A 144,179-nucleotide genomic window follows, 5' to 3' on the forward strand; every position below is an offset into this window, starting at 1 on the left:
CTTTGTGTATTTTTTTTTTTATCATTTCATAAAACACTTTTATTCAATCAAATAATTTCGTAAAATATTTTTATTTACTTCAATGTAATAATTTCATCAAATACTTTTAGTTGATCTAATAATTGATATATATATATATATATATATATATATTTGTCAATCCAATAAATTTTACTCATTTTCTAATACACGTTTTTTATTTTATTTTTAACCTATTAGCTTTGGAATTTTGCAAGGAGATTTATCAGTGGAGAGTTTGGCTTCTTTAGGAAAGGAAAATTGGAGTTGTGATTGGAGAGATATTTAGTCCATGTTTAAAAAAAATAAAAAGAGGAAAGAGGGCCCACTTGAAATGGTAAGTTACAAAGCTGCATGGAATGTGAAAATGAGATATTTATTGTGTTTGAAAAAAAATAAAAAAGAGGAAAGAGGGCCCACTTGAAATGGTAAGTTACAAAGTTGCATGGAATGTAAAAATGAGAGGTTTATTGTGTATGTGGACGGGATGAAGTCTGAGTTCAAGAATAAGTGATTGCAAAAAAAAAAAAATTAAAAAGAAAGAAAGGAAATAAGTAGAGGTGGTTGTTGTTCCTTCCATTACCGTGGCTAGAGAGATGAGTTGAATGGGGGGATTGATAAGAGATTTAAATATAAAAAAAAATGGAAAAAATGGAAGGCAAAAAGGAAAAAAGGTAAATTGGAGGGTGATGGGAGGAGGAGAAGGAAATCTTTTCTGCCATTTTTTTACATCACCGGGGTGCAGAAAAGGAAAGAAAGTGATAGAGAACATATTAAGAAAGAGAGAGGAAAAAAAAAAGGGTGGAGCACCATTGAAAAGGGATCACCGGGTTGCTGCTGATTTTTTAGGATCACCGGGTTGTTACTGATTTTTTTCAGCACTAGGCTGCCATTTTGAGATTAAGAAAGAGAGACGAAAGAATAGAAGATGGGAGCACCATTGAGAAGGGATCATCGGGCTGCTGTTGATTTTTTCATCACTAGGCTGTCATTTTGAGATTAAGAAAGAGAAAGGAAAGAAGAGAAGAGGAGAGCACCATTGAGAAGGGATCACTGGGTTGTTGCTACTTTTTTTTATCATCGGGTTGCTGCTGATTTGTTTGATCACCGGGCTGCTGCTGATTTTTTTCATCACTAGGCTGCCATTTTGAGATTAAGAAAGAGAGACAAAAGAAGAGAAGAGGGAAGCACCATTGAGAAGGGATCACAGGGCTATTGCTGATTTTTTTCATCACTAGGTTGTCGTTTTGAGATTAAGAAAGAGAGACGAAAGAAGAGAAAAGAAGAGCACCATTGAGAAGGGATCACCTGGTTGCTGCTGATTTTTTTCAGGATCACCGGGCTGTTGCTGATTTTTCAGGATCACAGGGCTACTGCTGATTTTTTTCATCACTAGGCTGCCTTTTTGAGATTAAGAAAGAGAGAGGAAAGAAGAGAAGAGGAGGGTACCATTGAAAAGGGATCACCGAGCTACTGCTGATTTTTTCATCACTAGGTTGTCGTTGAGATTAAGAAAGAAAAAAGAAAGAAGAGAAAAAGGGAGTACCATTGAGAATGGATCACCGAACTGCTGCTGATTTTTCAGGATCACCGGGTTACTGCTGATTTTTTAGGATCACCGGGCTGCTGCTGATTTTTTCATCACTAGGTTGTCGTTTGAGATTAAGAAAGAGAGAGGAAAGAAGAAAAGAGGGGAGCACCATTGAGAAGGGATCACTGGGCTGTTGCTGATTTTTCAGGATCACTAGGCTGCTATTGATTTTTTTCATCACTAGGCTTCCATTTTGAGATTAAGAAAGAGAGAGGAAAGAATAGAAGATGGGAACACCATTGAGAAAGGATCATCGGGTTGCTGCTAATTTTTTTTATCATTGGGTTGCTGCTGATTTGTTTGATCACTGGGCTGCTGCTGATTTTTTTTTTTCATCATTAGGCTGTCGTTTTAAGGGGATAGAGGATCGAGAGAGAGACACCATTTTTTTGGAAAAGGAAGGTCAATACAAGACCAGATTTTGGTGAGGCTTTTTGGGTATTTTCAGAAAACGATTTAGCAGTTTTTTTTTTTTTTTTTTTTTTTTTTTTTTGTGGGGGATGAACGCTATTGAGGGACAAGCTGGTGATTTTGAGGAAGCGTTCTTGAAGTTATCGGAGAAAAAGATTCAGAATGTTTTGGGATATTGGTAATGTGTTTCCAAAAGCTTTCGGACTATGACACAACTTTGTGAGGAATTGAAGGGTTGTGACTTTGAGAGAAATGATTTTTTTTTTAGACTTCCATGTATACAATTAGATCATTGAAGTTTGATTTAACTATGCATCTTTTTTTTTTTTATTGAAACCACTAGCAGAACGTGGAGTGGGGGAATATTATCACGCACTCCACAGGAGTTTTGGGAGCAGCATAGCCATTTTGGGAGGACAATTCTAGTGGTGCAAAAATTTTCAAAAAACTTTTTTTTCCTTGCTACCAGTTTTCATGCCCACGGATTCTTTAGTGTTAAAATTCGGTACATCAACTTTAGAGTATTTTTGAAAAAATTCCAAAGCTTGTATGACTTTCCTCACTCCTTGAACTTGAATTTAAAGTTTCGTTTGAGTTAGAAAACAATTCTGAAACAGAAAATATAAATGAGTCTTTAGGGGGGCTCTGCTTTCACCCAGTTCTTGATACCTGAGGTCTTTCTATAAAAATAAAATAACAGATGACTTTTTAAATTTGATTCAATATTTTTTTCTTAATTTTAGGCTTCTTGAAATTGATATTAGACACATAAAATATATATAAAAAAAAATATGCATTCTTGAGGGAGATATGATTTTCCAAAATCGTACCTACTGTGCATGATGGAATCTGGACATCTGATTAATTGGAGTGTTTTAAAAAATATTTTTGAATACTATCCTACCCCAAATTCATTTTTTATGTAATATAGACATTTTGAAAGATGTATGTGATTTTTTATACGAATTTATGTGATGTCTTAATATTTTTAAAAAGGTTTATGCATGTTGCTATTTTTTTACCTAATCTAGATCTTCTGGAACTTTTAGGTGTCTTGGCTGCAATTTGTCATTCAAATGAGTGTTTGGATTTTCGTATCTTGTTCTAGATGTGTAGGAGTTGCTTCCTGAATTTTTTTGTGATTAAATTCCACTCCAGGCCATTTTTTAGAAATTGTTTTTTTTATGCTCCCTTTTCTAATTGCATGCTTATGATCTTGTACATTGCTTGAATTGGTTATTTATTTTTGGAGTCATTTGACTTACTTTGGCTCAATTTTGGCTTTGGTACTGTGTATTAGACATAATGAATATGTTATATAATTCATACTTGTCCTAATAACTCTAGCATTTTTGGAGGAATCATAAATTATGCATGCTTTCCAGGTACGCTTTCTATCACTTATTTTTTGAAATTTTATGAACATGCATGTTGTTGTGAATTTCATTTATGCTTGATGTGATCTTTAGGTGCTTAGATGTATGTTTAATTTGATAGGATAAAACATATGTTGTGTTCTATATTTCCAAACTAACCATTGATGTCTTGTGATAGCGCTTAAGAAGCAGCCCAGGTACACACCCTAAATCTTTTTTGTGATTATGATTGGCTTTCTTGTTTGACATGTTTTTTTTTTTTTTTTGAAATTACCTTGTCTACCTAGGTATCCATATTCAACTAAATTAACTATCATATTTCCCTCAACTTAGTCAGTAGAGATCTCTTTAAAGCTTAGAGGGGTGCTACCTTTTAAAGGTACCTTCCTAATAGGTAACCTAATCCCCGAACCTGACTCGGGTTTTTCAAAGACACACTTTTTAAAAAACTATGAAGTCACTTTTTTTAGGGTTTTCTTTCTTGTTTATTTTCCCTTTAAAATAAAAATAAAATAAGTGGCGACTCCAACTTATCCAAAACCAAATTTTTCACCAAATAAAAGCGAGTCTCGCCGATCGAGTAGGGGCGCACATAAAAACTGCAGGTCCACAGATATGCCATTAATATCTTTCCAATTGATCATTTCTATATGATTTAGATCTATATTCCTATAGATAATGATGATGGAGATTAATTTGTTGTATGTGTGTGTACATATATATATATATATGATTGTTTGGTTCTCTTTGAAAAGGACCAAAGGCTTTTGGAAGCTCATAAACCATGGAGACAACAATCTTGACTCCCATGAGTGTGTGTGAGAGAGAGAGAGAAAAAAAGAGAGAGAGAGAGAACCAATGAAGTGAATGCTTACTTCAAGACATAATCTTGAGAGAGACCACTAGAGGAGATCCTTGTCCACCACTCTCTAGCATATTAGAACTCAAGGATTCAACATAACTATGAAAGGTATATTCTAAACAACCTAATATTTTTCGATCAAAATGCAAGATATAATTTATTTATTTTTTGGAGTTCAAAAACACAAAACCCTTTTAAAGAGATCTAGTGTATATAAAATAAACATATAAATGATATAAAAGTGACATATAAGACCATGAGAAAGAATGATAATCATCCTTGTTTTATGCTAAATCATTGATTTGACCTAGAAAATCCCTTTTTGTTAGGCACCTCAGTTTCAAGAGATGTACAACTCTTTCCTTGGGGTTCCTTCTAATGCCCCGACAGTAAAAAACAAATTATTTGAGATAAATGTTTGTACACAATAATTCATCATATAAAATAATTAGTTTCAATTTTTTAGCCAATGATATCTATGACTTTACTATTAAGATAATTTAGGGAATCCATAAATAAAATTACAAGTTATGTCATGATAAATATGAAAAAGAAATGAAGTAATTAAATGATAGGACTATGTAATAAATAAATGACGAAGAAAAATACAATGAACATTTTATTTTTCTTAATCCTCCATTTAAGTTTCATGTGTCTTAAAAAAATCATAAATAAATAAAGAAAGAGTAAGGCAAAAGCCTAGCAAAATATACTAGCATAGTGAAACAAAGAAAAATAATTACCATATGGTTATTCATTGAGCTATATGAAAATTCTTAGAAGCAGCAATATGGCAAACAAATGCTTTGATATAGAAACAAAAGCCTAGGGAACAAAATTGAATCAATAAAATTGTGGGAAATAGAATACCATTCTTTTAACCATTTGATGATGGTAGAAGTCCAAAAAATCATACTCATTTACTTTTGAAGGAAGAAAAACTTATATAAAATGCACATAAAGGAATGCATGGTTAGTTTTGAAGTTCGATTAAACCTACTTTAGAAAAGGTTTCGATCAATACATATATTGGTTACAATCTATAACTTTAATATGGATCATAAATAAGAAATCCACACTATCATATCAATCAAACTTGGATTTCGAATTTATGGTTTTCAATATACATCTTAAACAATAAATTGTGACACTCATATAAACCACATATTTAAATTTCTAATTTCTAATTTCTAATTGGAATCAAGCTTGATGTAAATGTGTAGGAATCATACTTTTGGATTTGAATTCAGAAAAAAAAAATTAAAATAAAATAAAAATTGCAAGATTTCAATTGAATTTGATTCAGTGATTGTAGTACTCTTGATGCCCTTTCTTGTGACCCCATGCCTATTTAGGCATGAATCTCATTCTTAAAACTTAAAGGCTTTTTAAAACTTTGTTACTTGAGAATTTAAAAGGACTTGTTTAATATCAATGCATCAGTAAAGAACATTAAAATATTGACTAAAAATCCAAGTGCATTAAACTTAATTTGAAAATGTTGAACAAAAATTTCAACCTAGCAAATAAAAACAAATATAAACTATCAAAAAAACCTTGTACCTCAAGACAATGGCTTGGCAAAATCATGTGTCCTCTCATTGCAACCTTCAAAAAATGATTAGGGTTCACAAATCTAATATGAGAGAAAATCTAATATCAATTCTTGATGGGTTTTATAACATCATTATCAATTTGCAAGGAATTAAGTAATAATCAAATCTAGTGATATACTCATGTATATTGATTTTCTAGATTTAATCATTTGTTTTATATCCATTTATGTGGTAAAACATATCCACCATCCAAATTTTGTCATTTTCTCTCATATCTACCAATTAAAAGTATAAGAATCTAAATTAAGAAAAGATAGTCAAGTATATAGGGAACTAAGCAACAATCAAATTTAGTCATATACTCATCTATATTCATTTTACCTATTTAATCATTTGTTTTTTTTTTTTTTTCATTTATGCAATGAAATATTTTCACCATCCAAATTTTATCATTTACTCCCATATCTACCAATTGAAGTATAAGAATCAAGATCAAGAAGAGAGGGTCAAATATATAACTATCCACTATCCAAATTTTATCATTTACTTTCATATCTACCAATTCAAGTATAATAATCTACTTTAAGAAAAAACATCAAATATATGAGTATCCACTATCCAAATTTTGTCATTTACTTTCATTCCTATGTACTAGTGCAAGTGTAATAATCTACCTTAAGAAAAAAAAAATCAAATATATGAGTATCCACATCAAAGCATGGGTTCTTAATCATCATATAGATGGTCTATGTTTACTGTTACCCACTTACCATTTGTTGGAACCCAATGACCATTTTCTTTAACATCTAATTTCTAAATGATAAAAATTAAGGAAAAATGCAGAGCATGAAATACGTGAACTTCCTAAAACTCCTTAAAACTTCAACCAATTATGGTTTCAATTAATATATACAAATTTAATCAAGTATGCAAGTCAGAAATGCTTTAGAATTCATTAACTATTTGTTTTTTCAAATTCAACAAGCTTAACTACACAAAGCAAAAATTCTTTGAGGGAAATTTAGTCATACAATACACACTAAACCTTCTCTTAAGGTAGTTCACAAGAATTATGTTGTGCCAAAATATGCAGAGTTAATCTTGTTGATGAACTTTGAGTACAAGCTTCTCACAAATCTCTTCTCTCTTTATTCATGTTTGATTTCCTAAAAAAACCTCACCAAGAAAATCTTCTCTGTTTTCTCTCAAACACACCCTAAAACCTTTCTTGAAGTCTAGTCCTATTCTGTTACAATAGTCTCCTTTATTCCCCTTTATATATGCAACATATAAACTAACTAATATAACAACTTCTAAAGAAACAACTAGCTTTGGCCTGTGTGTCACTCAATACATATCTTAAACCAATCATCACAATCTCCACCTTGGTTCATATTTGCTCTACAACCAACCGTGTATGCATCAGTAACCCAAAAAAAAAAAAAAGGCTTAGCAACTCCTAGCTCCTACTAAGTTCAAGCAATGCTTAACTTGGTAATTGGTAAAACTTTTGTCAAGACATCCGTTGCATTATCTTCAGTGGGAATTTTCTCAACCTTAATTGTACCCTATTCAATTACCTCCCTAATGAAGTGATATTTGACATCTATATGTTTTGACCTCTCATGAAAAGTTGGATTCTTCATGAGATGAATAGCACTTTAGCTATCACAATATATAGTCAAATTCAAGTTGTCTATACCTAACTCATCAGTTAAACCCTTCAACCACAATGCTTCCTTGAAACCTCTGCAATTGAGATGTATTCAACTTGAGTTGTAGACAAAGCAACCATCTTTGCAAACAAGCTTTCCAGCTAACAACTCCACCATAAATTGTGAATATATAACCAGATAAAGACCTTTTTTAGTCAATGCACCCTGCAAAATCAGTATCTACATAACCAGATACTGCTTCCTTGCTTTCATGAACATTGCCATACACTAATCCTATGTCCAAAAAACCAAATATGTACCTCATTATCCACTTCAATGCATGCCAATGATCCTTACCAAGATTTGCCATATACCCGCTAACAATACTAACAACATATGCAAGATCTGGTCTTGTACAGATCATTGCATACATTATGCTCCCAATGATATTAGCATAAGGTACCCTTGTCATTAACTCTTTTTCTTCTTTACTTGATGGAGCTTAAGCCTTTGAGAGATTAAAATGAGCACCCGATGGAGTAGCTACTGCTTTTAAGTTGTTTAAGCCAAATCTAAACAACACTTTCTGTAAACATTTCTTCTAAGACAACACCAAGTTTCTTTCCTTTCTATTTTTCAAAATTTCAATTGCTAAGATCTTATTTGCAGCCCCCATATCTTTCATTCCAAACTCACCACCTAGCTCAGACTTAAGCCTTGCAATTTCCATTTTGTCTTTTCCAGCTATTAGAATATCATTAGCATACAACAAAAGGTAAATCTAAATGCCAGCGAATTTTTCTCTTACATACACACAATTGTCATATTTACTCTTGACAAAGTCAATCCTAGTTATAAAAGCATCAAACTTTTTATTCCATTGCCTAGGAGATTATTTTAACCCGTATACTGATTTCTTGATAAGACATACCTGATTTTGATCTTTACTCTCAAAACCCTCAGGTTGCCCCATGTAAATTGTCTCCTCCAAATCCCCATGTAAAAAAGTTGTTTTAACATCCATTTTCTCTAATTCTAAGTCTTGAACAACCATCAAAGAAAACAAGACCCTTATTGAAGTTTGTTTTACAACAGGTGAAAATATTTCATTAAAATCCATCTCTTCCCTTTGAGTGAAACCTTTTGCTACCATCCTAACTTTATATCTAGGTTGCTCCACTCCTTCAATGCATTCTTTCCTTTTGTAAATCTACTTACACCCCACTAGATTTTTATTCTCTGGTTTATCAACAAGAACCCAAGTTTTATTTTTAAGCAATGACTTCATTTCTTCCTTCATTGCTCCTAACCATTTTTCTTTTTCTTTGTAGCTCATAGCCTCCTTATAGCTCTCAGGTTCTCCATTATCTAGATCACTTGTTATTATAAAAGCATAAGCCAGTATGTCTACATAGCCAAGCCTTTGAACTGGTTTCAATGTTCTTCTTTGTCTATCACGTGTAAGTTGATAACTATCAAGACTTCCTTCAGTTGTTCGGCTTTGTGTTCCATCATGCTGTTCTTCACCATGCATTTCTTCAATTTGAAACTGTTGACTTCGAATTGTATCATTACCAAACTCTACCCCCAATTGTGTATTATCATAACTCTCATTAACCGAATTCTTTGAACCTTCCATTGAGCTCTTTAATGGCCTTTCCTTTTCATTGAATACCACATCTCAACTTATCAATAACTTTTGATTGTTTGGCTTAATACACCATAGTCTATAGTCTTTAGTCCTCTCTTGATTACCCAAAAAAATACGCTTTAAGGCTCGAGGTTCTAACTTGTCCTACTTAACATGAGCATAAGTTGCACAGCCGAATATCTTTAACCCTTCATAACTAGAAGCATGTCCATACCATACATGCTGACGTGTTTTAAATCCCAATGTTGTCGAAGGACTTAGATTGATGAGATAACGAGCAATTTTAACTGTTTCTGCCCAGAAGACCCTAAACAACCTAGCTGTAGTTAACATATAACGAACTCTTTCCAAAATGGTCCTATTAAACCTCTTCTGCAAGGCCATTTTGCTGAGGAGTGTCTTTAACTGTTTGATGTCTTGCAATTCCTTCTAAATTGCAATAACTATCAAATTGATTTGAGCAGTATTCTAACCCGTTGTTTGTTCTTAGCTTCTTAACTTTTCTATTTGTTTGATTTTCTGTAAAAGCCTTCCATGTTTTAAACACTTTAAGAGCTTGATCTTTAGACTTCAAACAATACACTCATACCTTCCTAGAGTAGTCATCTATTATAGTCATGAAGTAATAAGCTCCACATTTTCATGCTACCCTTGAAGGACCCCACAAATCTGAGTGCACATAGTCTAATATACACTGTGTAGTATGTTTTACAACATTGAACTTCACACATGAAGCTTTCCCATATACACAATTTTCACATAAATCTAGCTTAGAAATTTCATCACTACCTCGCAATCCTTGTTTTCCAAGTTCATATAAACCTTGTTCACTAACATGCCTGAGCCTTAAGTGCCATAGTTTTGTTCTTTTAGATTCAAGATCAATAATTGGTGTAGTTGTTCCCATAACAGTCTTACCAATTAGAGTATAAAGACCATTAGATAGAACTCCCTTCATGACAACCATAACACCCTTTGATACTTTCATAATTCCATTATCAACTTTAATTAAGCATCCATTCTTATCAAACATGCCAATTGATAGCAAGTTTCGTTTAAGCTTAGGAACATACCTGACTTCTTGAAGAATTCTAATACACCCATCAAACATCTTGACACGAATAAAGCCTATCCTTGAAACCTTACAGGCCTTATTGTTACCAAGAAGCGCCATACCACCTTGACATTCATAAAGGTCTTAGCTTGGAACCAATCCTTGTGAGGGCTCATATGAAATGAACGCCCAGAGTCCAATACCCATTGTTCCTTGAGTCATTGACCGAAGCCACTAAAACATCTAAAAGACTCATACCCATTAGATGCAACTGAAACATCACCCTTATCACCATTTTTTTTGCCAGCTTCTTCTTTTCATCACATTCCTTTTTATAATGTCCTTCATTGTGGCAAAAGAAACATTTTCTTCCAACTTTGGATTTTGATCTAGATTTTCCTCTTGAATTCTTGTTATCCCTTTTTTGAGGTATTTCCCGAACTGTGAGGCCTTCACCATCAAATTCTTCTTTGCCTTCTGATTTCATTTGCAACTCTTTAGAATTCAATACTGCTTTTAACCTCTGTCATGGTTAGAGTTTGTTTACCATATAACATGGTATTGACAAAATGCTCATAAAGTTAGGGAAATGAGCTAAGAAGAATGATGGCCTGATCTTCTTTTTCAATCCTAACACTAATACTGCTGAGATTCAACATTATCTTGTTGAGTTCATTAAGATACTTCCTCATGTCTTTCCTTTCTTCCATTTTGAAGTGTATAAAGCTTCTTTTTCAATTACAACCTATTTGCCAAAGACCTTTTCATGTATAAAGATTCAAGTTTACTGCAAACTGTAAGAGCTTCAGAGACCTCCTTCAATACTTCTATCACCAAGATTCAATAAGATTGCACTATGAGCCTTCGATTTGACCTCTACTATCTTATCTTTATCTGATTCTTTGAGTTCAATCATGACATCACCGTCAATTGCACTTGACAACCCTTGATGAACCAAAAGAGCTTTCATATTGATTCTCCATAAGCTAAAATCATTATCTCTTGTGAATTTATCAACTTCGAACTTAGCCATCGCCATTGGAGACCTTTTTTTCAAGCAAACCTTTTCTCAAACAGTTTGTAATCTGAAGGTCCATGCTCATCTCACCAATTGTTGTGCCAAAATATGCAAAATCAATCTTATTGATGAACTTTGAGTACAAGCTTCTCACAAATCTCTTCCCTCTTTGTTCATGTTTGATTTCCTAAAAAAAACTCACCAAGAAAATCTTCTATGTTTTCTCTCAAACACACCCAAAACCTTTCCTGAAGTCTAGTCCTATTCTGTTACAATAGTCTCCTTTATACCCTTGTATATATGTAACATATAAACTAACTGATATAACAACTTCTAAAGAAACAACTAGCTTTGGCTTGCATGGCACTTAATACAAATCCTAAACCAATCATTACAAATTATTTTTCTCCTAAAGAAACACATCAAAGGTCAAGACACCCAACCCTTTTGTATATGGAAAAACAAATTGATTTGGACAATCAATTTTGTTAACAATTTAAGCTCTTAAGATGTAGGCTTGAGCTTGGATTTGGGCTCAAATGAATTAGGGAAATAAATATATAGTAAGACTCAAAGTTATAACCTCTTATTAAATGAGTTTTTGGTACCATATTTAACAAGTAATTTTCCTAAATGTTTAAGTTATCAAGATTTAGATTTCAATGAGTATTATGCTCTTTAACACATGAAAATGGATAACTTCCACATTACATAACTTTAGGGGTCATTCTTAATGTAATGGTAACTTATTAGGTTTTGAACAATACTCACCTTATGTATCAACACTCACTTTTTATCTAATAGCTAACAGAAATTGATAAATAAAGCCATTTTCACCTTTGGATTCTATAATCAATTTATTTAAATACTATTGAAATCCAACATCATTACTTCATCAAATTTACGATCGAATATAATTCATTTTAAAACTTTATTTAACATATTTGAAAAAATTTTGTAATAAAAATATTTGGAGTTTTAAAACCAATATAAACTAATATAAGCATAATTTTCTATGACAAAAATGTAGTTCTAAATTTAAATAAGTTTTAGTTCAAATGAGAGTTTTGTTGGTCAAGAAAATATTCTTGTAATTTATTAAGCTCTATGTTAAATCACATGAGATCACAAAAATAGATTACTTGTGAGTTATGGGTAACTATGAATTAATGAAAGTTTCATAAAGCCTCTTGTTAAGATCTAGAAGGAAAGAATTAAATAAGGTATTTACCTTATTGTATATAATGTCCTCAAATAGACGGCTAACCTAGAGAATCGTATATGTAATTCTTCTTGGACTAATATTTGGAAGGTGCTTCTTCTAATTTTTTTAGTAGAATAATGTAAAAAGTTGCATCAAAACACTTTTTTAAATGCATATAAAAAATAATTAATTATTGGTAAAATTATTTTTTATGAAAGTATTATTGATAAAAACCAAAAGAACTTCTTTTGTAGTCATTCTTACATGAATTCTAAAATTGTGCTTTATCATTATGATATATTATGCTAAACAATATGACTCTTGATCGATGCTAAACCATTATACATTTGTTATAAGTTCAACTATATTTATAGTTTAAGCTTATTAGGAGAGCTTCTTATATCTTGAAAACATCATTTGAAAATCAAATGTGATTTTCAAAAGTACTTTGATAGAACTTTTAACCATAAGCCAACATTTTAAAATGTGATGTGAGAAGCAAATTTTCATTTAACTAAAATTTTCAAAATGTAAAATATATCCTCACCTTCAATAAAATAATTTGCTTTTCTACTTCTATTTCTATTGTCAAATGTTATTTCAACTAAGCCTTAAGTCTTGAAGGCATGTCTAACAAAAATTCAAAAGTGTAGAAAAAAAAAAAGTTAAATAAATGTAAATATTTTAGTAGACATTTTAGGAACACATTTGCAGAGTGAAAAATAATATTAGTGATAACTTTATGTCATACTATTCTTTTATTGAAAAATTACATAATAAATGGTTGTCAAATATGTTGAAAAGGGGGGTTAATTAATATGCATTAAAATTAAAAGGTTTCCAATATCCAATCACTACATGAACTATAAGTGATGAAAAGAATAGCATAACTAATAAAGTAGGAAATGCATGGTTGAATATACAAATAAAGGCATGTAGAACAAAATTGAATCAATAAAAGCAATGGAAAAGAGAGTAATCATTCTTTATCATTCAATGCAATTAGATTATTTAAAAGATAATAAACAAGAAAAAAACATATTTAGTTTAATTTTAAAGAAATGAAACACTAATTAATATACTTATATATATATATAAGTTTTAGAAAGCACACCCTTTATTTTATTCAATTTTTTTTAATAGAAAATAGTAAAATTAACCAATGTGCTTGAGGATTGGATCATATAAAGGAACTTTTTGAATAAAAAATGTTTTAAAGAGGGGGAGATCATACTTTTATAAATAGTACAATGGTTGTCATGAATTATAAAAAAACTTTTTGGTTTAACAAGGAATATAAACTTTTTTAGTAGGAGCTTTTTGGGTAGAAAATGTTTTAAAAGATGGTGAAAACGGTTGTCATGAATTTCAAAAATGTGGGCTCGGACATGAATTTCAAAAATGTTTTAAAAGATGATTGATTGAGGTTGAAATTTGTGCACTTTAATTGACCAAGTGTGTGCAATTTGGCTATTTTGAAAATCAATCTTTACACAAACCCTTTTGAGAACTTCTCTTTAAAATTCAAAATTTTTCCTATGAACAGATTTTTCATTATTTTTGAAACCTAAACCTTACTTGGATAAGATTTATTACAAGACAAGTAAGAAATAATCCAAGTAGCAAATAAAGATTAAAAAGATCAAATCATGCATGAACTATGGTTGTATTTAGTGGTGGATTCTTGATGAGTTTCTTTGCTAAACTTGAAATTAGTATATTACTCTCTAATACTCTATTTTATCGTATTTTTTTAGGATGTGAATGTATTCTCTACTTTATTTTTCCTTTACAATATTCAACTTTTTTTTTGTCATAAATAAAATGAGTAAACATTCTTCATCATACTTGAAATGGTGAAAGCTTGATTGCAACAAAGTTTGGAAGGGAAGTAGTTATATTTTCCAACAATCATTATTATGTAAATTTGTGTCAAAAAACTTAGAGTCGGTTTATTAGCTCTTCTTAAAAACAGTTTTCTATTTTTTTTTTAAATAAGAAAATATATTTGACAAAAGAAAGCATAAAACAATGACATGTGTGTTACCTATTTAAAAAAAAACGGTTTTCTATTTTTTAAAACAAAGAAATAGGATAACGTGTTTCACAATTACAAAACAGAAAACTGTTTTCTATTTTTAAAAACAATAAATATGGTATTTTTTAATAATATCTTTTAATTATTTTTTGAAGATTGTTTTAAAAAAGAATAATTATACAAATATGAAGAATGATTAAAAATAAAGTATTATTGATAAAAATTATTTTTTAAATATTTAAAAATATAAAAAAAAATAGATTGAGAGCACTTGAAGATCCCAAACAACTTTTCTTTTTTATTTATGAAAAAACACAAAACGGTTTTCAAATATAGTTCTCAAAATTATTTTTAAGAACTGTTTTTTTAAAACACTTTCTTAATATAAACTAGTTTTCTATTTTTAAAACAAAAAATTGAATATTTTTTAAGAACATATTTTAATTATTTTAAGTTATTTTAACTTGTTCTTCTGTATGGTTATTTTAAAAATAATTGAAGAAATGGAAAAAATAATTAAAAATAAAAGTATACATATAAAATTTATTTTTAAAAAATATTAAAACATATTTTAAATTCCCAAATAAATTTTCAACTTAGAAAACATCAAAGAGTTGTTTTTCAAAACTATTATAAAAAATGACATGATTTTTAAAACAGTTCTCAAACAAACCTTTTATTTGCTATTAGATCAAAGTCGAACTATACTACAATAAATGTGTCAATGATAAATTTTAATATAACATAATAACAAATTTGATTTTTTTTCAAATAATGACATAACCCAAGTTTCATTATAAAAAAAAAAAAAAATTGAAAGAACAATAATTATATTCCCCAAAATTATCATAATAATAAAAAATAAAAATAAAAACCAAAAAGTCAATTTGCCGTTAGAACCAGCTTGTGCTTTTCAACTTAGAAAACATCAAAGAGCTGTTTTTCGATTTGCTTTTCTACTTCTATTTCTATTGTCAGATGTCATTTCAAATAAGCCTTTAAGTCTCGAAGGCATGTCTAACAAAAATTCAGAAGTGTAGAAAGAAAAGTTAAATAAATATAAATATTTTAATTAATATGCATTAAAATTAAAAGGTTTCCAATATCCAATCACTACATGAACTATAAGTGATGAAGAGAATAGCATAACTAATAAAGTAGGAAATGCATGGTTGAATATACAATAAAGGCATGTAGAACAAAATTGAAGCAATAAAAGCAATGGAAAAGAGAGTATTCATTCTTTATAATTCAATGTAGTTAGAATATTTAAAAGATAATAAACAAGAAAAAAACATATTTAGTTTAATTTTAAAGAAATGAAACACTAATTAATATACAAAAATGAAGATATAAGTCTTAGAAAGCACACGCTTTATTTTATTCATTTTTTTTAATAGAAAATAGCAAAATTAACCAATGCACTTAAGGTTGGATCCTATGAGGATTGGAGTTCCATTAAATCTACTTCCAAATAAGGTTCTACTTTAACGTTGATTATAAATTATAAAATCCTTTTGTTGTGTAATCAATATGGACGAAAGACAAAAGAGCAAAATCAGCAAAGAATAAGTAACTACATAAATTAACATAGAGAAGGATGTATTTCTTTATAAAAAGGAGTGGAAATGAGTTATTTTTTTCTCTTTGACATTTGAGACTCTAAATTTTATTCCTATCAATAATATGAATTTGTTAGTCATTGTAAAGATGGAGTGAACAAGTATGAACCAAGAAAACATTATTGACATACAAGGAAAATGAATCTTATCAATTGAAATGACCTTATCTACTATTAGAGGAGCTTTGTGGCTTCTCAGGGAATATAAGATTTTTAGGAGGGACTTTTTGAATAAAAAAATGTTTTAAAGATGGGGAGATCATACTTTTATAGATAATACAATGGTTGTCATGAATTATAAAAAGACTTTTTGGTTTAACAGGGAATATAAACTTTTTTAGTAGGAGCTTTTTGGGTAGAAAATGTTTTAAAAGATAGTGTAAACGGTTGTCATGAATTTCAAAAATGTTTCACGTGATAACTTCATTGTTTCACGTGATAGCTCAATTCTTCGAAGCAATAATCACTTTAATTGACCAAGTATGTGCAATTTGACTATTTTGAAAAGCAATCTTTACACAAACCCTTTTGAGAACTTCTCTTTAAAAGTCAAAATTTTTCCTATGAATTGATTTTTCATTATTTTTGAAACCTAAACCTTACTTGGATAAGATTTATTACAAGACAAGTGAGAAATAATCCAAGTAGCAAATAAAGATTAAAAAGATCAAATCATGCATGAACTATGGTTGTATTTGGTGGTGGATTCTTGTTGAGTTTCTTTGCTAGACTTGAAATTAGTATATTGCTCTCTAACACTCTATTTTATCATATTTTTTAAGGATGTGAATGCATTCTCAACTTTATTTTTCCTTCACAATATTCAACATTTTTTTTTTCATAAATAAAATGAGTAAACATTCTTTAACATGCTTGAAATAGTGAAAGTTTGATCACAAAAAAGTTTCAAAGAGAAGTAGTTATATTTTCCAACAATCATTATTATGTAAATTTGTGTCAAAAAATTTAGAGTATGTTTATTAGCTCTTCACAAAAACGGTTTTCTATTTTTAAAAACAAAAAATAAGAAAAGATATTTAGCAATAGAAAGCATAAAACAATGATATGTGTGTTAACTATTTTTAAAAAATGGTTTTTTGTTTTTTAAAACAAAGAAGTAGGAAAATGTGTTTCACAATTAGAAAATAGAAAATTGTTTTCTATTTTTAAAAACAAAAAATGTTGTAATTTTTTAATAATATCTTTTAATTGTTTTTAAAAATTTGTTTTAAAAAAATGGTTATATAAATGTGAAAAATGATTAAAAATAAAGCATTATTAATAAAAAAAAAATTATTTTAAAAAAATATAAAAAAATAAATTAAGAGCATTTGAAATTATCAAACAAACTTTTATTTTATATAAAAAAGAAAGTCAGAAAATGGTTTTCAAAGATAGCTCTCAAAATTATTTTTAGGAAGTGTTTCTTAAAACACTTTCCTAATGAAACCTAGTTTTCTATTTTTTAAACAAAAAATTGAATGTTTTTTAAGAACATATTTTTATTACTTTAAGTTATTTTAACTTGTTCTTCGTTATTTTAAAAATAATTGAAGAAATAGGAAAAATAATTAAAAATAAAAGCATACATATAAATTTATTTTAAAAAAATTAAATTCCCAAATAAAATTTCAATTTAGAAAACATCAAAAAAACTGTTTTTCAAAACTATTGTAAAAAATTTCTATCTAATGACATGATTTTTTAATACATTCTCAAACAAACCTTTGATTTTCTATCAAATCAAAGTCGAATATATTATATTAAATGTGTGTCAATAATAAATTTTAATATAACTTAATAACAAATTTGATTTTTTTTTTTCAAATAATGACATAACCCAAGTTTCATTACAAAAAAATTTTGAAAGAAAAATAATTATATTCCCCAAAATTATCATAATAATAAAAAAATAAAAAAAACCAAAAAGTCAATTTGCCGTTAGAACTAGCTTATGCTACACTGGATGCAAATTATGCAATTAAATGACACAAACACCCATGAAGATGCCCCTCTCCGTAAGCCTTTTATAAGGGATAGCCTCGTAATTTCAACTGCCCTAGTGGCACTAGAGACTTCCCAGCTCTGGTCTAGAGTGGATAATTCCATGCACTTCCAGAATGATCTGGAAATGCTAATGCGCGTTACTAAATAATTTCAAATTTTCAAACTTCTCGAGGGCAAATTAGGAAAAACGAGTGAGTTTGGTCTGGGCGTTGCTGACGTAGCAGCTAAGTAAATAGACGTTTTCGCTCATTTCAATTCCGAACCAAACGAGAAAGCAACAGAGACATAGAAGAGCAAACGAATATCCATATTTGGATCATCAATCATTGATTAATCGACGGTCACAAATTGTCGTTAATGGCTACCGGAGTAGAGTGGAAGGAATCGGAGAAGGTGGCCGGAATCGCCCTGGAGTTTCCGGCCAATGACAATGCAACGTCGTCTCCTTCTTCGCCTCCCAAGCTTCCTCGGCGACTTCGCCGGCGTCTCCTCGAGTCGAAGAGCCCTTCTACGGTGGAAGAGATCGAAGCTAAGCTCAAAGAGGCCGATCTCCGCCGCCAGGTTTTGAATTTTGATTTTTTTAGTTTTGGATTTTTCGTACTTTTTTGTTTTTTTTTTCTTTTATAAGTCATCTGTTTTGTTTCTGAGAAAATTCAGCAGAATTATTTTCTTTAATCCTATGTTCTATGTGGATTTTGAATTCTTTAAAGAAAAGGGAACACAAAAGGAAAGAGAGCGGAATTCACCTACTACATGAGTTTTGACAGTGATATTTCGAATTTGCCATCTTTCCTAGGAAGAGCGTAAACTCATAATTTTTTTCGTTACCATCATTCCTGAAATCTTTCAGGAGGTTTTGTTTAATTCAAATTTTATTTGAATTTTCCTCTTTTGTAGTCTCTCTCACTTGAACGCCTCCAGATTTTGATTTAGAGTTTCGAAATACTCTGTTTAATTTTCCTTTTTGCTGTGTCTCAATTAATCCTCTGTTGGTTGCTGAGAAAGCCTATGTACTATGTTGGTTTCTTTTTGAAAAAAAAAAAAGATAAGAGAATGAGGAATTCACATAGTATAACATGCCGTATGAGCTAGTCTTGACAGCGAGATTTCAAAATTTTCTTCCTTTTCAAGAAGTCCCGGAAACCAAACAGAGGGTAAAGATATCATTCTCTTACCTTCACTTCCTTAAAACTTGCAATTTGTAGGTTTTTTTTTTTGGCTTGTCTTTGTTTGTTCAAGTACATTCCTGAATCTAATTCAATTTTGTAAGAATTTTTCTCTTTGTCTTGTGGTACAGCAATTCTATGAAGGTTTATCAAACAAGGCGCGACCCAAAATGAGAAGTCACTCATGGTCCCCTTTGCAAGAGGCAGACCTTGGTCAGAGGCTTGAAGCAAAACTTAAGGCTGCTGAGCAAAAAAGGTGATATTTTTTCTTCAATCAATTTTTTCTTTTGAAATATGTTCGGGTTTTGTTTTCTCTGTCTGTGAGCTCTTGGATGATTTGGTTTAGGATTAAATTAGTTTAAATTTGCATTGCTGAAGTTACGATCTTTTATCACTTAAATAAGGGCATTTCTTTGGAGATGGTCAAAGATCTTAACATTGTAATTTAATTAGCATTGGTTGGTAGGCTTTAATACGCGACCCAATATTGATCAGATGGAATCTATTTTGGTAGGTCTACCACCATAAAGATTATGAGGATAAACTGTGGGACTTATACTTGTTGAGCATTTGAGAAAATCTAGGTTTAATTGTTCTTTTTCTGTTTTTTGATACGTGATAGGTAACCCATTTTTTGGTATGTGGACTTGAATGTGGAAGTCTTCCATCTCCACCCCAATCCATTTGCCATTTGGGCTAGGGCCGCAGGAGAGATGCTATATTTTTGTTGAATGAACCAATCTAGAATTTTCCTTTTAAAGCCTGTCTTTTGAAGGTGGCAAACTGTATCCTGGTTTTCATTGAAAATGTATGAAAGTACTAATTTATGAACCTATTGAAACAAAATCTATAAACAATTTAATAACAACTTCTTGGGAGACTTTGAGATGATTCTTTAGGAATGTTTGGTTTCATTATAAACATGAATGCATAAGTATGGAAGGATTTTTGACATGATAGCACATTGATATGACTGCAATGTTATGTTCCTTGAGGCCTATTTATCTGTACCCTTTTATGTCATAAAATTTGAGAACTTTCATCATAATGAATTAATATCTATGGGAGAAATCTGCGATGATCACATGAAAACCTTAGGATAAGTGATTCATATTATTCAATAATTCCTCCATTTCCCTACCTTAGTATCAGAGCTGCATTGTGGAAGCTCACAAAATACACATCTAAGTTTCAAGAATCAATGTAAAAATGGGATAACATGCCCAATAATACATGAGTTCAAATATTGTAAGTGTTTCCTGGTAGGAACATCCACAAAATTAGACATAGAGATATATTGACTTGAAGTGTATGCTTTTGTTGTATATGTAAATGGGTCCACTTCATGTTCTTTATCATAAAATTTAGGTGGTGTTTGTTTTTTTGGCTTTTTGCTGAAAACAATTTGTTTTCAGAATTTAGGTTGTTTGTTTTTCTACTTTTTTATGACTTATTATAAACTTTTTACCAAATAGAAAAAGCCAAAATATGTAGTTTTTTCTTTACTTTTTAATACTTAATAGAAATAAAATATACTATACAAACAAACAACCTAATATTTAACACTATTAAACATTAAGGTTCTATTTAGAATTAAGTAAAAAAACAAACACCACCTTAGTGTTTCACCTCCCATTAATGAATAATGAAGGATAAGCATCTATAGAATCTGAATCAATGATTCATGTTAAAATCCCTCCATGGTGGTCAAATGGTATAGTTCTTTCATTGGTAGCTTGAAGGATTATAAGCATGACTATTGCTTTCTAATTGGCTATTTTTGCATTAATTGCTAATTTGTCAATCTTACTAATCGGTGTACCCACTTTATTTACTTCTCCTGAGAGTTGATCAAGTAAGAAAAATATTGTATTTTCTAATACATCATTATGGATTGGACTAGCTAGGTTGGGAGGGTGCAAAACCTAGCTCAGAAAATGTTTTAAACTTAACGGCATTCTTCTTTCCAATCCTTGATGTTTCTATGTTGGTTGTATATTTTTGGATCAAAAGAATTTGGAATCAGCCTTGTTATTTGAAAGTTGATTTTTTCTTGGTTGATCCCCGACATGGTTTTTGTCCTGAACTGGAACTAAGCTCAAGAATTGATACTCAATTTCTTTTTAGGAGTTGAACAATTGATTGAGTCTAAATCAAGGCTTAGACTTTATGGATTGAAGTCAAGGCATCTCTAAAAAGGGATGAAGATTCTCCAATTCATTGAAATTTGAAGCCTTGTTAACCTCAATTAACTGTGGGTAGTCAAGCAATTGCAAGTTTTTAGATTTTAAATTGACTAAAAGTGGGTTGGATAATATGCTCACCTCACCACTGAAGACCACATTTATGTTCTGAATGCAGTGAAACAAGCAAATGAATCTAAAGATGCTGTCAATACTTTGATATATGCCATACCAAAACACTTTTTAGGAGAATTGCTGCTATTTCAAGAAAGAACATCCGAAATTCTTTCAAATCTAAAGATGCAAAAAGATAGAAGACTTTAGATGCTATAAAGATGTCTTTATTACCAAAGTCTTCACAAGTATTGATAGTAATGAACCCTATTGGAAAGATAGATTTATTGATGGTCTTCCAAGAGTTTTTGCTAAAAGAATAAAATTAAGAAAAAATAAAAATAAAAAAACTGATGGAATTATTCCATACAAGTCAAGAAGCTTTATCTTTATTTCCTTTGCTAAAGGTTAATGCTAGAATTCAACATGGATTTAAGTCAAGTAAAAAGAAATTAGGATCATTTTGTGAACGATATGGTTATGAGACCCTAACTCCACTTTCTTCATCAATAGATAAAAGAAACAAAAAACGAACATAGTAGATGTTACTTTAAAGAAAAGATAAAAAAAATCTAAAAATATGAAAAAGGATTTAAAGCCAAAACAAAAATACTTGTTTGTTATGAGTGTCGTGAATCAGGACATTTTAAGTCTAAAAGTAGGGTGAGACAACAAATTCAAGAATTAGATATAGGAGAAGGATCAAGACTTAGATGCTTAATTTAATAATCTCATATTGTAGTCAAGACTCAAGACTCTTTGGAGTCAAAATTAAAACAAGAAAGTCTAAACAATATTCTTCAAGAATCATCTTTAACAAAAAATGAATTTGATAGTAAATGTGCTTGTATGGGACACCGTGTCTCTGACATGAAAACTATTAAAGCCAAGACAAAAATACTTGTTTGTTATGAGTGTCATGAATCAGAACATTTTAAGTCTAAAAGTAGGATGAGACAACAAATTCAAAAATTAGATATAGGAGAAGAATCAAAGACTCATATGCTTAATTTAGTAATCTCATATTGTAATCAAGACTTAAGACTCATTGGAGTCAAAATTAGAACAAGAAAGTCTAAACAATATTATTCAAGAATCATCTTCAACAAAAAATGAATTTGATAGTGAATGTGCTTTTATGGGACACCGTGTCTCTGACATCAAACCTATTAGTATATTAACTAATGATCAAATTTTGATGCTAGAAATGATAGACAAAATAGAAAACTCAATAGTACAAAGGAAATATATAACATAACTTTTAATCTTTAAAAAAAAAAATTAAATAAACAATCCAAACAAGAACCTTACAATGTAAAAGCAATATTGGGAAGATTTGAAAGAGAAAAAATTCAACCTACTATCCTTCAAGATTTGCAATATGAAGTAAATGAAATGAAAAAAAAATAGAGAATTAAGGGTGGGAAATATCAAATTAATGTAGAACTTTTAATGCTTAAAATTCTTCTAACCCCAACCACAAAATATCAAGAAGAGATACCAAAAACCTAAAAAATTAATGAAGTAGGTAACTAAAAAACTAACTTATTAAACCATATCTCTAGAATATGGTTTTTTTTTTATTTTTTATAATCAAAAACGAAATATGTATTAATTATGATAAAAGGTACAAGGGAAAAATACAAGAAAATGATCAAAGTATGATTGAACTACTCCACCATACAAGGAGAATTATACACAAAGGTTTAGTCAACTTAAGGATATATATAAGTGATATCTCCTCAATGTTGGATTCAACTCCTCTCATTGTTGTCCAATCCTTTGGATTTACAAACCGAGTGCCAATTGAGTTGAATAGCATTAAGTGGAACGCGTTAGAGGCATCAATACAAGAAGCCGAAAAGGCATAATAGAAGTGAAGTAGACCCAACAACACCTCTATTGTTTTCTACTTTTTCTCAAAGATACCAGTATTTCTCTTTTACCACAAGATCCAAGGCACAATGAGACATGTGATTTGCCAAAGGGTCTTTATCTCTGATGAAACTCCCCAAACCTCTACACAAGATGGTATCATGTCCCATATGCTCTTGGGTAGAACTCAATCCATCCTAGCTAGACTAAATAGCTTATGCCAAAGCTTTGATGTTAATAGGCAATGTAAAAAGAGATAGTCGATTGATTCTTCACTTCCCATACATAAGATGCACCAATCAAGACTAAGGAATTTGTAAGGTCTACCAAATTTGTTGGATTGTAACCAAATCAAGGTACTTCTTGTTTTCTATTATTTTTCAGAGGAGTAATACATATATATATATACAATTGAGAGACCTGATTAGGAAGGTGTTATCCCTAAGGAAACAACCGCATTATGGTATGTACAGATATGTACAGCTAACACTCCCCCTCAAGCTGGAGCATAGATGTTGATCATGCCCAGCTTGTTACAAAAGTACTCAACTCGAGTTCCATTTAAAGCTTTTGTAAAAATATCCCCAAGTTGCTCTCCAGTCTTCACATAGCCAGTAGAGATTAGATTTTCCTCAATCTTTTCACGAATGAAGTGACAATCAACTTCAATGTGTTTGGTTCTTTCATGATAGACTGGGTTCGCAGCAATATGAAGAGCGGCTTGATTGTCACACCAAAGCTTTGCTGGCATTGTGCACTTCAATCCCACTTCACATAAGAGTTGATGTATCCATATGATTTCACAAGTAGCCTGTGCCATGGCCCTATACTCAGATTCTGCACTCGAACGGGATACAACACTCTGCTTCTTACTTTTCCAAGCCACTAGATTCCCGCCGAAGAACACACAATAACCTGTAGTGGATCTTCTATCAAACTTAGAACCTGCCCAATCCGCATCAGAAAAACACTCAATACGAGTGTGTCCCTGACTACTATATAGTATGCCTAGACCAGGAGCCTTCTTTAGATAGCACAAAATCTGCTCTAAAGCCGCCCAATGCTTTATTGTAGGCGCAGATGTGAACTGACTAACAACACTTACTGCATATGCAATATCTGGTCGCGTCACGGTGAGATAATTTAGCTTCCCAACCACTCTCCGATACCTTTCAGGGTTGTAGAAGGGATCTCCATCATCTGGCATAAGTTGTACATTAGGCACCATCGGGGTAGTACATGGCTTTGCTTCTATCTTACCGGTCTCTTTAAGCAGATCAAGCACATACTTCCTCTGTGATAAGAACATCCCTTTCTTACTCCTTGATACTTCTATTCCCAGGAAATACTTCAGTTCACCCAAGTCCTTTGTATGAAACTTGGAATGCATGAATGTCTTAAGATCAGAGATTCCTGCATGATCATTTCCTGTAATAACTATATCATCGACATAGACCACAAGAAGTATGATACCAGCAGCTGTTTTCTTGTAGAAAACGGAGTGATCTTTCTCACTCTTGTTCATGCCAAATGCTTGAATCTCCTTACTGAATTTTCCAAACCAAGCACGGGGACTCTGCTTCAATCCATAGAGAGCTTTTTTCAGACAACAAACCTTCCCATACTCCCCCTGAGCAACAAACCCAGGAGGTTGCTCCAGATAGACCTCTTCCTCTAAATCACCATGAAGAAAAGCATTCTTGATGTCTAACTGATGTATCATCCACTGTTGGGAAGCAGCAATAGAAATAAATAGTCGAACTGAATTGAGTTTGGCAACAGGAGAGAAAGTATCAGAATAGTCTACTCCATATGTCTGAGCATATCCTCTAGCTACAAGTCTGGCTTTCAATCGTGCCACAGAGCCATCAGGATTAACTTTTACCGCAAAGACCCACTTACAGCCAACAACTTTCTTTCCTGGAGGCAAATCAACAAGTTTCCATGTATGATTATCCTCCAATGCACAGATTTCTTCAAGCATTGCATTCTTCCACCCAGAATGATTCAGGGCCTCTGTAACAGTTTTAGGGACTGAAATAGAATCTATAGAGGCTACAAGGACACTTGAGGAAGGTGACAGGTGATCATAAGACACAAAGTTAGCAATGGAATAGATAGATTTGCAGTGTCGCTTACCTTTTCGAAGGCTAATAGGAAGGTCGAGATCACTGGAAGGATCAGATGACGAAGGAGCTGGTGCAGGACATGTATTTGTTGTCACTGGGCGCCGAGAGTACACCTGGACAATGGGTGGTTTGTCTGGAGCAGGAGGAATAGTAACAACAGGACCCAAATGAGCAAGAGACGCATCAGAATCAACCACACTTGATTGTCCAGCAATTGGTCTTGAATGAACCACTTGATACACGAGCCATTCTTCATCCTCCTCACTTGCGGAACTTGTGGGTGAAGAGAAGAAGGATGTGTCTTCGGAAAACACAACATCCGTTGAAATTAGATACTTATTGAGATCAGGCGAGAAACATCTATAGCCCTTTTGCAGTCTTGAGTACCCCAAGAAAACACACCGTAACGCCTTAGGATCAAGTTTAGTAACAAAAGGCCTTGTATCTCTAACATAGCATGTACATTCAAAAATTCTTGGTTCAAGGGGAAAAGTTGATTTCTGTGGATGTATTACTTTGTACGGAATATCACCTTTAAGCACTACAGTGGGCATACGGTTGATCAGAAAGCAAGCTGTGGAAACGGCATCAGCCCAAAACTGTTTCGGAACCTTCATCTGGAACATGAGTGCACGAGCTGTCTCAAGTAAATGCCTGTTTTTTCTTTCAGCAACCCCATTTTGAGAAGGAGTATCAACATATGATGTTTGATGAAGAATCCCATGGTGACTCAGGTAATTCTGAAATGAGTTAGACACATATTCTTTTCCATTATCGCTTCTTAATATTTTCACAGACACATCATATTGGGTTTTAATCTCAGCAGAGAAAGCACAAAAATGGGAAAACACTTCTGAACGATTCTTCATAAAATAAATCCAAGTCATTCGAGAAAAATCATCCACAAAGGTAACAAAATATCGAAACCCAGTTTGAGAAGTAACAGGGCACGGACCCCAAACATCAGAATGTACTAACTCAAACAAAGACTCAGCCCGTTTATTAATCCTTGGGCCTAAAGAACTACGATGATGCTTCGCAAAATGACACGACTCACAATCTAATGAAGGTAAAGTATCAAACTGAGGACATAATTTCTTCAACACCGATAGAGAAGGATGTCCTAACCGACAATGAGCTTCAACAGGAGAGGCAGTACTAACACACGCAACTGGTCGAGGTACCCACTCGTCAAGAATATAGAGCCCATCAGATACATGTCCTTTACCAAATGTCCGGTTCGTCATAAGATCCTGAAACACACAATGATCAGGGAAAATGAGACACTACAATTCAGATTTTTGGTAAGTTTACTGACAGAGATTAGGTTAAAGGCCAAATTTGGTAAGTTTAACACAGACGATAACGTAATAGAAGATGTTGGTTTCACAGTCCCAGACCCTTTAATCTCATAGGTAGAACCATCAGCAACAGTAACAGGGGGAGCAGAATGTGTTCTGAAGGTAGAGAAAGTTTTATGATTACCTGTCATATGATCTGTGGCACCTGAATCAATTATCCATTTGTTTGAGGAGGAGACAAGACATGTTTTACCTGACTCTGCCAGAGCACTAACAGGAGTAGATGCTTTCAGTGTGTCTTGATACTGTGAATATTTGGCAAACTCTTCTGCTGTCATAGTGATGATCTTGTCTGAGGAGTCTGAAAACGTAGCAGTATCAGATGTAGCAACATTGGCAGTTTGAATTCTCCGATTTCGATTTTGCAATTTCCTGCAGTTTCTCTTGGTATGGCCAGCCTCATGGCAGTAAAAACACACAATAGTACTTGAATCATTGCCACGATTTTCGAATGCCCTGTTTCCGCCCCTATTATTCACCCTTCTTGTATTTTCTGCATTTCCTCCTTTGGCAACAAGAACATTGGTGTGCTGAGAAGATGAGACATTCTCAGTTCGTAGAACTCTACTGAAAACTTCCTGAAGGGAACCAATGTCAGAACCAGAAAGAATCTGAGATTTGGCAGTCTCAAACTCAGATGGGAGACCGGATAAGAAGCTCATAACAACCATCTGTTCCCGTTGATCCTATTGGACTCTAACATCCGGACTAAAAGGTATAAGTGCATTCAATTCCTCATATACCTTCTTGAAGTCCATAAAATATGCAGTGAGGGATTTAGCTCCCTTTTCAGGACAATGGAAGGCATTCCATACATCATACATCCGAGAGACATTTCCTTTTCCAGAATACAGAAAATCAAGATAATCCATTAGCTCCTTAACAAATTCGCAATGGCTCAGCAGACCAACAATATCACTATTAATAGAGTTTTTCATCTGTAGAAATAACCGTGCATCATCTTGCAACCAAAGTTTTCTAGTGATATCAGTAGGAGGTTCCTCAGTCAAGTGATCATCTTTAGCAACACTTCTCAGATAAATTTTGATAGTCTTGCTCCATTCAATATAATTAGACCCATTTAATTTGTGTTCAGTTATTTTTGACACAATGGGCACTATATCAGCAACAGAATGCTTATTCTCTTCCATGATAAAATTCAATCTCCAAAGTAATCAGCCCAGACCAGAAATTACAATTCGCCACACAGCAAGAAGAAAGAGACAAGTACCTTTCTTACACAAAGGGGCAAAAGCGTTAAAGATTGCGTCAAAAGCAACTATAAAACCCCTTGACAAAATGGATTGCTGTCGTGGCTGCCAAGGTGGGCGGAAGGAGAATCACAACCGTCGGTTTCCGGCGACTGTGATGTACAGGGAACAGCCGGCCAGATTCGGAGCAAAGTGCGAATCTAGGGTTGCGGCGGAGCAGGAGGAACGCCGGTGATCAGCGTCGAAGAGAAAGCGTGAGAGGGTGTCGGGATCTGAGATACGCGCATCTGAGAAGAAGGCGTCTCAGGAAGGTGGATCGAGGGGCAAGGTTCCGGCGAAGGTGACAAATCTGACCAATCTCCGTCGACGCGTCCCAATGGCAGAATCTCAACACCATCCACAAATCTCTCTCTTTCTTTCTCGAGGATTGCAGCGGTGACTCGCGGTAACCAGAGAGATCGGGATCAGGAAAGGGTTCATTCACGGAGCCCCAAGGGCAGAATCTCAAAGAACAAGAGCGGAGCGAGATCACCTTGGCCAGAGAACGGGATTGCGACACCCACGCAACTGATCGGAGGTCAACAGAAGCTGCTACGCTCCTCCATGCGCCGGCGCGTGAGTTGATGCGTCCTGCTTCTCACGCGTTCAGCTTCAGGTCGCCGGACTTCGGGTACCGGCCGATCACGACACCTCCCAGACTTTGAGCCAATGGCTCTGATACCATGTAACCAAATCAAGGTACTTCTTATTTTCTATTATTTTTCAGAGGAGTAATACATATATATATATACAATTGAGAGACCTGATTAGGAAGGTGTTATCCCTAAGGAAACAACCACATTATGGTATGTACAGATATGTACAGCTAACAGATATGTAGAAGCGATAATACCAATTTGGTTGGAGTAATGAGGTTAATAGAGAGAAACACACACAAGTACTAAGGAAGATAAATTTGGGAGAATTAAAAATTTTATTGTCTTCCATCACTCTCTTAATCTTTTCAAACATTACATAGTCTCCTATTTAAAACTACTCACATTAAACAAAATAAAAACTCCTAATTCTAACATATAGAAACCTTCTAAGACTTGACAACTCAAAAATAGAAACTAGAATAACTATTCAAAAATAAAATATTCTTCTTAACTTTTAAAAATTTTATCTTATTGTAATAATTGAAAAGTTTCTAAATTCAAGTTTACTTTCCAACAATTCTCAACTATAGCATGTTATTGGTGTTACCTTCTTGTGTGCTACAAACCAAGCAAAGGCCTTGACTTAGATGGGGCTTTTGGGTTCTTTAAAAATTTGGCGAAGAGAAAGTAATTTGATTTGATAATTTGGATAAGGCGAAGAAAGAATGATATTACTGAGAATAAACCTAAATAGGGTAAAGACTAGGCTCTTGTATTTGCGGTGGATGGAGACAATTGCACAAGAGTAAGCAAGGACATAAGTCTTTCAAGGGTCTCAATATATCTTAACAATGAAAACATGTATAACTAAATACATCTTAACAATCACTTAAAAGTCGAATCCAAATTTTCAAAAAATATATTGAAAATTTACAGGAAAGAGAAGAGGCAAAGTGATAAAACCTATGAGAGAGATATAGAGAAACCCTCACCTGATTTGTTAGGTTTGGCAAATCTCAACTCACAAAATTGTACCAGAAGATGATTCCTAGATCAATTGAAAAACCTAATTCAATTATTTAAATTAAAAAGGGAAAAAACCCCAAATTGAGAGTAAGAAATTTGAAATTTATATGAGGAGATAGCAAAAGCTTAACTGAATGGAGGAGGTAATCACAATATAATTGGAGAAATCAAGGCCAAAGATAGAGAGAAAGACAAAGAGGAGGAAGGAGAAAATGGTTGGTTCGAAAAATGTTTTTGGGTCTATTTAAGACTTTACCTTTTCTCTCTTAGCCCCTTGAACTAAGTCGATGATTCTGATTTGGAGTGAGAGTTTTTGTATATTTTACGCCATAGATTCTACAATATTTGTAAGAAAGGAGAAGAAACTATACAAGGTAGAACCTAAAACAAAAAGGAAAAAACCATACAAGGAAAAATCTACAACAGATCCCTAGAATATGTTCCTAACTTGTAGCAGTAATAATAATAATGAAATTCCTACAATCAAGGAGCTAAGTATGACAACTACAAATATGCTTCTTGCTTATGGAAATTAAAATAATAAAAAATCCCTAAAATAAAGGGTCAAATAGAATCAAATTTGAAAGTTGTATTACCCTTTTCCCTGTCACTTTTATTTTTTTAAATATGAATAAATTGTACAATAAAAACTAATTTTGAAAAATGTATTTCAATGCAAATACCATATTATTGGATAAAATTTTATAATTATATATATGTGTGTGTGTGTGTGTATTTCTTGTTGAACTTGGTCCTTGTTGGATTGATTTCCAAACACTTCAAGATGAGATCATGGTTTTGTTATTCTTGAACCAATGCTGAATATGTGTAGCTCCGCAAAATTGAATTGCATTTGTTGACAAATTCATGTTCATATGTTACGTCTTCTTCGTAGTTTTGAGTATGCATTTATAGGACAAATCCCATTTGAAATGGAAGGTGTGAATTTGTGAAATGCTCAACAAGCTGCTGCATTAGGTGAACATAAACCAGTTGTTTCTATGCGTGCTTTAGTTTACAAGTCATGGCATGAGTGTGATTAGGTTAAGATGATATGGGAATATTCATATGATGTGTGCTTTCATTTCATAAGAGGTTCAATGCAGAAGTACGGATGCTTTTTGATTAAAGATAAGACATAAGGTTGGGTGGTCTTCTTGTAGGTATGAATACCTAAAGACAAATGGGGTAATCAATTCTTGAGCTCAAATCCGTAAGGACTCAAGGCGAAGCATTTGGCTATTGTGCTTGAGTTCCTAAAGTCCCCAAGTTGAAAACCTTTTGTTGCACGGTGGTAGGTACCATGTGAGGAGAAATTATGCTATGAAAAAGTTGTCGGCATGTGAACTTTGGGGATTTTAGTTGAGGCCATCGCCTGTCATAATTGTAATGATTCACAAATACTTATAGAATTAATAGTATACGAGTGCAAGATATTGAGTATGATGCTTATATTACATGACAGGTTTAAGCTCAATGTATTTGTTTGCTTGTGTGTGAGAGTGTTACAACTAACAGTGTAGGGGTTCTCATGGTTGGGATGTAGTTGTTCAAGTAACATTCTATTAACTGACAGTTGATTTACTATTTTACTTGTGTTATATATTTTCTAGTATCTTAACCCTAAGGGGTAGCTCAGTTGGTCCGACCTTGGGTTTGCTCCCCAATGGTCACCAGTTCAAGTCCCCTTTGGGCCACTGGAGGTTTACCCGGTCGTTAACTTCAGGGCCCCGTGGGATTAGTCGAGGTGCGCGTAAGCTGGCCCGGACATCCACAGTTAGAAAATATATATATATATATATATTTTCTAGTATCTTGATCCTTTACACAAAAATAAATATTTCCTTGATATAATTGTAATATAAATGGATTTTAGACTGTGCTCTCAATGAAAAATCAAATGCTTTCTGCTACAAAATGCTTACAATTTTATCTCCACTATAACATTCATGCATAGCTATTGTCCTTTTTTTCTTTATCTGGATTTTAAAGATTGCCTGTTTTATGTTTGGAGTCATACTAAAAGGGAAGTAAGTGTAATCAAGTAGATATTCTACTCACTCCTAAAGTATTATTTATGTTTGTTTATGGAACTTAGTTGCTATTGACTTGAATTCCACTCTAACAGGTTGAGCATTCTAGCTAATGCTCAAATGCGGTTGGCAAAGTTGGATGAGTTGCGACAAGCAGCTAAAACTGGACTAGAAATGCGTTTTGTGAAGGAACGTGATGAGCTTGGTATGAAGGTTGAATCAAGAGTACAGCAAGCGGAGACAAACAGGATGCTTCTCCTCAAAGCTTATAGGCAACGTAGGGCTGCAAAGGAAGAGCGCGCTGCTCAGTCATTGATGAGGAGGATGATTCAGGACAGCAAGTATAAGGAGTGTGTGCGTGCTGCAATTCACCAAAAACGTGCTGCTGCTGAGAGGAAAAGGTTGGGATTGTTGGAAGCAGAGAAGACAAGGGCACATGCAAGGGTATTGCGAGTGCGGAAGGTAGCCAAGTTTATTTATAGTCAGCGTGAAATTGAAAGAAGAAGAATGAAGGATCAACTAGAAGATCGGCTCCAAAGGGTATGCTTGCATATGAAGTAAAGTTGCATCTTTTATCAAATAGTTTTTCCAACTGTGATTATTTATGTTAATCTCTGTTTATTTTTTTTATTAAATTTGATAATTGCTAGGCTAAAAGACAAAGAGAAGAATACTTGAGGCAGAAAGGGAGTTTGCATAGTTCTGTTTGTGCCAATTCAAAAGTGATAAATAAGCAAGGGGAGCTCCTTGCAAGAAAGTTAGCAAGGTGAGCTGCTCCATCTTTACATACATATGTTAAAGTGTTTATTATATTTATAAATAGATGTATATGTTTATGTATATATTATATATGTAATTTGTGCTTGCTTTTCTGATATCAATCAAATTGGTTGTTGCTGCAGTGCTGCAAGCTACTTATAGGTCTCTAAGTTACATGTTGCATTAATGAGGGCTTGTTTGGCATATCTGTACCTTCTAGTGAAGTGCTTTTCTAAATACAGCTGTGTAATATTTCTACTCAGTACATAAATTTTAAATTTGAAAACCACTTCCTCAAAGCTCTTCCATAAAAGCATCTTGTTTTGAACTTCACTAAAAAAGGCTTTTAAACCTCAATCTCTTATACTTTGAATTACTCTAGTCGTAAGTTGTAACCAACACATTGTATGGTTTTTCTAATAGTCAGAAGGGCTTCTAGACCAGTTTGAAAACTGCATCAAACAAGGCCTGAAAGGAATTGAACTAGATGCCATTTAGTTATCTGCCCTCTGAAAAATAATTTTTGGATTTTTCTTGGAGATATTTTACAGTTAAGGAACTGCAAGCATGGATACATTAGGAGGAAGGAAGAACAAAATAGAAGGGAGAGACTGCTAAGAGCAGTAGGAAAAAAATCGTGTGACCCGTGCACCAAGGAATCTGAGTCTGTTAATAGATATATGACATCTTCTAGTGTGACTGCAGTTCCCTAATGCAAATGATCTTCCTTCTGAGTTTCCAGGACTGGTGATTCAAGTAAACCATCCACTAGTCCTCAAATATTTTTCAAAATTCTTAGTATCATACCAAATTCTACTATGGTGGCATATCTGCAAAGAAATCTAACTTATCCTTACCAAAAACTTGGAATTTGTGACAAAGATCTAGTAATCTGAAAGGGCACTACCAAATACATCCATTCTGCAGCTTACTGTGCAAGGTTTGCCAATCCATGATGATGGAAAATTGGGCAATGTCCTGTTTGTTTCTCTCCCTCCGTAAAGTTGAAAATAGAATCACTGATTCCAATATTTTTTATCTTTTAAAGCTATTGGGAGCTTGATATGGACTTTATCTATTGTCTGTACTGAATGAAGCTTTTGCTAATATTTGCACCAGTTGCTGATTTTATCAACCTTAAATCCAAGCCTAGGCCCAAGGTGCAGCAACTCTTTAGCTGTGGCACCTCATCCATCAATAGCATGCACCTTGTTGAAGAGGCTTGCTTCATCTATTCTTTGTTTCCTATGTTTTTGCTACGCACATGGCAACCCGGCCTGGTTTTGGCACCCTGCTTTAAACTGAACATGTTTTTTGATGATGTGCGAGCATATGACAAATGTTTGCATGTTTAAATTTACGGTATTTTGGAGATGTGTTTTTTCTGCTGACTTAAATAGTTGGAATTACGTTCCTTCACTCTCCCTCTGCCATTTTTCAGTCCCTTTTCTGGTTTCACAGCATAAATGTATGTACTTATGCAAAAATTCAATGTATTATATTTTCAGGTGCTGGAGACGATTTGTGAGATTGAGGAGAACAACTTTTTCATTGACAAAATCTTACAATGACTTAGAAATCTCTCTAGAGTCTGTTAGGTCGATGCCATTTGAGAAGCTTGCCCTCCAGATGGAGTCAGCCAACACTATCCAAACTGTGAAAGCTTTACTTGACCGTTTTGAGAGTCGCCTCATGATCTCACATGCAGCTACCCCTACCAGGAGTCTATCTAATTTAGAAAACATTGATAACCTTCTTATGCGTGTCACTTCTCCAAAGCGAAGGGGCAATACCAATAACAGAGGGGTAAACAGAGTGGGTTCCATCAGAGAAGGAGCTCAAAGACAAGTTAAATTATCAAGGTACCTAGTGAGGGTTGTGCTCTGTGCTTACATGATATTGGGACACCCAGATGCAGTTTTCAGTGAAAAGGGAGAGCATGAAATTGCTCTGGCCGAGTCAGCAGCAACATTTGTCCAAGAGTTTGAGTTGCTGATCAAGATTATATTAGATGGCCCTACTCACACTACTCAAGGGGGAACAAACTCCTCAGTTCCTAATCAACTGACCTTCAGATCCCAGCTGGAAGCTTTTGATAGATCATGGTGCTCTTACCTCTATTCCTTTGTGGCATGGAAGGTTAAGGATGCAAAGCTGTTAGAGGAGGATTTGGTGAAAGCTGCTAGCCAACTGGAGGTTTCCATGATGCAAAATTGCAAGCTGACTCCAGAAGGGGATAATGGCAGTCTTTCTCATGATATGAAGGCCATACAAAAGCAGGTATTATACTTAGCTCAGTTATTTTTAGGAATCTTTTGTTAATGGCTATTTTTAATTGATTAATCTGTCCCATGGAATCCTTGGTTCTGCTAGGTGACAGAGGATCAGAAACTTTTAAGGACTAAAGTCCAGAATCTGAGTGGTAATGCTGGGCTTGAACAGATGGAATTTGCTCTCTCTGATGCATGGTCTAGATTCTTTGAAGCCAAGGAGACTGGAAGTTCATTAGTATCATCAGTTGCTCATATTTCTTCTCCAATTCTGCCTGGTTCATCAAATAACGCTTCAATTTTGGGTGAAATGGGGAGTATTTCTGAAAGCATGGAGAGGTCAGACCATATTGTGTATCCCTTGTTTAAGAAAGATGATTCTTCCCCAGGAAATGAAGTGGTTTCATCCACTCCTTTGAGAAGTGATGTGGACGGCTATGGTGCAATGTCAGTCACTGAGAATGAACTACTTGTAAATGAGATTGTTCATGAGCATGGCCATGGTTTTGCAGATAGCTTTGATGTTAGTGACAATGATCAGAGCGGTATAAAGGTCAGTATGTAGGTTTCATTCATTATCTTATATTAATCAATTAACCAGTTATTTTAGTTAATCATGTAGAGATTTTCTAATTCTATAGGAGGTGGAGATCCAAAAAATTGTGTTGTTCATGTTGTTAATGTACAGGAAAAAGTTAGGGAAACAATGGAAAAGGCGTTCTGGGATGGGATCGTGGACTCCTTGAAACAGGATGAGCCTGACTACAGTTGGGTTCTTAAACTCATGAAGGAAGTCAAGGATGAACTATGCGAGATGTCTCCTCAAAGTTGGAGACAGGAGATTGTGGAGACCATTGATATTGATATTCTCCCACAGGTTGGTAGACCTGTTGCTACTATGCTCCAGCAAATACAGTTTACTGTTGTTATACTACCAGTTTATATTAACAGTTTTCTTTTCTTTCTCCTTTCCTTTAGGTGCTGAGAGCAGAAATATTAGACATTGATTTCCTTGGAAAGATCCTAGAGTTTGCCTTGGTCACTTTGCAGAAACTTTCTGCTCCTGCTAATGATGACAAGATGAAGGCTGCTCACTATAAGTTATTAAAAAGACTCAGAGATGCTTCACAGGCTGGAGATAAATCAAATGCTTCATTTGCCCTCTTGATGGTTGAGGGTTTGCGGTTTGTTCTAGAGCAGATTCAGGTGTGTTTTCAGCATCCAAAATCTTTTTTTGCTTTTGCATCTTCTTTAATAGGATTTTCATTCGATGTCTTTGTTTGCTTAGAATATTAATTATTTTTTTATTACATGATCATTATCCAACTTAAAGTAGGAAGGAGATTGATAGGAAAAGCTTGCTGTAGGATCTTTAAAAATCGGAACTATTCATGTGGATTGCCATCGGATTTTGATATTGTGAATTAGGGAAGTTTGGAGGTTGGTTGAAGGATGTTTTTGGAATAAAACTAGTGTTTTCAGTTTGTGCTTTGTGGTAGGAAGGTATATTTTTATTCTAGAATCAGGTTTTAAGAGCTGACATATTTAGATAAAAGAAGAATAGCAACTGCATGCTTCAAACAAAGCTTAAAGATGCAAATTCTTAACGGAGTCCTCAAAACCTAAATGAGATCCTTACAATCATGTTTGTATCCTTATATGTTAAAACCCTAACCTATTGAAACGAATTAATCCAATCTCTTAATTTTAACCTGGCTGAAAAAGCAAAAAGCCCTCAAGTCACCTCCAACACGCAATTTGCAACAGTAAAATGAATACTAACATATGGTAAATTGCTACATGGCAGTCTTCCATGCCTTTATAAAGATAAGAAAACAGTAGAGAAAGGATGAAGTTTTAAAAAAGTTATTCCTCTTTCCAGTGATGGTTCTGTTGCAGAGTCCCAAGGTTGACTGGGGCCTTGGAAATGACTGCCATTAGGTGAAGAGGGTTCTGGATATTTTCAGTGATTGGTATTTTGTTGTTTTGATTGGGGATCTAAACCAACAAATTAAGTAGAGTTCGATATGCTGAACAAGAGGGGAGCTTCCACTTCCATTTCTTTTGTTGGGAATTTTTTATCCCCTTAGTCTTTGGCCTCTTTTTTCTTTTTATGTCTCTACTTTTGAACAAGAGAAGAGTTTCTTTTAACTGACTTTTAAACATATCATACTGAAGTAACCTAGGGAGTAAGGAAAACCTATTAGAGGAAGCTGCTTAAGAACAAAAGTAACTAAATCCTTCAGAAATAGGAACAATAATCTCCCAATGACTTAAAAACTACTGAAGTGTTTTTTCTTTTATCAGAAACAACAAGTTATTGCATTGAAAATCTAAACACAATGAAGGATGTGAAATCCTTCCAAAAAGTACAAAGCTGATCAAAAAAGAAAAGTATAACTATAACGGTCCATAAGGAAACCATCAAGTTTTACAGTTGAAAAAGAGACTCCCAACAATCAACAAGCCCAAAAATCACTACACACATTCATGGTGGTAAAAAAATCCTCTAAAAAAAAACCATCTACTTTGCTCATTGCTTGGCTAAAAGGTATACACCTTCATTCACTAAACGTGGCACCCAAGAAAAAAAGCATTCCAACCATCTGATAATATCTAAAATTTGGCAAAACCACCCATTTAACTTTCAGGGTCCCACAAAATGATCACTATTAAATCATCCTTTACCCAGAAATTGTATAAACACATGGCTTTTATCTGTTGCAAACCCTTCAAAGGGGCTAACATCTCTGCCTCAATGGCCATACTTTTTCAACAGGCTTTGGCTGTACCATAATATTGAGAAATTGTTAACCATCTTGAATTTCTCAAAGAGCACCCTGCACCCATCAAAGTTTAACTTAACCGAACTCCTTGGGGGCACCATACAAATAGGAAGTCTCCCCAGATATTCTTTTGAAACCACAAGTGGTCTCCAATGATTTATTTATTTGATAAGCAAAGATAAATTTTGTTAGGAACCTGACAAAAAAGGGGGCTCCACCTAAGTACACAAGGGTATACATAGGGCACTAAGAGGCAAGAAAAAACAACAAATCAATAAGCCAGTCCACCACCCAGATCCTAACCAGTCTAGGAAGTTTAAACAAAGACAAATTAACAACTCAAAATGGATTGATGGACCAAAGGAAAAGGGTACAAATGAGGGAGTCCTTTAAGTTGTTGATCCAACTGCTGCACCTCTTCAAAACATCTATGATTTCACTCTTGGAAGATAATCCAAAATAAGAACAAAAGTTGCAGTTCTCCAAACTTTACCCCATTTATTCACCCACGAGACTCATGCTATCCAAATATCTCTCTCACCAAATTGGGGAGCACCCAAGAGACCTCAAAAAAGAGAGAACAGAATATACGATAGATTCCTAACTTCCCATAATGGATGAGAATATGATTGTGTGACTTCACATTTGCAAAAGCAGACACAATTTGCCAATAGCCACCCTCTTCTTTTGAGCTGGCCTAAAATCATAATCCTTCCCAAGCAAAAAGGCCCACCTTGTGGGCTCCCAAGAGCCTTAGTCTTCCAGTCTTCCTTTGCAAGAAAGACTTCTCTATTTACTGCCTCTGATGCCAAAGAGAACATTTAATAGAGAATTTTCTGTTCTTAGTACCTTCTCATATCAACGTATCATCACTTTCCTTAGGCTTTGACCATTCATTGAATGCTCTTAAGAAAACTTTCCACGCTGTCCATCTCCTAATCTTGAAAATGCATAATGAAACAAGGGTTTTAGTGTCCCCTCCCACCAAAGGTCTCCATGAGCAACCCAAACTTGAGTTGCAATTGCAAAAAGAGGAGGGGAAAGAAATATTTAGAGGCAAGCTCCCACACTAAACACCCTGCAAAAACTGAACCTCTTTTTCCATTACCCACCTTCCAATTTAACAATATTACGCTCAAAGGAATGCCCACATAGGCATAAGAAATAGAAGCCCAAACAAAAGGGGAAAAAACTGAATCTCATATGGAATGCCCTATGGTGAGTACCCTGCCATCTAATGGTAGGTTCTGAATCAAATGGCCTTCAAAAGTTTGTGAATTTTTCATTGTGCACCTGATTGCATGAATCGCCTCTTGTAAGAAGAATTTGAATCTCCAGTTTTGATATGTTGAGCATTGATTTTGATGTTCACCATGGTTGTTCTGGCACCAATTGCCTTCACTAAGTCTTTGATCTAATAGGTTAGCCCTATGGTTGATGACCCTAGTTCCAGGGTGAATGCTTTCATTGTAAGTATATAATATAATGGGTCTCATTACCAATCAGGATGATTTTAGCCCTAATACAAAATTGATATAGCTTTGATAGGATTCTTCAAACTAATAAATTGGAGGGAAGGAACTCTTTCTATTGATGACGAAAACTACAAGTTTGTGCACGCAGAAAAGAGAGCTAATACTCATTCATCTTTTCTCAAATTTCTTTGTACACTGAAACCCAGTTTGTTGATATTGTAGAAATTTACAACTTAGAAGTAGCCCAAAGCACAAGCAATCCTCTAGAGGACATTATGATAAGAACCAAGTAACTAAAACTCCGAGAAATGCTCCTAAAAAACATGAAATAAAATAAAAGTAAATAAAATAAAGTAAAAAGATTCAAGCTTCTAAACATAAGTGCCATGTCAACATGTGGTCCTACACTTAGAAAGCAACCTTAAACAACCTACTACTGAAATTACTTGATGACCAAGGAACTAAAGTGATAATATTAGCCCTTTCAATGCCCTACCCTCTCCCAAATAAAGAATAAAAATTTTAAATAAATGAAAAATAAAAAGACTCAAGCTACAAAGAGTCTAAGACAGCTTAAGTGCCATGTCATTGATTTGTGGGTGGTGTTGCTTCCATTATGCTTTATGATTTTTGATCTTGATGTGGTCCACTTAGTTGCACATGAGGAAGAGTGTATATTGGTCAGGAAATTACATACATATTTAAGGCCTATTTACTTGATGAGGTTCACTTAGTCTCACATAATGAATAGTAGAGTAGGGAAGCTTGAGCAACTTATGTGCATATTTAAGGCCTACCCCATTTGGGGCAAGTTATCACTTGGATATTCCTCCATAGTGGATTCTAGATCAGTATGGATGTGTGTGCCTCTTCCTGGATGTTAAATGACATTATTGTGCATGGATCACTATAGCATGAATTATACTAATATGGTAAAGTGAGCAGCCCTGCACCATCTGTAACTGTACATGGGACCCACTCTTTTGTTTTGCCCAAATAATTTTGACCAGAGGTATCATTCACTTATATGCATGCCAAATATAAGTTAGTTCATATTTAGAGCTATCCCACACACATGGCTTTCCAAATTAAAGATTTTTTTTTTAAAAAAAAATTGTATTAGTGACTAATAGCTGCTGATATTCAGTCAATATGGCATTTTCAATGCAATTTATGCAAAGGAGGGGGGAGCAGTTTAATGTGGACTGGTGAAACAAGGGTCACATGCAACTTACTGAGTGGCATGGGGAAAAAAGAAGCATGGCATCTGTAGTTTGACCCTTCATGTAGTTATGTATGTTGGAGAAAATAGTTTTTGATAGATTGTGTATATTGGAGAGAATATAAAGCCTCACTAATCATCCAACAATGGTTTTCAATGGTGAAGATAAGTATTGTCTCGAGTGTAAGCCTTGGTCACAGTATTCCAAGCTCTTGTACAACTTGACACAGACAATGCATTTGTCAAGCTATTTATGCTGCCTCAGGCCTCACATGTGGAAAGACCTCCAAATTCATAAATATTCTTCAAAATCTATATAAGTGTCCTATAGAAATTCTACTGTTCTGGGATTCAGCTTGCCTGTTCCAGAGTTGTTTAACTAGAGAAATGAATTTTTCATCTGACTGCTACTGAAGTTGTTGAATGGGCTGGTCTCCCTTGATTTAACTAGAGAAGAGATTTTAATGATAATTCTTTTTCTTCTAATGTCATAAATGGTATTGTAATATCTACTGGCAGACTCTTAGGCAAGAAATTAGCAGAGCACGCATAAGAATGATGGAACCACTCATAAAGGGCCCTGCTGGTTTGGAATACCTGAAGAAAGCTTTTGCCAACCGGTATGGACCACCCACTGATGCCCATACTTCTCTACCATTGACCATGCAATGGCTTTCATCAGTGCATTCAAGTGCAGAGCAGGAGTGGGATGAATACAAGGATTCTGTATCATCTTTGACAGTGAACAATGAAAGATTATATCAGGGCCTTCCACCCACCACTCTCCGAACTGGTGGCAGTATTCCAATGGCATCCAGATTAGGCTCTCCAAGTTCTAAAGGTTTGATTAGTGACATTACAGGGTTATGCATATTCTTTTTGAAATTGAAAAACCGAGGATGTCTTACTAAGTTCTTGAAATTTTTTTTATGTAACTTTATCTTGATCAGGTGATGAACAACCGGAATGCAAGGGAGAAAGGGTTGATTTGTTAGTGCGGGTGGGTCTGTTAAAGCTGGCGAATGAGATTGGGGGCCTGATGCTGGAAACTCTGCCTGAAACTCTTAAGCTTAACCTCTCCAGGCTAAGGGGTGTCCAGTCTCAATTTCAGAAGATCATTGTGATTGCTACCAGGTGAGTGAATATTTGTATTTTTGCTCGCATTCCCCTTCTGGCAGTCATCTGCATTGGATGTGAAATAGTAAGGACACAACCTAGCACCTTGTAGCAATTTGGACAACATGGTTATACCTAAGGAAACTCCATTATATCAGATGTTTATGGTCTGTTGTTCCCAATCAAATATATGTGTTTGCATGTGCATGCCTGTTTGTCGATGGTTATACACTTAGTGTGTAGTAGGGTGTGTACATGTTTGGATGGTTAAGAGTTTTGTGGCTATGTTGATTTTAGCTTGCTTGCGTTTTTCTGTAGTTTGTTGGCCTGATACATTGTGGGTCCCCAGATCTTAACAGCTTAAACTTGTAAGAAAGTCAGTAGCTGCTTAATTAGAAGTCTTGAGTTTGAGCCTCTTCTACTACTGCTTCCCAATCTATTTAGTTGATTTTGTCTCTCCATTTGTGCATCAGGATGTTAGCTTGATATATATCGAGGGTCAAGTTGGTAGCTCAAAGGGCAAGTCTAGATAAATTAAATATGTTTGGTAAAATGACTTAATATCACAACTTAAAGTAAAAAATAGTTATTAAGTCAAAATAACTAACTTATTCTTAATCTCAAATCTCTTTTACCTAATTTGCTCATATTTAATGAGAATATACTTTATAATTGTGACTCTACATTCACAATTCATCCTTTTATAATAAATATTTTTTTGTTGTCTTATGAATCAACAATACTTTAAATATTGATATTCAACAAATAAATTTATTGCTTAAGATTATTGAAAGTATAATTATTAGTGAAAATTAATGAGAGTGAATATATCAACTTGATAATTTAAAATGACTTTTAAGTTAATTTTACTAAACAACCTTAGTACTTAAAGTAAAAATTAAATGATAAGTTTTAAATCAACAACTTAAAAATAATTTAATTTAAAGTTAACATAAGTCATTAAGTAATAAGTTTTATGAAACCCTATTAAATTACTTCTTTTCACTTCAGCATGAGTTCTACTGGACAAGATGTGTGCATGTGTCTGCATTGTGTGGTTAAACTTCAGCTTGAAGTTCTAAACAGTTAAGGTTAAGAATTTGGTTTTCTAACTCTCTCATTGCAAATGTATATTTGAAGCAGTCTCTCTCTCTCTCTCTCTCTCTCTCCATTTTTTTATGTGCTGATGCGTCCCATTTTCTATGTCTATGTGTTTTACAGCATGTTGGTTCTCCGGCAAACTCTTCTGAGCGAGAACATGGTGACTACTCCGGCAGACATGGAGAACATAGTATCCAGCTGCATTAAGCAGCTCTCCAAGCTATTGGACACTGTTGAAGATGTGGGCATATCCGAAATTGTTGGAACGATCAGTAGCTTCTCAGAAGGTAACAACGATACCCTGAACCCTGAGAAGCTCCAAGCCAGAAAGGAGGTGATGGCAAACATGCTGGGAAAGAGCTTACAAGCTGGAGACGCCATATTCACCCGGGTATCCCACACTGTCTACTTGGCCGCAAGAGGGATTGTGCTGGGTGGGAACGGACTCAAGGGTAGGCAATTGGCAGAAGCAGCACTCCGACGCATAGGAGCTTCTCTTCTCACAGAAAATGTGGTGGAGGCTGCAGAAGTGTTGATCGTGGTGGCCACTGTTTCAAGCAGTGTTCATGGAGCATGGTATGAAGAATTGGTTAAGAATCTGTGATTTGTTTATTAATAAGCAAAAATAAGAGTTTGGTATCATCCACATCTGAACATGAATACATATTACAGTACACAGCTTATTTTTAGTGTGGTTGAAAATGGCATTACTTGTGAAGGCAAAGAGATACTATTTTAGTAGGATGGGGTTAATGTGAATGCAAATGGAACAAAGGGGTTCTGTAAATAAGATGTAGAATATCTTATTTTGGATATCTTCAGTAATTTATATTCTTAAATATTTGAAAATTTTATTTTAATTGTCAATTTCCTTTAATTTTTCAAGAATAGGGTCCAGTATAATGGTAAGAGCGGTACTTCCACACATGCATATATAAAATTCTACAATATTTAAATGGAGGCCATGGAATCCTAAAAGAAATATATGGGAATGGATTTTTTTTTTTTTTGAGTAAATATCATCCAAGTTTTTTAACACCAAAGAGAAGGGCTGTTATGCATTCACAAAAAAACCCCTGCCCAATTAAAATCATTGTATAGTTAAATGACAGTTGAGGTAAATGGGGACGGCAAGTTGGGCTCATACCTTTCTGTATGACAAGAACAAACCAGGAGCAAACACATGGTAGAACATGAGCCAAGGGCTTCTGGTTCATAATTCAGATCCACAACCTTCATGGGCGACCCAGCTTTCAAATTGACCCGAAGAAAATAAAGTTATTTACATTTAAGAAGATAATCCACACCTGATATCAAAATAAGCTACAGGATGAAGCAAAAGTTTGAAATGGGAAGTAACAGTTTATGAAAGGATCGTTAAAAATCTCACATGCCTCAAGCAAGTATCAATTCAAAAGCTCACCTGCGCTGGCAAGTTATTATTCTTTTTTCCAATGAACAACTAGAAAGCAGGCTTGTGGAAGTTTACATTTCATGAAGTGTGGGAATAAACCATATCTGTTAATCTTATCAACATCGTATTCATCAATCTAATGCAACAATTTGGTACAATAACAACTCTGCAACATGACGAGAATTACGCTTGGAACATGTATTAGCTCATTTTCACCGTCCATCTGTCGAAATTGTGAGTCCAGACAGGATGAAGAAATAACAGTTCGCTTGGTTCCACTTTCCACGTTCAAATTTATATGATCCTTTTCATGAGGTTCCTACATGTATATAGCTCCAGCAAGGTTTAAGGACCTCCATGACGATGAACAAGTACTGACCGATAAATGGCAGCAATATGGAGGAAACAGATGAATGCTATAATGAAATCATCCAAAAGACCTAGGATTCCCACAACCCCTGTGGAAGACCAATGATAGTTGATAATCTTTATATTAGAAGATTAGATTAAAAAAATAAACAGTCAACAACAACTAATCGACAAAGTGGAAGTACAGGAAGGAAAATACCTTCTGGAATAATGTCTACAGGGCTGACTATGTAGATAATACTTGTTAACATCTGCACATGATAAATGTAATAAGAATCCTCTATAAAAGATGGACTACAAGTAGAAAACCTTAAGTAAGCACAAAGATTGTAGTGTATAATTGAGAGGTAGGTTAGTGATTAAAGGAAATATCAGAAGATAGTAACAGAGAAAAGAAAAATAGCTATTCAAATTACAAGAGTTTCACCATGAATGTCAACATAATCTATGAAATAAACTACATACAATGCTGCCAAAACAATCCAATGCTACCAAATCTGACGTATGCACATCTGCAGTGGCAGATATGGTCCTCAAAACTCTTGCATAGCATATGCCATTTTTTCACTTTCAGCAATTACTCCCCCTATAAAACATCTGTGGTTACTCTTGAGGCTCCAGAAAAACCTTGGGCATGCCATCACTAAACCTCAAAAGGTCTGAATGATTCTGACTGTTTGAGCTATATGGTGAGCTGAGAGCATTTACATGACAGGAAACTAAAATAGATAAAAAACATCTGATTGAAGATATCCTTTAGCTCTATTCTTGCGTCTTTGAGACTACAAGTTTCTAGTCACATATGAAGCAGAGCAATTTTTACTTTCAGACAATCATCATATTCAAGAGACTATTGAGGAATATGGGAGTAAATATCCTCTGGAGTTCATGGTTTCAGTTGGGGCTGCTATTCTAACCATTTTACCACAACAAAGAGGATGGTAAAATCCAAGGGCAGCACCAGAAACCCCCACTGCAGTTTGCTGGTTGTCTGAATCCCATGCAGCATCCCAGAAAACACAAGTGGTCTCTTTCAAAGCCAAAATATAAATGATCTCTTTCAAAGACTTTAAGGACTCATTTTTCTTATCTTTAATTGGAGACTCGTGATACTTCCTGTTCAAGATCCACCACTATTTAACTTGCCAACCAACATGATGCTTCTTGAGCTCAAGGAGCTACAGAGACACATCGCCTTCCAAAATATATCAAGCCACAAAGAAGAAGCAATAAATGATTTTATTCCCACCTGATTTCAGCCATCCAATGTTTTCTTCCTTTAAATAACTCAAATTGACATTTCTAGCAAACCAGATATCTTGAACCTCTAGCAAATAAAGGATGATAAGAAAAATTGTTATTGGGCGACTGATTTAAGACAATCTAGAACAATACTGAACCAGTGTAAGAGCTCTCTCACTGGAAGTCTTGGTCAAATTACTAGAAAAGTTGCCTCAATTAGCAATATGCCAGATATTTTTTTATAGGCAAAGATAGAATATATTGAAGCACTTAACAAAAAGTGAGCAAAGGTATACATGGTGTAGACAAAGGTGCTAAGGAAAAACAAAAAACAACCACCCCCACCCAAACTTAAAAGGGCCTCTCAAAATAGTGTGCAACACTTGTTTTATCCCAAAAAGAGCATAACAATGAAGTAGCATATGATCGACTCTTTCTTCCTCGTCTTTGCACAAATAGCATCTATTCAGAATTCAACATCCCCTCATTCTAAGCTGGTCCAATGTCAAAATCCTCCCCCTAGTAGCTTCCCATGCAAAGAAACCCACCCAAAGATTCCAAACCAAGCTTGTAGGGAACGCCTCTGAATTTTCAAAGGAAAAGGACTACATAGACTTAACAAAGAACTTGCCACATCTAGTGCACTGCCAAACCATCTTATTCTCTATACCAATGCAAAACAACAGCACCTGTAATTTCCTGAAAAAGGTCTCGACCTCATCTAGTTCCCAGTCATGAATCTGTCTTGTGAACCTAGGGTTCCAACACCTACCCTCCCCAGTCTGCTCCCACATCTCAGCTACCCATGCATGTTTGGAGGAAGCTATTGAGAGTAGCATAAGGAAAGCCTCACTTAAGGGTTCATCCCTAAACTTTAAGATGCCAGCTATGATGTCTGATTAAGTGAGGAGATGTTAATGAAGAAAGAGAACAAAAGTCCATATAAAATGCATATAAGGATCAACGAGAGTGGAACATGTTGCCAAAGGGTTATCAGATATTGGTGTTGGTTCTAGGATTTCTTACAAAAAGCCAGACAAAAATGTTTTGAGACCAAAAAACCTTTTACTATAATTTTAGACATTTGCAAGTGGCCCCTTTAACTTCTCATATTTTAAAAAATAAATTAATAAATTCTCTATTTCTAGAAGCCCCAATAATTAGCATTACTATAATTCAACTCACACTGTTTCTTTAACTCAGCCTTTAAATGAAAATGTCTTTCAGTTAATCTATACATAATGTTTGGACACCGAAAAATATTCTGGTGGTCCAACATATACAACACCTAGACTCACCCAAACCGAATGATGATATCCAAGTTCATGTGATATAGGTCAGGTGACCATCATCATCTGTCTGAACAAAATGTACAGTCTCTGATCCATTTCCATTGTAAGTTATTTCCCCCATGAATCATCCTTTTCTATCTTCTGAATTTCCTAAACTCCTTTTACCCATCCAGGGTTTCTTTTCCTTTCTGATCCATATTAGAGTTTCCTCAACTATGGATATTTCACCTTTAAAAAGATGTTTTCAACATTTGTCATTATAAAAGATAGAATTTGCCAATCTTCTCTAAATTTCATTAATAAGCAAGTAGCCTAACCCCAAATCTTTAATTCAATTAACAAATTTCCATAAAAGCTTGTAAAAGTAACATTTCAACTCTTTATAAAGTAAACTGCAAATAGGAAATGAGAAGAAGACATAAAGGGTGGTAATTAGCCAACCTCTCAGTAAATGTCTCCCTTGGAAGTTGGAAAGCCCTTTTTACCTCAATCGCTTTCCCGATATAAATAAAAATTTCCAGAAAAAAAAAAAAATTAAAGTCATTTGAAGATGTGTGACATGTGTCTCAGTTGCAGTATGATTTAAAAACAAATAAACTAATAAAAATCTAGCTCCAAAATATACTAATTTTACATCTTACATGCAAACTCCCATGTTGCACACTACCGTATAATATAGGAAAGGTGATCCTGTTACTACCTCCAATAATTTAATCTCCACTTAACACCACTCTAATTTTGAGGCTAAGAAAGATATTTAGACATAATAAGTCTGCATTCCTATTAGCAACATTTTTCCCAAGACATGGACACTGAGATGGCAGCTTCTGCCACCCACTTTTGTCCCAATAGATTCTGACTGAGGCCCCAATACTAAATAGAGAAAGGTGTTTTTTCTTCTTTCTGCTCAAATCAAAAGTGATTGTCAACTTCTTGATTAGAAACACACATAATTTGAGCACTCCTGTAAGTAACACTAGCATGATTTGTAAAGCTGTGTGTGAAGCAAAACCAATGCAATAAGCATTATTACATAGTTCAAGAAATAAACCTTTATAGAACCCAAATTTAATTATATTAAATAAAAGAAATGTGTGAGATGAGATGTTCCTTAGAAAGAGAATATACATGGATATAAGTAGACTAGATGAACATAGAGCTCTGTTCAAAAACAATAAAACCCACCCATAGATCCCAGCTTCCAAAACATAGGAAGTCCACAATAACTCAAGAGCATTTAATAGTATTCTCCAAGGATCAAATATGCTCAGGTAGAGAAGGAGACTGTGACTCCTTCAAGAAGAGAAGAGAGGCTGACGCAAAAAGCTCACTATCATTGACACCAAGGAAAAAAGGAAAGAAAAATGCAAGTTTTGAGGAGATTGCATAGAGGGGGTGACAGAGGTGCTGACCACAAAATTATGAACTTCCCCACAACATTATAAGAACAATTTTAATAGTATTTTCCAAGGATCAAATATGCTCAGGTAGAGAAGGAGACTGTGACTCCTTCAAGAAGAGAAGAGAGGCTGACGCAAAAAGCTCACTATCATTGACACCAAGGAAAAAAGGAAAGAAAAATGCAAGTTTTGAGGAGATTGCATAGTGGGGGTGACAGAGGTGCTGACCACGAAATTATGAACTTCCCCACAACATTATAAGAACAATTTTAATTTTCCAAAGCACCACAAGCCTCCTCAAAATTTGAAGATTTCAGATAAAGTACAGGGTGCATTGATAGTTCTATCCCTTCCCTGAAATTAGAGAGAACAATCACATAACATCACACAGTTTTGAGGAATTCTTATGCCAAATTCTATTATTTAGTCATTGCAAGTATATGAGAAAATTTAATGATGTTCCTGCAACAGCTTCGAAGGTTTGAATTCCTATAGGAGGTCTAAATAGGCTACAAAAGCTTCAGAAAAGTTTTAGAACTGTAAATATAGCATATATCAGCTTAAAGATAGCCAAGAAGTACACAGAATAATCCTAATACATATTAAAATATAAAAAATAAAAAATGGGGTGAGGAAGACAAGAACCATGTCAAAAGAAAAGGATTATTGCTAAAATACCTAATGAACATATCATTAATATTGCAGATAAACAAGGAAAATGTTGTAGACAAGCATGGATTTGTGTTTATGTCGAAAACTCAAATAAATGGTACTATTGCACTGGTTTTCATAATTGTGTTATATTAACTTAACTGCAAAATAAACTCGTGCCCTGATGAGAAGAGGAAGAGATCTTTGAGGATCCATCAATTCTCGCAACAACCTCCGAAGGAGAAAAGGAAGATCTCGCATTCTCTGTAAAAGGACAAAACATTTTTCAAATGTCAATATATTCTCTGGTATAATGTTACATTCTCTGTGGAAAAGATAAATTATCTTCAGAAAAGATAAGCCTTGAATCTCTGCTAAAAGCTACGAGACCTAGCCAGTGCACCATGAAAGTTTCCGCCCTTGACAAATTATTATCATCATTATTATTTGGATAGATAACACTTTTTAAATTTGGTCTTCATTAAGACTCGGATCTGGACATTCCACATCCCAAATCCAGACCACTGCCACTTGAGCCAAGACTCAAGGGCCTGTTTTTGCAAATTATATCAACATAAAATGTTACCCACTGAATCCCAATCTGGAGCAGCCAAAGTTTCATACTTTTAATCCAATATTATTTTCAAATGCAATGCAATTTCATAGTCTAAATAGGAAACATTAAAAAACACATAAATATGTACCTGAAAGAGACTACTGTCACATCTACCAAATAAACGGTTATATCGTTCTACCCTTCCTACTATCGCAGAAACTTCAGGATCATTACACTGCCGTTGTGAAGCCCCAGCAGGAACCAGCAAAGTAATCTGACGACGGCATAGAGGGCATTTGCATGGCTGAAGTGCTGATCCATGCTGCCAAACAAGTAGAATACAATTCCCTGAACAAAGAAAGGTACCACAAACAATCATCTCACCATTCAACATAGCAGTTACAAATGAGGAATTACATCACTACTATCTCAATTTTTCCCTAAACTTTGGACAGAAAATTACATCATTACATAAAACAAACAGAAATTAAAATATTCAGTCTGTTTCATATAAATCCTGACACAAGACAATATAAGAGGGATAAATTGTGAATTATGAGCATAGGAATGCTAGGAGAAACATTCGTCCTTCGTGGGTAACTAGTATATATGAAATTGCAATTGAATTTATGGTTCCTTTTTTTGATGGCAAATAAAGTGAGTAGACAATATAAAAAACCGCCAAAAGAAATAGCACACCAAAGTAGATAGGACAGATACAATGGGCAAAAAAGCACAGCCAAAAAGGAGGAGGCACAAAAATCTACTCCCTTCCTGTATGAGAACCCAATCAATCTACAAAATCAATTAAAAGCATTGAACCTTCTTCCATGTGCAACTAAACCACAAGAAAAGATTACCAAGGAAAAATCTTTTCAGCCTTCAGTCAAACTGGCCCTCATTTTTAAACAATCTTTAAATCTTTTCCTTTCATATTGTCCCATAAATGCACCAAAGAATGGCTCTCCACACCACCTTTTGTCTTTCCACACAAAGAAAGCATATCAAACAAAAAGATTTTCTCTGACCATGAAAGACAATACCTAAGATATGTCAAACGAAGAGAACAACAATTGCCATAAAATCCTTGTTATTTCAATTATGGTTCCATTTTTTATAGACAAATAAAAGAGAATATATTAAAAGCGCTAAAAGAACTAATGCCCAAGAGTACATAGGACTTATACAATAGGCGCTAATAGGCAAAGCAAAAAGGAGGGAAAACAAATTCAATTTATGGTTCTTGTAGGTTTGTACATTTCAATTTCCAGTAAATGGCAAAGGCATCTTGAGTTTGAGTAATTTGGCCCTTCTATTTCGTTGTGTAAAAGTATACTTTTCATGAAAAAGAAAAATGGCACCTTGTGTTTAGAGCCAATATACAAAGAAATGACGTATAAGAATAAAAAAAAAAAAAAAAAAAAGAAGCTTGGTTGTGCTAAAATAAAGAATCCAAAAACCTCAAAAAAGAAACAATCCTGGCCACCCCTGCAATCAAAACCCATGAAGACAAAAAAATTTAGCACCACCATTTTTAGAGTTGTAGTCAGTGGGCAGATTTATCTGTGGCCAGGGAAGGCATATAAGCTCCCCTGACATTGTCTCTTTTTTTTTCTAGCTTGATTTGGGGAAAGTTCAGATCCACCTTTATATGGACTGTTTGCTGGAGTTGAACATATTATCAAGAGGGTCTGGCATTTCTTATTGAAGTTTTTCTAGTGAAATTACCCCCTTTTTTTTTTTTTGACCTTTCGATTATATAAAAGACTAAAGTTTTTTACAAGATTTATTAGATTTCTTTTCAAATTTTTTAAAAATGTTTTAAATTTTTTATCAACCTGACTGAAACTTATATTGATAACTTTTCTTACTAAAAATATCTTTTTACTAAAATAATTTCTCACAAAAATAAAAACTTATTTTTTTTAATTCTTTTCCAAAATATTTTATTAGAATTAGTTTATTTGATACATAATGCACACTAGCAACCAAACAAAACCTGATATTCTTGACAATTTCCCCCAAATTCCCAATCACACAATTTCAAATACCCACAAATAACCTAAATTGTACCAAAATAACTAAATTATGTACTTCCTAAATGCACAAGAACCACTGATTTTGATCTACAATCAAAAGAAGATAATGTTCATGTAGCTTAGCCAAATCACACACACACACACACATATATATATAATTAATGATAGACACTAAGGAGGAGAAGCAATCCTTCCAAGATGTACAATTATTGATAGTCCCACCATAGTTTCCTTCAGGACCTTCACAGGGGAGTTCAGCTGACACCTCTTTATCAGGGGATTTAGCTGTGTGTGGCACCATTTATGAAGCAGCCTTTCCCTCTAAAAGATAGATACATAGAATGATGTCGGAAATAGTAAGGTATTCCTCTAATAGGAACCACCTTAGAGGCTAAGAAAACTTTCATGCAAGCAATAGGGGCATCAAAGGGGCTTAAGGATTGAAGTGAAAAATCTAGGGATACACTGACAGGAATGGCACCATAGTAGACCCCTTAATTTATACCTTTTTTGGGTTTCTTGTCTCATAAAGTTTAAAAATTTAAAAGAAAATAAAGAAAGAAACAAAAATACCAAGGAAAAAAAAAAAAAAAACCACCCATGCAAAGGAAGAAACAAAACAAAAAACAAAAAAGAACAAAAGAGAACAGAATTGTTACACAAATTTCTTATTTGACAGCAAAGTAAATATAGTTGTTTCGAAATAAAATTTGTTTACCCATGAGTTCACAAACATCACAGAAAGCACATCACCTTAATCTTTATTGGTTCAAATCTTTTTTCTTAAAGGAAAAGATCAAAAATCTACTGTGATCCAATGATTTTCAGCACAAACAAACAGAAGAAAAACAACCAAATTTCCTCCCCTCTGTCTTATAGGAAAAACCAACCAATCTTTAAGCATAGGGTTTCATCTTTTGTTCTCATTGTAGTCCTGGACTTAGTGATCTGCGATATTCCGCACAACAAAATTTCCCCTGCTCGTTCTCATTTTCCCCTTTCTAGAAGTTTCCGAACAGAAAAAACAAACAAAACCAAAAAAGGCATGATGCACATTTCCATCATTTTCCTTTACTTTCCTTTCCCACGTTCTTTTCAAATTCCAAACAGAAAGAAATTTTCTTTTTCCATTTCCCTAGGGTTTCTTAATCTTCTCTCATTTTGGCCCCGAACTATTGTGATTCGATGATTTTCTGGACAACCAAACCGTAAAAGGAACCAAAATTCCTACTCGCTCTTGTTTTCTCTCTCTTCCACATACGAATGTGCAGTGTACATTTTCTCGGGAACCGAATAGAAAACAGAGGAAAAACCGACAAATTTTTCCTCCCTTTTTCACTCTCCAGTCTCTTTGACATTCCAAAGACCAATCAATCTAATTACAAAAAATAAAAGAAAAGAAAAGAACAGAAAAGAAAAGAAAACGAAGAGTGCACATTTTCGCGGAAACCAAACAGAAAAGGAAGGAAGAAAATGAAAGACAACGAACCGCAGAACCAATGAGAGCAATTGGCTTGAAAGGGGATGTTGAAGCCTCCATGGCATACACTGCAGACGTCATTCGCTGGTGGGCCCTCCTCCATTTCCGATGCCCCCTCACCTCTCTGCTCTCCTTCCTCTTCTCTTCTCTTCCCTTTCTATTCCAATGGAGTGGGGCCTCCCATAGATCTTTCCGTACGATGTGCAGTGGTTGGCCGCCCCCGATTTTGCCACGTCAGCATATGCAGACCAAAAGGGGTGACTTCGATGATGAAGGCAAGGTTTTGCAGAGATCCTTGGAATCCAACGGAGGAGGAATATTTTGTCAGCACTCAAGGGATTGTTTGCCCTTTTTCAACTTTTAAGATGTTATTGTCGTTATAAATATTTGATTAAAAGGGAGTACATAATTCCTATATATTTAAAAAAAAAAACAAATTTCCATATATTAAAATTTATATGTTTTTTTTAAGCTTATATTTTTTTAAAAAAAAATTAACAAAAACAACTCATATTTGTTATTCTCTACGTCACTTTATTTTTTAAAATTATTTTCAAATAATAAAGATCAAATAATATTAAAAAAATTTAAAAACAATTTTTTATTTTTTAAAATGAAAAACTGTTTTTGAATTATATAGCCAAACATACCATAATTCTTCCAAATTTATATTTTTAGTTATGATTATTTATTAAATAGTTTTAAAATAATAGTAAAAAATTACATTAAATTATATTAATTGTCTTTTTTTTTCTTCTCAAATTAATTCATTTTTTAAAAAGATAAAACAAAAAGGGAAAGGAATGAACATATGGAATGCTGAAGTAGGGTGTTAATATCTTAAATTTCATACATGCTATGCCTCCCATTCATTGCTCATGATATTAGATGTGTGGATATCTATTCACAATACCCGATAAACGATCTAGCTTCAGCGGTTCAATCTTTAATAAAAAATAAAATAATATTTTATAAATAATAAATACAAAAAAATTCTTTAAAAACACAGTGGGGTCATCTATTTGGACACGTCACACTCGTCTCCTTCGTTCTTCCATCTTTTTACCACTTATCCGTTACGAATTTAGTCGACCGTTGGACTTGTGCAGCTGGCTTTTCAGTCTTTCACACGCCTTTCACTCGACTTTTCGGACAACTTTATTTTCTTTGATATAAAACCCTAAGAACAAATTCAAATGAGTGGCCTCAATCTCAATTTTTCATCCACCTTCTTCACTGCCTCTCTGCCTCTAACCCAATCCCAAATTCCAAACCCTAAATTTCCTCAATTCCAACGATACTCTTTCAGAAATCGACAGACTAAACGATGTGGTTTCATAGCAGCACATGCTGGCTCTTCCGGTCTTCCGCTCCTCCATTTGATATAAACCAGGTGAGTTTCAGAACCGATTCTTCTTTCTCTTCTGTGCGTCTCTCTTTGTTTTTCTGGAAAGGGTTTTTTGGAGAATTTCTTTTCTTTCTCTTTTCTTTTACGAAATAATTTTGCTAGACGTGCTTGGAAAATGTTGGTCTTGATGATTCTTTGTTGGAAAATGTCTTCCTGTAAAATGTTGTCTGGGATAATAAATTTTTTTTTCTATTATTATGGGGGTTGGAGAATTTCTTTTTATTTTTAGGGAAATAATTTTTCTAGACGTGTTTGGAAAACATTGATCTTGATGAGTCTTTGTTCGTTATTTGTTTTCTTGGAAAGAATTTTCTGGTATAAAAAAAAAAAATCGGTTTTATTATGGGTGCTGGATAATTTTGTTTCTAAGAAAATAATTTTTCTAAATGTGTTTGAAAAATGTTGGTCTTGATGATTCTTTGTTAGTTTGTTTTCGTGGAAAATGTTTTCTGGGATAATAATTATTATTTGTTTTGTTATGTGGTTTGAAGAATTTCTTTGTTCTTTTTTCATAAGGAAATAATTTTTCCAGACGGGTTTGGAAAATGTTGGCCTTGATGATTCTTTGTTGGTTGTGATACTCCTATGATCTATCTCTTCGCCATGTTTTACTATCTGAAGTTGGATTGTTGCAAGTTTTATTTGTTTCAATGACAAATTCTTTGTTTTCCCGGATGGGTGTTTGGAAAATTTCTTGGAAAATGATTTTCCTAGAAAAATATTACTCCAAGTGGGTTTGGAAAAAGTTGGTCTTAACAATTCTTTGTTCATGAGGAAGGCTGTGATTCTCATATTACTTTGCAATGTTTTGACTATCTAGAATTGGATTGCTGTAAGTTTTATTTGTTTTCCAGGTGGTTTTTTTTTGCAAATGACAAATTCTTTGTTTCTTGTATGGGATGTTTGAATGATTTTCTTTCTTTTAAGGAAATAGTTTTCCTTAGAGTGGAGTGGGGGCCTCATGTTTGGAAAATATTGGTCTTTAACACTTATTTGTTGATAAAGATGGTTTTGCAACTTTTACAACCTAAAATTGGATTGCTGTAATTTTTGTTTGAGTTCTAGAATTTCTGCTCAAACTTAGCTGAGATATGTGTTGGCTTATTTTGGTTTGTGATTGAAATTTACCATATTTTACTTTAGGAATTGAGGAGAAGGATGGTGATTACCATGAATTAATTTGTTCATATTTATTGCTTGGTAATCTTTGAACTTTCTGGTTATATTCATTGCTCTATCAATTCCTAATAAATGACAAAAAGATTTCTGTCAGGTAACCTTTGTTACGGTACATTCTAGTACCCATGGGACAATTTAAGATCTTGTTAAATTGTCAGTAATTTATGCTCATATAAAGACTAGTTTTTTGCTACATGCTCTACTTTCTTCTTATCTGCACTTCCTAAAAATAACTTGTGAATGAGAGTAATGCAAAACCATTGTTTGCCATGGAACTGATTTTTAATGCCTTGTAACATTGCTTGGTGTTTGCGCTGTCTTGGTACTTTTGTAAGAATCACAAAGTTCTTAGAATAGTATACTTGAACCTTGAAATTGAGATATATTATGACATGTCGCGCCATGGTGCTAAGTTACTTGGTTGGTATTGAGTTCATATGGTCTGTTAAGAATTAGCAGCAATTGGTCAATGTAATATTGAAACTTTAATAATGAATATATGATGGGACTTTTTGGTTTTTGTTTTGAATTATGGGCAATTTTAATATTAGCATGCTGAATGTCTGATCGAAGAAATATACTGATGGAGCATAAAACTAGTGTCAAACAATTGGAAACTAGACAACTTGGTTTCCTTTAACAATTAACTCAAATCCATGATGAGCCATGTAGAGACAGACATCTCCTTCAAATATTTCATGACTAACTTTTTTATTATCTTGGTTGGATAACCCATAAGGAAAGAGGGTAGTAAAGAGTTAAAGGCACTATGAGGATGAGGAAAACCAAAATGATAAAAATTATTAATAAAAAGTAAAAACTGAAAATAGAAAATTGTTTTTGAGTTTTTATGAAAAGGCAATCATGGATTGTAATTTATAGAAAACATCGTCTAAGAGTGGACGGGTGGGTGGAAAAGGAATGGAGGCAATATAAAAGGCAAAAGAGAATGGAGGGGTTGAGCTCAGGTGGGGGTAAGACAAGGTGAGGTGGTCGTTTGCTTTTTAACAATGCATTGATTATGTACCCTAAGTACAAAGTGTTGAGCTGAAGACACCGCAAATTTTAAGGAGTTAAAATGGGCCAGACTATTAGTGAGATCGGAAGGCTTAGAGTGGCCGAGCTCACTGCAAGTGGCAGTCGGGACTGTCTGTTATTCAATACAGCTATGGTGGGAGGTGAAACCAGGGGTGACGGAGGTGGTTCCGGTGACCAGAAACGAGATGGGCAACGAGCGCGAGTTAGGGACGAAGGAGAAGGAGACTCACGCGCTGGTTTCCAGATGGCGGATGTACGGACGCATGGAGAACCTGCAAAAGTGGACGTGCCGTGTGGAAATGGTGAAGGGGGATACAGAAAGGCAGCTGCGTCCTCTGAAGCGTTGTCGGAAAAAGCAGCAGATGGTGTCGGGCCCTCGCTTAACCAGCAACCAGCGTGGGAGAAGAAAAGTCGTTGCGGGCCTGGGAAATCCTGTCCGTTGGGCCGGCAAATGGTGGTGGACTTGGGGCGAAGGCCCACGGAGAAGGGCTAGGTGACTGAAGACCAAAATGAATTAAAGGAATTGGGCCGGCCCAAGTCTTCTCCCTATAAAAGCCATGAGGTAGTGATGGATCGATCCATTAAGGCTAGGGCTCCCGACAGAGGACTGGGCGACAGCGGAGAGCTTGAGGGGGAGATGATAGGCTCTCAGATGGGATCGCGTTCAATGGCCGTCAATATCACAGAGTTCACCAACGAAGCCTTGTTGGAGGAGGCGTCCAGGTACTCACATCAATCTTCTCGGTCTTTGTCTTTTTTGGGGAAGCGGGAAATATCTCTTTCTTCTACTCCTTCTGGTCGAGATGGGGAAAGTGCAGCCATGGCTAGGGGCTTCAGTCATTGCAGTAGCTCGGCTGTAATTGGGGGAGCAGTTATGGGTCCCTTAAGGATGATATGGGCAGATGGGAGGGAGGCCGAGGTTTTGGAAATTATGGGTAGGGAAGCAGGGGTTTTTGGAGAGAAACCAGAGGGGGGTACGGATAGGATCCTCCATGAGGTTATGGAGGAGAGGGAAGAAGAGGAGGAACCTGGGTGGCAATCTAGTAGTTTGGCTAAGTTTAGCCGCTATATTGGAATGCCGACGGAGGGATTCGAAAGGGAAATTTTGTTATTAATGAAAAGAATGAAAGAAAGGAAGATTCAGCAAGGAAATTTGGACGGCGGAAAAAGGAAAAAACTGAAGTCGTCAAAATTTGAAAGAGAATTGAGGAAATTGGAATGGACAGTGAACTATATTGGAGAAGGAGGAGGAGAAGAAGGGGTAAACACGTGCAGGTCTAAATGAAATTCCGTGTGCTCACTTGGAATGCAAGAGGGGCCAACAATTGTGACAAGAGGAAGGTTATAAAAGCTTTGATAAAGAAGTATAAGGTGGATCTGGTTTGCCTCCAGGAAACTAAGATCCAAGACATGTCAGAGGGCATTATTCGCAGCCTAGGGGTGGGAAGATTTCTTAAATGGGGGGCAGTGGACTCAAGAGGGGCAGCTGGTGGTATAGTTGTGTTTTGGGATAACAGAGTTTTGGAATTGGTTGATATTCAAAAAGGATTGTTTTCCATTTCCTGTATCTTCAAGAACAGTGAGGACGACTTCATGTGGATGTTTACAGGGGTATATGGCCCGATATTGAGGAGAGAAAGGGAGAGCTTTTGGGAGGAGTTGGGGGCTATTAAGGGGCTCTGGAATGGGCCATGGTGTGTGGCAGGGGATTTTAATGCCGTCCTAAGTCCTGAAGAGCGCAACAGAGGGGGGAGCCTGAATTCGAATATGAGAAGGTTCTTAGAAATCATAGAAGACTTAGAGTTAAAGGATATGCTTTGGTAGGGGGCCCTTTTACTTGGAACGGAGGGTGAATAATCAGACCTTCTCAAGGCTGGATAGGTTCTTGATTAATGAGGGCTGGGATATCCACTTTGGTGACGTGAGGCAGTGTGTCCTTCCAAGACCAGTTTCCGATCATTTCCCGATTCTGATGGATGTAGGGGGTGTAAGAAGAGGACCCTCTCCTTTTAGATTTGAAAACATGTGGTTGAAAGTGGAAGGTGTGAAAGAGCTTATGAAGTCTTGGTGGGAGGGGGTCAGATTCAATGGATCAGCAAGTTTTATTTTGGCTGAAAAAATTAAAGTGCTGAAGGCTAAGCTGAAGGAGTGGAATAGAGACTCATTTGGCAGGATTGAGCTCAGAAAAAATGCGGCATTGGAGCAGGTGCAGTTGTGGGATGCAAAGGAAAAATTAGCAGACTGAATCTGGAAGAGCTGGAAGCTAGGAAAGAAGCGAGGGAGGATTATAAAAAATGGGTTTTAATTGAAGAAATCAGCTGGAGGCAAAAATCTAGGGAAGTGTGGCTGAAAGAGGGGGACAGAAATACGGGTTATTTCCACAAGATGGCTAATGCTCACAGGAGGAGGAATAATGTGGACAGAATCAAGATTAATGGAGCTTGGTGCACAGAGGAGAATGGAATTAGGGAAGGGATCCTCAACGCTTTTAAGTTACTGCTGTCCAATTCGGGGGACTGGCGTCCTTCTATATCCGGGCTGCAGTTAGAGACTCTGGATCAGTTGGATGCTAGTACGTTGGAGAGCCCGTTCACGGAAGAGGAGGTGTTCAATGCATTGATGAGTTGCAATGGGGATAAAGCTCCAGGACCAGATGGACTCTCTATGGCTTTCTGGCAATTTGCTTGGATTTTGTGAAGGCGGATGTGTTGTGTTTTTTCAAGGAATTCTTTGAAAATGGAAAATTTGTTAAAAGCCTAAATGCAACTTTTTTGGTCTTAATTCCAAAAAAGCGGGAGCTGAAGATTTGGGGGACTTTAGGCCTATAAGCTTGGTGGGAAGCTTGTATAAGTGGCTGGCCAAGGTTTTAGCCAATAGGCTAAAAAAGGTGGTTGGAAAGGTGATTTCCAAGGCCCAAGGGGCGTTTGTGGAAGGAAGACAAATACTAGACGCAGTACTGATTGCCAATGAAGCCATTGATTCGACTCTGAAAAATAATGAGAGTGCCATCTTAGGCAAATTGGACATAGAGAAGGCCTATGACAATGTGGACTGGACTTTTATTCTCAGAGTTATGCAGAAAATGGGTTTTGGGGAGAAATGGATCAGATGGATTAAATGGTGCATTTCGACTGCAAGTTTTTCTGTGTTGGTTAATGGAACCCCTACAGGTTTCTTCCAAAGTTCAAAGGGATTGAGGCAGGGTGATCCCCTCTCACCGTATCTCTTTGTTATAGCAATGGAGGTTTTTAGCGCTTTTCTCAAAAGGGCTGTAGAGGGAGGCTTCTTATCGGGGTGTAGAGTCAAGGGGAAAAATGAAGAAGGGGTCCTTATATCCCATTTGTTGTTCGCCGATGATACTTTGGTGTTTTGTAAGCCGTCTCAAGACCATTTGACTTATCTTAGTTGGGTGCTTATATGGTTCGAGGCCGCTTCGGGATTGAGAATAAATTTGGAAAAAAGTGAACTCATTCCTGTAGGAAGGATAGAGAATATGGACGACCTGGCTTGGGAGTTTGGGTGCAAAGTGGGTAGTTTGCCGTCCACATATTTGGGGATGCCCTTGGGGGCTCCTTTCAAATCAACATCAGTTTGGGATGGAGTGGAAGATCGCTTCCGTAAAAGGCTAGGAATGTGGAAGAGACAATACTTATCCAAAGGAGGGAGGACGACTTTAATTCGAAGCACGTTATCGAATTTACCAATCTATCTTATGTCTTTGTTGTGCTTACCAAGTGTAGTCAGACGGAGACTAGAAAAGATTCAAAGGGACTTCCTTTGGGGTGGGGGTAATTTGGAGCGAAAGCCTCATCTAGTGAGATGGGAGGTGGTGTGCTTGAGTAAGAAGAAAGGGGGCTTAGGGGTAAAAAACCTATATATTCTCAACAAGGCTCTTCTTGCTAAATGGAATTGGCGGTTTGCGAATGAGAGAGAAGCTTTATGGAATCAAGTGATTAGAGGGAAATATGGAGAAGAGAGAGGGGGTTGGTCCACTCGGGAAGTGAGAGAGGCTCATGGCTTGGGGTTGTGGAAAGGGATAAGGATGGATTGGGAGTTAGTGAGCAATAGGTTGGTCTTCATTGTTGGTAATGGAAGGAGGGTGAGGTTTTGGAGGGATAAGTGGTGTGGGGATTCTCCTTTGTGTTCGTCCTTCCCGTCTCTATTTGCTTTGACTGTTGATAAGGAAGAAAGTGTGGTAGATGTTTGGGATTCCTTGGCGGAGGGGGGAAGGGGGGGTTGGAATCCATGCTTTTTAAGAGCCTTTAATGATTGGGAGGTAGAGGAAGCGTCAAGTTTTATGGAGCGATTACATCGGCACAGAATTATTGAGGAGGTGGAGGACAGGGTATCTTGGACTGAAACTAAGAGTGGTAAATTCTCGGTCAACTCTCTATACTTGGCCCTTGAAGCGGGGGGTTTGGCTCGGTTCCTTCAAGCCTTATTTGGAATGCGAATGTGCAGCCCAAGATTAATTTTTTTGCATGGGAGGCTACGTGGCGTAAAGCACTAACCTTGACAAGGTGCAGAAAAGAGGATGGGCTTTGGCAAATAGATGTTTTTTGTGTCTTGAGAATGAGGAGACCATAGACCATCTCCTTCTTCATTGTTCAAGAACAAAGGTGTTATGGGATCTTCTTTTCACAGTTTTTGGAGTTTCTTGGGTGTTGCCTTCTTCTGTTAAAGAAACACTTCTAAGCTGGCATGGTTCTTTTGTGGGCAAAAAGCGTAAGAAGGTATGGAGAGCGGCTCCTCTGCACATTTTTTGGACGGTTTGGAAGGCGAGGAATTGCTTGGCTTTCAAGGATGATATATTGTCAATTCAAAGATTGAAATACTTTTTTATTCTCTCTCTTTGGGCTGAAACAAAATTGTTCATAGTTGATAGCCCTCTAACTATAGCTAATTTCATAGATTGGATGGGCTCCAATTAGGGTTGTCTTTTGGGGCCTTTTGTTCTTTTAGCATTTTCTTAAAGGAGGGTGTATAGGTTTGTAACTCTTGAGTCGCCTTCTTGGTGTCTCTTTCTTTAATAGAAACTCTTTTTACCGATCAAAAAAAAAAAAAAGTACAAAGTGTTGAGCTACAATGATAACCTATTAAGCCCGGTGTTGATCTATAAGGAAGGCCTAGCTAGAACTAGAGTAGAGGTTGTGTTGGACCTAGAGTAGAGGTGGAAAGATAACAAAGAGGACATGTCATAATGATGTGAGGTGTTGTGATTTTCTAAGTGATCGAATGAAATGGACACCAATAAAACCTATAACTTTAGCAATGTGGAAACACGTGGGTTGGTTGAAAAGGTCCCACACATATATGGTCTATTTGTATCTTGTTTTACTCTCTTAGATCTCTTGGTTGGTTGAATTTTTAGGTAGAAGATTTTTCCATTAAGATTCATTAAAAAACACTTCTCAAGTACTTACATCTTAATTTAAGAACCTGATTTAAGCATTAAAAACTCTTCATTCTTGTCTTGTATCAGGTCTTAGACTTATCAAACTTGAACATTAAAAAAATAAAAAGAGAATGATTTTGAAAGTTCTAACGCAACTAAATTGGAAACTCTCCATTCTTGTCTTGTATCAAATCTTGGACTTATAAACTTGAACATCCAAAGAAGAAAAACAAAAAGAATGGTTTTTTAAAAGTTCTAAAGCCAACTAAACTAAACATGAGAACACTTGTGTGCTATAACACCAAAGAACTGAACTGCTACACACAATGAATCTGCCGAAAAAATTAGCTCTGGGGTACTATTGAATTTCTCCTTATGAAACCGACACATACTCTATCATATTCAAATATGACCTTTTATGTGTTTTACAAAACCCTAGGTTCAATGACACATGGTGGGATTGCTGGAGTCAAACAAAATTAAACAGCTCCAATGCATCTCCACTTGGTGTAGCTACCCCACAGGTAGGCACAAAAGACTGACCAGGGAGGGGCATCCACTTGAAGCACCCACTACAAATGGGCACTCAAGGTGGCACAACAACTTTGTTTTGTGTTGTATGCTGCAAATCTTTGCTTTGCCTTGCTTTGCCTTGCTGCTTGATTGATTCTCACTTTGAGATTTTGTGCACTCTTAACCAAAGATGAATTCCATAACTTCTAGTTTTGGTTGCTTGGTGATGCACCTAGAAAACATTGCAAAAAGCTCAAAGAACTCGAGAATACGCCACATTGGGAGATGACTTAAACTCGAGGAAAGGAGATTGCTCCAAAATATAACTAAATATTGATAGTAGGAGAAGTTGAGAGAGTTTACTAGTGGTTCGAGATATAGTGAAAGTTATGGCCTTTTTAGAGCATGATGGTAAACAAGGATTTATATATAAGTTTACAAGGAGAAATTGTAAATGAAAAAAATATCATATAAAGAAAATGAAAACAAAATTCGAAACTTAAAATAACATTGTAATATATCTTAAAATAACAAACTTATTAGGAGAAATAACTCATAATGGAAAGAAATGAAAGATATGCAAGGAGTGGAGGCTTTGAAGCTTACATTTGAAAGGGGGGTTACAAATCTAGAGAAAATTTTTCAATACTTAAAAACTGAGGCCAAGGCTTTCTTTACAAAAGATTTAGAATCTTGATAATATACACTATTGAGTATTCAATGAATGGTGAACAATAAAAATAACTTTTTTTATTGTAGCTTCACACTTTTGGCTTTTTCTTGGAGAATCTTTAATGTAGGCGCACATGCTAAAGAAAATCAAACTTTTGACTTAAAAATTGGATAGAGCTTGTAATCTTAGACATAATTACTTTTGTTGAAAAATTTTATCCTGACAAATCTAATTTTGCTTTATGTGCAATCTTATTTGAGACATAATTGCTTTCATTGAAGAATCTTATCTTGAATTTCTAATGAGGGAGGATTCTTTCACAAACATAGTCAACCTCTAAATCAACATCTTCATCTTCATCTTCATCTTGAGAGAGGATGGGGACTGTCTTGGAGGAGCTTTTGATATTCCTTCATGGTCTTAGCTACAACATGTTGAGCTTGGATTTGTTGCTTCTTAAGAAGGAACTGAGGGAAAGGCTTTTGAATGGTCAGGGCGATATAAGAACAACATTGTGGAAAAATTGATAGTTCCTTGGGGGTAATGAAAGGTTTCTGAAAAGTCTCAAAACCTTGAAAAAATATATTTGGGAGGATTAGTAGGACCAAAATAATTCCACCAATTGTGGAGCAAAAATGGCAAGGATAACTTAAACTTGGATTGGGAATCGAACATCCATGAATGATGGAAGTTCTTATTCTGAATGAGAAAGGCATTAAACCATGCCCCTTGATAATCCTAAAAGTTAAAAAATCTTAACTTAAAGGGTTTGGAAAATTCCCTTGAATGATGATTAGGATTACTCCCCACTATGAAACTATGGGGATCTTAAGGGGGGGGTACATATGATTAGGATTCCCTCGGAAAATTCCCTTGGATAACTAGGATCTTAAGGGTTTGGACAATTCCCTCAGCCCCTATTGTGAAATTGTAAAAATCAGGATATGACAAGTGGAGTATTGAAACCCTAAATTATTGAATTTATCTAGATGATGTTTAACTTTTACAGGGTTAATCCATAAGGATAAATTCATAAAATTCTATTCCTAGCGATCTCTCTTTGGTTTTCCTTGAGAAATTCTCTCTTAATAATCATAATATTAAGATTTTTTTGCTTATAATGAGAATTGTTAGAAACTAGTGTGGGGTCGACAACCTCCACAACTTGTTTTCTTAAATAAGAAGAAATGTAATGCTCATTCTTCTTCCTTCCAAAAAGAAGTGGTGGTCATGGCACGCGTCATGTATCTTAGCTTGGGCTGTGGCACTTGTCACGTGTCTTAGTAGGGGCTGTTACACGTCACATCGTCATGGCATGGTTGGTGGCATGCATTAGGTGTCTTTGTTTTGGCCATGGTTGTGGCACTCATCACATGTCTTAGCAGGGGTTGTGACACGTCACACCGTCATGGCATGGTTGGTGGCACCCATTAGGTGTCTTCGCTCTGGCCATGGCACCATGGCATGGGTGGTGGCACGCGTGATGACACGGACAATGGCACGTGCGTGGCCCAGACAATGTAACTCATCCTGGCACGAGCCACGCGCCACGCATCACGTGTACTTAACCCACCATGACATAGGTGAAGGTGGCATGCGCGGCGTCATGCGTCCTGGCATGCGCATTATGGCGGCCACATGCCTGATGGCATGGACGGTGGCATGTAAGATGTGGATAGTGACCATGACACGCGTCACGTTTCTTGGTACGGGCCGTGGCAGGGGTCATGCCACGTGTCATGGCATGAGCGGTGGCATGCCTCATGGTGTGTTGGACCATGGCCACGCACCATGGCAGTGGTCGTGACATCTTGGCACACATCATGTTTTTCTTCACACGGGTCGTGGCACCATGGCAGGGGTCGTGCCATGCGTCATGGCATATTGGTGTGCCTCGTGGCACGGGTCGTGGCACGTGTTGTGTTTTCTTTGGCCATGCACCATGACAATGGTTGTGGCCACGTATCATGTTTCTTAGCACGGGTCGTGCCACCATGGGATGGGTCATGGCATGCTTGGCACAGATGGGAACATGCGTCACATGTCTTGGCTTGGGGCGTGGCACTATGGTAGGGGTTGTGGCACACATCATCTCATAGGCGATGATTACCAGTCTGGGCAACAGAAGTAATAGAAGCTGACTTGGTGGCCTAATAACGGAGATAGTCATCATACTCACTGTCAGTGAGGGAAATACCCTGAGATGTGGAGGAGCTCAGAGGCTGAGGCGGTTGAGGATCAGATGACTGGGCCACGTGGGCAATGCGGGGAGGCCGCCCATGTAACTGATAACACCGATCACGGGTGTGGCCAAGCTTATTGCAATAGGTGCAATGAGGACGTTGGCCTCTACCTCGGTTACCACTGCGTCCTCCTCGAGAGTTAGTTTGAGAAACTAACACAAAAGAATCTAAAGTGTTATGAGATGGCAAAGTCTGAGTGGAGGAGATACGGAGGAAGCGAGCAAACACATTATCCAAGGATGGAACAGAGGAACTACCAAGAATCTGATCGCGGACGGTCTCAAGATCTGGTTGGAGGCCAATAAGCGTAAGAACCATGAAGAACTTGTTAATCTATGTTCGTTGATCCCCAACATCAATAGTAAGAGGCATCATGGTCAAGAATTCCTCCTTAAGAGAGGCAATCTAGCCAATATAAGTAGATAAATCCATGTCTTGTTGTCTAACATTGACAATAGAAGACGTTGGATATCATTCGTGTATAACCCTTTCGCTTGATTCCAAAATTTAAAGCATGTTTTGTAGGCCCGAAGATGAAGCAGAATCTTAGGATCAACTGATTGTCATAACATACTACATAACTGTGCATCTATTTTCCTCCATTGTACTCTGTCAACCTCAGGGATATCTGCCTCCTGCCAACCAAGGTGATTCTCATAACCTTGACCCATAAACCAAAGCTCCATAGAGACAGACCAGGACAAATAATTTTCACTGCCAACCAATTTCTCCAAAGTAATCATAGGAGATCCAGATATAACAGAGGAAAAAATGGAACTTTTAGTAGCCATATTTAATTACCTGGAGAACGAAATATGTTTGGATCGAAGAGAGCTTTAATACGGCTTCAAATTGTGGCTAAAAGAAGAAAAACTGAGGATCTACGGCTGTGAGAGACCAAATAGTAAAGAAAAACAAATGTGGCACTACTGGAAGGGTAGAAGAACACTTCCGAAGACACGTGCAGGGCTCGGGGTGGAGAGGAAGTCATCGGAGGTCGCCGGAAAGGCTGTTTAGAGGGTCGGCAAAGACAAAAAACCCCAAAAAATGCACTTGTAGGGCTCGGATGGCACAAGCACAAATGGAGAGTGGCTAGACAACGTCAAGCAAGATTGGAGGTGGAAGCACGTTGCGGGAAATTGCTCCACACGCCCTCATGTGCCGACGCGTGAGGTTTAGGCCGCTGGAGAAGAAACGCGCGTGGCCGGCGCGTGACTAAGAATCTCCCTCCGGTGCTTTGACAAAACTTGAAGATCTCCTCCTTGCGCACCTGATGGTATGGTCGGTGTCAGAAAAGGACTTCGCCGGAAAGAGTCGCCGGAAAAGTTGTCGTCGGTAAGGGTTTTCTGACGGCGATACGGTTGACCAGAAAGCTTTAGGAGATGGGGAAGGTCACCGGAATGAAACACAGTCATTGAAAGGTTTCCCAAAATTGATTCACGGATAAACCAGAAATAATTAGGTTTTTTTTCTCCCTAGGCTCTAATACCATGTGAAAAGAGAAAAAAGGGAGAATCCCTAATTTTTGTTATTAAAAACTGATAATGATACACATTGGACTTGGGTGGTATATATATTCATGCTATCTAACACTCCTCCTACAAATGCAATACATGTATATATCTTTTAAAATTGAGAAATCAAGAATATATTTTGTTTCATTTACGAGGTAATATTCTAAACATCATGATTTTTTTTTACCACTTTGTATGAAAAATGCAACTTATTTATTGTTTTAGGGAAAAAATATTGAATCCATTATTGTCTATGTTATTATTTGAAAGTCTTTCTTTTTCTTTAAATAGGTTCTTATTCCATCTGAGAGTAAGACACTACACTTGTATGAAGCAAGATATTTAGCACTGTTGGAAGAGGTATTGTTTTCTTCTTATCTTATCTTTTTTTTAAGGATCTCATATGCTATTATTGATAATTATCTTATCTTTTGTCTTGAATGTTTTTTTAGGGCATATCCTATGTATGTGTGTCATTTTTTAAGCTTCATCTAATGCTTAGTTTATGGGAATATAACGCTTATAGATTATTTCTTAAGGGTAGCAAAGATGTGGTTCTATTTATTACTTTTTTATTCTTAGTTTGGAAGATCAACATGTACATATGCGTTAGGCTTAAACCAAAACTAGTCTTTCTATGCATGAATGATATAATATGAGGTTTAGTGAAGGGCTTTCTTGCATCGTATTTGAAAGTATCGACAAGTATCTACAAATAAATTTGTCTATGTCAGTTCAATCTCTAGGAAATCTAAATTGGTTATTGTGTATATTTTAAGTGTATTGGTAATTAAAGAGGAAATTGTGATTTTTCCAAGTGTGTATTACTAGGTGTAGGTTGGGGGAGTTCCGTGGTTTGGGGGGCTCCTATTAGGGGCATTGCAACTCACTTGGTGGTTGGTAGTTGTTAAGAAGGTGGGTGTTTGTTTTTATTTTCCTTCTCTTGCTTGCCATTTGGCCTTAATTGTATACTTTGTGTGTACTTTGATGAGCCTTTTTCTAGGCATCTTTAATATATTCTCCTTTTTACTATAAAAAAAAAAAGATTAAAGAGGAAAACCTTCTACAATTTAAGGAAAAGGACCTTCCTTTGCCTTAGACAATTTAAGAAGGCATCCATCTAACATATGAGGAACATCTTGTAGAATTTGAAGAAGAGGCCTCCATCTCACATATGAGGAACCCTCTTTTGCCTTGGGAATTTAAAGAAGTGATCCTTTGCCTAGAAAATTGAGAGGTGAGAATCCTTCCTATCAACCTTTGATCAAGCTCAATATAGCTTTTTGTCAACAACAATAGAGCATTATGAGCACTTAAAGAATCTCATTGTTGGGCAATCGTAATCAATGACGCAAACAAACATAGACTAAACTTAAAAACATTTGGATGAACAAAATATCCACTTCCTAAATTATTTTGAGCAAACTTCTGAGCTTATCCACTTCCTAAATTATTTTGAGCAAACTTCTGAGCTTCATTAAAAGAGTAAAATCATTGAAATATTGGAAATTGAAAATATACTCCTACTTGAAATCCTCTTAGAATAGCAAAGAAAGAAGTCCATTATTCTTTTTCAACAAAATAATTCTGTAATGTGATTAAGGAATTCCTAAATCTACATTGTTGATAGGAAAAATGTTAACATGTGGTTTGCCACTCTTAAAAGCTTTAGTGGCCCCTTGTGGAATGGTTGTAGGGATTGATCCCTAATAGTTAATAATTCCTTTGAGCAACCGTCATTGTTTTGTAACAATATATTATTAAACTTTCAAGATAAAAAAAAAATGCTAAATGATTATCTTTACCTTTAATATGTTCAAAATGTACTATATAGCCATTACATGTAATAGTATATCTACAAGATTTAAACTACTCTCCTAGTACTTCTACTTTTTCACGTTGTTTATTGTAAAAAGTAACTATGTCGATTTGTTCTTATAGTGAAAGGTTTGTTTAAAAACAACCTAAAGGTATTTAAAGCATTAATTATTCCCATTATTTCCAAGTCTATATGCTTGTGATCTTTTATTTGGGTAGATGCATCCATCAGGAATAGTGTGGTGTATTTAGAATACATTGAGAGATTGATAATGCCAACTTCAACATTATAGTGCAACTATGTCTTTGACATATACTATCTTTGTGTTCAATATCTGAGTACTTATACTTCATCTCATAAGGATATGGAGTTTCTATACCTATACCTATAATATTGAAACTTAATGAAAAAAGTTAAGATTATAGGCATAATTAATAAGAATTTTTCTATTGTTAATAGTAATTGTAAACTTATAATCACGTGCTTGTTGTGGTACAATTATCTTGTTTTTGAAATGATAGGAAGATGCCTTAGTGGAGGGACACATTTATAATTGAAGAATTTATTGATCAATTGGCCCATTGTTTCTTTGATAGCACATGAACATATCTTTCACACAATTGGCAGATTGGATTCGATAATTAAATACTTTGCATTTGTCAAAGATGTGTTAGCGCATCACTAGATTGACCACTACCTGAATTGCTTTTGAAAAAGACATGTTGTTTTCTTTCACATTTACTAGCCTTAGATGCTCATATCGTAGTTCAATAGGTTTCTTGCTCCTTGAGGTGCATATCAACAAAGTACAATCAATGGAAAAACAAAATAGGTGTATAAGCTAGTATACCAAAGATAAAACAAAAATAGTGTATGAATTTAGAGATTTGGAAAGATTGTTAGAGAATGTAGAGAAAATTGTGCAATAAAGAAATAAAGAAATGAGATAAAAGATTATTATTATTATTATTTTTTGGATGCATTGGAAAACAATTGAAAAACTAGCAATTTATATCCGTTGGGTCTATAGAGCAATTTCCACAAGCCATGTCTTCAACCTCAATATAGCATGGTGTGAAGGATTGTGTTGGCATGACAGGCCAAGTCTTCAAGCTCAATGCAACATGGCATGAAAGACTGTTGACACAACCTAATCCTTCAATGGGCTGGTGATGTAGGACAACCCTAGGATGGTTGCCTACACTCAAGGGTAGGTGGGCTAGGGTTTTATTTTTAGGGTGTAAGGAGAGGAACAAGGAATAAACTTTATGGTAGAGAAAATTATAAGATAAGAAATAGAGAGAAAGAAGAAACAATGAAGAAAAGATGGAAAACCTTAGAGTCTCACTAAGGCCTTCTAGGAGTCTCACCTAGAAGAAAATCAATAGAGTCTCACCATTGAGGGTTGCAACCTTGCAATGAAAGAAAGTATAATATTATTCATTAAAATTCATTCCTTTGATTTACATTGATTAGCCTATTTATAGGCTTCTCTAAGAAATCCAAAGTCTACTAGGACTCTAATGACCTATCATGACTCAAATTCTAATTATATTATAACTCAACTAGCTAATCCTAATTAGACTCCAACAAATACCAATCCCTATTCAATTCTAATTAATATTAATCCTACTTAAAGTTTACTTAGGTCTTCCCTTTCTTCCTTGAATAAACTTTAAAAGGCTTTCCCCCATCAGCTGGTCATTCAACCCATTTGACATTAGATTAGGGTTTGAGATTTTAGACAACCTTCATCTGCATGAAACTTTATGATTATAGGCCTATGCAAATACTGACAGACCTATGTAAATACTGACATCAAAGGAGAATTACCGTTAAGGATTTCTAAAGTTCTAGAAACTAGTTTTATTCTAATTTAGTACAGAAAGTTAGGATCAATTTTATTTATTTGTGTTAAAAAAAAAGTGTTTGTTCCTAACATATAGTAAGTTAGTTTGTATGGTTTGTTAGTTCCTATTTTATAGCTATAATTTAGTACAGATAGTTGTATATAAATAGATATCTGTATTCCTATTTTCTAAATGAAAAAAAATAATAAGAATTTTTCATTCTTCTTTCCAATCTTGTTCACAGCATCAGAGCTGGTTCTTTCCCAAGACTAGTGACTTATTTGCAATCTAGTTTCTTCACCAGATTATAGAAGATTATTCTTCTATTTCTTTCATCTGTTTGGAATGATTTAGCTATTAGGAGTAAGTGAAGATGAAGTTTCTAGAGAAAATACGAAGTCTGATAAAACAATTCTAGTACAAAGTTTTGGAGACAATTATTCCCTGCAAATCACCTAACACCGATTGAATAGACAAGAATTCTTGCAATGGTCTCAATTCGTGAAACTTTTATTAGAGGAAAAGTGAAGATAAGTTATTTGATAGGCTCATTATACCAACTCAATTAGAAGATGATCCAGGTTTTTCATTGTGGAATTAATAAACTCTATGATTATGAAATTGCCGGTGTATTCTATGGAGCTTGAGATTGGACAATGCTTTCTCTTCTTGTCAACCTCAAAACAATTGTGGGATGTTGTAAGTGAAACCTCCTCAAATTTGCACAACTCAGCACAAGTATTTGATATCGAGATGAAGACTTGAGAGACCAAGCAAGGAGATCAGAGTTTACTAGCTATAATAGCATTCTAAAATGCTTATGGCATGAACTAGACATATTTTATGATCTTTGTTAGAATATGCAATAATTCGTTGGGATAGACATTTTTTCTGTGATTAACTGTATATTTACGGCTATATTATTCCCATTGATGTGTTCTGCTATGTATAGGATGTTAGGATTTTTTTTCCTAGTTTAGAACTTTATAGGTTAACTAGTGCATTCTAAAATGCTTATGGCATGAACTAGACATATTTTATGATCTTTGTTAGAATATGCAATAATTCGTTGGGATAGACATTTTTTCTGTGATTAACTGTATATTTACGGCTATATTATTCCCATTGATGTGTTCTGCTATGTATAGGATGTTAGGATTTTTTTTCCTAGTTTAGAACTTTATAGGTTAACTAGTGTATTCTATATATCTTGTAATATTTTTTTCTAAGTAACAAATCATTTTTTTTATCACTCTTTCACAAGTTTACATGGTATCATAGCCATTTAGGCTCTTAGGTTTACTGGCAACCTTCATTATTATTCTGTTTAGGTAGAGTTAATAGCCAGCATTTTGTGTCCTACTTCATGACCTTCATCGTTGTTACCTTTTCCATTTATTTTTCTGTTCACAACCTTCATTGTTGTTATTTTTTTGTGACCACCTAAAAAAATCTCCTCATTCAGCTCCTACCGTCATATTCTCCTTCAACCATGTTTGAAACACCTAAGCCCACCAACACCACTTCATTAATAGCTTCTTTCACCGCCCAGGCATCCATACACTCTGAAAATCCTACTCTGCAAATCACCACATCAAAACTAAAGAGGCATCCATACGCTCTGCAAATTTCTTTGAGAAGCAAAGGGAAATTCAAATATGTTATTGGGACAGCAAAACCGCCACTTGAAAGTCTTAGCTACTACACTCCATGCAACCTGAGATTAGTAAGACATATCTACTTTTTCCCATGGCTAAAGACATTTGGGAGGTTGTTAATAAGACCGTTCAAAGGTTGGTTTCACCTCCCAAGTTTTTCAGAACAAGCAACAGATTATGAATACCAAGCAAGGGACTTCAAGTGTCACGGAATACTATAACTCTCTCAAAGGGTTATTGATGGAGTTAGATCTCTACCAAAACATGGAGATGGAGTTTGCTGCTGATTCAAAGAAGATGAAGGACATGCTGGAAATGGGACGAGTCTTTCGATTTTTGTTGGGACAAGTAATCCTGAATTTGATCAAGGATGTGAAAGAATACTAGGAAAAGACCTTTTTCCTGATCTTGATGAAGCTTTTTCACACATTCATGGGGAGGAAAGTTGTAAAAAATTGATTGGCAACAAAACTGAAAATTGTGGAAGTCTTTACAACAGAAAATTTTGCTCTAGCAGTGGCTAAACAAAATCAAAATGCAAGTGACAACAAGAAGTCAATGGACAAGGATAAAATGTGGTGTGACTAATGCAACAAATCAAGACTAAAGAATCCCGTTTGGGCTAATTAAGAAATTGTTCTGGTGATATATTTAAAATACATGTACAAGAATACATTATATAGACAGATTACAAAAGAATAGATAAGGAAAGAATAGATAGGAAAAAAATCTCTACAGCTATACAGATATTTACAGCTAGAAATTATCTCTACATCTGTACAAATATTTACAGCTAGCAATTATCTCTACAGCTGGACAAATATTTATAACTAGCACCTAGGATAACAGCTCCTAGGATCTCCTGAGATTGCCAACAAAGATATACAAGAGCCATGTGTTGGAAGCTACATGGAAAGCCTTAAAACCTGAAACAAATTGGCAACAAAGGAGGAAATCAGCCTACTGGATTGGGACAAACCAATCCACAACTGTTGTTGAAGAAAAATCAGCACAATTGGGGATTCAACAAATCTGATATTAAGAAGCTGAAAAAATTGAACTAGTTGGAGGATTCTAATGCAAACATCAAATTCAGGTTCAAGTTCCATGACTCAATTAGGTACAAAGGCTTCAATTTCGTTTCAAAATAACTCCAATACCTGGATCATTGATTCAGACCAACATGTATAAATTTTTTTCCAGCTACTTACCATGTTCAGGAAAACAAAAAATCAAGGTAGCTGATGGATCATTCTCCTTAGTTGCTGGTGAAGGATCTATACACATTTCACCCACCTTAACCTTACACTCTGTCTTTCATGTCCCAGATTTAAACTATAATCTATTGTCTATTGGAAAAATTACAAAAGATTTGAATTGTTCCTTTAAATTCACCTTACAGGTTGTTAATTTTAGGATCATTTGGGGAATATGATTGGGCATGGTAAGTTGAAAGATGAACTTTACTACTTGGAGACCAAATGGAGAAATGGAGGCGAAGAGTCTCAATGCCTGGTTTCAACCCACAAAACTGGTTTGAACCAAATCCTTCTTTCGCATGACCATTTAGAACACCCCCCTTGCCTTTGTTAAAAAGTTTGTTCCCTATCTTGTTTGAGAAAATAAACATTGGCAAGTTCCATTGTGAATCATGTACTCTTGCTAAACAACATCGCGTGAGCTTTCCAATAAAAGAGATTCAATTTGTTTCCCTATTTGGTTTAATTCATTTAGATGTTAAGGGCCCATCTCATGTTACCAATATTTCCAGTGCTCATTGGTTTGTTACTTTTATAGACGATTGCACTAGGACCACTTAGGTTTATCTCATGAAAACCAAGTCTGAAGTGCCCTTAATTTTTCCTGCATTTCATAAATTTGTTAATACTCAATTTAGAGCCAAAATTCAAACACTGAGATATGATAATAGTAAAGAATATTTCAATCAAGAATTGATGAATTACTTGAGCAATGAAGGCATTCTATATCAGTCAACATGTGTCGATACCCCACAATAGAATGGAGTGGCTGATAGAAAAAAATAGATGTCTTTTAGAGGCAGCTCATGCTCTCTTATTCCAAATGAATGTGTCGAAATGCTATTAGGATGATGCTATACTAACAGTTGCATACCATATTGATAGAATGCCGACAAAAGTCCTAGAAAACCAAGCACCAGTGAAGAAACTCATGACACTATTTCCCGACTTTCAAGGAGTAGGTGCTTTACCACCAAAGATCTTTGGATGTGTATCCTATATTCATATCCATGACCAATAATGTGGAAAGTTGGATCTTAGAGTTGTGAAGACTGTGTTCTTAGGGGGAGAATACAAGTGTTATCACCCTCCTACAAAGAAGAATTATGTTGTTATGGATGTGACCTTTGTAGAGAATCAACAATACTTTGATAGTACCTATCTTTTGGGGGAGAATATATCAACATTGGAAGATAGGTGGGATTGGGATGCGGAAAAAGAATTGAAAGAAGGAACAAACATCATTGTTGCTGAAAAGAATGATGTAATTGCTGCTGAAATGAATGATACAGTGGCTGAAACTGTGGATAAAGCTAATGGGAATAAAATGGTTGTCCATCCAAGTTAAAGAGATAATCCCAAAAATCCTTCCTACAACCAATCAAAAACTGTTTCACCAACAATACCTGCTGAAACTTCTCTTAACCTCTCACAAATAATGAAGCCATGGCTGAGAGACCTAAAACTCCAATTCTCAATGTGTACTCTAAGAAGAAAAGATCCATCATCACATCTCTAGTTCCAATTGTCAACCTTGAAACAGGTAATGAAAATAACAATGTAAGTCAATCTTCTACTTTAGAGATCTCTTCTCCCAGTAGTCTTGATTTGCTTATTGCTTTTAGAAAAGGGGTTTGAGCTTGCACTTGTTACCCCATATCTCATTTTGTGTCTATGCAAAAACTTTCACCTCCATGCCAGGTCTGCCTCTCACAAGTTTTGTTTCAACAAATACTCACCTCTGTTTAAGAAGCCTTAAACTCAAAACCATGGAAAGATGCCATGAATGAGGAGATGATAGCATTGAAAAAAAATCAGACTTGGGAGATTGTTGATTTACCAAAAGGAAAGATGCCTAACCGTAAATGGATCTTCACCGTGAAGTATAAATCTTATGGATCATTGGAAAGATACAAGGTAAGACTTGTCACCAAAGGGTACACTCAAACTTATGATATAGACTACCACGAGACATTTGCACCAGTGGCAAAGATGAATACTGTCAAAATTCTTTTGTCTTTGGCTGCCATCAAGGCTTGGTCTCTAAATCAATTTGATTTGAAGAATGCATTTCTTCACAAAGATTTAGAAGACGAGGTTTATATGGGCATACCACTAGGATACGAGGAGACATGACAAAAAAACCAGGTAGGTAGATTGAAAAAATCCCTCTATGGACTAAAACAATCACCTCTAGCATGGTTTGAGAGGTTTACCAAGTCTATGCTTGATAGAGGCTATTCCCAAAGTCAAGGTAATCACACCTTATTCATAAAACTATCTTCAATTGAGAAAGTTACTGGCTTAATTGTGTATGTGGATGATATTATTGTGATTGGTGATGACCTCAAGGGGATTTTAGAATTGAAGGTCTATTTGGAAAAAAAAATTGAAATTAAAGACCTTGAAAGTGTAAAATACTTTCTAGGAATTGAAGTGGCTAGATCTCAGCATAGAATTTTTATCTCCCAATAGAAGTACACTCAAGATCTCCTTCAAGAAACAGGTATGGCTGGTTGCAAACGTATTGACACTCCAATAAAGGCTAATCACCAGCTAGAAGAAACACAAGAGAAGGAAGAACCAGTTGATCGAGGTATTTATCAGAGAATAGTTGGGAAGCTTATCTACCTATCACACACAAGACTGGATATAGCTTAAGTTGTAAGTGTGGTAAGTCGGTTTATGCGTGGTTTTCTTAAGCCACATCTCAAAACTGTTCACAGAATTGTTAGATACTTGAAAGGAACTCCAGGGAAAGGATTTGTTTCAGAAATGTGGTGAGTTTAAGTTAGAAGCTTATACAGATGCTGATTGGGCTAACTCCATGACAAGTAGAAGACTGATTGCGAGGTATTGCACCCTCTTAGGAGAGAATTTGGTCACTTAGAGAAGCAAGAAACAACCCATGTTGGCTCATTCTAGTGCAGAGGCAAAGTTCAAGGCAATAATGCAGGGTATATGCGAACTACTTTGGTTGAAGATAATACTCTGAGATTTGCGAGTGAGAGTGAAGAATGTAATGATACTTTATTTCGACAATAAAGCAACTATAAATATAGCACATAACCAAGTTCAATATGACCAGACCAAGCATGTGGAAATTGATAGACATTTTATGAAAGAAAAACTTGACTCTAGACAAGTATGTACTCCATATGTTTCATCCTCCAACCAGCTTGCAGATGTGCTCACAAAAGCATTATCCAATGCAAACTTTCAACAGATAATTAGCAAGCTTGGGATCCAAAGTATCTTTGCATCAACTTAAGGGGGAGTTTTAGAATAGGTAATAATTTGTTAGAATGGGCATTTTTTCTGTAAATTAGTTGTATATTTATAGTTGTATTATTCCCATTGATGTGTTTTGCTATGTATAGGATGTTAGGATTTTTTTTTTCCTAGTTTAGAGCTCTATAGGTCAACTAGTCTATTCTATATATCTTGTAATATTTTTTTTCTAAGTAATAGATCGGGTTTTTTTTATCACTTTTTCATAAGTCTACAATCTTAAATAAAGTTGTGCTATTGTATTGATAGTGCTTGGCTTAAGAAGATGCTTGTGAAAGAAAGAGTACTAGAATTTCTTGCTTGTTTGAAATAGGAATTGGATGAAGTTTGTGGACTTGTACTTGGTAAAGAACCTCTTCCTTCTACAAGAGAAGTCTTCTCAGAAGTTTGAGGGGAAGGAAGTAGAAGAATTGTGATGATGGACAAGACTAAACCTACCATGGTCTCTAAAAATTTTGCCCGTTGTGTTTCTACTATGGAAGGTCTATCAACTAAAGTTGGAATAACAACCGTTAGCCAAAGGAAGAAATTTAATGAACAAGAAAGATGGTGTGATTTTTGCAATAGGCTAAGGCATGCCATGGAAACCTATTGGAAGTTGCATGATCAGCCAACAAATTGGAAAAGGCAAAAACCTGAAGAAAGAACCAAGGAATGCGACCACTAGCAAAAACTCAAAAGTAGTTTTTCCTAGAGCTCTAAGTTTTGTTTCTAATACATCTTGGATTATTGATTCAGGTGCTTCAAATCATATGACTAGTTAATTTCAACTTTACTCATCCTATACTCCATATTATGGAAATTTAAAGATTAGAGTTGCATGGAAAGGTTCTATATTTCTTTCTAAGAATCTCTCTCTAAAATTAGTCCTTTATGTTCTTAATTTTGCATGGAAATCTTTTGTTTGTTAAGTAAACTAACCAGGGATTCCAATTGTATTGTAGAGTTCTCACATTTTTGTTGTAAATTTTAAGACATATTTGGAGATGATGACTAGTAGTGCCAGAGAGGTTGATGGACTATAGTATTTTGGTGGGGATTCCCTTAGTAGTAGAGAAGCTCAAACTACAAGTAGAAATGAAGTTTCTTTTTCTACTGAGAATCAAATAATGTTATGGCACAATATTTGAAGTAATATTGTATTGTAGAGTTCTCACATTTTTGTTGTAAATTTTAAGACATATTTGGAGATGATGACTAGTAGTGCCAGAGAGGTTGATGGACTATAGTATTTTGGTGGGGATTCCCTTAGTAGTAGAGAAGCTCAAACTACAAGTAGAAATGAAGTTTCTTTTTCTACTGAGAATCAAATAATGTTATGGCACAATATTTGAAGTAATTGTTCATTGTTTTTGTTTAAGAATAAAAATCCTTAGTTTTTTTCAATTTGAAAGTTGTCAATTGTGTAAACATCATTGTGTTTCTTTTCGATTGAAACCTTACAAGGAATCTAAGTTTTTTGCTCTTGTTCATAGTGATATATGAGGAACTTCAAGGGTGACAAATTTAACAATACTAGATGGTTTTTCACGTTCATAGATGATCATACTAGGATATCTTGGTTGTATTTGATAAAAGGAAAATCCGAGGCTAAGTGAATTTTCAAAGAATTTCATAATATGGTTAAAACTCAATTCTAAATCCAAATAAGGTTTTTAGAACTGAAGTGGGAGGGAATACTTCCATACCATTCTTGGCCCTTCTTGAAAGGACAAGGTATTATTCATCTATTCTCATGTATTGACACACAACAACAAAATGGAAATGTTGAGTGTAAGAATGTATTTTTGTTAGAAGTGGCTAGGACTATTATGTTCACCATGAGAGTTCCTAAGTACCATTAGATTCTTACTTGATAAGTAGAATGCCTACTATGATTTTGACATTTCAAACCCATTGCAGTGCTTCTTCAATTTTTTTCCCTAAACCAGAATTATTAATTCTCTCCCATTAAAAGTCTTTGAGTGAATATTTGTTCATGTCCAAAAACAACACTATTTCAAACTTGACCCTATGTTTGCCAAATGTGTGTTTCTTAGTTATTCCCTAACAACATCATTCCAAACTTGACCCTATCAAATGTGTGTTTCTTTGTTATTCCCCAACTTAAAAAGGGTACAAATGCTATGATCCCATTTCTAAAAAATCTTTTATGAGCATGGAAAATTTGAAAACAAGCACTACTTTACCATAACTTCTATTCAGGAGGGAGATAATTACTAGGGAATGTCCAATCAAAAAAAATAATTACTAGGGAATATTTTTTTTGGAAAATTTTAGGTTCACTAACTATGCCTATACTAACTTCAAATTCAAGGGGAGAAACACTACTTGAACAAGTTGCATTGAACTTTGTGTCTACTCAAGGAGGAAAAAAGATCAAGGTATGGAAAATCAATCCCTCACAACTCACCAAACATCACATTTGAGTATATGTACCTTGGAAGAACATGTATTCCAACTCCTAAATCTCTTCTATATGTTATACTATCTTCTAAATCTCTTTCCTCTGATGGTTCTAGTGCAGCAAATATCTATAGTGAATGTAAATGTTCCAATTATGTTAGAAAAAAGTACTATTTGTATTAAACATCGTATTGCTAAACATGTCTTAGATCATAGATTTTCTTCCACTATGATGCTCTTTACCACTAATATGTTCAGTGTTAACATTCAAAGGGATATGCAGGAGGCTTTGATTGTTTTAGAGTGGAAGCAAGTTGTTTTGGAAGAAATGAGGGCACTTGAGAATAATGAGACATGACAACTTGTAGATGCACCAAAAAGGAAGAAACCCATAGGTTGTAAACGGGTATTTAATGTGAAATACAATGTAGATGGATCCACATAGACTTATAGGATTAACTACCTAGAAACATTTGCACTGGTTTGAATGCGATCAGAGTTCTCTTATCTCTTACAAACATCTTAAACTAGTCCTTACAATAGTTAGATGTCAAGAATGCTTCTAAAGGTGAATTAGAGGAAGAAGTTTATATGGTTTTGCCTTAGGATTTTGAAAGAAGATTTGGCAATGAAAAGTATATGTAGGCTAAAAGAAATCACCCTATGGACTAAAACAATCACTAAGAGCTTGGTTTGATTTGCTAAGTTCATTAGAAGCAACAGGCACTCATAAAGCCAGGTAGATCATACTCTCCTCTATAATCATTCTAGTGATGGCAAGCTTGCTATACTAATAGTAAACATGGATGATATCATCCTAGTATAAGTTCATTAGAAGCAACGGGCACTCACAAAGCTAGGTAGATCATACTCTCCTCTATACTCATTCTAGTGATGGCAAGCTTGCTATACTAATAGTAAATGTGGATGATATCATCCTTACTAGAGATGATGTAAATGAATTAGAGAGATTGAAGAATTTTCTGGCTAAAGAGTTTGAGATCAAAGATTGAAGCTTTACATCGATGTTGATTAGGCTAAGATAGGCTTAATATTTAAAAGCACAATAGCCTTCAGATTGAATCATTAGATTGATGCTGATTAGGCTAAGAAATGGATAGGAGATCTACTTTAGGCTATTGTTCTTTTGTAGGAGGAAACCTAGTGACTTAGATGAGCAAGAAGCATCTTGTTGTTGCAAGAATTTAGCCAGCTGCTCATGGTATTTGTGAACTTCTTTGGTTGAAAAAGTTGCTTGATGACCTGAGAATTCCTAGTGAGAAGCTAATAAAGCTCATGGTATTTGTGAACTTCTTTGGTAGAAAAAGTTGCTTGATGACCTAAGAATTCCTAGTGAGAAGCTAATAAAGCTCTATTTTGATAACAAGGCAGCTATTAATATTACTCATAATCCACTTCAACATGATAGAACTAAGCATGTTGAAGTAGACCGCCACTTCATCAAGGATTGAAGTAAGCCTTCAGATTGAATCATTACATTGATGCTGATTAGGCTAAGAAACGGGTAGGAGATCTACTTTAAGCTATTGTTCTTTTGTAGGAGGAAACCTAGTGACTTAGATGAGCAAGAAGCATCTTGTTGTTGCAAGAATTTAGCCAGCTGCTCATGGTATTTGTGAACTTCTTTGGTTGAAAAAGTTGCTTGATGACCTAAGAATTCCTAGTGAGAAGCTAATAAATCTCATGGTATTTGTTAACTTCTTTGGTAGAAAAAGTTGCTTGATGACCTAAGAATTCCTAGTGAGAAGCTAATAAAGCTCTATTTTGATAACAAGGCAGCTATTAATATTACTCATAATACACTTCAACATGATAGAACTAAGCATGTTGAAGTAGACCGCCACTTCATCAAGGAAAGGTTGGAAGTAGGATTGATCTGCATGCCAGATGTGTCTATTGAAGAATTGTTAGCAGATGTTCTAACTATAAGGGGCTCCATAGATATCTTCAAACCAACTTAAGGGGGAGTGTTGAAGATCTCTAAAGTTTAAGAACTAGTTTTGTTCTAATTTAGTGCATAAATAGCTAGGAAAATTCAATTATATATATATATATATATATTAAAAAAAGTTTATTCCAAGTTTATAGGAAGTTGTATAGTTTGTAAATTCCTTTTTTATATCTAGAATCTATCATACATAGTTGCATATAAATAGGCATTTGTACTCCTATTTTTTGAAATTAAAAAAATAATAAGAATTATACATTCTTCTCTCAAATTGTGTTAAGTTACCCTAGGACCTTAAATTCTCTTGCAATGTCAATGCCCTAGATATTAAATTGCATATATTGATGATAGAGAAGAATAAAGAAAAAGAGAGCATAAATGAACAAAGGGTAGAAAGCAAGAAACTATTCTTGCATCCTTAGTCGATGTATGTTTCATATGCACACAAACATAAATATCTCCAAGCCCCATCCTCCAAAACTTAAGAGGCAAGGAATAATACTACTAAAACTATCAAGTGCATGTCATGAAGATTATCTACATTGTAAATATATCTCTATTCTAGGGGTTGTATGTCTAATGTAAAATGTGCATACATCTTTTTGGCATTCCCTTCTCAAATATAAATTATTGTGCTTAGTAATTCACTAGCTGCTTTGTGTAATCTCCAATATTAAGAAGTGTAAAATAATACTAAAACGATCAAGTGCATGTCATGGAGATTCTTTACATATCTACTGTAAAATGTGTATCCAACTTTTTGACATTCCCTCTTTGTGTAATCTCTTTCTCTCACTACATGTCTACATTCTTTTTATGGAATGGATTAAGTTTGCATATCTTCTCTAAAATGTTGTACATCTCTTTCAGATTTGCCCCCTTTGTAATTGATTGTTAGTGACATCAGCTAGAATGTGTAATGTGTTTTTTTTCTCTAATCTATTTGCTTTGGCAGTCTTTATTTCAAAAGAAGAAGCTCTTTGTGCATTTTGTTTTGGATCCTGTTATCGTTGGTGATTCATCAGCCGGATCATCCTTTGCTGCTAGATATGGTTGTTTAGTCATAATAGAAAATGTAAGGTTCAGTACTTCTGGAAATGTCCAAAATATTAAAACACTAGTGAGCTAAAAGGTTCTCTATCTTTTCAGGTTGAGCGATTAGATGTTGGAGCATTAGTCTCAATAAGGGGAATTGGTCGTGTCAAGATCATGGAATTTGTTCAGGTGAGTACTCAAAAGGATTGGTTCAAACTTTTCATTCTTTAGTGAATTTGTTTTTCTTCCTTATGTTTTTTCAACTCACTATTTTCATCCTTTTTTGATCTAATTCCTATATCAATTTTTATTTTATTTTTTATCTTTCTCTACATGTCTTTGAGGCTGAAGAGTGTGTTCATCATCATATACCTTAAGATGTTTATAACCTGGTTTCACATCTCATAAATATTAGATTCTCCTATGTATCTTCCCTTTTTTTTTCTGTACATAATATCCACCTTTGTTTCATGTAAATTCTAAGTGATGTGGGGTTTTTGTATTTTTTTTCTCTTTCCATTGTTTTACATCCTTATTTATTATTTCAACATCACACCTCTATTGGGTTTTGAGGCAGCACATCATCATATACCTCATGTGTTTAATAATCTGGTATGACATCCCATCAATATTCCATTACCTTCCATGATATCTGGTAAGTCATATAGATTGCTCCTCAATATATTCCTCAGGTTCCTGTGATAAGGTATTCAGTTGTGGAGGCTTTCCACCCTTGTCTAAGATGTGAGGTTTTAAGAAGCTATTGATTGGTTTATTCAAATGCACCCTCTTCTACTATGGTCTTTTCTAATTTGAAAGAATTATCTCATAAGAGCAAGTGGTGGTTCGCATGTCAATGGTTTGGTTAGGAGATTCTTAATCCTAGGGGTTTGTTTTCCTAATGAATATATAGACTTTCCGAATTTGCAGGCTGCTCAATCCTTCTAAGGTTCTTAAAAGACAATTATGCTAAGTCCTTTCAAGTATTAGTTCTCTAATCAAAGGGCGAGATCTTGGGTTTAGCTGGTAGAATTGAACATTCACAGGATAAGAGAGAATTTGTACAAAAATATATAGACTAATGAAAGATAGACTTTGAGCATAGCACGTCCATAAACCATCTCTCTCTCTCTCTCTATTTGAAAGAATTATCTCATAAGAGCAAGTGGTGGTTCGCATGTCAATGGTTTGGTTAGGAGATTCTCAATCCTAGTGGTTTGTTTTCCTAATGAATATATAGACTTTCCGAATTTGCAGGCTGCTCAATCTTTCTAAGGTTCTTAAAAGACAATTATGCTAAGTCCTTTCAAGTATTAGTTCTCTAAACAAAGAGCAAGATCTTGGGTTTAGCTGGTAGAATTGAACATTCACAGGATAAGAGAGAATTTGTACAAAAATATACAGACTAATGAAAGATAGACTTTGAGCATAGCACCATAGGTCCATAAACCATCTCTCTCTCTCTTTGGAAGCTCTTTTCCTAGGTTGTGTGTGCAGGGCTAAAAACATGTTTGGACGATATTTTTTTGTTTTCATTTCTCAGAAAACTGAGCTAAAAAAAATGGAAAAAAAAAAATGTAAACACCAATTTGGTGTTTCCAAAATTTTCGTTAGAAAAGTGAAAACCGTTTTTTTTAAAATTAAAAATGAAGAAGGGATAAAATCACCTTGTGTGACCCACGATAATAAAAGGATTATAAATATTATAAATATGAAAAAACAAAATTTGTATGAATAAAACATTATTTCTCGAAATCAACTATTTTCTTAACAGTGTGGTATAAATATTTTGTTTATTTATTAGACTATATGAATATGTTTTTATATTAGAATAATTTATTTGATTCTTTATAAATATATTAGAATATTTTATTAAACCCCACTTTAAAATAAAAACATAGTGAACAAATATAAAATAATAATGTAAAATACGATATAATAATGATCTCACATATAATGTGTATCAAATATTTTGTACATATATATCGTAGAAATATTATCCATTTTAATAATATGCCTCATTTATAACAAGAGTATTATATAAAATTTTAATTATATTTCTTTTACTATTTTTCTGTTATTGAAAACTCAAGATCAAACAAAATTTTACAAATTTAATTTTTTTTAAAATAGTTTTCACTTTTTTAATTAAATAGATTTTCAAGAAAAGAAAAAATAAGTAAATAAAAACTGTTTTTAGAATATGAAAACTACAAAACGTTTTCCAACCAAATGCAACCTAAGTGTTTGTTCACTTGTTCTCTCCCCAGTATTTTCATTCCCATATCTGTATAGGTGTTTTATGCTTCATATAATATTGCAGTTTCTCAATTTCTTATCTTCTAATATTTTTAGTATTTTATTAATGTTAATGACTAAAGCATAAAACACTCACATGGATATGGTAATACAAAAACTGGATATGGAAGCAAGAAAACAAACACTTTGAAACTTCAGGGCAGATAACACGGTACACACAACTAAGGGAGAGAGCTTCATGTGGTTTACATGAACCACTAACTTTATACATGTAGAGGCTGAGAAGCTAACAAGGAAATCCGAGAAGATAAGGCAAATCTACAAGAAATAAGTTTCTTATAATTTCTTAGAGGAGAAGAATTCGAGTGAACTTTGCAAAGGAATCTGCAGCTTTATCCAAACTTTTAGGACATGACAACAAAGCAGTAGAGGAAGTTCTGGATTTTCTATTTTAGAATGATAGCAGCAAGGGTTAAGGATGGTAATTAGGTACAACAGCTGTAATGGTGACTAGGTTTTCAAAAACTCTTGGGTTTCATAACCTTCTCTAATGCCATGACAAAGGAATGGGAAAACTTCATATATCCTTCTTGAAAAGTACGAAATGCAATACAAATATTTAGAGAAGACTCTTATATCAAGAAAAAAAATCGAACTCATAAATATATAGAAAAGGATTCCTATTTCATCAAGGGAAGTCCAACTCATGGAAAAAGGAAAAAAAATACTTAAAAGGAAAATAATAATATCTCCTATTCTTTCTTTAACAACAATTAAATTTGATTTCTAATATTATCTTTAGTTGATTGGGGCAAAGTCTTGATGTTATTTATAGCCATTAGGAAACCCAAAAAATAAAAGAAGGCACCACACACTAAATCGGACAAACTTAGATTGTAAAAGAAATGAAGGATAACAGCTAGCAGCCAAACAAAAAGCTCAAATAAAACATACCAATTGGCAGTACTCATTCAATAGGCAACTAAGAAGTTGCCTAGTGTTGGAAAAGAAGAATTAACAACCGATCAACACTCTGAATATTAAGGAAGAAAATCGAAGGGAAGAAACTTAGCCTAACCTAGGCAAATGTGAACACATCTTCTAATCCATAAGACAAGTTGAGGGGCTAAAGTTTGAAAGAGGAGGAGAAGAGATTTTCTTTGGATTTTCTTGTTCCTCTTCAATAAAGGTACAAAAAACCATATATAATGCAATTCAATAATAACCTTGTTACTAGAAATACAAAATACCTTGTTAATTAACTTTAACAAATATAATGAGTTTCAAAACATATGTAATATCTCAATTACTCAATCTAGGTGGTAAGTCATCCATGGCCAAAACCTGAAAAACCATAGATGTCTAACATAAGGTAGTTTGGTGTCTCAAGGACATCCTTATGAAACATGTAGAATAATAGGAATAGTGCTGATATTTTCTCAAATCATGAAGTTGTATCATGTTAAATATGTTTTTTAGAATTCGAGCATATAATGCTTACCGTATATTCATTTTGGGGAACAAGCTTAAAGTCCTCAAGCTCACTTATATATATATATATGTACCATAGTTCTAATAAAACTTAGGACATTGAAAGGGGAATCAAAGAGATTAGAATATTGAATTCCATTGACTATGTAGTTTTCAAAAACTTGATCTGGACACATAAGCATGATTTTAACTGAATATTATCATGATTACAGCTTGAGTATTTGTGCTAGGATCACAACACCTAGAAAATTGAAAAAATACCCCTTTATGTAAGTTCTTTCTATAACATTAACATTGTACATATTGAATATACGACCATTCAAAAGATATAGGAATCAAGTCTTTGACCGCATTTACATCATATGAAGCTTAGTCCAACTCCTAAAATCTTCAACTATTTTTTATATCTTTTTAGCCTAAAGTTTGTATCATCACAGAACCCATAATCCTTGTTTGCTTATATATGATTCTTTCTACATTCTTGTTCTTTAACAGTTCTTCCCAGTATGAAATCTTCATGACAAAGTTGCTCAATTCCCTATGATCCATGCTAAATGAAACTTATTACTAATGATGATAAGGAAAATGCAGAATGGAACTATTAATCTATTATGGTTTGTTGGAATTAAAACAAAAATTGTAAGATCATATGCCAATGACAAAAAATTTGAAGATCTTATGCTAACATTTTGAAGTTTTCTCGCTTGACTTGTAGGCAGATCCATACTTGAAAGGTATAGTCATTCCAATGCAGGACAATAATTCTGAATGTGTGAGTGAAATAAGCTCTAAAGTTTCAGAACTTAAGGAGGCTCTTTACAGTTTGAATAGCTTGGAGATCAAACTAAAGGTATGTTCCCTTCATATGTATGTTTGAGTGGAGTAGCCGATATGCAATTATTTTCCTCTATATATTTTGCCAAATTCTTTCAAAATTAATTTTTCAAACATTCTTTACTTTGTATATATACAACAAATAATTTATGTTGTTTGAGACTGCTATTCAAACACTTAAGTTACTAAAAATGAAAAAATCGTCTCAATTAGAAAGCGATTATTCTTTACCAGATTTCATAAATATTCTTCTAGATGTAATAAATCAAAGTCCAATCAAACCAGATGTAAAATATCAACAATTCAAATAGTAAATTATTTGCAGATAAAAATATTAACATTTGAATAGGAAATATAAACTCGTTTAAATAATCAAGCCTTTAATAAGACTTGAGTTAGATAAATCTTTTTGTGTTTGTCAAAGAGACACCAACAATAATAATTTTGATGACTCGATATTAGAAATTTGGTATCAAATATAACCTACATTAAATGTAAACTTATTCTTATATTTCAATGGTTATCATAATCACTAAGTTTCATTGATGATGGTATTCAATATATGAAGCCTTAAAATTGAACATGTAAATGAGAGAGTATTATTTATAAAAGATATTATAATACTTGTTCGTTATTTATAAAAGGTCATTTTAAAGCTAGACCACATCCTTGAATCCTAAGATCCTGTTTGACAATTGTTTTTTAAAATAGTTTTTGGTTCTCTAGAACAAAAAAAGGGAAAATATGTTTGACAATTAGAAAATAGAATACAGTTTTTTATTTTTTAAGAAAAGAAAACAAGGTACTTTTGGAGAATATTTTTTATTTATTTTTAATTGTTTTAACTTGTTTTTTAAGAGTTGTTTTAAAAAATAATTATACAAATATGAAGAATGATTAAAAATAAAACACTGATAGAAGTTATTTTTAAAACACATTTAAAAGCATAAAAAATAGGTTAAGAACAATTCAAGTTCACAACCAAACTTTTGTTCTACATCTTCATCAAAGAATAGTTTTTAAAAACTATTCTCAAAAATGGTTTTTAAGGACAATTTTTTAAAACGTTTCCACATATAGGCCCTGAGGACAATTTTGGAGAATATTTTTTATTTATTTTTAATTGTTTTCACTTGTTTTTTAAGAGTTGTTTTAAAAAATAATTATACAAATATGAAGAATGATTAAAAATAAAACATTGATAAAAGTTATTTTTAAAACACATTTAAAAGCATAAAAAATAGGTTAAGAACAATTCAAGTTCACAACCAAACTTTTGTTCTACATTTTCATCAAAGAATAGTTTTTAAAAACTATTCTCAAAAATGGTTTTTGAAAACAATTTTTTAAAACGTTTCCACATATAGGCCCTAAGTACTTGGTTTACTATGAAGGAAAAACTCTAATCTTTTAAACTTGTTAAAAAAAGAATAGAAGACATTATTATTTTCTGTGTGGTATTTTTCCTTTTTGTTTTTCTATACATATAAATACTGTAACGACTTGCATTCAACCATGTAGATATTGTCCGCTCTGAACCCAAAGGGGTTCTCATGGCTTTAAAACGAGTTAAGAACTTTTTCCCCTATCCGATGTGGGGCATAACAACCACCCCCCCCCCCCCCCCCCCTCAAATGTAAACACAATGTCCTCATTGTATCCCATGGGATTACGAGGCCAAATAGACAAACACCCCTTACAGGGCCAAACAAACCCCCACACCGAGGTCGGGGATAGGCTCTAATACCATTTGTAACGACCCGCTCCCAACTGTATAGATATTATCCGCTTTAAGCCCAAAGGGACCCTCGTTTGTGATATCCCATATCAGATAGGACGCGTTTTAATCCTATAGACGTGATATAAATATGAACTCTTCTTAATCCTATAGACGTTTTAAAGTCGTGAGGGCCCCTTTGGGTTCAGAGCGGACAATATCTACATGGTTGGATGCGGGTCGTTACAATGGCATCAGAGTCGATTTCCGACCCCGGTGTGGGGGTTTGTTTGGCCCCATAGGGGGGTGTTTGTTTGTTTGGCCTCGCAATCCCATGGGACACAACAAGGATGTTGTGTTTGCATGGGGGGTGTTTGTGATGTCCCACATCGGATATAGGAGAATGTTTCTGGCTCTATATATGTATAGGCTCCTCTTAACTATGTAGATGCGTTTTAAAGTCGTAAGGGCCTCTTTGAGTCCAAAGCGAACAGTATCTACATGGTTGGGAGCGGGTCATTACAAATACATACATATATGGATGGAAAAACTCATTTACAAGCTTTACTATAATTCATTATTATCTTCTGCATTTCAACCAAAAAGTCCATCATATCATGATCTTTGTAAGCTTATAAATAGATCTCATCTTCTTATTATTATTTTATTTGGAGACCATTTTACGAAAACTAAGGGACCATGCCTAGTTGTAAGAATTGCAATATGGAAAGTTCAGTTACAAGTTTTAACATTATTCATTGTTATCTGTTGGATTCCAAATCAAAAGTGTCAACTATTGATCCATGATCTTTGTCAACTCATAGATAGAGTCCACCTCCTATATTTTAAAGGATTAAATTTACAAACTGCAATGATGCATAAAGATCTAGAACCCAGTGGCTTATAACCAAGATTCCACTGAATCATACATTCTCATATCCATGAGTATCTCATTGAGCAGGATTATTGTTGTTGCAGTGAAAGCTTTTACACCACTTGTTGGTGCAACAATATAAAGATAAAAATAAATTCACACATGAAGGTACATAAGGTTTAATAAAGTTTAGTCAACCATGCCTACATTAATAGATAAGAGAAAATCAAATCAATCATATACCATTGAGAAGTTATAGAGAAAAAGGAAGAAATGGATACAAATATTGAGTCTGAAAACATCAAATGTTCCCCACTTCTAGTATCTAAACGTTAAGCCTTTAACAATGCTCCTTATATTTGTCTTTCCTGTGTAGTTTTCATAAGTTCATCTCAATCTCATAACTTTTTCCCCTCATGATACAAAATATTTATAAAAATATTCCTAATACTTTTCTCTTTTTAGCTAAAATCTAATTTTATGAAGAAATATCAATATATGAAATATTCTAAATAATATTGTTTTACCAAAAGGATTGTCTACTAAATAGGAAATTGAGACATGTCCCAGTAATCACCATCTAGATCTTTCTAGGTTAGCCTAGTATCGATTGAGAAAAACATGTTCCAATTTATCCAACCAAAGTCTTCAATTATTAAGCAAATACTGTCAAAATATTGTGTGAATGACCGAATACCTTGGCCTTGAGTTTTGTATATTATATATAGACTTTACAAGGATGCTTTACATGGAAAGTAAATAAAAGCAAATAAATTCCAGCATGATTCTAGCCCTATACATGTAAACTATAATCTGTCAAATAATATATGCTAACTGTATAGAATAATAGATGGAGAAATAAGGAAACAATTGTGGGCTAAAATAAGGAAAGAAGGGTGGGCTAAGTTAAGGAAGTGTGGACAGCTTGTGGGCTAAAATAAGGAAAGAAGGGTGGACAGCAAAGCTGTCCTTTGACAGCCCCCCTCAAATTGATGCAGGTTGATCAACAAGCATCAATTTGCTACTTAGCAAGCAATGTCGATGACGAGGGAGAGCCTTGGTGAAGATATCAGCATTTTGTAAGTCAGTGGAAATATGTGGAAGAGTGATAACACGAGCTTCAAAGGCTTCACGGATAGAGTGACAGTCCACTTCAATATGCTTTGTGCGCTCATGATAGACAGGATTGGTCGTGATCTGAATAGCGCTTGTATTATCGGCATGTAGAGGTGTAGGATCGGTCTCAGAAAAATCTAACTCCGCAAGCAAACCTCGAAGCCAAATGATTTCAGAACAAGCAAGAGACATCGCCCGATACTCAGATTCCGTAGATGACTTAGAGACTCTGTCTTGCTTCTTACTTTTCCAAGATATCAATGCATCACCTAAGAACACACACCAACCAGTGATGGAGCGACGGGTATTCGCACAACCAGCCCAATCAGCATCACTATAAGCAGCAAGGCGAGTAGAATTGCCTGCAAGGAAGAACAAGCCACGAGTAGAAGTGCCTTAAACATAGCGTATGATCCTACAAACAGCAGTCAAATGAAGATGACGAGGAGTCTGAAGGAACTGACTGACTTGCTGTATAGCAAAAGAGATGTCCGGTCTAGTAATGGTGAGATAAACAAGACTACCCACCAATTTCCTGTATAAACTGGGATCAGCAAGTAAGTCACCCTCCTCTTTGCGAAGCTTGACATTTAATTCCATGGGAGTATCAACAGAAGTAACCCCTTGTAGACCAGCTGTAGCCACCAAGTCACTCACATACTTATGTTGATTGAGGGAAATACCAGAGGGACTATGATGCACCTCAAGACCAAGAAAATATGTGAGAGACCCAAGATCTTTCATATGAAAGGACTCGGAGAGATGAGTTTTGAGCTGACCAAGTAAAGCAGAATCAGAACCAGTGATCACAATATCATCAACATAGACCAAAAGAACAACAATACCCATGTTTGATTTCCGAAGAAACAAGGAAGTGTCATACTTGCTCTGCCTGAATGAAAATTGTAATAAAGTGGTGCGAAATTTATCAAACCAGGCCCTCGGAGCCTGTTTGAGACCATAAAGAGAGCGACGAAGCTTACACACATGTGAAGTCGGAGAGGGAAACAATCCCGAGGGTGGCTTCATATAAATACACTCTTTAAGATCCCCATGAAGAAAAACATTTTTTACATCCATCTGATGTAGTGGCCAATCACTGGAAGCAGCAAGAGCTAGAATCGTACGAACAGTAGTCATTTTAGCCACAGAAGCAAAGGTCTCTTCATAATTGACACCATATTCCTGATTATTCCCAAGTGCAACAAGCTGAGCTTTGTAACGATCCAAACTTCCATCAGATCGGACCTTGACTGAGTAAACCCATTTGCAACCCAAAGGAACAATAGTGGGAGGACAGGGCTCAATGTCCCAAGTGTGATTGGCCTCTAGAGTGGCAATTTCTTCCTGCATAGCTTGTCGCCAACAATCATGCTTAGCAGCATGTGAGTAGCATGTGGGAATATCAAATTTGGACAATGCAGCAGTAAGGGCTGAAATAGAATTGTCAGAACTGGAAGAGGGAAATCCATACCTATTCGGAGGTACAGACACTCGAGAAGAGCGACGTACTGAAGGTGCTGCAACTGACTGCATCTGGAGCGTGGAAGGATCAGATATCGGGTGAGCCACCGAAAAAGACTGTGGGCGGGAGCGTCTCGTATACACAATACCTGGTTGAAAGCGAGAGCTGACTGGATGAAGATCTGAGAACTGTTGCTCAAAGGAGGGAAGGACCACAGTAGAAGAGGATGACACAATAGAAGAGGATACAGGAAAGAAATGTTGATTTTCAAAGAAAATAACATTCCTAGAAATACGTATACGATGAGGAGGTAATTTATGTCCCTTTTGACACATATTATATCCTAAGAAAGCACATCGAACAGATTGAGCAGATAATTTATGTCGCTCATGAGGAGGTAAATGAACAAAGCATACACAACCAAAAATACGAAGGTGATCATAACTAGGTTGCTTGGCAAATAAGCGGAAATAGGGAGACTCCATATGTAGGACTTGAGAAGGTAAACGATTAATCAAGTGAGTAGCAGTTTTTAGAGCCTCTACTCAAAACATGGATGGAACAGAAGATTCTAATAAGAGAGTACGTACCACATCTAAAAGATGACGATTTTTGCATTCGGCAACTCCATTTTGTTGAGGAGTAGAGGGACATGAACGTTGATGAATAATACCCTTAGAAGCTAAGAATGCTTGAAACTCAGTAGACAAATACTCACCACCAGAATCTGTGCGTAATGTCTTAATAGAAGTAGAAAATTGATTATCAACATACGCTAAAAACTCAGTGAAAGTACGAAAGACCTCAGATTTAGAGCGAAGAAAGTAGACCCAATTAAATCTGCTATGATCATCAATGAAAGTCACATAATATTTAAATTTCTCATGTGAACTAATCGGGGAAGGTTCCGAAACATCACTATGGATAAGATCAAAGCAGTGACATGCTCTACTTGCATGCAAAGGGAAGGGAAGGGTTTTACTTTTACCAAGTTTGCAAGGATCACACTCAAGAGATAAAGAATAACGATCCTTATTACCAGGTAAATCAGAGTTCAATACATGAGATAAGATCTGAGTATTGGGATGGCCTAAACGACGATGCCACACCATACTAAGATTTGAAACATTATTACAAGCAAAAGACTTAATAGAAGAAAGTGGAGAAAAATCTAGAACAAGTAAAAATAGTGGAAACAAGCGCCCCACTTTAGGTCCCTTCGCGATCGGCTTCCCCGTTACCTGGTCCTGCACAACACAACCATTACCAAAAAAATTAACAGCACAATTGTTATCAACTAATTGGCCAACTGAAATAAGATTCGTGGAAAGCTGAGGAGCAAGAAACACATCAGTGAACTTAGAAGAGGCATCGCCAATAGCAGCTATAGGCAAAGAGCTGCCATTGGCAGTCTGAATGGAAGATTGACCAGTGTAGGGCCGAACATGACACAAAGCGGTCGGATTATTAGTCATGTGATTAGAGGCCCCCGAGTCCACGTACCAGAGTTTAGTAGAATGGTTACCTTGAAACCCCATTGCTGATAATGCTGAAATTAACATCTGTTGCACCATTTCTGGGGTGCAGTAATCTGGTGCAGGAGGTGCAGGAACAAAGCACATAGTTGAAGGAGAGTCGTGTGTTGCAGAAGTTGCTACAGGAGGGACAATAACCGAAGTCTGAAATGCTTGGGCCTGACGATTCTGGGGGCGAATACGACATTCTTTGATAATGTGACCTTTCTTCTTGCAATAAGAACAAAACTTCTTAGGGCAAGTGGTAGCAATATGCCCATATTCCTTGCAGCAAAAACACTGCAAGTTTTTAGAATGCATAGGTGGTCCGCGTCCTTGGGCAGTATAAGCTACAGTTGCCGTCCCGGAACTGCCATGAGATTGCTCCAAAATAGCTTGAGTACTAAGGCGTTGCTCTTCGCGAAGTAACTCACCAAAACAAATATCAAGAGAGGGAACAGGAGATCTATTCAGTAAAGAGGAGCGGACAGATTCATATTCCGGACGTAGTTTCATAAGAAACTGATCACGCCGGGTAATCGCGTGAATAGTCTGAATAGTTGAGAGAGAAGCAATAGGAACATTCGCTGTAACCAAATCAGCATATTCATGCCAAAGAGTCAGAAATGCCGAGTAGTAGTCCTGGATGGAAAGACTACCATGTTGAAACATGGCAATCGCATGTTCTAATTGAAAGCGACGAGCATCGTTATCCTGATGATAAACTTTCTTCAAATAAGCCCACATAGATTGAGCGGAGCGATGGGGCCGCAAGTGGGTGACAATGTGAGGCTCCACTGAACCAAGAAGCCAAGACATGATGCGTGCATCAAGCACAGCCCATGAAGGAGAAGACCCAACATCCTGAGATTTGTCAAAAGTGGATGGTTTTTCAACATCCGTGCCATCAATATGACCCCAAAGGTCTTTTCCCTTGAGAAAAAGTTCAAACTGAAATGCCCAGGTAGAATAATTTGTGCCTGTAAACTTAACACATAGAGGTGCGGAATCCATAGAAAATAAATAGAACCTGAGACAAAAGGATTGACCAAAAAAATCCCAGAAGAAAACTGACCCACGACAGCCACAAAAATACTAAGAAAAATGGTTGTGGTTGGGTGCAGCACAGATCAACATAGACTTGACCGAAAGACACGAGAGGCACCTCCGAAACCGAAAAGACAGAAAAGAATTTGAGGGAAGAAAAATTAGCAACCTTGCTCTGATACCATGTCAAAATATTGTGTGATGACCGAATACCTTGGCTTTGAGTTTTGTATATTATATATAGACTTTACAAGGATGCTTTACATGGAAAGTAAATAAAAGCAAATAAATTCCAACATGATTCTAGCCCTATACATGTAAATTATAATCTGTCAAATAATATATGCTAACTGTACAGAATAATAAATGGAGAAATAAGGAAACAATTGTGGGCTAAAATAAGGAAAGAAAGGTGGGCTAAATTAAGGAAGTGTGGACAGCTTGTGGGCTAAAATAAGGAAAGAAGGGTGGACAGCAAAGCTGTCCTTTGACAAATACATATTAGCATTTATATTCCCTTTTCAAGCATATTGCATATGGTTATTGTGTTTTAGTTGTGGTCCATGAGATGCTTTTCATGGTGGAAAATGAGTTTTTTTTTTTTTTTTTTAGTCCTTGATTTTATTGCTCTATGGACCATCCTTTTATTTGTTTTATGGATCTTAATGCAAACACTAATCAAATTGGCATGCCTATCACCTAATAACTTTAGCTTTTTAGTTAAATATGAATAATTTAACATGGTATTTAGAGCCTTCCTTTTTGGGAGGCAATGAGTTTGAGCCTCAATGTTTGTTTATTTTCCTATTTATTAAATCCATATGTGAACGAGGAGATTGAGACCTTATATAAGGCTATTAGGTTACGTGTTAGTCAACTTGATATAGATTGTTGGCAAAGCTCATTTATGCTTTGTCAATTTGTGTAATTTCGCTTGATAGAATTTATTGACTACTTTTGCTCATTTATGTTGTGTCAATGGTTGACATGATATATTGTTCAGCTATTAGCTAACAGTTTAACTTTTCAATGAAATTAGTAGTTTACAACTAGTATAATATCTGGATGGTTAATTATTCACTTGTAAATTTTTATTGATTTATCTTGTGTCAACAGGCTCCTAAGGAGGAATTGTTGCAAACATGTATTGCCAAGTCCTTAACGTGGGCAGAAAAGGAGCCTTCTGTGGATTGTGATGAAGCTTTTGTTCCATCATTGGCTGAACGAATATCCTTTGCAGCACTTCAACCTGTAACAGGTAAATGTGTCTCTGATCCTTTCCTCTTTTCTATTGCTATAGAAATTCACCTGAGTTCTATGTCAAGCCATATCTTTGTTAGATCCTTAAAAATGATATTGCTTCTCACTGCCTTGACTAAAGCTTTTTCATCCTTTTTCTGGCTTCAATTCAAACCAAATTATGTGTCTGGTGCACTTTACTGAAACCAAGTTAGAAAGCAAGAGGATGGACCCTTTTGCATAAGGAGAGTAGAATTTTTATGATGCCAAAAATATGGAATAGAAAAAGAAAGAGAAAATACAAGACTTATTCTTATATGGGGAACAACCTAAACTATTGATGAATCCATAAGAGAATGCATCATGCCTATCAAACAACCCCGAACCAAAATTTGCATGCCTAAAAAACCCTTCTTTGAACTTTGGACTGTCAGGCTCAATCCCCTCAATAGTTCTCCTATCTTTGCCTTTCCAGATGCGCTAGGTTACTTAGATTTACTGTGACCAACTTACCATACAGAATTTGGCGTTTCTAGTTGAAGAATTTCTGAATTCCTTTATTGATTTATTCGGTACACACCATACACATATACAAATGACTGAATAAGAAAATATCAATCTAGCTTGATTCTCTCATAAAATTAGGAAACTGAATCCTAAGGAAATATCCTAAATGATCTCTCCTTTTTTATTCCTAAAATACTTTCCTAAATTAAAACCCTAACTTTGAATGCCAAATTTCAACACTCCCCCTCAAGCTGGAGAATATATATCATATAATCCCAGCTTGCAAGTTAAGTCTTCGAAGTTAGGCCTAGGTAAAGCTTTGGTGAGGATGTCTGCGGTTTGGTGCTTAGTAGGAACGTAGTTCAATTTAACCGTCTCACTAGTCACCTTCTCTGTGATGAAGTGTCTGTCAATCTCAACGTGCTTGGTCCTGTCATGATGCACGGGGTTCTTTGCTATGCTTATAGCTGCCTGATTATCACACATCATTAGAATCGGAGATGAACTCGTTTGTCCCAGTTCACTAAGAACCCTTTATCCAAATCCCTTCACAGATTCCCTGTGCTAGAGCTCTGTACTCAGCTTTTGCACTACTTCTGGCTACAACTGATTGCTTCTTACTCATCCAGGTAACAAGATTTCCCCAAACAAAAGAACAGTATCCAGAAGTGGATCGCATGTCAATGATGTTTCCTGCCCAATCCGCATCTGAGTATACTTCAGTGTCACGATTCTCTGTCTTTCTGAAGAATAGACCTTTCCTTGGTGTCATTTTTAAATATCTAAGAATCCTGTAGACTGCTTCCATGTGTTCCTTAGTGGGGCTGTGCATGAATTGACTTACAGCACTCACTGCAAAGCCAATATCTAGCCGAGTGTGTGAGAGATAAATCAAGCGCCCGACGAGTCGCTGATATCTCCCCCTGTCTACCGGTGTACTCTCTTTCTCGATACCAAGTTTCTTCTGACTATCCATAGGAGTATCAATTGGTTTGCATCCAAGCATACCAGTCTCCTTAAGAAGATCGAGTATGTATTTTCTTTGAGAGACTACAATTCCCTTCCTTGATCTAGCCACTTCCATACCAAGGAAATATTTCAAATTTCCAAGGTCTTTAACTTCAAACTCTTCTGACAAATACTTCTTCAAATTCTGTAATTCCTCCATATCATTCCCAGATAGAATAATATCATCGACATAGACTATCAATATGGCCATTTTCCCGGCATGAGACTTCTTGACAAATAGAGTATGATAGCCTGACCTTGTTTGTAGCCCAGCTTCAAGACTGCCTTTGTGAATCTATCAAACCAGGCTCGGGGAGATTGTTTAAGGCTGTACAAGGATTTTTAGAGTTTGCAAACCTGATTCTTTGCCATACTTCCTTCGAAACCAGGTGGTATTTCCATGTAGACTTCCTCTTCTAGGTCACCATTTAGAAACGCATTTTTTATGTCCAGTTGTTGCAAGCACCAATCTTGATTGACAGCCAATGAGAGAAAAATCCTGATAGTGTTCAGTTTTGCAACAGGAGCAAAAGTCTCCTGATAGTCTATCCCATAGGATTGTGTAAACCCTCTAGCTACCAAATGAGCCTTGAATCTCTCGACTGATCCATCTGCTTTGTATTTTATGGTGAAAATCCACTTGCACCCCACGGGCCTCTTCCCAACCGGCAAATCTGTGATAGTCCATGTCCCATTCTTCTCAAGTGCATCAATCTCATCTTGTACTGCCTTCTTCCATTCTGAAATTTTGAATGCCTCTTGTATTGTGTTGGGAACCTGAGTATCATCAAGAGAAGTAGCAAATGCTCTATAAGATGGTGATAGCCCTTCATACGTAACATAATTCCCAATTGGATGATCTGTACATCTCCTAACACCCTTCCTCAATGCAATCGGTAGAGTAGAATCATCAATGCTGGGAATTAACACCTCTCCAGCCCTATCCTCACCTATGTTCTCTTCAGGTAAACTTGAAATGGAGTCAATATATTGGCCACATGTTGGCTGTGATCCGTGCTCTAATTCCTGTCTTTTCCTCCTCCTGATGTAAACTTGTAAGTTCTCATTAGCAAGTTGTGGGGCTATAGGTTGAATAGGCATGGGAGACTGGATGGTCACGGGAGAAGGAACATTTGTGGGCTGGGCTGGCTGGACTAATGGGCGCGGATTGGGAAGGATTTGGTGACTCTGAGTGAGAAAAAGGTACAGCCTCAAGAAGAGACTCCCAAACTTGATGTTCATTCATGCTCTCCCCCTGAACATGAGATTTGGGATGGAAGAAGACATGTTCAAAGAAAGAGACGTCCATGGTGGTGTAAAATCTTTTGTTGGTTGGAGAATAGCATTTGTACCCTCTTTGGGTTGGAGAATACCTTAGGAAAATGCACTTATTGGCTCGAGGAGCAAATTTGCTACGATTTTAAGGATACACATGAACGAATGTCGTGCAACCAAATACTTTGAGTGGTAAATCAGAAGAGGCTGAATTGAATTGATTTTGAACCATAAGATTGAAGGTTTGAAAAATGTGCCCGACCTCTGACTTTTCTTTCATAAGGAAAACCCATGTTACCCATGTATGATCATCAACGAATGTCACAAACCATCGAGTGCCAGAAATATTTTTTATCCGTGAGGGACCCCACACATCACTATGTACTAAAGAGAAAACAGTCGAAGGTTTGTATGGGATTTGAGGATATACTGTTCGAGTATGCTTTGCAAACTGACAAATTTCACAGTGATAAGATGCTGGATTTTTATTGATAAATAATTTGGGAAACAATTTTGCAAGGTAAACAAAACTAGGATGACCAAGGCGATAGTGTAACATTATAATCTCACTATCTTTATTGACCTTAGAATTTGACACAGAATTGAAAGACTCTAACATACTCTGAGATTGTACGCAATTTGCTTGAGAGACTTGGTTTGAGAATTGACCACATGGGAGGAGGTAGAGCCCGAAACACAGTTCAGCACTACCAATCATCTTCCCCGATTTCAAGTCCTGAAAAACACACGAGTTTGGATAAAATTTAGTAACACATTGGAAATCACGGGCCAATTTGCTAATGGACAAAAGATTACAATCCAAGTTTGGAACATGGAGGACAGAGTCAAGATACAAGTCTTTAGTAAGTTTTATGGAACCTGTCCCGGCAATTTTTGACTTTGAACCATCAGCAATATGGACGGATGAATGACCATTACTTGACTTGTAATTTTGAAGAATGGCAGCATCTCCTGTCATGTGATCAGAAGCACCTGTGTCCACTATCCACGGCTTCATTCCTCCTCGATTAGCAGTGAAGGCTATCCCGGTAGTACTGCCACTGCCAACTTGGCTTAATAGTTTCTGTAGCATCGCCATCTGCTCTTTGTTGAATGGACTCGACTTGGGAACAGATGTACTCTCAGAGTTGGCAGCCACGTGTGCTCTGCCATCTCCGTCAAACCGTGGCTTTGGTTTCCAATCAGCCGGTTTGCCATGAAGCTTCCAGCAAGCTTCCTTATAATGGCCTAGTTTCTTACAATAATCACACCAAGGCCTATCCCGTTTCTGACGATCTCCACCACTACTATTAAATGACCGAGCAGCAAGGGCAGAGGCATCCAATGTTAGGGCAGGTTGCTCTTTGGATCTCATCATCACTTTCTTTCTACTTTCTTCACGCCTTGAGAAAAAATAGCCAGAGGACGCCAGAAAAACTGTTCGGAGGGCCCGCAGAGGCAAAAGAATCCCAAAAGAGGCACGTGCAGGGCTCGGATGGCAGAAACAGGTATGAAGGGTGGCTAGTCGGCGTCAGGCGAGGCTGGAGGAGGAAGCGAGTCGTTGGAAAGTGGCTCACGCGCCCTCACGCGCCGGCGCGTGAGATGCAGTCGCCGGCCGGAAAAACGCGCATGGCCAGCGCGTGGGTGGTTTTCTGACTCTGGTGCTTTGGGAAAAATTGGAGATTTCCTCCAGGCGCTCCTTGCGATGTGGGAAAAAGATGTCGCCGGAAAAGTTCACCGGAAAAGTCGCCGGCGGTGAATGTTTTCTGACGACGATTCGACTGACTGGAAAGCGTTTTCTCCCTTGGCTCTGAGAACAGGGACTGATGGCCGGAATGAGAGATGGCCAGAGAGAGAGATGGTCAGATTGAGAGATGGATGGTCGGATTGAGAGATGGCCAGAGAGACTTGGCTGGAATGAATGATGGCCTGAATAAGAGGCGGCCAGAAGGGATTAGGGTTTCAGAAAACTGGCTCTGATACCATGAAGAATTTCTGAATTCCTTTATTGATTTATTCGGTACACACCATACACATATATATACACAAATGACTAAATAAGAAAATATCAATCTAGCTTGATTCTCTCCTAAAATTAGGAAACTGAATCCTAAGGAAATATCCTAAATGATCTCTCCTTTTTTATTCCTAAAATACTTTCCTAAATTAAAACCCTAACTTTGAATGCCAAATTTCAACACTAGTGAATCTCTTATACCGTTTTTTTTTTTTTTTTTTTTTTTTTCTATTGCATCATTGTGTAAAATTGGACTGCAAATGTAGTTTCTCCTTGTCTCAATATCTGTATCATAGAGTTGAATTAGAATCTGAATTGTGTTGCAAGAGGTGACTGAGTCAAATCCGTACTGTAGTTAGGTTCTATTTGTGCAGGCTGAACTGCAGACTCTTCAAATTTGTTTCATTGGGTATCCAAAAGATGGAATGTAGCAACTTTCTTGCTAGCCTTCTGGTATGAAGTTAATAAGCCTCCATAACAAGTGGGTCGCCTTGTGACTGCTCATAAGACCACTCAAAGCTTGTTTTCTTGTGGACAGAAACTTCCTTGAACTGCATTGAGATGGTAAGAAGAGACCAGTTAAAATAAGTACAAGAAAACTAGACGAAAAAAAAATGTTACATGATTAAAGAGACGCTGGAGCCATAGATACAAACAGTCTGTGGAAGCCTCACTCTTTAACTACAAGAGAAACTTAGAAGATAGTAAGTTGCAAGATTAAAGAAAGTTGGGGGCTAAAGAGAGAAACTTCCTCTGTTTGCTTCTGTCAGTGCAAACCTGTGTCAGTTTGCTTCTATTGTTTCCTGTTTCTTTAAAGGAAACAAATTTTGACAAAAACGAGGTTAAAGAGAGAAACTTCCTCTGATTGAGTGTATTCCTAGCTCCACATTCATTTTAGTTTGTTGCTTATTTTCTTTTTCCTCTATCTTTGTTTATGGTATTGGAGCCAAGAGAACTCCACTCAACCACAAGCCACAAACTCACAATAAAAGAGGACAGTTCTAATTAATTAAGACTGCACAAAGGCTACCAAGCCTTATGACCAATAGAAAGAATAACTCCCCTTTTAGCATTATGGTAGTCAAAATTAGTCATGAGCAGGATCGGATTTCAGAAAAGACAGAGGAAAAGAGGAAAAAGCAATAGCAATGGCTCCTAACCAGCAGTGTTAAACTGCAATAGAGAAGAGAACTGACGAAAAACCATACTGAATAATTTCCAAATTGCTTGCAAAACTGACCCACCTAGCATTGAACTGTGGGTTTAAAACTTGCTGAAGTGGGGCAGGTTGGAAATTTGCAGGCAAACTGATTTAATTTTCCTTTTGACTATGAAAAATAAGGAGCTTTAGCTAACCCACATTTAAAAACTCTCTGAAGTTCACACCCGAAAGCCTATGTATCTATATATATGTGTGTGCTGCAGATTTGCTTCACTCCACATGTATGACACATTTGGTAGACAACTTTTTCTGCTACTTCCACTGAAATTACTAGTTACTAAGTATGGCTTCATTCTGGTATCAAAGTGTCTTTTTTCCTAGCATGAGAATTAAGGGATCTTCTAGGAACAGAATATTGGTTTTCTAGGGACAATAACACTGTCGGGCAAATGTCTTTGATGCCAAATATCTTCTAGGAATGGGCTTTTGACATAGCAACCTCACATCAGCATGGCCCTGCAAAGCTGCAATGCTGGTTTCATTCATGTCCAACACATGTTTTTGTGCATTTGGCATGGCGTGAAAGTATTAAATTGTCGATGTTCTAATGGGATAATAGCAATGTCCTGTTGTGGGTTGGCTGTGGTTATCAGTGAGAATCACAGGCACCAGCAACCTCAGAAATTCCATTCTGATCTTAGTGTATTGAAGCTCAGTTTTCTCATTATATTCCTTGCATTTCTGTCACATCCAATAAAGAAATCAGTATAAAAAAAATGAAAGGATAAGCATTTCACACTTACAAGATTGTTGTTATTAGGCTTCAATAGTTCACTACTGTCAAAATTCATGCCTGATATAGTGCTCAAAATTTACTTTGAAAGGATCAACTCAATCAGAATTGCTGGAGTTGCAGAGAGAGAAGTTAAGAGCCATGGATGTCAGAGAAACACTAGAAAGGATAGATGATTCTTTACAACTCGTTAGAAAGTCTATTTCCATGGTTGTAGCCAAGCTCGCCATTCAATCACTGGAGGTTCAGTAAGGTATGGACCTTTTACTTATAGCTTCTAGTCTCATGTTCCAATGAAAAAATTGTCAAATTTTCTTTTAATTTATATGGCTACCTGTATATTAGTAGTATATATGTTAAAACTTCATTCTGTCTGGATTTTCAGCCTGGGAGATAATGCTTGGAATAACCTTTTTCTAAGACTCAACTCTCAATAATTGTTCATTTGAATGGACAACATGCAACATGAAAAAAGAAAGGGTCCAGCTACAGTATCAAAAAGGGTATTCATCAAAACCTGTGACTAATGCTTTATTTCCATTGTTTTGTACATTGGTCTTATTGATCTATACTTTAATCTCATCTTTTGTACCTTGGTCCCATTCTTTGTACCTTCGCCTGACACCCTAAATTTTTTCATACGCTTTTATCAATAAAAATTGGGAGTTTGGTGTTTAACTCTTAAAAACTAAAAGTATCATGAAAAGAAAAAATTAGTATGGTTTCTCAAATTAAGAAAAATAAGACATAATGAAAATCATTTAAAAATTCACATATTTTCAAATTCTATATTCTTTATATAAAAAGGAAAGAAAAGAAATTTATGAAAAAAAGTTAAATGAGCTTAATTTCATCTTATTTTTCTTTTCTTTTCCTTCTAAAAGTTAGATAAATGTTTGCCTAAAACTTTATGTAATTTGTACTCGATAAATGAGTGGACATCTTATCTGCCTCTGTCCAAATAGATTTTCTTTAATTTAGCAAATTAAATAATTATAAAAGAATAAAAAAAAAACTACTTGGATTTAATGTTCATGATATTATATTTTGAACAAAATTTTATTTAGGAACTTGAACATTAAAAAAATATATTAACCTCTTCATAGAGAAGCGATGCACTCTTGTATAATTTAGAACTTTAAAGTATTTTCATAGTTTTAATTGTTTTTTAGAATACTTTATAAAAACAACTTCTAAAAACACTTAATATTTATTCTGAAAAAATATCACAAAGTTGTTTTTAATAAAAAAAATTAAGTTGAAAAATGTCCAACAGCTTTCTCACTCTAAATCTCAAATAAGAGAAACATGTTATAAATCTACGGCAAGGGAAGAAGCATTGGAAAGACTAGACCATACTAAAGTCAAGAGGCATTTGGGAAGTGACTAGTCGCTTCTGGCGAAGCTTCTTGAAGGCCAACCACTAGTTAGAGAGATCCATATACTAGTCATGAGCGATAGTGAAGCCCAGAGAGGTGGAAACAGTAGCTTCTAGGGCGAAGTTGAGTTGATACGATAGGTAGGTGAAGGGAGCAAGACTAAGCTGAGCCACTAGTGGAGTGGCAAAGAGGCCTACCATACATATACTGGATTAGTAACCAGTGAAATACCAAAAAAAAAAAGGTAAAAAAAATGCCAATGGACTATTGATAATTGAAGAACCTTCATGGTCAAACCCTTAGGACTCTTTATAGGGGCCCAAACCTTGGGGTGGTGATTGCCCTACAACAACCAGTATCGGGTAAATTTAGGGTATCATCAGTGATAGAATTCAAACACATGAACATGTGTGGGACCATATTTCCTAATATTTGTCTTGATCAATTGGATTACTTTGGCTGATAGTTTTGAAAGTATATATTTTATAACATATAAAATGAGTTTAAAACTTTTTTAAGACAAAATTACTCAAATTAATCAAAAATGAAAAGTTGAATGCCAACATGAAAATTGAAATTTTATTTCATTTCATTAAGTTTCCTTATTTGAAAATATATTATATTTTAGGACTTAAAACACATTATATTTATAAAATGATTTAAAATTTATGAAAAAAAAATATTTATATCAGAATTAACTCACTTAAATTATATTATATTCATTCAAGTTGGTTAAAATTATACAAATTTTTATTAATCAGCCTATATTTATCTATTTTTCTCCATTTATTTGAAAACAAATTAAAACATACCAATGAAATTATTGATTTTATTGAAAGATGTTTTGTTGTTTTTTAATTACAAATTAAATAATTCAAAATTTTTAAATAAGATTTCATATAAAATATTTTATTTGGAAAATCATTTTATAAGATACATTTATATGAGATCTCTTTGGCCTACAATTTTTTCAATTAAATAGTATAAATATGAATTTTTAGATTAAATGCACTTTGACCTTTAGCTATAATTTTTTTAATTAAGTGATATAAGCATGAATTTTGAGGTTAAATACATTTTAGCCGTCTACCTTTAACATGGTTTACACTTTACCTTTATATTATTCAAAACTTAATACTTTATTCCCAAACTTTTTAACAAACAACACTTTGTTCCCTATTAAGTTAAAAAGTCGATGAACAATTTGTTAAATGAAGAAACAAAATTAAAATGTAAAGAAAAACACAAATTATCTGAATTTAAAATTGTTACACTTCATATTAGCATGCAAAAATAATGAATGATCAAGCGAACATCTTTAAGATAAAAAAAATCAAAACTAATAATTGTCATATTTTGAAAGAGTTTGGAAAATTCTATCTCTAAGTTATTGATTAAAAGTTGGTTCTAACTAAATCCAAACTAGTGTTTGAACCAAAATGCAAAAAGTAACAATCTCTTTTATGGTTTTACGAAGAGTTTATAATTAAGGGTAAAGTTTTGATTTTTAATAAGTTTAGAAAGACAAAGTATTGGATTTTAAACGTGAGGGGACAAAGGTTAAGAAAATAATGTATTTCGTCCTAAATTTTTTTAAAGTGTTTTTTTTCCAAGTTGTTAGTCCATTGTACTTAAGTGGGATTATATGATCTCTTCTTGAATAAATATATTTGTACATTATTTTGGTACAAACTAATAGTTTGAGCTCTATGATATTTACCCTTAGAACTAGAAATAGTTTGAGTTCTTTTCTTCAAAACTTTGGTTTTTTGTTTCCTATTTATTTGTTTTGAAGAATTAAATTAGATTCATTTACATTTTTTGAGAAACATTTTTCATACTTATACTTACATTTATTTGAAAGCATTTTGCATACTTATCACTAAGGAGTGCACAAACAATCAAGGATGTTAATAAGAAATTTAAAACCATATTAAAGTTAAACATTATGGATCAAACTACATTTTTTTTTCATTATATTTTAGATGTTATTTTAATGTTTGATGTTAGATACCAAAAAAAAATTTCTAATATTTGGTATTAGAGCATGGTTAGTAATATGTATGTTTAATCTTTTAGGTTAGTTTTGGATATGAAAAAAGAAATGCATAACTTGAAGCCATAGAAAAATCTCTTGAATATTGTAATATGTATAGAATAATTTCTTGAATATGGAAAATAAAAAATGATAGTTTGGTGTTATGCAGAAATCTATTAAATATAAAAATAAAATAAAAAAACAAAAATCCTAATTTATTGTTATGGAAAAATCATATTATTATAACTTGACATTATGAATAAATTATTTATTTTCATAACTTGAAAATTAAGGTAATATTTGGTTCTCGGAAAATGTAAGGAAAATAATTAGGGAAAGAAAATAAAAATGAAAAATAGAAGAAAAGAAAAAATAAAAAAAATTTAAAAAATTAAAATTAAAAAATTATTTTTATATACTGCATTAAAGTCATCCAACTTATTCTAACTTTTTTTTTTCTTTGTAAAAATTAAATAATATTGTTCAAAATTTCCTTTGATAAGATCAATTCAATCATAATTGCTGAAGTTGGAGAGAGAGAAGTTAAGAGCCATGGATGTCAGAGAAAGAACAGATGATTCTTTAAGAAAAGTTAAAAAGTCTTTCTCCATGATTTGCAGCCAAGCTCACTAGTCAATCACTGAAGGTGTAGTAAGGTATAAACCTTTTACTTTTAGCTTCTAGTCTCATATTTCAATGAGAAAATTGTCAATTCTTCTTTAATTTGATAATATCCATGGAAGCAAGGTTGAACAAATATACATATATGGCTACCCCCCCTGTATATTATTATTAGTAGTATGTTAAAACTACATACTCTCTGAATTTTCATCTTGGGAGATAATGTTTAGAAGAGAGACATTGTCATTAATAGTTCATTTGATTAGACAACATGTCATATGAGGAAAGAAAAACTACTAGCTCGATTTAGATGACAGAAAGTGTTAGGAGATGGAAACATGGTAATTTTGTTTTGTTTATGATAGAAAAAAAAAATGAAAGATAAATAACATATAGACAATGTTTGATTTTTCGAGAGTTTGAGGGAAAATGTGAGGAAAAAAAAAAGGAAAAGTAGAAGGAAAAAAGAAGTAAAAGAAAACAAAAAATAAATTTAAAGCAATAATTTTTTTCATATTTTATTTCAAACTCATTTTATTTATTTAATTTTTTTTTATATAAAGATTAGATAATTTAAAAGTATAAAAGTTTCTTATCAATTTTAATTATATTTGAGTTTCTTTGATTTTTTTTTTTTATAGTAAAATTATATGAGAAAATTATTTTCTTTATTATTATTTTTTTCTTTTCTTAGTACTTTAAGGGAATCAAATATGGTCATAATGAAAATCATTTATAAATTTAGGTATTTTATATAAAAATTTAGGGTTTTAACTTAGGTGAGTTGATTGGGTTGATAGCTAATCGGAGCTCAACTCAAATAAAGAAATATTCAACTCAAGTTCAACCTAACCCAACCTCTAAACCAAGGTATTCAACCCAAACTCAACCCAACCCAACCTCATTTTTCTATACTGGGGTTAAATTCCAATTGGTTGGGTTAAACTCTGATTGATTGGGTAAAACTTTAGTTGGTCATTGCATTGTTCAAAATCAATCCATAGTGTTCTTAAAAAAAAAAAACCTTCTTTATGCAAAAATTTAAAAGTATTAGGTAAAACTCTGTCTATGCATATATGTGTAATGTAAAATTCTTTAAAATATTCTTTATCTTTTCAATTTTGTCTTCAAATACTCTTTGAAAAAATATATGCAAACACTTCAAATTTATTCTAAATAACATGTGTTGAAAACAAATTCTCTTAGAAAATGTCCAACAAGGCAAAGGATTCTCACTCTAAGTCTTAACAATTTTTTATTAAGGATTTTAGTACAAAATTAATATTGAGAAAAAGAAAAAAAAAACTAATACATTATAAGTAATTTTTTTAATAAGGTTTATGAGTTTCATTATAAAAGCATTATCAATAAAAATACACCCATTATATAATGTTAATTCATTAGCATATTGTATTAATATAAAGGATAAAACAACACTTCTAAGATTGTGTTGTAGCATATAATTATAACAATTACATATTGAACTTACCATATAATAACAAGTGAATTAAAAGTACGATGCATTACAATACTAATTAATTTCGATTAGCTTTAAAAATAATTGATACTAATTTTTTACTATAATATTTTTATTATATTTTGAAGTAAAACAATTCATGGAGTTATAATAATAATAAAAATGAAATTTTCTTTTTCTAATTATAGAAATTAAATAATAATTTTACAAATTATTATATTATATATTATTAGTATTATTGGAGGATAAGTTATACATATAATATTTTTATATTTGCAAAATAATAATAATTAATGAAACAATAATGTGTAAATTAATAATTATATATATTATTATTACTATTATTATTTGGTGGGTTTATATATAATAATTATTATTTTTTTAAAATAATAATAAATTGGAAAAGGAAAAAGTAGAGAAAAGTATAATAATTTTTATATACCGATCTGATCCAATAATCCCAACTCTCCTTCTAATTTTTCTTTAGCTCTCTCCTTTTTCAGTTTTTTATTCAATCAACTCAATTTCTAGCCAATGTCCCAACTCTTCTTCATAAATAATCTTGGAACATTGCAACATTATGAAATCACCCAGTCTCAAATCTATTATATTATAAATAAAATAAAAATAGTGAAGGATCAAAGATGATAAATTACTAAATTATAAATTAATAAATTGATAAAAATACTCAAAGATGATAATAGGTATTTAAGAATTATTTATGAAGGATTAGCAGGTATTTAAGAATTAGAATTTTGATCTTAAGATTAGTAGCTTCGATTAAGAATTAAATTCCTAGATTGGTATAAACCTAGATAAAGAGGATGACGGTTTATATTTTATTATTATTTTTAAGTAATAATATGTTTCATAATAATGAAATTATTTAAAATATAGGTATTACAAAATTAGTATATTTTGTGTAATAATAGAATATATAAGAATAATTATTAATTATTGTCGATATATTATTTATAAATAATTAATATTATAAATGAATTATTTTTATATATTATTTAAAAATAGTAACATTCATAGAAGTATAAATTATGTTAATGTGCATATTCATGCCATATAAAAATAAGTATTATTTTATATTAAATTGGATATTGATTAAAAATTTATTTTGGTCTCTATCTTGAATTTAATATTTTTAGTCGGTTTATCAAGTAATGTCAAAGTGACATGAGTTAGAAATGTATTAAATAAACTTTAAAGTTAAAATGTTAATTATTTGTTGTAAGAAGAACTAATGAATATAAATGTAAATTGGTTTTTATTTTTTAAAAATAAATAATTAAATTAATTCAAAGATAAAATTCTTTAATTAATATCTAATTTAATATAAAATAAACCATCTCTAAATTAATTTGATTAATTATTGTTAAAAATAAAAATTAATTTACACTTATATTCTTTGGTTTTTTTTTTTTTTTATGAAAAGTAATAAAAATGTTAATTTTTATAACTTATTTAATATGTTTCTTGCTTATTTCACATTCTTAAAATAATATTTTTAATTGGTTTAAGAAGTAATGTCAAAGTGAAATGAGTTAGAAAGGTATTAAATAAACTATAAAAATTAAAATTGTTATTTTTTATCATAAAAAACCAAAGAATATAAGTGTAAATTCGTTTTTATTTTTAAAAATAAATAATTAAATTAATTTAAAGATAGTATTCTTTTATTAAGATCTAATTAATATAAAATAATATTTATTTTTATATGGTTTGAATATATGCACTTACAAGAATTCTAACTTGAGAATAAAAATATAAATATTATTATTTATAAATAGGATATAAAAATAATTAATTTATAATATTATTATTATTTATAAATAATATATCCACAAGAGGCCCTAATGACTATTGTGCTATTAAGAAACAAGAAAAGTGCTCACTATTTCAAATTTATAAATAAGATTACACTTATATAATCACAATGTAGATTATTTGTTAACACGATAATGTAAAAAACAACTTATATTACATAGCAAATGATAATACAATGCAACTGGAATGACTTAGTTTCTTCTTGCTCTTCGCCTACGAGTGCTCCTTTTAGACCTTCTACTCTTATTGTGCAAATTCTCTTCAATAATACGGACAAACCATTCAGGTTTCCCAGTTAAGAAAATGAAACACCCAAGAGACAACCCGATTACCAATCCACATCCATATCCCATCAATGTGATTTTCCAATCAAATCCACTTTCAAACTCTGCATCCGCTTCTTTTGAAGGTTCTGGTGTTTCATTAGTTGTACATTTCTTCGACAATGGAAATCCACATAGCCCTGAGTTCCCGTTGTATGAATCATTTCCAAATGTCTCAAACTGATTTCCTCGAGGTATAAATCCAGTGAGATGGTTTTGAGAAAGATTCAAAACTTCAAGAAATGTTAAACTTGTCAATTCTTGAGGAATTCTCCCAATGAGCTTGTTTGAAGAGAGGTCCAATGATTCAAGCAACTTCAAATTCCCAAAAGATGATGGGATATGTCCAACAAGGTTGTTGTGAGACAAATTGAGCTCTCGAAGTGAATTAAGATTTCCAATAGACTCTGGAATCTCTCCTTGGAATTTATTGCTTGATAAATCAATTGTTGTGAAAGTATTCAAGATTTTCACAAGTTCAATCTCCAACCCCTTGATTGTCACCATTATGGAATCTTGATAATAATGGTCCCCCATATATTTTCTTGTCATCTTGCCTTCATCTACATTCATTATTGCTTTCAAACTTCTCAAATACATTTCAGGCAAGTCACCCTCGAAATCATTGCGAGCAAGATCAATGATTCTTAGGCTCATGAATGGGGATTTGATTTTGGAAAACCCTATATGACCATGGAAACTATTAGAGCGCAAAACAAGAACTTGCAACTTTGGAAGAGTTTCCAACCAATGGGGAAATGTATCATTTATCTTGTTATTTCCAAGGTCTAGAACTTCAAGTTCTCTACAAATGATCAAAGATCTGGGTACTAGGCCTTCCAATTGATTACCATTGAAGTCAAGATTCCTGATAACATTGCCCTTCAAAAATGTTTGAGGAATAGTGCCATGAAATCGATTCCCTTGTAAATTCAAAACAGAAAGATCTTTGCTAAAATTCCCCAAACAATGTGGAAGTCTGCCACTCAAATTGTTATTAGATAAATCAAGAATTCCGATGGAATGCACTTTGCAAATCGATGGTGAGATTTCTCCACTCAATTTGTTATTGGAGACTGCAAAGAAAAATGTAGAATATGGGGGAGTTGGAAGTGGTCCTTGCAGCAAGTTGGAATGAAGATCCAGAATTTGTATATTTTTCCATGGAAGCAACTCAAACCCACTTATCAAGTTATAGGAGAGATTCAAGGATTTCAATGTATCTTTTCCCATATTCCATGTCCATTTTCCACTTATCTTATTGTTTGAAAGGTCTAGACCCACAATGTTGGGTAAAATGGAGTTGGAACTACTAGAGGTGGTCAAGGAGAGCATGTTGTTTGAAAGATCAAGCCAAGCAAGATTTCTAAGTTTTACAAATGTGCTTGTCTCCAAAATGCCACTCAAGTTATTTGAAGAAAGATAAAGAGATCTAAGGTTTATAAGCTTAAATATTGAACTTGGAATTGACCCATATAACTGATTCATACTTAAATTAATTGCCTCCAATGAAGCAATTTGGATTTCACCAATATGACCAGTAAGTTTATTATGACTGAGACTTAAAGAAACTAATGATGGTAGAGTGTACAACCAAGATGGTATTGTCCCGTTGAACAAGTTATACCCTAAATTGACAAATGATAGACTTGAAAACCCATTTACATGAGAAAAAATGACACCTTCTAGCTGATTATTAGAGATGTCTAAGTACTTAAGGTTGGTAAGATTTCCAATTGATGGTGGAAGCTGACCACTGAAATTGTTACTAGAAAGGACTAATGAAATTAAATTTCTAAGGTTATTAAAAACATTTGGAATATTACCACTAAAATGATTCCCATTGAGGTACAAAGAAGTGATTTGTGTAAGGTTCTCTAATGAAGCAGGGATGGACCCTGAGAACTCACAAAAGGTGAGATCCAAAGTCTGTAAAGACTTTAGATTGCCAATTGAAGTAGGGATGGACCTTGACAATTTGCAATTGTGGAGATCCAAAGTCTGTAAAAACTTTAGATTGCCCATTGAAGCTGGAAGCTCTCCACTGAAATTTGTGTTTGATAAATCCAACTCCATAAGGGAATTGTTCTCACTGAATCGTGGGAAGTTTCCACTTAGATCACCATTTCCCCATAAGTCGAGAACCTCGAGTTTTGGAAGATGAATGCCATGGTCAGGGAATCTCCCATGTAATCCACACAAAGAGAGATCTAATGATATTAAAGAAGACTGATTTAGCAAGGAATCAGGAAAAACTGAAGAGATGGAAATACCTCCAAGGTGAAGCTTCTGCAACTTGGTTAAATTTTGAACCAGAGAATTGAAGCCATGCGAGGAAAATTTTGCTCCATAATTCCTAGACAAATCCAGTGAGACCAATGTGGAGAGGTGGGAGATTTCTGGTGCAATTTTTCCAGAAAATTCAGAGGAGGAGAGGTTGAGATGCGTCAAGGTTGAGAACCGGCCAAACCCATCCGAAATAGAGGACCCATTGAAGTCATTAAAAGCAAGGTTGAGCCTTCGCAGGTGAGGAAAGAGGAAGAGGGTACTATTGGAATGGATGGTGCCATAGAGCCAGCTACAACTAAGGTCCAGCCCAATTACATGGCCTGTCACCTTATCACATGTCACTCCATCCCATGAGCAGCAATCACTACCCTTCTTCCAAGACTCTGTTTTGGGATAAGCTGTGACACCATAGTAATCGCATCCCCAAAAACTGGAATTGTCAATAACGGAAAATGATTTCTTAAGTTGGAGTAGAGCAAGGGTTTGATGATGAGGGCATAGTTTGGTGGAATTAGAGAAAGAGAAAGAAGAGAAAAAGAGCTGAGAGCATGAGATGAAGAAAATAAAATAGAGGGGGAGTTTAGACATCATTCTTCCCAAAAGGAATTAGGAATTAAGAGAGGGAGGAGGGAGGTAAGATGAGAGAAATGGTGTCTGAGTATTCTCTTATTTATATGCAAATGATTCACTGTAACTTTAGCCCACTCTTCTTCACTATGGAAATTTCCAACTCAAATAGGGGAACAAAGAAGACTTTTCTTGTTAAACTTTCTCCTTACGGAAAAACCAAAATGATAACGTTGGTCTTTTGGTTTAAATTTTAATAATTTTTTTTCATAAAACAAATTTTAAATTTCATATCTCACATGTTAATCCTACCTAACAAACATAACCTAATTGTATAAAAAAAATTTCATAAATGATGACTATACATAAACAAAGAACATAAAAAGATAACATATGAATTATTTTAAGTTTCAAAAAGGATATTCAATCTTAATCAAGAACGAAAATATCAAGATATATCGGCATATCGTTGGTGAGCAATAAAAGAAAATGATAAAAAGAAATGAGAAAAATTTTCTTTTATTATCTTTCAAGAATTTTTTTTCTTATACTCTTTATTTTTCATAAAATAGGATACAAATTATTAGCTACTAAATATGAATTTAAGTTGAGTTTGATGACTTTTCTTAATCTTCATGAAATCACTTTAACAAATCTTAAGATGCTTTCATATTTCTAATAAATAAGAATAGGAATAGAAATAAATTAGAATATAAAAGAACGAATGAATCATAATTCTAATAAAGTTAGATTTTCACTAATCAAGTTGCGATAATAATGAAAAATTTGTTTGTAGCTTTCTCTAATTAACAAAGTTTCCATTCATAAACCAAATTTTCGTTAAGGGTCAAATTTTGACAAAGGGGTCATCCCTTCATTTCCTTCCAAATATCTTCCTTTTATTTTTATCTTTTGTTTTTGAGACCGACTAATTTTCCTTTAATTTCTCTTTTACTTTCTTCATTTTGTTCTCTTTCTTCTAAATTACGTGTCATACAATGAAAACTATATAAATTTTAAAATGAAACTATCACTTGTTTTACACTTCGTACATACACCATTTTTTCTTCAACATTTCTAGATCATTAATAGATTAAAATGATACTAATTTGTTTTGAAATTGACTAAGTAAAATATAGTTCAAAATAAATGATTTGATGAGGGTCATGAGACACGTCTCTTGACTTTTACTTCTATGAGTCAATAGAATGACGATACTATTTAGGAGTTTGCAACACGGTTATTCTAGAAGCATTTTTTAACATTTTTTTTTTAAATTCATAAATCATCCTCCAAAATCATCTATTGAGTCTTTGAAATAATTAACAAAAAAAGGAAAATTTACATCACAAGATTCTTTTCATATTAGCTTTATTATGGTCTTCTCCACTTCTTTTCATATTAGCTTTGCTTCACTCTCTAGGAGTTTACAACACGGTGCTTTTTAAAGTATATTTTAACAAAAAAAAAAAAAAAATCATAAATCATCCTCTGAAATTATATTGAGTGTTTGAAATGATTACAAAAAAAGGAAAATTTACATCATAAGATTCTTTTCATATTAACTTTATTATGGTCTTCTCCACTTCTTTTTATGTTAGCTTTACATCACTATCTAGGAGTTTACAACACGGTTCTTCCTAAATTATATTTTAACCAAAAAAAAAAATCATAAATCATCCTCTGAAATTATATTGAGTGTTTGGAATAATTAACAAAAAAGGGAAAATTTACATCATAAGATTCTTTTCATATTAGCTTTATTATGGTCTTCTCTACTTCTTTTCATATTAGCCTTGCATCACTCTCCAGGAGTTTACAACACGGTGCTTTTTAAAGTATATTTTAACAAAAAAAAAAAAAAATCATAAATCATCCTCTTAACAAAAAAGGGAAAATTTACATCACAAGATTCTTTTCATATTAACTTTATTATGGTCTTCTCCACTTCTTTTCATGTTAGCTTTACATCACTATCTAGGAGTTTACAACACGGTTCTTCCTAAATTATATTTTAACCAAAAAAAAAAAAAAAATCATAAATCATCCTCTCAAATTATATTGAGTGCTTGAAATAATTAACAAAAAAGGGAAAATTTATATCACAAGATTCTTTTCATATTAGCTTTATTATGGTCTTCTCCACTTCTTGTCATGTTAGTTTTACATCACTATCTAGGAGTTTACAACACGGTTATTCCTAGAGTATATTTTAACAAAAGAAATTAAGATGGAGTTTACTTTATGTTTAATATGTTTTTTATTCTAAAAATTATTTTGATAAGTTTAAAAATTGTGTTTACTTTTTAGAATTTTTAGAATGTTTTCAAATTAGAAAACTCTCCATAACCAATATTAGGGTTTTACACATTTTATTGAAAAGTTGTGGGCTTTGATGAACCCTAAGAGAAAATAATCTTTCATTAAAAGCAAAAACTATAATAATTCATCAAAAGTTTTAGCCTCCATCTCTTATACTTTTAAAGATTTGTCTTGAAAGTATAGTCAATTTTAATAAAGATTAGAGATTTTGCCATAAAATATTGATAAGGGCTTTCAAAAATCCACTAAGGAGTACAAAAAAGTGCTACATAGGTGCATTGGATCAAATAAAACTATATATTGGCTTAGGTTATTTTATTAAAAAGGTAATTGAAAACCCCAATTTGGTAATTTAACCCTCTATCTTTTTTGGCCTTATATTAACAAAAATGCATTTACTTTTTTCTTGTAAAAATAATTCATTCTTTTAAAATTATATGTAAATACTTGAAATGGTAAAAGACATTTATGTCAAAAATAGGTTATTTTTCCCTTTTTTTCATTTCTTTTGAATTTAATAATAACTAATGGTGAAATAAAGTAATTTCACTTCTAAGTTTTTTTTTTAATAGAATTTTTTGTTGGATTGTGAAACTTGAATCAATATTGTTACACTTTACTTAGAATATTGAGTTTACCCTTATTACATATTTAACCATTTTATATTTAGGGTTTTGCTTTTTAGAGCGTGTAATGTATTTTGTGGATGTAGGAATCCCATTAATAATTGAATCATGTTAAAAATCTTGTTTTTTTCTTTATTTTCTACTCGTGTGTATATGTGGTTTGATTAATATTTTCACTAGTATTACTAAATATTATATAAATTAATTGTGTAAAAGTTGAAAAATAAAACCGACTTTTGGATAAAGAAAGTATTAAAATAATTAAAAATAAAACAAAAATAAATTCAATTTGAGTTTTTTGTTTTAGCACAAATAAAAATAAAATTTTAATTCAAATTATTTAAAAATTCATATATTTTCAAATTTCAATTTTTGTGAGAGATAAAATGAAACAGAAATAAATTTTAAGAAGCATGTGAAAAGAAACTACTAATTAAAAACTTATTTATTGTTATCAACTTTTTATTTATTTATTTATGTTTCTTCTCCAGTACTTTGAAAATTTCCAAAATCCTAATCAAAATCCTTATAATTTTTTTTTTATCTGATTTGATTGTCTATAAATAAAAAAAAAAGTTGAATACATAAAGCTTGTTTGGCTTGGTTTTAAAAAAATTTAACATCATTTGGTCGTTGTTCTCTGAAAATAATAAACAAAGTGAAATAAAAAACAATTTTTAAAGAACAAGTAGAAGTTGTTTTCACTAATTTTTAAAAACAAAAAGAAAATATAGACTTGTTTGACCATATTTAAATAAAAAAAAACAAAAAAAAAAAACAAGTTTTTAAAAACTGTACATATAAAGATATGAACATTTTACAATTTTTTCTTTCTTTTTCTCTTAGTGGTCCATTGTATGAATGAAAGTTTTCCAAGTCGTCCATAATTTCCAAGTCTTCTATCATTTTCTATCGATCATTGCTTTTTGACCTCCTCATATTTTTATGATCTTGTCCTCCATTCACGCCATCATACTGATGGACTAGAGATATCATTATTATATTCTTTTATTCCCATTATTGTAAAATAGATATTTTAAATTTTATTTTTCATTTTTTGAATTTAATAATATCTAGTAGCAAAATAAAGTAATTTCAATCCTAAAAATGTGTGTTTATAGGATATTTGCTATTATTACTAATCATAGATAACAAAACTGTTGATTGTATTAATTGTATACAAGTTTAAAAAATAAAATTGACCTTTGGATCAAAGAAAATATTAAAATGATTAAAACTAAAATAAAAATAAATTCAATGATTTAAACACAAATAAAAATGTAATTCAAATTATTTGAAGTTCATATATTTTCAAAAATAAAAATAAAAATTGTGAAAGATGGAGAGGAAAATAAACAAAATTTAAAAAGTATGTGGAAAAAACAAACTACTGATCATAAACTTATTCCTTTTTATTAGTTTTCTTTAACAAAAAAAAAAAAAAAAAAATTCTCTCCTCTACTACCCGCCATGGTAGCCTAATGGGGCAGTTAACACCCCTCGAAGGTTCAAGTCCCATAGAGAGTCCCTAACAGAGTTGGTTGTCGGTTGTTATGATTTTTGAGCTAGTTTTTCTGACACTGGTACGAGCATTCTACTCGATGGTGACTTATGACATGGGTGGCTCAATCCTATCCACTATTAGAGTAGTTGAGATTCGCTTAGACCCGAAGAGCATTTGTCATACATATCTTTGATATTGCTCCTGTTGGACTTAGAATATACAAGTCCAAGATCTGGCCCACTCTGCTGGGATTTGAGCATAAGGAGACTATTAAGAGGATTTGTGAACTATCAGATGCCTATGGGATGGGATGGGCAAGCCATCAGCACAAAACTTGACAGTCATCAATCGAGTGCTACATCATATATTGCGCTTCATTTTCCTACCACAAGGTAGACATCGAGATGAAGTCTCCTATTACGAGACATTCCTTATAGATTCCATTTTGATTGGGAGACGGATCTATTTGGGATATCTGATGATGATGCACATGATTGCATGTTGTGAGAGCACCACTCAAGCACTCCCCTATGACTGCTTCTTTTCCCGAGTATTCAAGGATGTTGGCATTAACCTTAGTAGAGAAACAGACTTTGAGGCTCCCAGTACATATGATGATCAATCCATGGGGCGGATGAAATTTGAGAAGACTCCAAATTATTCTTGGATCAGAAAAGCAGAGAGAGCACAACCATAAGGACAGGGACAGGGATAGGCACACCTTAGAGTTGAGAAGGAGGTAGAGATTAGGGAGATGCAGGATAGACTATCTTCAAATTGATGAATGATAGTTTTTCATTCATCCTTTCATTCGTTCATGTACGGAGTATATATAGAGGGTAATTACCATTCTAAGAATGGGAAAGAATGATACAAGGAAAGAATAATATAAGAAAATAACAACTAATATCTTAATATCTCAACTTTCCTAATATCTCAATATTCTTAATATCTCAATACTGAATGACATAAGGAAAGAATGATATAAGGAAAGCATTCCTAATATCTTAACACTCCCCCTCAAGTTGGTGCATAGATGTCACACATGCCCAACTTGTCTAAAAATTTTGAGAATACTTGACTTGAGACAGCTTTGGTGAGGATATCGACCAATTGATCTTCTGATCGAATCTTAGGCAATTCCACAATCTTATCATCCAACTTTTCCTTAATGAAGAATCTATCTACCTTGACATACTTTGTACAATCATGTTGTACTGGATTATGAGCAATGTCACATGCGGCTTTATTGTCACAAAACAATCGGATTGGTTGCCTAGATAGGTAACCTAAATCCTGTAAGAGGAGTCTTAACCATAATGCCTCACAAAGTCCTAGAGCCATACCTCTAAATTCCGCTTCTGTACTTGAATGAGCGACGACATTCTACTTCATACTTTTCCATGTCACAAGATTACCACCTACAAAGGTAAAGTAACTAGATGTAGATGCCTATCATCCACTGCACTGGCCCAATCAGCATCAATATATATTTTTATACTCTGATGATCAACATTTTTAGCGAACAAAACTCCCTTCCTAGGAGCATTCTTCAAATACCTCAAAATACGCATGACTGTATTCATATATTGCTCTCCAGGACTATGCATGTATTGACTCACTACATTTAATGTATAAGCAAGATCTGGTCTTGTATGAGCTAAGTACATTAGTCTCCCCACAAGTCTCTGGTATCTTCCCTTATCGGTTGATACTTAATTAGACTCAACACACAATTTCAGACATTCTTCTATTGGTGTATTAACAGGTTGACATCCCGACATTCCAGTCTCCTGTAAAAGATCTAAAGCATACTTTTATTTTGAAAAATAAAAGTATTTCAGAGGACCTAGATCTTTTATTTTGAATTCTCTAGATAGATAATTTTACAGAGCTTTTCTTTCTTCAGGATCATTTCCTGTAACTACCATGTCATCCACATATACGATGAGTGCCGTAATTTTACCATGTTGCTTTTTCAGGAACAAAGTGTGATCTGAATTACTTTAACGATAGCCAAAAACTCTCATTGACTTTGTGAACCTTTCAAACCATGCTCTCGGGGATTGCTTCAACCCATATAATGACTTCTTCAATTTGCACACCTTCTGACATTGCTTTTCTGACACCATGCATCCTGGTGGAAGATGCATATATACTTCTTCAGATAACTCGCCATGCAGAAAGGCGCATTTCACATCGAACTGTTGTAATGGCCAATCTAGGTTTGCAACTAAAGACAGTAATACTCGAACTGTGTTGATCTTAGCTACAAGTGCAAATGTCTCTGTGTAGTTAATTCCATAAGTTTGAGTGTACCCTTTTGCTACCAATCTTGCTTTAAATTGTTCAATACTACCATCTTCCTTGTACTTCACAGTATAGATCCAACGACACCTAACTGGCTTCTTTCCTGGTGGACATTCTACGAGTTCTCATGTTTCATTCTTCTGCAATGATTTCATCTCTTCATTCATGGCTGCTTTCCACCTTGGATCAGCTAAGTCTTCCTGCACACTTTTAGGAATAGTTACAGTAGATAATACAAATGACTTATTTGATTCAGACAAATGATGGTTAGACATATAGTTGCTCATGGGATATTTGACTTTGGTAGACAATTCAGGTTCATATGTGGGTTTAGGAATACCTCTATTATGATGGTGTGGTAACCGTTTCATGAATGGATTGGGTTCCAAATTAAGAACATCCTCAACAGATGACGATTGGTTTGGTATTTCAGTGAAGACATCTTCGGACCCAAATTATTGACCACTCATATCCAACTCACCCGCTTCCTGGTTCACTAGTTCAGATTGTCCAAATTCCTCATCCTCAGAGATATGATAATCATAATCGAGAGTCTAAATTTCCTTATGGTACTCCCCCTGAAGTTCAGAATCAGATGAAAAATACATCGAATCTTCATAAAACACCACATCCATTGTAATAAACATTTGTCGAGTTGAAGGATGGTAACATCGATATCATTTTTTGTGCAATGCATATCCAACAAACACACATTGCAATGCATGGGAAGTTAACTTGGTGCGTTGATGTTTGTGTAGATGCACAAATACCACGCAACAAAAAACACAAGGAGGTAGATTTGGGACGGTTGGGGCAACTATGACATTAGTAAGAGCTTGGAAAGGTGTTTGGAAGTTAATTGAGCTGGAAGGTACCCGGATGATCAAGTATGCGGCAGATGTGATTGCTTCTCCCCAATAAGATATCAGTATTTTTGCTGCTATCAAGGAAGCTCGAACAACCTCTAACAAGTGCTGATTTTTCCGTTCAACGACTCCATTTTCTGGGGTGTATTGGAACAAGTAGTTTGATGAATGATGCCATGTACTTCCAAATACTTTTGAAGATCATAACTCTGATATTCTCCACCATTATCACTACGTAGAACCCGAACCTTTGCATTGTACTGAGTTTCAATCATTTTATGAAAATTTTGAAACAACAAGTTCACTTCATCTTTGGTTTTCATCAAGCATAACCATGTCATTCTGTATAATCATCAATAAAAGTAACAAACCAATGCGAACCACTCAAAGTTGGGACTTTGGATGGGCCCCAAACATCAGAATGTATAACCATAAAAGGAGACGGACTTTTATTCAAAATTAATATAAAAGAAGCACGATGGCTTTTAGCCAATTCACAAATATCACAACGAAAACCAAAAATATCACTCTTTGCAAACAAACTAGGAAACAATTTTTTTAAATAACCAAAGGAAGCATGTCCCAGACGTCGATGCCACAACCAAATTTCAGACTTTTTCTTATCACCCTCAGATCCATTTGCCATCAAGGCTTGTCGCAAATTATTTGAATCCTTTGACTGCAAGTCCAAATAATAGAGTTTTCCCCGCTTAATACCACAACCAATCGTCTGTCTTGTTTGGATGTCCTTAAAAACACAAAATTCAGGCCAAAAAATGACAATACAAGATAAGACTGCAGTGATTTGAGAAACTGAAAAAAGATTGTAATTTAAGGATGGAACAACTAAAATAGAATTCAAATTCAAAGTATCAGTAAAAGTTAAGGATCTTTCCCCAATGACTGGAGTTGTGTTACCATTGGCTATGGAAACAATTTTTTATGAGAAATATCTAAAGGATGAGACCTGTCTAGAATAAAAAATCATATGATCTGTAGCACCAGAATCAATTATCCATGCATTATTAATAACAAGTGTAGAAGTATTTAAAAACTTACCACCATAATCTGTAGCGGCTACCAATGCAGAGGCTTTCTCATCAACATTAGCTTCTATTTTTATTTCGGCAACAATTGCAGTTGAGGTTTTCTTGGAATCCTTCTTTCGTTGATCACGATTGTGATTCCACCAGTCTGGATTTCCCACAATTTCATAGCAATGACTCTTGGTATGACCAGTCTTATTGCAATGAGTGCATTTGAAGGTTGACTTATCAATATTAGGGTTTGTCTTAGGATGGTTGGTCTTGGATTGGTCCTGCCAATTTCGGGTTGATTGTTGTCAGACTACCATAGCTGAGGTGTCAGGGTTGTCAGATTCTGCTTTCATACTAGCATGACGCACTGCCTCTCGTCGAATCAGTGCATAGCATTCTTCCAAATCGGGAAGAGGATCTTTGCGTAGAATCTCTCCTCGAACTTGCTCAAAGTCACCACCCGATCCAGCAAGAAAGATGTGCACCCGTTGTCATTCAATGGATTTCTGGTATGCTGCAATGTCCTTAGGGTCTTTCATGACTACCTTATCCCGATGATCCAATTCGCAAAAAAATTCAGTTAACTCTCTATAATATTCAGAAAGAGACCTGTCGTTTTGTTTGGCAATGAAGGCTTTTTGATTCAAAGTGAAAACTTGTAATTCATCACTTCCATCATAGAAGGCCTTTGATGATGCACTCCAAATTTCTTGAGCGGTGGGTAAGCGTAAGTAACGCTTCATAATTTCTGGACTTATGGACATTAACAATCATTTCTTCACTTTTTGATTCTCAGCATACCATTTTTCATATCTATCTTCTGACTCTTTTGGTAGATTTGTCTTACCTCGAATGTAGGAAAGTTTTTCCCGTTCGACAATATGCATCTCCACGAGTTGTGACCAAATGTCATAGTTTGATTCAGTCAAAATAATTCCTGGATTGAAAGTACCTTCAGATTGAAAAACAATAGTATTTTTTTCACTCATTTTTTTTTTCTCTCTCAAAGGATGGATGATGGTTGGTCTTACCGACAAAATATCCAGGATTTCAGTTCCATGGGTCTGATACCATCTTCAAATTGATGAATGGTAGTTTTTCATTCATCATTTCATTCGTTCATGTACAGAGTATATATAGAGGGTAATCACCATTCTAAGAATGGGAAAGAATGATACAAGGAAAGAATAATATAAGGAAATAACAACTAATATCCTAATATCTCAACTTTCCTAATATCTCAATATTCTTAATATCTCAATACTGAATGACATAAGGAAAGAATGATATAAGGAAAACATTCCTAATATCTCAACAAAGTAAACCTTGAGGGTGGACTAGACCCTCAGAATGGCCACTAGTAAAGAGGGCCCGAGCTTGATATTCCCCCAATTCAAATAGAGATTCCTTCATAAATAGGGGGTGTTCAGTTTGAGTCACCTTCTTTGAGCTGATGATGACTAAACCGGCTTTTACAAAGGGACCATCTACTCAAACATCATACACTGAGCCCACCTATACTGAGATACCACAGTCTCAGGCACCTCCTACTCCTGACCATGCTCCTTAGATGGATTTATCCGCTCAAATTAAATCCCTTGGTACTTTCATGGAGGAGCTTATAGTGGTTAGTGACACATGATTTTATTCTATGGAGGATAAGATGGACCAATATCAGATTAGGTTCACTTATCAGTTTGAGTATCTCTAACAGAGGATTTATCATATTGAGGATTACATTGTGCGTCAGCATGATGAGATGATGGCATACTTGCATTCCATATTTCCACCTCCACCTTCTTAGCCTTGATTCGTTGGATACCCCCCCCCCCCTCCTGTTTTTTTTTTATGTTGCCAAATGGGAAGATATTTTAGGATCTAAGAGGCTAGATATAGGAGACATGCATATCATTTTTTTTTGTTTGGATCATATATTGCTTATCTTTAGTTACTTTAGCTTATTGGACATATGATGTACTAACTGATACATTTGACATTATATATGATATGCGTATATATTTGATGAGTTACATTGTTTCTTGTTGCAATACTATCCAACATGTCTTGATCATCTTATTTTTAATTCTTAAAATATTGATTGTTGATCCATGATTAGTTTTGAGGGAGAGATTCTTTTCCTCTTAGATAACCAAGGTTTGTCATCATAAAAAAAAAGGAGATTGTTAGCCCAAGGGTTCTCCTAATCGTTTTTTATTTTATGATAACAAACTATGATTAAGTGGCTAATTGGTTTTAATTATAAAAAATTTCAACTATTAATTTGGAAATTCATTAAAGGACCCAATGGATGCATGATCAAGACATTTGGAAGACCTTTAATCATAGGAAACATACGTAAGATGAATGTATGAGTTCACTTAAGATTTTTATATCTTTTCATGCATCTTTAAAAACTTGGTTTATGCATTAAAGTTACATTTCTATCAAAACCCGAGTTTTATCAAATGAACCTTAGGAAAATCTGTAGACAAGCATTTTTTACATGCGTCCCCACTCAATGGCAAAACTCATTTTTGTTGGTGAAAAATTAGTTTTGGAAAAGCTGGAGTCACCACTTATTTTATTTTATTTTTAAAAGGAAAATAAAACAAGAAAGAAAAACCCTAAAGAAGTAACTCCATGATTTTGGAAAAGCATGACTTTGAAAAAACTCGAGTCTAGGTCCAGGAATCAGGTTATTTATTGGGAAGGTACCTCAAAGAGGTAGCACCCCTCTAAGCCCTAAAAAGGCCTCTAACGGCTAAGTCGAGGAAAATGTGACAATTAATCAATTGATTGACGGTACCTAGGTAGACTAAGATGATTTCAAGATTCTATTAATACTAGCATGTCAAATAGGAAATCAAATTACAATCATAAAGCAGAGTTATGGTGTGTACTTGGACTGCTTCTTAAGCGCAATCATAAGACAATCAAAGTTAATTTGAATAGTATATCACTCCACATGCATTTTATTAGTATCAAATAAGTGTCAAGGTAATCAAGGACATCATTCAAACATGGATTTAGCTATGATAACATGTATTTTCATAGAATTTTGGAATTGGGAGATAGAGAGCATACTTAGATAGCAAGTTGAGCGCTTTAATGGGAAACAAGGTTAGCTCAACAATAAGTACAAAATAAATTCATGTATATCATCAAGGAGAATTAAATATCAAGCGAATATCGAGCAATCATCTCATTTGAATCATAATCAAAGGAGAAATCAAGGATGTTGGGCTCCTACCAAGTCCCATTTTACTTTTGCATGAATTGATGTCATGAGTTTCATTGTTTAGAACCATGAAGTTTGTTCATGCTTATTGAAATTTAAGAAAACCAGTTGAAAATTAAAGAAAATAATGAAAATGCATGGCAGAAGGAAAACGATAGCAAGTTTATTGAAATCAAGATTTTAAAGACCCAAAAGGAAAATCCTACAAAAAAAAAAAAAAAAAAAAAGAATTATTTCCGTGAAAGGGATTTTGAAGATTTGATTTAAAATGTAAGATCATAGGAAAGCATCAAGAGAGGAAAAAGGGATAGAAGAGATGGTGATTTGCACATTTAAAGGAGAAAAGGATGACAACTTATGTACTCAGAAAGACACCCTGTATCGGAAGTGCAAAATAGCACACGAAGATGGTGTGCTGCCTGTGCATCAATCTTGAACCCAACTGGATTTGAAACCCGAGACCATGTTGCTACTGCATACTGACTGGAAAGCCATTGGACTATGCTGCTGAGCTTATCCTGCCTAATTGCCTGTTTGGAGCATCTGAAAGGAAATGACTTCAGCCAATATGTTTAGAGTAGAGGAGATGCCATTTATGAGCCTGAATGTTGTGGTGTTTGTTGCCCAAGTAGCTAAGGAGTTAATTGTCCGTTTGGTTACAGGAGTTCAAAGCACAGCGGTGACGATTTCAAAAATGTTCAACTGCACTTATACTTTTTGTCTAGCATCAAACTCTTAACATCCATACACTCCAAAATGTGGCATGCTTCCTCTTCTGTAGCTGGATTTGCATGCATTCTGAACCTTGAGGAGGTTCCATTAAGTGTGGTCCAAGCCTTCTATTATTTCGCGAACATGAGATATTAGGAAATAAGAAGCAAGCACCGAGCTTTGGAAATTCAAGAACCATTCTAGTGGATTTGTAGTATTTGAAGATCATCAAAAGCACAAATATAACGGACAGAAACTAGTCATTTCAACTCTTTAGTAAGTCCAAGCTCGTGGTTTTGATCTCCTGTTACTCCATCGCCAATCATCCCGTCTTTAGTTTCAAACTCATTCATTGACTGCGAATTTTACTTTCTTCATGGGTTTAGAGCTCATCAGTTGCGAATCAGCAATATGAAATAGGACTTGGAAGTTGACAGTCACAAGAACCTGGTTTTCTTTTCCCAAAACAGTCTCCTTCTATTTAAAAATTGCACCCCTCGTTTTCCGAAGACCATACCCATGTGCTCAGCTGTTTGGATTTGTTCAAGCATAGAGGGTTTATTATCGAAAGCAATATGACCATAAGCTTCATCAAAAGCCAAGCTTTGTCACCATTTCTGCAGCCCTCTTTGATACTTAATTTCCAAGAATTTACAGTCCCAAACACAACTAGGGTGCTCATAAACTCCAACCCCCCAAATTAAAATAATTTGCACTGTCATTGACAATGATTTTATATGCATGTGAATCAACGGAACAGACAATGAAAATGTGACCTGCCACCTCTATTAATATTTCTCCGGTTAGTGCCCATAACCCCATGTTTCTACTACTGCTGCTGCTCTATCTTCTTCCTTAAAACGCCTCCCATTTTCTTCGTATTGCCTTCAAGGGTCTCATAGGTATAGGAAATCAGTTTGTATGTGTAGGATCATCTTGTCCCGTAGTGACATACTAACGGAGAAAGCTTGCCAACTCGATATTGCGCAATGAATGTTGCCATTTTTAATCCCGACTATTTCACGAACAGCCACAGAAGTGGCACTGGTCAGTTTGGCTTTCATAAACATCATAAAGCACAGCATTGGTCAGGAACTGGGCATATAGCGCCTGAGGTTTGATGAAATGCATGTAATTGCATCAAGCTGCTCTACAAAGAACGAGTTTTGTCTTAACGACCATTCCACTCCACTTCATTTGCCCATGGATTTCAAACCTAAACAAGCTTACTGCCATCTACCTCTTACTTGCGATAATGAATGTGCAGGCCTTTGCACGACGCCAATAGAAGGAACATCCATGTAGGAACACAAGGGAACGTCAAACTGATCTTCGAAAAAACAAACGTGGAGATATATACCATGCACCTTGGTGAAAAGCTGTAGAAGGACTAATACTGCTTAACCCAGTAAGAAAGTTCACATGAGACATTTCGACGAGGAGCGCTAAGGATTGACCAATCCCTCTAGCAGCTCCAAGAGTGACCATTTTGAAAGATGAAACATGAGGCTGGAAACGAGTGATGGAGTCATGGTTTTGCATTATAGCTTTTAGATACAAATAAATCATCAAAACCCGATGAAGCCCTTATAATGTCTAAATACTTTTGCTGACAGAAACGTAAGCAGCCTTGCTTTTATGAAATATGGGGTTCCACGGCTTCAACTAGTAGAGAGAGATCTGCTTCTTCCAATTCAGGTTTGCCCTATAAGGCCTGCTCGAGGTCTTCTCCTAGTCTTTGCCCCCACTCTTCGAACCAAAACTCGAGAATCTGGACCATTCCATTGTGGATAATTCCAGTTTTTGGTGTCAAAATCTGTAATTTTCGGGTTGATATCTCATTCACTAGGATAGAGAATAGTTTCTTTAGAGCTAGAAGATTACCAATTGTTAATCCATTCGCATAAAATCAATCAAATCTTTGAACGGAAACTAGCATAGTGATGCTTGTCCTCTGCATGGGACCAGAAGGCTGTGAATTTTCTGAAGGAACTCGGAATGACTTCACACATGCAGTAGCCTCTGCTGGAACTTTGATACTAATGCTGGGGAAGCTTCTAAATCATATTCAAAGTCACTATCATCATCCCACGGCTGAGTTTGATACTATTGAAGTTCCATTACCACTTAAAGTGGTCTCCGATTCATCGAAGAACCCCAATCCCCCGTTTATCACAAACGTCAAGAATCCATATTCCTATCGGCCATGTGAGAAACCAACAACTTGGTTTCGCCTTTCATGGTGAATCGATCAATCTCATTTACCCACTGAAACGCAACAATCCACATGATAAATTACAAGGGCACTTAAAAGATGGTCATGCAAGAGTGAGACCTGGGGTGCAATCTGGAGTGGGCCATGCATCTTCAAGTGGTAGGGGGTCCCACCTACCTTCTGATTCCAAGGGCTCCAGAATATGGACTCCATTGTCGGTCAATCCCACTGCAAACCGATTAAGTTCAAATGGATGGGGTTTCCGTCTTCAAAGCTTAGGAAGGTTGACTGGCTGTCACTAGGAATATGTGGCATCTGGGGTTGAACTACTTGACCCTCGGGGAGCTCAGTGTTTAATGTTTTCTAGTCTTGATGCTTCATGTCAAGGGTTCATCTCAAGTCATGGAAAGGCATTCCTTCTTCATACTTGATGAGGATTGATGGCTTGAAGCATGCTGATGCATCTTATCATATAGATATAGGGTTATGGCATATGACACACCATTCTGAAGCAAGCGTTATGATCTAGAAAAATGCATCTGTCAATTGGACCACTTCCTGCGGTATTCACAAGTGCTTGAGAACTCCCAGAAACGATGGCGGCCTCTGAATCTATCTAACCCCAAACAACCCATTGTATACAATCTTTATAAAGTTTCCACATTTCTAGAAATACTCATGCCATTATGGTCTCCGTGGCCCGAAGAGAGACGAGAAATATAGATGTTGAAGCATAGAAAAATAATCCAAGAAAAACAGAGGAAGGAAGACAAAGGATGGGCAAACAGACAAGCCGCATTCCACTATTTTGTCAAAAGGCTTGAAAACAGGTGGGGGATATCAGAGAGCAAGAGCTAGCACAACTCTTAGATACTAGTATCAGCGATAATTATATGCATCACCCATTAACAGTAGAGATTTTTTTTTTTTAAAAAAACTACACTTCAAGCCAGGACAGAGCATGCACATATTTAAAACCATTCCACAGAAGAAACAATCAGCCTTAAATATTCACAACAATCAACAAGATAACACCAGAATCTGTAAAAATGGATGATGTTGAATCATATAGAGATGAGAAGATACTAATTTCATTTGACCATACCTGGAGAAATTCTTCTCAAGAAATATTGTTTGGCTTCAAGCGAGCTTTGTCCCCCTCTAAAGATCCCCCTAACGAGCTCTCTCCTTTTCTTTGACCAGACCTGATGGCCCAGATGAACTCCTCCTCTTTCTGCTTCCTTCTTTCCTCCTCTTTTCGATGCGTGCTGAAAGTCCCTGCTTTGAAAACTTCTCCCCCCTTCCAAAACACCAGCCTGTGTTTTTATGGCAATTGGCAGCCGTCCCTCCTGAGGAGTCCTCTTCTCTCCGAATTCTATGTCTCCTCCACCAGAAAAATTCTTTCTGAATTTCAAAAAGAGCCTTTCACCCCATGAGTCCCACATTTTTCAAAAGCTTTTTCATCCATCCTTTAACTCTCCAAAGGATCTTCAATAACACCTAAAAGAATTTCTTTCCTTCTCAAAGTCTCACAAATTTCAAAAATTCTTCATCTACTTGGTAGATATCCCCATAAAGACATCAAATTATTGAATTAGATAATGAATAAAGATTTTAGAGAATGATTAGATGATAATAATAAATAAATGGGTAAATAGCAAGATAATAAACAAACAAATAAATAATAGTAAATAAATAAGTAGATAAAAAAATAGGTGATTGATAATAATAAATATAAAAAATAAAAATAGATAAATAAATGAATAAAAAATGAGTCACACAAGCCATACAACCATGCAAATCATACAAGTCATGTCTAAAATGTCTAATGAGTTAAGTGTGCCTAAGTGACCTAGGTGGGTCCAAGGTGGTGCCTAATAGGTCAAGTGTACCTAAATGGGCCTAAGGTGGGCCTAATGAGTCTTAATGGGCTTAGGTGGTGCCTAATGGGCCGAGTGAACCTAAATGGGCCTAAGATGAGTCCATGTGGGCTTGAGTGACCTAGCTAGTCTAACCTAAAGTGCACTTAAGTAAAACCAAATCTAAACTCGAATGGCAGCCAAGGTCACAATGAGGAGTTGAATAAACCCCTCAACCAAAGTGACTCGGAAAAGATAAGCTACATGAGTAGCAATGGGCCACCTGGAATTGCTATAAAATACCAAATGAACACCTAATATGACATGTGCTAAAAGAACAAAATGGAGGGTCTACAAAATCGTTTCAAAATTTGAATATTAATTTACCTAAAGACCTTACTTAAGTGTTAGAAGAGAAAATACCAGACAAATATAGGTTTTCGGGCTAAAAAATATGAATTGGTCGAGGTAGTGGCCAACCGACTCAACTGACTAGGGTATCGGTCAATCGGTTACAATTTCCTGATTGAAGTTTGGTCGAGAGAAGCAAAAAATCTTCTTTCTTTTCCAGTAGCCTTTCTTTCCCAGTTGAGGGATATGTTTTCTCGGTCGAGGAATAGTCAAGGCCTAACAATCACCTGTCGTGCATTTATTGCCCAACGTCTAGTGAATCAGACAACCCCCAACTCGATCAATTAAGGTTATTTATGACATTTTGGCTCTCGAGGCTAGAAACCTATAAATTTTGAGTTCCACTTCATTTATGAGAAAGAGAACACTTGCATTTATTTGTTTACCTACTTATTATTGCCTTAAAAACTCTCATTCTTTTCTTGGTGCATTAAATCTCCATTTTTTTATTCTTTAGTGCACATTTGTGATTCATCCTAGTTTTGAGTTGTATTTGAGTCATTGTTGAGCTAGGTTGAGATATTTAAACTTGTTATTTGACTGTTAGAAGCTTCAAGTAAGTAGAGACTTAAAGGGATTGTGTAAGAATCCATTGGAGTTCGAATCCAATTGTAAAGGTATTGGAAGCTTGGTTGAAGCTTTAGTGGAACTCTTACTCAGTTAAGAGCTTGAGGAGAGTGGATGTTGACAAGGGTTCCCAAACCACTATAAATTACGAGTTTACTTCCTCTAATCCTATCTTTTTATTTTGTGCTTTTTTTACTTGAATTTGTGGTGTTTGAATTTATTTAAAAAAAAAAAAAAAAACCAATTCACACCCCCTCTTAGGTGTTTTCTCTATTAAAATTAACCTTTATTTTCTCAGTTATTTTGGAAATGTTATTTATTATTTTTGTATTAGAACTATTATTATATTTAACTAATTAATGGAATATTATATAATTCCCAATAAATGTAGTTAAGAGAAAAGTATAAAAAAAAAATGAGGTTTACCTTTACTTTTAAAGCTCTTAAAATTGGTAATTCACTCCATCGATCAAAAATGAAAGAAAAAAAAAATATTATGTTGGGATTCTAGCTATAGAAACTTAAAGTAATAGCCCTTAGGAGGAGAAGGGAGGGCAAAAATGATAAATAGGGTGATAGTTATTTTTTTTTTGCAAATTTGAAAATTATAAGATAGAAGTGATAATATAAATAATACTATGATAAAATTAATATAAGAGTAATTGTAAATAAATAAAGAGAGTAGGGAAGAGAAATGTAAATTCAAGATTTATAGTAATTTGACCAAATCTTAGCCTACATCCACCATCCTTTTAACTTCTAGCTTAAAACTTAAGCTTCCACGGGTTCTAGACCAATTTGGATTAATCAACGTGCACTTATAATTTTCTTTAAAAGATGTCTTACTTTTGAACTCTCAGATAATACATTACACTTAGCAAATTCTAAGTGATCTTCATATTTAAGACTTTTTCCCTCAAGTTATACCTCATCTTGCAAGGTATACAAGAACAACTTTTATAAGAATAAAATTTCTAGTTTACAATTTTGAGAATATGAGGAAACTAGAGTTGAATTGTAAATTAAGGTAAAATGCAATTTTGAAATCAAGCACACTCTACCGTACCCTTCTTCTAACTTTCTTTAATTCTCCTCCAATATCCCAACTGTTATTCCTATCCTCCCGTTTTAAACTCTATCAACTCAATTTATGACTCTGCCCCAATTCTTCGTCATTTAATCTCGTAACAGTGCAACATTGATAAATCAGTTGGTCTGAAATATATTATATTATAAATTAAATAAAAATCAATAAAAAATAATTAAAGATGATACCCCTTTTATCATTCAAACTTTTGGGCAACTTGTTAAAGAAATAGTGAAGGATCACGGAAAATGGATGAATTGTGAATTTTTTTTGTGATGTATATTCATGTTCATGCATTTTTTACTCTCACACAATTGAATGACAATTGAATGTGTTTATGGCCTTAGTGCTCTAATCCCATCTTCTACTCATGGAAATTTGGCTTGTAGCGTTCAACGTTACACTAAAAAGAAATTGGGTCAAGAACTTCATCGACAGGTGCCTGAGAATTAAAATTTTAATCTTAAAAAATGTTTTTAAAAACTAGAAAAAAAATAATTATAAAAAATAGATTAGAAAGTAGATAATTGTAAAAAAAAAATTAGTAGACAACAAAAATAATTATAAAAAAAAAAGTTTTTAAAAACTAAAAATAAAAAATAAAAATAGAAAAACATGAAAAGGGAATAAAAATAAATTATTTGCATAAAAAATTATACATAAAAAAAAAAAAAAGAACTTAAGTCATGTCTTGAACACTTAAATTTATAATAAAAAACTGAAATCGTATCTTAAAATGATTTTAAGATAAGTTATGATGTTCACAAAATATCATAATTTTATTGATGGTTTTGAAACTACCAAATTTTATATATATATATATATATATATATATATATATATATATATATATATATTTACCATAAATTTATCAAAAATCCGGTGGAAAGCAATTGCTTGGACCGCAGCCACTTCAAGCTCAACCGAGATTTTATAATTTGAGGCCATCGCTTGCCTTGGCTTTGGCAGTCACAAAATATCATGGGCATATAATCTTCTACATTGGCCTTACCATAACTCCCATACTTCTCATCCATCATTTTTCGATTTTATATAATTTTAACCAATTCTAATATAAAATTATTAATTTCCTCCTTAAACAAACAAGTTAATAAATGTAATTTTTTAAATATATAAACTCTTAAATAATTCAAAGAAAGCCTTAAAATTACCCCATTAAAAAAAAAGAAAAAAAAAATTTAAATTAATTTAAATTTCATACATTTACCTATTAAAATTAGTATTTAATATAGTCAAAGTTAATATTTATATTATTAAAAGATATTATCTGAGTGATCAAAGGTAGTATTTTAGACCAAAATAAATGAATATGATAATATGATAAAATATTTTTCTTTGGCAACGAGGTGGATGTGGGAAAATAATAATAATAATAATAAAATTTCTTATATTTGATTTTATTGTAAAAAAAATATGAAAATGAATAAATGTCTATATTTTTAAATTATTTAACTTTTACAAAAAATTAAAATAAATAAAATGAATTTAAAATAATATACAAAAATAATTTATTCAATTATAAATGGATTTTCCCTCTATTTTCTTTTTCCTCAATTTTTGGAAGCCTACGTGGAAAATAAACAGGATAAATTTAGTCCCTACATGATATTTTATGGGAGAGAGAGAAAGAAAATCCGAAGGCCAGTTGTATGCATATGGTTAGGCAATTGGTGGCAGCGAGTGTGAGACTGAATAGAGTTGTGGGCTTCTGGGTGAAGTGAAGGGAGCGAGAGAGAGATATGGGGTTGGCCATGACAACAAACACACTACCTCCTGCTTTGCTTTCAGCCTCCTCAATCAGCAGTAGCTTCAGAAGGCCACTCTACTGCCACTACTCCTCAATCTCTGCTTCTCCTCGGATTCTCTCTTCTGTACGTTTATTATTTATTTTTATTTCTGTTTTGTTTATTCAATTGTTGTTTTTATTGTTCAATTTCTCTCCGTTTCATTGCAATTTCTTTTCATGTTTTTCTTTTTGATGTGAAAGATGTTATAAAGAAATATCAAACTATGCACGTTTTTCTCTGTTTTTCTTGATGAGTGGTGGGGAACCTGTGCTGCAGATTACGTATATGCCCTTTTGCCTGTTTGGTTGTTGAGAAAATGTGATAAAGCAATTTGAGATTTGAAATTGTGAGCGGGTTTTTTTTTATAAAAAAAAATTAATTAGTTTTTTTATTTTTTGAGATCCCAAGAAAGTAAACCTCCCTTGGAAGAGATTCAACCAATCATTTGGGTTAGTTGAGTTGATTCTTTGTTTTCAGTGTTTCTTTTCTTTTCTGTCATTTTCTGGGCTACCAAGCAGAGGGGTTTGGGGTTTTTTATCCCCTTATAAAAGTTGCAATTTTGAAGTAAGACACAATGGTATGTAATTAGAGTACATTTAACATTCTCTCTCTCTCTCTCTCTCTCTCTCTCTCTCTCTCTTTTGTTACTCTTTTTGATTGAGAATTGTGTTGATAGTGATAGAAAGAAACTTCATACTGAACTTGTTTCATGAATTCCCTTCTGTAATTTTCTTTTAATTTAATTTGGAATATACCCTTGTTAAAATAGAACAAATTGAACTGGATTTGATTACATATGGGCAATGTTACCAAAAGAAAAATTTCAAGGAAAAAAAGAAGCATTTCCAGTTGATCCCAATCAGCCACACAACTCATTCCATCATCTCAAAAACCTAAATAGTTAAAAACATTACTGAAAATGATACCCGGGAGATAACCCAAACCCAATCAATCAATTTTTGATCGGGTTGTATTCAGGGTTATGAAAAACCCTTTTGTTTGGCTCAATGCCAGGCTCAACCTAAGAATTCTTGTAAGTGCAATAGAGGGATTAATGAGACTACAGTTTTGATACAATTAGGTTGCCCCAATTGGATGGAAGAGGGAAAGGATAAGCAAAGTCCAGTTCTCGGTAGGTCAGCTACTAGGAAACCTTTAGTCTATTATAATTGGACCTTTTTCAATCTTTACTAGTAGGGAGTTTTTAATAGGCCCCATGTTTTAAGTTCTGTTGTCCTCTTAGGATAGACTAAAATTTGGCTATTCCCCTGTATTTCTAACTTGTTTTTGAGTAAAACTTGCTCAGTCATCTTCTTGGATCTTAACTATCAGCAATGGCGACACTCTTTAGGATTGGAAAGATGAGTAAATTTTGGAAAGTAATTAGTTGATAGGGATCTTGGTGGCTTTTGAAGAACCAGTGGGTTTATCAGTGAATCTAGTTTTCGGTATTTTCTCTTGGGTGTGTTTGGATGTAGCAGAAAAGGCATGCCATCTGCTGAATTCTGTAGAAGGGGAAAGGGTTCTGAATCATTTCACTTTTTTATCAAGGGAAGAAAAATCCATGCTTTAAATCCCTCTTCAATATCCTTAATCAGTGATGTTCTAAATATTAATTTCACAGTTTGGAGGTTTTAGCGTAGCACTTTGACCACAACCATTACATCCATTGCAACTATCACAACTTTCCCCTCTCAGTATAACCATGTGTTCACACTTGTGCTGCCACTCTCAGTTCTACTTCCACTCTCAGTTCTTCTTCCACTTCCACTTCACTACCACTGCACTGCCTAAGCTGCTGTTACTATGGCACCATCACTGCTGCCATACGAGCAGCCCTGCCACCTGTAGCCCACATCCATCACTGGTGCTGCTGCTGCTTTCATATCTCCACAACACTGCTTACTGATGCCAATACCACCTCCACCTATTCTGATTCCCTCAACAGCCTTGCTCCAGCCATGAACTGCACCACCACATCCTTCAGCAGCAACTCCTGCACTGAGCCATGGAATTCAATCTTCTCATAGAAGACATGGAAATTTTTTTTTTTTTTTGAACTCCATATAAGTCAATGCAGTGGATTTAAGTTGTTGGCTGAAAGGAAGTCCTGAGGCCACCGCCATTTCTGCTCATCCAAACAGCATATTTTGGGTAGTGATATTGGTATATTTTTTGGTGACCTCGTATATTTGTGCTTTAAGACAAGAAAATCTGAAACCTAAAATTAGCATCAAATTATAATCAACTTCATATTCAGTGAGATTTTGCAGAAGTTTTTCAAACTGGAACAGTTTCTTTACTTGGTTTTTTAGAAATTCTGCAGCTTTTGACACTAAACCTTCAGTTTATGTTCAGAGAATATGCAAATCTTTGCCATCACTTACAAAGAACACAGCATGCAGAGTATCCAGCGGCCAAGTGAAAGTGGAAGATAGCGTAGATGATGAGGCCTGTGAATTAGTCAATGGAGTGGAGCTTTCCATAGGGGAGGGTGATGATAGCATCAATGCTTATCTCCTCAAGGCTGTTAAGAACAATAATGGTACAGGGATACTGCTCTTGTCTGATGTCTTTGGCTTCGAAGATTCATCCACAAGGGACTTTGCATATCGCGTTGCCTGCAATGGTTACAAGTATGTTATTGACCTTCATTAACAATCTTATAATCCCTTTTGAAGAACTGATTCTTTAGTAGAGTTGAAATTTGAATCTTTAATCCCGTAACACTTCTTTCCTATGCTTTTAAACAACTGCAGTGTTCTGGTACCAGATTTATTTCGCGGGAATCCATGGGTGAAGGACCAGCCGAAGATCATGTTTCAACAATGGCTAGCTACACAAGACCCCCAAAGGGTTGCTCGAGACATTGACATGTCAGTAAAATGGCTGGTTGATGAATTCATAGCTGCAGGAGTCACAGAGAAGCTCGGTGTCATCGGGTTTTGCTTTGGAGGCGGCCGCGTGATAGACGTTCTAGCCCAAGACCAGGGTGCTCATTTCGGTACCGGTGTCTCCTTCTATGGGACAAGAATCAACCCATCTGCAGCAGCCAATGTAAAGGTACCTGTATTGTTCATTTCAGGGGACGATGACCCACTTTGTCCAGTCAATTTGCTGAAAGATATTGAGAAGAGCATCGGCAGGGGGTCAAGATTGGTAATATTTGAGGGAAGAGGCCATGGGTTTGCTCACCGGCCAGAATCTCCCGAAGATGATGAAGACGCAGAGCAGGCGTTTACGGTCCTGAGAAGTTGGTTGCAGGAAGGTTTGGCTGTAAATAACTGAATGCCAGTTAGTTTTGGTTAGTTCCCTTTGTGTGTATTCATCTTGAAGAAGAAACCAATGATAACCCTGCTGCTTGTTATTATGATAGTAGGCCATTTTCAGTTCTTTTATTGGGAATTTTGATAGTGATGAAAGTGATTTGTCAGTATCATATTTTCATTATATTCCATGTTGCGTTCATTCAAGGAACCATTGATGAAGAACCCTTTGATGTACCAGACCTGTGATATAGCTCAAAGGTACATTGGTTTTCCGGTTTTTGGTCGATGGTGAAACTGAAACACTGCTTTGATATGCTCCTGTTCAGGTAACTTCTGAGACACTGCTGCACCCGAGATCTGAGGCACATTCCATTGAGGAGTTCTTGTTTTGGTAGCTCAACACAAGTATCACAACGAGCACAGGTGTTACAGGTTTTGGTTTGAGGTCTAGAAAAAGACCTATGAAGTTACTATTAATGGCCTGTGTAATTTTGTTGTTGGAAAATTGAATTTATGTATGAGAATTATATTTTAAAATTATTTTTATTAAAACTAAGGATAATTTTGATATTTTTAAAAATTGTAAACAAAATACAAGTGGATTTTTGAAATAGCGGGTTTTTATGCTTTAAACATGTGTCTAAGAGTTTTATCTAAAAATGTCATATTTGATTGATAGGATATAACATAGGATAAATAAACGGTGAGATATATTACCTATTTTTTTTCTTATACGTGTGATATGTTAATTTTATGGTAAGATATGGAATATGTATATCCCATATATTAAAAATTTATTTTTTATATACTCATTTTACAAATAAATATATATATATATATATATATATATATATATATATATATATATAAATTTATAGTTAAAAAAGAAAAACTAAAAAAATATAAACCGATATTAATAAATAATATATAAATTATTTTAATATATTGAATAATGTAATATAAATTTTTTTTATTTATAAAGTTTAAATATTTTAATTATAAATATTGTAAAATATAAGAGAAATTTTAAATTTTTAAATAGTAATTATTAGTGATATAATTTTTATTTTAAACATTAAAAATGAATATTCATTTCATATTATTTTTTTATTCATTTTATAAATTAAATATAAACATAATATAATAAAACATATTCACCGATATGTATATTTAAGGATATTATATTTCATTAAAAATCATATCTATATTTTTCCTATCTAATGAGATATAATAATTTAAAAAATGCATATTTTATTCTATCCTATTTCGTCAATAAAAAATAACCTTTAAATAAATCTAATATTTAAACACTACTTCAATATTTATAGAAAGGGGAAAAATGTTCTGTTTTACACTTGGGAAATAAAAAATAAATAAATAAATAATAATTAAACTTAGATTTCTCATATCAAAACTAGTATCTATTCCAGCTATGTATTGTAAGCTTAGTTATTTTTTGTTGAATATATTAAATTTAAATTTTACAAATTCATTTTTCCGTTTTCCATTTTCTTTTTTCAAAACTCTATACCGAAATACCTCTAAAAAAACTCTACCAGACAGTCTTGCTTGGGAATTGGTTAAAGAGGATGGTGCCTCGGAAAGGGAATGAATAGAACATTTGTTTTAGCATAGAATGGAGAATTTGGACCATTAGAGAGAGATATTTGGCAATTGGTGGTCCTTAGTTGTTGTGGCTTGTAGTGGAAGGCAACTGGCTTTGTGATATAACTGATAAGAGGGGGTAGCCTGGGTCTTAGCAAACACTCAAAAAGACAATTTTATCACTTTCAGTTGTCAAAAGATCCTTTGGTTCTCCATCTACCTAGTCATGGTGAAGGAAAGAACAGTAGAATATGAATGTCCATAACTACAAAAACCACTGCAGAACATCCATGAATTATGGTTGCTACCTCATTACCCTTCAAGATTCATCAGCAAAGTTATCAATAGGAACCATTCACCATAGCCATTAACCAGTAATGGTCTTCTCATAAAATGAAAAAGAAATAAAACATATATATATATATTGAAATTAAGAAGCTCTTCCTGCCAAACATCTTCCCTGTGAAGCAATGTACATCACAACTGATAATCAAACAAAAGTCGAGTTAACCCATGCTATAGAGGGATTTCACAAGCCAGTAACCAACTTAAAACCAAAATTTTTGCACAAAGTTTCAAGGAAGATTTCCTTTTCTCGGGAACCATAACAAAAGTGAAATGAAACAATGAGGAAATATGCAGAAGATTCAGTAGCAAAAGAAAATCAATTATTTCTTCCTTTTTTTTTTTCTTCCTACTACACTCCATTTGGTCATAGGATTACAGAGCAAAAGGCAGTAGGGAGATCATAACTAATAATGTACTCATAACAATGTTGTACTACATGGCTGAAAGCCATTGCAGGGGGAGATTAGGAAAAAACTGGCAACAATAATCTCAACTTCTGAAAATTCTGATTTGAAACCCAACCAACTCCAGGGTTTTGATATCTTCTAATCAGTCCTGTCCCTCCTGGCAACAACAACAGAATTACTAACCTTGAATAAATTGCTTACAATTCATATAAAGTTCACAACAACAAGAAGGAAGTATAAAACAAAAAGATCAAAATATTTTGAACAACATAAAGAACTGGTAATACAGTTGAAATATTAGTGTGGCTAGGGATCCTTGGTTTGTGGTCCCCAGAAGTGAAAACAAAGGGATTACATAAAACACAATATAAGGAAACAGTTGGTGACAACTGAAAGCTCTATGCGGAACCTAAGAGAATGTGTCATAATAGATAAACAAGTTACAACAAAGAAACTACACATGGGATTTTACCTAAATGATATGAAAAAACGGGAACTTGAATGATTTATTGCCCATTTCACCGTCATGGATTGACAGGGTTTAGGGGTTGTCCTTCCAAGTAGTCTTTGCATCTCATTCAAGTGGATTCTTTTTTCCATCTGAAAGTGGTGACTTGGAAAATCCTTTGCACAAGGTTTCAGATAAGACTTCCAGAAGTAAACACTTCCATGCATCTTGAAGCCAGGTAGGTTTCAGAAACAGATTTCAGAGACGTATTTGTCAATGAGTTTTCAGAAGTTCTCCAAGGGTCTATTATAAGTTTTGGAGATGCTCTAAGCCTTGCAGACCAAAGGTATTGAGAGGCTTCCCAAGGGACTCAGATGTGACCTTTGGAGCAAAAGCCTATCCGCTAAAGTATGCTATGTTCTATTTACAGTTTTTGGAGACATCACAGTTCAAACCCTTTATCAAGACATGACTTCCACTAAATATCAAGAAGTAGATTCCACTAAAGGGTGATAGGTTGTATTGTAATTCATTCTATTAGATGTCATTTCTGGTGAATCACCACCACCAACTTCTGAGCCCTCCATTAGCATATATAACAACTAATAATCACATTCATAGACCCACAACAGTACATGTCATAGTAGTTATTACTCTTGATTTTGCAATGTTTCTTAGTTAAACCAACAAGGAAATGGAAACCTAATTACTTATTCTGTTTGGTCCCAATTTGCATTGGCCTTTTGGAAGCTAAAAGCACTTTTCTAAAAAAAAGAAACGGATTTTATTTGTATGTAAGATAATTTAATAAGAATACTTTTGACTTTAAAAAGACAAGATTGCTTCTCGTTAAAGTCCTTTCTCAGCTTATGTAGGAAATTGTTTCATGTTTAACAAAATTTTGTAGCACCAAAATTGCCCCTTTGAAATCATGGTTTATGGTTTGGCTTTAACCTAAAAGCAAAAGCAAAAAGCTATCTAAAACAAGGCCTTAGTTTCAACTCATAACTTGCTTCTTTTCTAACCCAGATTTTTTTTTTTTGATAGGTAAGTGCAGATTGTATTAAAACACCAAAGTTTTCTAGCCCACATTATAATATGTAACTAGATTAAAATTTATCAGTGTCTGCTAAACTGAATTTCCTACAATTATAATAAAGAGCTAAAATTAATTTTAAATCAAGTTGTATCAAATAATGATATTTCTCTTCAAGAAGAAGCTATAAAACTATTCATTGTCTCTTAATTTGCTTGCCAGTCTTGCTTTTTGGAAATGCATATCTAGGAACTGATTTCTAGGATTATTCTATTCTAGTCCACTTGTTCCACCAGGCCACCACCCTAACCTTCCAGGTTCAATTATACTTCATATCCCTTCCTGTATTCACTGTTTCACCTTCTACCAAACTCACCTATCTTTTTACATATCTAACTTCAATAAACTCTATTCCTTCACAATATGAATTCCTCAACATACACTAGATCAAGCTCAAAGGATTTCCTGCAGATTAGGTCTTTAGAAAATAACATTTTGGTGCTGTTTTCTCAGGCATATGTACCCAAGACTAGCCCTAGAGTCAAATATAGAAGAGAATAAGAGAATACAACTAAAAGATTCCACAAATTAAAACCAATGTAGAACAAACCCACCTGAGAAGCAGGAGCATCTGAAATCTTAGGAGGCAGAAACATTGCAGGGTAGCCACCAAACTTTTGAGAACACTCTGTATATGCAGATCCAAGTCCCAGTCCAGCACCAAAAGCTACAGATGCCCAGCGTGTCACAGGACTCCCTGACATGACAAATCAGAATAAAAATTCAATTTTTTTTTTCTTTTTTATTATCCTGCTTGGTATGGGAGAAGGGACTGCTTAGAGATTCAAATGTTAATGTGAAGCGAAGGCTGCTGATCTTATGATTTTAAAATATGCTTATACTTAGGGCCTCAACTGACATTAGAGTGAACAATGCCTAGGAAAACTAGCTCATGCACAACATTTGCTTAGAAAATTAAATGTCAAAAAATTATCAAATTTAGTTCCATCATAAAGTATTTAGATGACTAACTCTTAATTAAAACATGATTTATTGGGTGTGAAAGTGGTAAAAAAAACATGGTACTATACCAATTAACAAGTCAAAACATGATATTACTTAACATGACTGTCTAAATTGTACACTACTGTACCATCAGAAAATTGCACTGACAACAGTAACTTCGTTTCTCCTTCACTAACCAGATTCAGCTGAATGATTGTCATTCTTGGTAATAATTTTGGTAATCCCATTGAGTGTGGTGGAACCGTAGTGTTCAAGTATATTGAGGACATTGGAACATTTGCTTTATGGGACCAAATTAGAGATTCGATTCCCTTTGGATTCTAAGGAGAACCCACAAAACCTTTGTGAACATTTTGCAATGAGGCTAAGGCTTTGCAAGATCCACCCAGGAAATTGGGTCTTCAATAGAAGAAATCCAAGTAGACCCTTCTAAATAGCAGAGGGGCTAAGAGTGTTAACAAAGTCACTCGGGATTCCTCTGCAGGGGGCAAAAGGAAGCCAGAGAGTTAAAAGAACCTTCAAACAGTATGCTATGCTGCTTCAGGCTCTAAAAGGTGTATAGGAAGCAATAAAGTTTGGGGTAATCCACAATTACATTGCAATGAAGTTTGAATTTAGATGGTAAAGATGTCAAAAGCATTTGAGAAGCTAGGCAAAAGGTGTGTATCCTTACCTTGTTTAGGTGCTTGGGGAGAACATCACTATCATCTAAACAACAGTTTTGTTGAAGATGTCAGGGGCCTAGAAGATTCCCTCACTTCATCAATAAATTACACTTTGGGAATGTTTGAAGGGTTGGTAATTGAGTGCTACATATGGCTCCAGCAAACCTAGATTGAGGTCAGATTTGTGAGAAACCCTCTAGTTTCCATGATCTGATGCTTTCACATAAATTGGATTGCTAAACAAATAACTTTTAGGATACAAGAGGAAGTTTCCCCTTTTATGCTTTGATAAATTATAGTCATCCTTTTAAGAAAAGAACTCTAATTATCCATGCACGGTCACAAGAATTTATACCATTAAGTTTCCCATTTAAGTTAAAATGAATAATTTAAGAAAAATTTATGCTTTGTTTATTTTATTTTATTTTTTTTTAATGAAATCAAAACCTTCTTTTGGTATAAAGAAAGAGCCAAAGTTCATGTATGTGAGAGGTCTACACCAAGGTAAAGAGAAAACAGAAAGGAAGAATGTATTAAAAAACTATAAGAAAAACAAAGAGGTTAATTTAACTCCATGACAATGAAGATACACATACACTTGGCAAAAAGGAACTTCAACTTTGCCAAAGGAAATTCTTTATCTTCGAAGATTCATTTCTACCTCACCTTCCAAATCTTCCTAAACATAGCATGTGGAACACCATTCCAACCTCTCCTTAGCCTTTTATCACAAGCAATACTCCACCCAAAAGAAAATAAACCAACATTCACAAGATTGCCTGCTAAATACCAAAAAAAGGAAGAAATTGAAAAGCCCCAAGACCTGAAGGCAACCAAGGAAAAATGATCAACAAATGCCTCATGTTCTTCACACATAATGCACCAATTAGAAATGGCCCACTTCATATTTATCAAGCAACTCATTGTTAGATGATCACTGAAGGCAACCATCCACAAATTGAAACTCACAGAATAAATTAACAAAAGATACTCCTATAAAATCTTTAGCCTTGGACACTCCAAGAAAGAAAGGAATAACCAAAAGCCTACTTAAGATTAGAGAGAGGAACTCTGCTCCTTCAAAACAAAAATCTTCATATTTTGCACTTTCCAAATGTTCCATTAGAGAAAAACAGGGTTGCTGGCAAAATAATGCTACCCTCCCTCATTGGAACCTCAAAGAAGCATCCTATGATGGCCAACCTGGATGAAACCTTTAGGCTTATCAAACCATATGCCACAAGGTGGAGAACATCTTATGATTGATAAGCATTTGATTTAGGCGTAAATTAAGGGTCATAGACAAGAAGGCCTAGAATCTCATGGTTCAAAGTCGTAGTATCAATCATTGGTTTGAGACATTCTGAGGCACACTGATCTCAACCTATGTTGTATAGGTTTGGATATTTGGATGCGAGCACGTGTCTAAGTGTCTAATCCTTCACAACTCAAATTTTAGGATATGGGGACTTGACTAAAAAGGATCCAAAACACATGCACAGGTGCTAAGATACAATATAATAAAAGAAAAATCAATTAAATGTAGATTGGAAGTTGAAAGAATAAAAGAATATCAATGAAAGAATCAAACACTCACATCCAAAGTAAAACAGGAGTGTCCGACAAAGATCCCATATCCATCCCCATATCATGTTATGTTGACATGGGTATGTTGGGTGAAATTGAAAGATGTGGGAATCATAGATCTCAACATCTCATTAGTATCAGGTGATACATAAAAGATGA

At 34.5% G+C, this 144,179-nt stretch overlaps 6 protein-coding genes and 1 pseudogene across 9 annotated transcripts in view; 3 read left to right on the forward strand and 4 right to left on the reverse strand.

The window, feature by feature from the left end:
* Positions 1-18,283: 18,283 nt before the first annotated feature.
* On the forward strand, positions 18,284-43,387 carry LOC117906513. Of its 2 annotated transcripts, none has more exons than XM_034819550.1 (11): positions 18,284-18,623; positions 19,360-19,484; positions 31,894-32,338; positions 32,449-32,564; positions 34,066-34,837; positions 35,000-35,380; positions 35,516-35,704; positions 35,806-36,033; positions 40,830-41,151; positions 41,261-41,444; positions 42,648-43,387. In XM_034819550.1, exons 1-11 carry the CDS (start codon positions 18,420-18,422, stop codon positions 43,129-43,131), a joined length of 3,450 nt encoding a protein of 1,149 aa, XP_034675441.1. In that variant the 5' UTR covers positions 18,284-18,419; the 3' UTR covers positions 43,132-43,387. The 2 variants fall into 2 exon arrangements, with proteins under 2 accessions (XP_034675441.1, XP_034675440.1); XM_034819549.1 differs by having other exon boundaries at positions 18,285-18,623; positions 34,931-35,380.
* LOC117906514 lies at positions 26,694-28,693 on the reverse strand (annotated as a pseudogene).
* Positions 43,388-43,873: 486 nt separating the features above from the next.
* Positions 43,874-53,310, reverse strand: LOC117906515 (E3 ubiquitin-protein ligase RNF170-like). Its single transcript, XM_034819551.1, has 5 exons — positions 52,980-53,310; positions 49,600-49,799; positions 49,058-49,159; positions 44,510-44,561; positions 43,874-44,399 (listed from the first exon to the last, which is right to left on the reverse strand). Exons 1-5 carry the CDS (start codon positions 53,071-53,073, stop codon positions 44,287-44,289), a joined length of 561 nt encoding a protein of 186 aa, XP_034675442.1. The 5' UTR covers positions 53,074-53,310; the 3' UTR covers positions 43,874-44,286.
* Positions 53,311-54,054: 744 nt separating this feature from the next.
* On the forward strand, positions 54,055-106,544 carry LOC117906990. 3 transcript variants are annotated; one of them, XM_034820291.1, is made up of 8 exons: positions 54,055-54,363; positions 67,225-67,293; positions 82,141-82,260; positions 82,335-82,409; positions 86,686-86,820; positions 95,654-95,795; positions 102,630-102,791; positions 106,459-106,544. In XM_034820291.1, exons 1-7 carry the CDS (start codon positions 54,298-54,300, stop codon positions 102,788-102,790), a joined length of 768 nt encoding a protein of 255 aa, XP_034676182.1. In that variant the 5' UTR covers positions 54,055-54,297; the 3' UTR covers position 102,791; positions 106,459-106,544. The 3 variants fall into 3 exon arrangements, with proteins under 3 accessions (XP_034676182.1, XP_034676183.1, XP_034676181.1); XM_034820290.1 differs by lacking the exon at positions 106,459-106,544 and adding an exon at positions 102,924-103,138 and having other exon boundaries at positions 54,056-54,363; XM_034820292.1 differs by lacking the exons at positions 82,141-82,260; positions 106,459-106,544 and adding an exon at positions 102,924-103,138.
* A 3,536-nt stretch (positions 106,545-110,080) lies between these two features.
* LOC117905714 (receptor-like protein 7) lies at positions 110,081-129,342 on the reverse strand. The gene is made up of 4 exons (XM_034818599.1): positions 129,103-129,342; positions 128,400-128,513; positions 125,347-125,501; positions 110,081-112,931 (listed from the first exon to the last, which is right to left on the reverse strand). The coding sequence occupies exons 1-4, from the start codon at positions 129,340-129,342 to the stop codon at positions 110,081-110,083; spliced, it is 3,360 nt and encodes a 1,119-aa protein (XP_034674490.1).
* A 4,149-nt stretch (positions 129,343-133,491) lies between these two features.
* LOC117906218 (carboxymethylenebutenolidase homolog) lies at positions 133,492-137,132 on the forward strand. Its single transcript, XM_034819192.1, has 3 exons — positions 133,492-133,713; positions 135,988-136,265; positions 136,389-137,132. Exons 1-3 carry the CDS (start codon positions 133,582-133,584, stop codon positions 136,915-136,917), a joined length of 939 nt encoding a protein of 312 aa, XP_034675083.1. The 5' UTR covers positions 133,492-133,581; the 3' UTR covers positions 136,918-137,132.
* A 1,898-nt stretch (positions 137,133-139,030) lies between these two features.
* The window catches only part of LOC117907593, a 7,267-nt gene continuing 2,118 nt past the window's right edge, over positions 139,031-144,179 (reverse strand). Inside the window, exons 2-3 of the mRNA XM_034821187.1 lie at positions 141,357-141,499; positions 139,031-139,415 (exon numbers count right to left, since the gene is read on the reverse strand). Of these exons, the coding sequence (XP_034677078.1) occupies positions 139,401-139,415; positions 141,357-141,499 (158 nt within the window). The 3' untranslated portion in view covers positions 139,031-139,400. The remainder of the gene's footprint in view (positions 139,416-141,356; positions 141,500-144,179) is intronic.

The sequence above is a fragment of the Vitis riparia genome, chromosome 18 (genome assembly GCF_004353265.1).
Source record: "Vitis riparia cultivar Riparia Gloire de Montpellier isolate 1030 chromosome 18, EGFV_Vit.rip_1.0, whole genome shotgun sequence".
NCBI lineage: Eukaryota > Viridiplantae > Streptophyta > Magnoliopsida > Vitales > Vitaceae > Vitis > Vitis riparia.

Excerpts from the sequence above, each read along its gene's own strand:
- LOC117906513 (XM_034819549.1), top strand. The coding sequence starts at position 18,420 with ATGGCTACCGGAGTAGAGTGGAAGGAATCGGAGAAGGTGGCCGGAATC. Across the intron at positions 18,624-19,359 it reads AGGCCGATCTCCGCCGCCAG|CAATTCTATGAAGGTTTATC; the intron begins GTTTTGAATTTT and ends CTTGTGGTACAG. Across the intron at positions 41,152-41,260 it reads AGGCTCTCCAAGTTCTAAAG|GTGATGAACAACCGGAATGC; the intron begins GTTTGATTAGTG and ends TATCTTGATCAG.
- LOC117906515 (XM_034819551.1), bottom strand. The coding sequence starts at position 53,073 with ATGGAGGAGGGCCCACCAGCGAATGACGTCTGCAGTGTATGCCATGGA. Across the intron at positions 49,800-52,979 it reads TTGCTCTCATTGGTTCTGCG|GGAATTGTATTCTACTTGTT; the intron begins GTTCGTTGTCTT and ends TTCTTTGTTCAG. Across the intron at positions 49,160-49,599 it reads GTGACAGTAGTCTCTTTCAG|AGAATGCGAGATCTTCCTTT; the intron begins GTACATATTTAT and ends GTCCTTTTACAG.
- LOC117906990 (XM_034820291.1), top strand. The coding sequence starts at position 54,298 with ATGTGGTTTCATAGCAGCACATGCTGGCTCTTCCGGTCTTCCGCTCCT. Across the intron at positions 82,261-82,334 it reads GTTTAGTCATAATAGAAAAT|GTTGAGCGATTAGATGTTGG; the intron begins GTAAGGTTCAGT and ends CTATCTTTTCAG. Across the intron at positions 86,821-95,653 it reads GCTTGGAGATCAAACTAAAG|GCTCCTAAGGAGGAATTGTT; the intron begins GTATGTTCCCTT and ends TTGTGTCAACAG.
- LOC117905714 (XM_034818599.1), bottom strand. The coding sequence starts at position 129,342 with ATGTGGGACTCATGGGGTGAAAGGCTCTTTTTGAAATTCAGAAAGAAT. Across the intron at positions 125,502-128,399 it reads ATAACGCTTGCTTCAGAATG|GCAATTAGGCAGGATAAGCT; the intron begins GTGTGTCATATG and ends TGCTCCAAACAG. Across the intron at positions 112,932-125,346 it reads TTTTGCACTTCCGATACAGG|TTTTTGGGGATGCGATTACT; the intron begins GTGTCTTTCTGA and ends TGACAATTCCAG.
- LOC117906218 (XM_034819192.1), top strand. The coding sequence starts at position 133,582 with ATGGGGTTGGCCATGACAACAAACACACTACCTCCTGCTTTGCTTTCA. Across the intron at positions 133,714-135,987 it reads CTCCTCGGATTCTCTCTTCT|AGAATATGCAAATCTTTGCC; the intron begins GTACGTTTATTA and ends GTTTATGTTCAG. Across the intron at positions 136,266-136,388 it reads GTTGCCTGCAATGGTTACAA|TGTTCTGGTACCAGATTTAT; the intron begins GTATGTTATTGA and ends AAACAACTGCAG.